The 144,179-nt window shown below is 38.3% G+C and overlaps 3 protein-coding genes across 4 annotated transcripts; 2 read left to right on the plus strand and 1 right to left on the minus strand.

The window, feature by feature from the left end:
* Positions 1-448: 448 nt before the first annotated feature.
* Positions 449-2,969, plus strand: si:dkey-51e6.1 (uncharacterized protein LOC558617 homolog). Its single transcript, XM_028811163.1, has 3 exons — positions 449-642; positions 1,225-1,349; positions 2,782-2,969. Exons 1-3 carry the CDS (start codon positions 501-503, stop codon positions 2,872-2,874), a joined length of 360 nt encoding a protein of 119 aa, XP_028666996.1. The 5' UTR covers positions 449-500; the 3' UTR covers positions 2,875-2,969.
* A 40,293-nt stretch (positions 2,970-43,262) lies between these two features.
* txndc12 (thioredoxin domain containing 12 (endoplasmic reticulum)) lies at positions 43,263-62,851 on the plus strand. Its single transcript, XM_028811164.2, has 7 exons — positions 43,263-43,470; positions 47,169-47,229; positions 49,624-49,676; positions 56,808-56,881; positions 57,697-57,766; positions 60,113-60,196; positions 61,098-62,851. Exons 1-7 carry the CDS (start codon positions 43,374-43,376, stop codon positions 61,175-61,177), a joined length of 519 nt encoding a protein of 172 aa, XP_028666997.1. The 5' UTR covers positions 43,263-43,373; the 3' UTR covers positions 61,178-62,851.
* A 2,634-nt stretch (positions 62,852-65,485) lies between these two features.
* Positions 65,486-100,001, minus strand: ptgfr (prostaglandin F receptor (FP)). 2 transcript variants are annotated; one of them, XM_028811166.2, is made up of 3 exons: positions 99,788-100,001; positions 88,596-89,378; positions 65,486-70,372 (listed from the first exon to the last, which is right to left on the minus strand). In XM_028811166.2, exons 2-3 carry the CDS (start codon positions 89,358-89,360, stop codon positions 70,055-70,057), a joined length of 1,083 nt encoding a protein of 360 aa, XP_028666999.1. In that variant the 5' UTR covers positions 89,361-89,378; positions 99,788-100,001; the 3' UTR covers positions 65,486-70,054. The 2 variants fall into 2 exon arrangements, with proteins under 2 accessions (XP_028666999.1, XP_028666998.1); XM_028811165.2 differs by having other exon boundaries at positions 99,465-100,001.
* Between the last annotated feature and the right edge of the window lie 44,178 nt (positions 100,002-144,179).

Here is a 144,179-nt window from a genome sequence, read left to right on the forward strand (position 1 = left end):
ATGAAGGATGCCAAGCACTTCATCTGAATGCAAGCGCTGATTAGATAGGCTACTGTATTTCTGCCTTTGACATGAAATGTATCCATACAAAAAAAAAATGTTTGTGCATACTCATCTGGGAGAATTTCTTAAAAATTAACCACACGAGAAAACGGAATGTTCGCTTTGCTCAATGTTGCTTTTCTTACCCCATAGTCCTGGCACTGGTAGAAGCCTGAGTTTAACCAGCTAGAGGCCGTTCTGGTTGAATATACTGATATCTATGCTGTAATCGATATTATAGTGATGTTATTTAATTACATATATTCTGTCCATGTAAACAATGAAATAAACACGAGCTTATTTTAATGAATTCACGATTGAACTATCAATTACTGCAATCACATGAAACCACCTTTTCCTTTTATAAGTACAGTCCCGATCTGCTAACGTCATTTCCGTACATGAGACGGCTAACAGGCAGCTGTGTGAGAGCGGCGCTTTCAGTATCGCGTAGTAAGATGGCAGAGCTACTGAGTCAAGTGGCCGATGTAGATATTGATCCCGACGGGGTGTTTAAGTACATTCTGTTGAGAGTAACAGTCAAGGGCGGCTCACAATCCAAAAATATAGTGAGAGGTACAAAGACTGCCGAGTTTCACAGTAAGTTTCTCCTCGTGAAGTCGACTGGCCCGATCCCTGCGGTGTAACACGAGTTGAAAGTGCAGCTGTTGCCAGTTTTTGCTTAATTAACTGAATACAGAGACATTTTGACAATAGAATACAGTAAATACATAAAAGTTATAAAAAAAAAAAAAGTTTTAAGGGGGCACAGTGTAATAGACGTTACCACAGAATTCAATGCATTGGCATCAGTTACGTTGGCGTGTTATTACGCTTCTATAAAAGGCATAACCTTATTTGGCTAAGCTCTAAATATAATTGCAATTAATTAAGGAAGATGACACGTTATCTAAAGCTGAATTTCATATTTTGCAGTCGACTCTCTTCAAAAGTCTAACTGCAATCTTTATTTGTACTACTTAAGCAAATTTGATTACGGCAGAAAATCGGTTCTAAAAAGTTAACACTTAATTGCAACTCATGTATATTTCCATTATTTAATGCCTGTTTTCAATCTGCTATTTTTATATTCCGTTTAGGTCAGCAGTTTGCTCAGTGCAACGGTTTAGTGCACTATATTTTATTATTCGTGTTTTTGTTTTTTTTTGCTCTTTTTTATAGATCACATTTTTGAAAAAGTAAATCCTGAGCTAGAAAAATTAGGATTGGAATGTAATTGTCTTGGAGGTGGCAAGATCGAGCATAACAGCCAAGAAAAAAAAATCAAGGTGTTTGGTCTGTCAACTGTGAGTACTTCTGAAAAGCTGAGTGTGTGCATTAATGAAATGTATATGTGCAGAATATCCATTCATCCATTTTCAAATCTGGCTTATTCCAAATTATTGTGAGATATTACTGTAGTGAGAAAGGTCTTATCACTCTATTAGTTTGTTATGCTGTGCATATTAGGCAGTCAGTTAGTCAGTCAGTCATTTTCTTGTGAAGAGGCTTGTGGAAGTCTGCTGGAGCCTATCCCAGCCAGTATAGGGTGCAAGGCAGGAACAAACCGTGGATAGAGTGCCATTGTGTATATTAATGATTGGAAAGCAAGAATAGAGTACTTTCCAAAAAACAGTTTGTTATTGTGCTTCCAAAGCATTTGGATTACTTTTGCTAAATGAAGTGACCAATTAGTTTTTGTGTTTTTTGTTTTTCTTAAGGTCAGTTATTTACTTATCCAGTCATCCCACCTGCAGTTCAGAACAGGTTACCCACCTGAAGCTAGGGATGTTTGAGCTTGGGTAGTACTTGGATAGGAGACCATCTAGGAGAAGTTTAAGTTACTGCTGGAAGAGATGTTGGTGGGGGCATCGGGGGCGCTTATTGTGTGGTTTGTGTGTGGACCCCAATGCCTCAGTGCCCTGCACTATAAAAATTTGTATGATCCTTCGGATGAAACATAAAACAAGTTGTTGACTCTCTGTGGGCAGTAAAGATCCCAGGACATCTTTTGAAAAGAGTGGGGTGTACCCCGATGTCCTGGTTGAATTGACCACTAAAGCCTTATTCATCCCCTGTTTCTAGCTGATTAACCATCTTACTCACTCTGGTGAGTGTATTGGTGCAAGAATGGCTGCCATTGCAGGTGGATGCTACACATTGTGGGTGAAGTGGTTTTCTATCATCTATGTAAAGTGCATTGAGCAGATTAGAAACATGCTATACAAATGCACTTAATTATTAATCTATCCATCAGTTCATTTGTTTTACAATCTGCTTATCCAGTTTAGGGTCATGGAGGCTGGGTACCTATCCTGGCAGAATAAGGCATAAAGCACAAGCACACCCTTACTTTCTCATATTGGAAAAATTAGGGTCATCAATTTCCCAAACATGCATGTATTATAGAAATGGGTGGAAAAACATTACATGTAAAGCAAATATAGAGAGAGGATGATTAATTTCAAAAAGAAAAATCTCCAAAAGAAAGCAAATACCGCCTTCTTTGCTATTGATTATTTAACTAGAAAAATAAAGGGATTTAGAGAACAATGATAGGCATTATTAGATACTTGCATTTGTGCTTCATAAAAGAATTCTCAATAACTGTCCCATGACACTGAAATGGGTTAAGCAAGTTTGAGAATGTTATGTTAATTTATTTATAGTTTCATGTAAAATTCAATACAATACTTCACAAATAATCTTTATGTTATAAATGTATTTCGTATTTTTCAGGGATATGGCAAAGCTGATCATTCAGTCACTGTTGAAAGGCTGAAGACTGTGTACAACGATTATGACATCACCTGGTCTGATGATAAGAAGTAAAGTGCAATGGCCACTGTATGTTTCTCATTTACAGAATAACTATAATAAATATTTCAGAAACAATAAAAGTGAGCTGAATCTCTGAATAAGGTTTACATTAATATGTTTATTCATTAATTTATTCCTTTATATGTGTGTCATTTCTTTACTTAAGGAGTAGGCAATCCTTGACCTGGTGTGCCTTCACATTAAGCCAAGGGTGTCAAATTCCCACCAATTCCTTGGTAGAACTAACAGTTAATTAAACTTGTGATTTAATTGAATGGCTTACTTGAGGTCCCATTCTGCCATATCGGAAATTTCTAATATTGTAGCTTTTTGTTTGTTTTGGTACAAGAGCAAAATAGCATGTCTCAGTTCACAACCTTTTCCTTATTTATTGCTTTTTTAAAATATGTTGGACAGAGAGAGGTTGGCACAGTGAGTAGCACTGCTCTTTCATGTTGTATACTGGGCATTCTAGTTTTTGTCACACGCACAGCAAGAGAGAAAAGAATGGGAAGTTAAACTCGTGCTAAAATCTAACACATTACAACATGGTTTAAACAGAGGATTGTTTGCATCTCTCGGACTGACACAGTCAACCTGTCTACAGACCCACATTGTATTGAAAAACTCATCAGAAACTTCAAAAGACTCTGTTGGACAGTTGTCTTATCCAGAGATCTTGACTATACTTTGTTCTCCTCTCTTGTTAAATGAATCTTAGCCTGAAGAAGTCTATAAATGTTTTACATTTCAGATGTCTCACTTAAAGGTTTTCCAATTCTGTATCTGTTCTAGTGTGTATATAAACACAGGGAACTCCAGTTTCTGTATTCCATCTTGCCTGAAGAAGGGGCCTGAGTTGCCTTGAAACCTTGCATATTGTAATCTTTTTAGTTAGCAAATAAAAGGTGTTATTTTGCTTGACTTCTCACCTCATACATCCCCAGAGATGTGTGTTGGGTAAACTGGCCCCTCTTCAGTGTGAGTATATAAATTTGTGTATGTGGTTGGGATCTGTCTAGGCCAGTTCTCTGTCTTTTTCCCATTGTAGCCAGGGTAGGCCCCAACTCCTGTACCCTGAATTGGATTAAGCACAATCAAGAATGTTATTGTACAAACACATAACGTTAGATGTTCATTCATGTTTTTATTACCTCTTACTGTAAATTTGCACCTGGTTAAAGAAATAAGAAGCAATTAAATGCAAAACAGCATTTTAAGAGTAAAAGTGGTAATTAATAATAATATTAAAACATTTTATTTAAATAGCACCTTTCACATGCTCAGTTAGAACTTCTGAATCCTCACAAGCAAGTTAAATTAACCTACAAAATGTCATTTATTAGTGTAAATAAAATCCCAAAAACTGTCATTCAGCAGTAGTGATAAGTAAATAAGGAATTGTCTGGAATGGGAAAATGCCGGCACAGTTGCCATCCAAAAGCCCAGCTTGTCACATCAGTGATAAACCAAGACTTTGTAAAGGTTTGTAAACTACTGTTTCCTACATAAAGTGTTTGCTAGAGTATGTTCATCTCTGCCATTCATTTTATGGATTGCTTCTACATTTTAAGTGTTAATTTTTCTGTTGGAAACAAATTAAGCATTGTCTGTCTATCTATTTGGCCTTCTTCCTCTGTAAACAATGAAACCTATTATTGGAGGGCACAATCTTCTTTATTCAGTCATCCAATTACAGGAATTGCTTCCACTGACATATTTCATTGGACTGTTTTGTTAAAAAGACTTGCTGTTAATCATCAAGAGCAGTGGAATACTTATGGGAAGACTTAATATCTAGATTGAAATGTCCCTTATCTTGTTATAGTGCATTTTCAGATGGATGGTATGGTACGCACTCTGGTGAATCATGGTCTGGTATGGGGTGGAAAATCCCAGCAAGTGTTTTTTCTTTTTTTCTTTTCACTCCCTGCAGATTAACAGAATCACATTATGAGATGTACTTTAAAAATGCAGCTGCATACTTGCGAATCCTGCTATAGTAACCGCTGTGATTTTTGTACAGTATCATCTGAATGTAGAAGTAATACATTCTTGCTAAGCATATTAGGTAAAAAATTCTTTAAGTGAATGATGAAGGATACTTTGAAAGTCAAAGAAAGGGTTGTTCTAAGAAGTCATGTTGTGTTAAATTTCTTAACCTGAATGTTATAGCCATTGCTATTTTTCATTTTTGCCCAAGCAATATCAAAATGAAATAAAACAATGTTTTTTTTTAAAAGTTTTTTTAGTCTGCCCAGATAAAGACAACTTTGAAATGAGCCACTCTATATAAACTCGGCTTATTTTTGGAGTCTACACTTCTACTGTGTTTTGCATAATCCTGTCTGATTTAAATCTTAAAAGGTATTATAGTTTAACACACAAACTAAGCTAACTAAAACTAACTTTAAGTTAATGTTCTCTGCATGAATATGACAAGAAAAAAGCTAGGTCCAGTATCATTAACTGTCATTATCAGTTAATTAAAAAACAAATACAACCAGCTTACAGTGTAGACCCATCCATAAATCTGTCAAGGTTGTGTGCTTATTTATTGTGTAACTAATTGTATACTAATGGAGAAAAGAAATATAACACTCATTAAAATTTCAGCATTTATTGCTAAAATAAGAATGAACAATGGAGAATAATATGAAAAAATACAATAACAGGAAAATAGTAAGAACTCTAACATTACTTTGCAGTCCTTCAGTATCCTGTATGTTTGTCTCTTGCAGTTGCCACTATATGATAATTCTGGCACATAAAGCCAATGAGCTTGAAATCTTCACTTTTGGGATGTTATCTGTTTCCTGCAGAAGGGCCTAACAAAGCGGCTGGCCATTGGTGTAGAAAAGGTCATGTTGCCGGATTTTGTAATTTAGGCTGTCCAAAGATGCGCTATGGAGTCAAGGTCAGAAGAAAAGACAAGACAAGGAAGCATCAGCACACAAATGTTCATTCCTTAGGGCAGCAGTGACCAAACCAGTTGCAAAAAGTTCAGGTCATATAGGAAGTTTGAGCGGATTACTAGTGCTGTCCACTAAGACAAGCAGTTTGAAGCTTGTTTCTCAATGTCCTGTCACAGAAGCAGGTGGTATGTCTGTTGGCAGTTCTAGTTCTACTATGGGTTGCAGATCTTAAATGATCTTAAAGGTCAAAAGTGCAATCAGATCTTGTACTGTCACCTGACCAGCTCATCTACTTAAACTTTACCTGTAGACATGACACCGTGAAGCAGCTTAATCCATGGTGTCTGGCAAAGTTGTCACATGGCATGCCTGGCAGCTTACATGCCTCTGGCTGTTTCTCTTACTTCTGACAGAATGCACAAAACTTTAAAAAGCTTTGAGTTGTGGCTTTTATATAGGTGACCTGGTCAGGCATTGCTCCCCCTTGGTCTTGTTGGGTAAAAGTGAACCTAAGGGGGTTTTGTGTATCTGGCATGTTGCAATGCCCTGTTGTATTGCTTTGTCAGAGGGTGGTCATAGTACCAGATAGTGGTGACATTTTTCATGTGAAAGAGCACATACAAGTAAAACGTTCAGTGTACTCAGTACATGTGACAACCATGATGACCCTATAAACCTATAAAAACAAGCTAAAGTTCACAAGCTATAACTATAGTTGTCTTATTCCAGACAATGTTGCTCCTGCTTTTTTTCATCATCAGTACAACAGCACCATACACAATAAGGCAGTAACACCAGAGCAATAATACGTTTGTTCATCACCACCAAACTTGATAGAAGGCAAAATACATACTATTTGGTTTAATTATCATTCCAAAATTGTTATTTGCCAACAAATGATATATATTTTTTCATCATAGATTTAAAATATGTTTTTGTTAAAATCTAAATGCAGTTTGTGTAGGCTAATTAAAATTAACAGAGTGAAAACAAAATTACACAAGTTAAATTGCAATAATCAACAAATCATTATGTGACATTTTTCACAACAAGTGTCATCTCACTAACTTCTTTGTCTGGCTTGCGTACACACAGTAAATATTATACCAAACTTAACTGATTGCCATTTAGAATGGCTAAGCTTAAGCATTCTGTGAATCTGTTTATTTGTCATTCTCTCTAGCAGTGTGTCCTGGTTATTGATGTTTGCATAAAATATTTTATTAAACTCCATTAATTGATTATGGATTACTACATTATTATTATCGTTGTTACTGTTTTCCTCTCTTCATAACAGCTAACACCTAAAATAACTCCACCATAGTCATCCCCAGAAACAAGCAAAATTTCCTCAGCCAGAACTGTTAAGATTTCTGCTTGAAATATGTGTATGAATATTTTAGATGGCTTTTACTTTTGTCTAATACTATGAAGGCCAATTGGAAACTTTTATGATTTTAGGAAAATATAAAACTTTGATGGTAAGTCTAGTTTTAAATATAACGCAAGGGCAATAATAGACATGCTCATTCATTTCCACCTTTTGTTCTATCCCTGGCAGGAAATTTAGTTAGCTGAAAAAGTGAAAACTTAAGACTATGTTATATATTATTTTAAAGTTCTTTTATGTACTTAGTTCTAATGTTGTTCCAAATTTAACAAAAAGTATTTATTTTGAGACAAAGTGGCAGTATTCATCCATTCTCAAACCCGCTGAATCTGAACACAGGGTCACGGGGGTACGCTGGAGCCAATCCCAGCCAACACAGGGCACAAGGCAGGAAACAATCCCTGGCAGGGTGCCAACCCACCGCAGTGGCAGTATTCAGTATATGGATAAATCCTTATAGTTATTAGGAATATATTTGCCTCTTACCTGGTTGTTATTTCCTTTAACCTCTACTTAACATTCTTTAGTTTGTGCCATATGACCTTTTGAGAGCAATGTTTAAAATACATCTTTCAGGGGATAATTGAGAAATGAATCATTAAAACAGTTACTTTTCCCACCTGTCTAAATCAAAATCAAGCACATTAAAATGGTGTGTGGAGTGTCAGGGGATCATAAAATGTAACAGTATACTATAATTTTTAAGAGCGATGAAGCTAACATAAGTGAGTTGGTTGTGCCTCCTAAGCTACTGCATCCAGACCAAAGCCAGAACTGATATAGTTTACATGCTGGTAGTGAAGAAATTTTGAAATTTTTATACAAGAACATACAGTACCATTCAGCCCAACAAACCTCAACAGTCATATTCCAGTTAATTCTTCCAAAATAACATCAAATCGAGTTTGGGATGTCATACTATCCACCACACTACTTGGTAACTTATTCCATGTGTCTATGGTTCTCTGTGTGAAGAAAAACTTCCTAATGTTTGTGCGAAATTTACCTTTAACAAGTTTCCAACTGTGTCCCCGTGTTCTTGTTGAACCCATTTCCTTGCCTTTTTAATCTGTAGCCTTGTAGTCAGCTTATTTGATCTCCTGTGGACTTTGTCTTTGTAGCCTGGTGATCAAAACTGCACACAGTACTCCAGATGAGGCCTCATCAGTGCATTATAAAGGTTGAGCAGAACCTCCTTAGACTTGTACTTTACACACTGTGCTATATAACCTAACATTCTGTTTGCCTTCTTAATGGCTTCTGAACACTGAATGTTGATAGTGTCAAGCCCATGATGTCTCCTAAATTCTTCTCATAAGAAACCTAACATATTTACTTCCTACGTGTAATAAATTACATTTATTTACAAAAAAATCATCTGCCACAAATCTGTGCAAGCCTGCATGCTTTCCAAGTCACTCTGTAATGATTTCAACAGATTCTAGATTAGTTGTCAGTCATCTGCAAACTTATCCAGCTTGTTACTTATATTCCTAACCAAAGCATTTATATATTCATTAAAAACGGCATCAACCCCAACACTGACACTACTCTTAACATCACCCAGTTCTTATGAGGTTCCGCTCACCATAACCTTCTGCTTCCTGTGTTTTAGCCAACTTACAAATCTGTGTTACTCAGAAATAATTTTATCAACAACTGATCATGCCAGATATAATATTTTCAGCTACATTGGCTTCCAAAATGCACACACATTGCCAAAGTACTTTCTTAACAGCTGACCTCATAATGACTTTGTAAGAATAAAGACGAAGCTTGCTTTTGACCCCATCTCCTGTCATTAAAACAATGGCAATCCAGTAACTACTTTTGTTCAGCCTTGACCTATCATTTTATCTGTAGGGGCCTAGCTACATCAGACATTTCTCATTGGAAAACATGCTTAATGAAATTGCAATTTAAGATTTTAATTCACATGTCTGAAAATATTTAAACTTTAAATAAAACACTGTATATTAAACAGAAGATTTAGCTTTCTTTATATATTAAAATGTATTTTCGTAAGTTACATTATGCAGCTTTGCAAATGATTTTTAGTCTTTGCTGTAATTTTAATGAGTAGGAGGCACTTGGTGGTGTACTCCCAAGAATCAGTCATGTAATGTGACATACAATACAATACAATACAATTTATTTTTGTATAGCCCAAAATCACACAAGAAGTGCCTCAATGGGCTTTAACAGGCCTTGCCTCTTGACAGCCCCCCAGCCTTGACTCTCTAAGAAGACAAGGAAAAACTCCCAAAAAAACCCTTGTAGGGAAAAAATGGAAGAAAGCTGGGGAAAGGCAGTTCAAAAAGAGACCCCTTTACAGGTAAGTTAGATATGCAGTGGTTGTCAAAAAGAAGGGGGTCTATACAATACAATACACAGAAGAGAACACAAGTAATCCTCAATACAGTATAAAAATAAAAATATTACAAGTATGGAGCAGAATTTAACAGTAGATGATATCACATAATATAATTTGGATTTGTTTAAAGTCCTGGAGGCCTCAGTCATCAAGCTGCCTCCCCCAATTGGCCATTCCACAGCTGAGACAGCCAATCCGATGAAAGGACCCATTTAACCGACAATTCCTGCCATCCTCTATCAGGGATGACTTTACCTTAGGCAGGCAAAACAACTTGGCAGGTGGGCCGTGGCACCAAGTGCCACATTTGAGTACCAAGAAGAGAAACAGAATAGGTGAGGGTTAGTAACAAATTAGAACTATCATGTTACTTATGTTTTAGTGCTAATTACTAACAACATGGATGCAGTTTGTACAGTTAATCAGCAGCTCTAGTCAGGATATGCTAAACTGAAGTAGTGAGTCTTCAGCTGGGATTTGAAAGCTGAGACTGAAGGGGCATCTCTTATAGTAGCAGGCAGACCATTCCACAGTTTAGGGGCCCTGTGACATACCCAGTGACTCACTCCAACTAGTCTGCTACACGCTCCAATAAAGTCAAACAGATTGATTTTTTCTTTAGTCATAGGGGCAGGTTCTGTGTGTGTGAGAGATGTAAACCAGTGAATGCTCATCTGGAAGTATAATGTATAGGTGCAGCAATGAGGAATAAGGAACATGCATGTTTTGAACATTGCAAACAGAAGAAAGGCTTGTCTTTCTGAAGTCTTGTGGTTTACGTACTAAAACAGAATGGAAGAATGATTAAAGGGCAGAGACTGTGGCTGAACTCCCCATGTTAGCCCTTTGTGCAGCATTGGCCCAGTCAAACAGCATATTGTTGGCTGTCACAAATAAAAGCAAGGACACCTCTGCTGGAAAGTCAGCTCTCAGTTGGTAAAGTAAACACGGACAGCGATTTTCTGTTGTTTAAACTGACATGGTCCGGCAATGAGATCAGTGACTGGAGTTGGCCAATTTGACATACCTCACGATGAGAGGTTGTGTGATACTGGCTTTATCTGAAGTGTTTAGCAACACAGTCGCTACAACTGAAGCTAACCTGGGGTCAGCTCTCAGCCCACTTGCACTCTGGGCAGAGTTTCCGCTTACCTGTTTGGTTTTTTATTTAGGTTCAGTACATTTTTTTTGCCAAATCACAAGGTCATATGTGTTTGTTTAATTTGGATCTGGCCTGTTGCATGAATATGCTTTAAAACAGAATGGCACCTCAAACCTTTATTTGTTAAGTTAGTTTTAACAATGGATTAAATTATAATTAAGAGCTATAATAAAGTTTCAATGAAAATCAGTAGTTATTACCTCCGTCTGAGTAAGAATAATGGTGGCTTAGTCTGAAGTGGGAATCCAGGCTATTGTTTTACAGTGTTGTAAATATTTGATAATTCGTGTTCGTTGTTGTTGCTAATTAAATATTAAACTTAATTTGTCAGTCAGTTGCATTTTTTAAAGCAAATTATGTCAAAAGGTATAACTTATCTTGAACCTTTCTTTGATTCTCAGCTTCCTATTTATACAGTTTGGTCTTCTTGTATTCATCTGGGCTTCCTACAAGGATTCTAGCCCAAAGATATGTTATCAGACTCATTAAAAGAAGCCACATTGGCTGATTATGAGAGGGGCTGATTCTTTCTTACATGCCCTAGTATTCCATTAAAAGGTTGCTCCTGCCTTGCCCTTACTGCTGCTCATTGAATCTTTGTGTCTGTGTCTGTGCCAGTCTCTGTGTTGTCTAAGTGAAAAAGCAGATAAAAAAAATAAATGAATATAATTAAGAAATTAATTCGGTCAAGGCCCAAAATTGCATCAGAATGGTGAAAAAATGCACAATGATATTAAAACAAACTAAGGTACAATTCTCCAAGCACTGTGTTTAACAGGAAGCTTTAGGAAGAGAGATTACGCTTATGTTGCCTTAGTTCTGTTTCTGAATAGCGGCCTGCTTCCTTCCTTACACCAAGTGTTGAAAGTGTCAAGAAAGACCATTGCCGATTAAGTAACTCCATATCCTGCCAATGACCAGACATTCTCCGTTTGTTAGGAAGCTCTGCAAAGAGACCAAAGAATTGTTTATTTCAATATGTATTAATTTTCTTACATAGACTTGTCAGCATTTGCTGAAAGCAAAACACAAAGCTTTACATTTTTACACAAAATATTAGTATAAGAAAATACTCAGTTGACCAATGGTTACTTTTACATTTCAGACTAGCATTTACATTAGCAAAGCCCAAAAATGAACTTGTGACTCCATGCACAATTTAGGGAAGCTTTACCCTGATGTCAGTCCCTCTCCTTTTCTGATAAAATCCCTTCATTCTTTTTTCAATTTAAAGATTTAAAGCTTTCTTTGGATTGCCAGTGATCAGGACATACAATTTGTTTCATGAAAATATCAACAGATTATATAAATATGAACATTTTCAAGAGAGTATTTTAGTAGCAACATAAACAGCAACCAATGCATATATTAGAATGACCAGTATCACAGAAGCAATTGCTATCAGACACTGAAATGTCAGTCCACAACTAGACAATAAACTCACCAATTGTGCTCAATTGCAAAGCACAATTCACAATAGCAAAAGAAATGGATATTCATTTTGCATAATATAGACCATGAGAGGTATAATATAATACATGAAGTTAAGCAACTTCACCAGCAGCTAGTATTAAATAATAACAAACTAAAACCAAAGATAGCATCAACAATGCAAAAAGCAACAAAATGGGTATGTGAGAACAATCTGGCTCCTAGAATACATATCACAGCTTGTAGTGTTCCTTGCTTTTAGAGACTTATTTTTTCACTTTTCTGACTGTCTGATTGGTTTGGTGTTTTAAATAATAATCTATTATTCATTATTTTCTTCTTTTGTTTGTTGGTTGCTCCTTTTCCTTTAGTCACTGTTAAATGGATACCTACTAACATCAGAATAGGAATACAGACTGAATTTGATTTAAAGGGGGTACAGAATTGATTTGATAGTGTTGTTTCAACAACGAACAGGCATGGGCATTGCTGCAGATTTTTCTATTAAAAAGACAATTGTGCAAAATGCAACAGTCAAGAATATTTTTCTTACGTAGTGGTTTGACTACTACAGCCTTTAAGAATCAGGAAAAATGTCAATTTCCAATGAACAGATAACTATTAATAGTACACTGTCGATTAGCATCTCAGAAAGTTCTCTGAAGACGCCTATTGGAACTGAATCAAGGACATTACTGGATAATTTTTTGCCAATTAATTATTCTGCAAAGTTCAGGTAAACTTATTTCAGTAAATGAATTTATTTCATTGTATTAAGCATGCTGAAATAAAAAAATGTTATTTCTGAGGCATTTCTGTGGTTGTTATGTTTTCTTTAAATATTCCTCAACAGCCCGCACTTTCAGCTTCTGGTTCTTCCAGTAACCATCTGGGTTTGCTATATAATTAGCATTTGAAAATAGTACTAGAGAAGTTTTAAAACGTAGGACAGTCTCACAAGTTTAACTGCTGTATTGTATATTACTTTATGAGCTCTCAGAATTTCATGGTGGACTGTTAAATGTAGTTAGTGTTTTGACTTTATTGAGTGCTTCAGTGTTCAATTGTGCTTTAGTATTAGATGTTTTTTCAGGGGCTGTTATGTTGGCTTTACCCCTCAACACAAAATCAAAATTTGTACTTTTCTATTTACACTTCCAGATGTAATAGAATAAGCACTAAATTCAGACTGACTTTTAAGAATTTTAGCAAACCTAGAACCAGTTGTAGCATCAAAATAACATCTTTCAACAATGTGATAATCTTTATTTCTAATTTCAAATATTGTTACATTAAAGAAAAGGCAGTGATGGTCAGATACATCAACATCCAGAATCTGCAACATGTCAATGTCTTTGTGTAAGTGAAGGCCTGCCTTGGCACAGTATGTACGTGCAGGAAATGAGGTGAGACAGAATCTGGAAGGCAGTTGATATGATCAGAATGATGTGATATGATCTAGCCATGGGAGATATTAATAATCTGCTCACTTTTACAATGTTTACAGATGCAAACCAGTACACAAGTTGTGTAATGGTAATAAAATCACTCTAACAAAATGCTGAACTCTGAAAAACGTTTCATCCACACTTCCACCATTTTAAACTTTCATTCATGTTTCCATGTTTTTTAGAGGAGATGCACATTATTAATAATAAAGGTGGTGTGGAAGAAACACTCCGAAAATGTATAGTAAGTAAAGAAGAAAATGGAAAAGGCAAAGTGAAAAGAACTCAAACCTGGATGCAAGTAACTAAATATGAAAGCAGTCAAACTGCTCTGCCACTAGAGGGTACCATTTATCCAAACCAAGGACTTTGTGACACTTTGAAATAGCTAGATTTTCAGGGTAAATCTAACATGTGACCTAACATACGTTTTTGGCCAAGTGACAGGTTTAATGAGATTAAAAGAACACAAGGATAAAAAAATCTCTTGCTTTGTGGTCATACTGATTATCTAAATGAACACTGAAGTCTTCTTTTATTAAGAACCTGACATAAATGGTTGTTATTATAGATAATTAATATGAAAATGAATTTAAAAAGTAGCACAAGGGTCAAGATGCCCCTATTCTCAACCTACATACTCTGTTTAGACCAGATTGTTTTAAAACACAAGGTGACCTACCACATCTCTACAGACAACCCACAAATGTACTTATCTGTAGCACCAGATGATCCCCAAGCTGTCTTAATCAGTGTCTTGCATTACAGAATAGATGAGTATTCATATCCCTTTAATGAACAAAAAGAAATGGTAATTTTAGTTAATGGCAGTATTTAAAAAAGTTAGGGTCATAAAACTAAATTTGATAATTTGGCTTTACAACTCATGCTAGAAGTAAAGAGGTTAGATGTGAATATGGACTCAGATCTAAACTTCAGATTACATTTTAACTATATTACTAAGACTATGTTCTTTTATTTAAGAAACATTATAAGAGTTAGATCTCTTAAGTCATCTCAAGGTGCTGAAACATTATTACACACTTTAATTATTAGCTAGGGAATAATGTGCGAGTCACATGGGGATGATACTGAGTCACTGCATCACATTAACTTTTGAGTCAACACAGTGATACCGTCAAAGACAGTGCATTGCCTTCCAAACAACAAGCTCTGGTTTACTAAGGGGCTAAAAGGTGTCCTGAATGAGAAAAAAGAGAGCATTGAAATTGAGTGGCAAAGAGGCTCTGAAGGATGTACAAGTGCTGTGGAAACTGCTGTGTGAAGGAAAGGAATCTTGCAAAGCTAAATTAGAACTAACTCAAAATAACATGGAAGATGTGTGGAATGGAATGAGTATAATTACTGGACTCAAGCAATCCAGGGCTCAGGTGCTCGGAGAGGATGTGGAGAGAGCTAACATCTTAAACCAATTTTTAATACCTCCTTCTTCCAATGACTAATCTCCCAACACAATCAGTAAGTACTAGATCAACAATTCCTGTAAACCTCAGCTGGAATTAGCAGTGATGATTCCACCACTGATCATAGGTATGGGCTGTCCACAACTGAAGACCAAGTGAGGAGACGACTGAGGAATCTAGACACAGCAAAAGCCAAGGGACCAAATAGTTCTTAGGACTTGTGCTAACTAACTTTTTGGCATCATTTGTTACCTCTTCAGTCTGCCCCAAAACTCCAGAAAGTGCTGCTGCTGCTGTGGAAAATATTCTGCATTGTTCATCTTCCAGAGAAGACATATGTCTTTTCACATAATGCCTTTAGATCAGTGGCACTTACATCTCATATGATGGAGACTTTTGGGAGGCTGGTTCTAGACTTTATGAGTCCTTTTGTGGCAGATCACATGGGCCCATCAGTTTATCTATTGGACAAAGATTGGAGTGGAAGATGTAGTTATCTATCTGCTCCTTACATTTTTTTCTCACCAAGAGACAAAACTGACAGCTCCGTAAGAATGTTTTTTGATTTCTCCAGTGCCTTCAATACCACCCACTCATCCCTGTTAAGGGGTGAGGTCAGAGATATTCAGGTGGATGAGACTATGGTGTCCTGGATAGTGGACTATCTGTAAGGCAGACTGCAGTCTGAGAGAATTGAGAACTGTGATTCGATATGGATTTGAGCAACACTGGAGCAACCACAAAGAACAGTCCCGTCTCCTTTTCTCTTCACTCTGTACACCTCCAGCTTTAAATATAAAAGCAGGTCATGTCACTTGCAGAAATTCTCAGATGACTCTGCACTTGTGGGGTGTAACAATAAGGGGGATAAGACAGAGTACAGGAGTCAGGTGGAGAATTTTGTTTCTTGGTGCAAAGAGAATTGTCTGCAACTTAACACCAGCAAAACCAAGGAACTGGTTATTAACTTTTGCTGCACCAAAGAGCCTCTATGTCTGGTCACTATTCAGAAAATGGATGTAGAGATGATGCACTCTTGCAAGTACTTGGTGGTCCACATCAATGACAGGTTGGACTGCCTCATAACACAGAGAAACTATATAAGAAAGGGCAGAGCAGTCTCTTTTTTCTCAGGAGACTGTGTTTCTTTATTGTGGGTAATGACATCCTTAAAATCTTTTACAATTCTTTGATAGCCAGTGCAATTTTCTATGAAGCAGTGTGTTCAGACGGTAGCATTACTTTTTTATGACTGGCATAAGACAGGCTCAGTCATGGGATGCACCCTCGACCCACTGGAGGTTGTAGTAAAAGAGAGAATTAAAACAAACCTGATTGCCATTATGAACAATGCTGCACATCCTCTCTCTGACACACCAACACTGAATACTATTCAGCCAACAAATTATTAAGTAGAAGTATGTCAAGAAACACTACTGGGGCTTTTTTAAACCAACAGCAATATGTCTGCATAATGCCTCAGTGGGACGGTGACAGCCAAATCAGAAGTTTCTTTCTTTTTAATTTTTTTTTTTAGGTGTGTATTCAGACCATAGTGTATGTGTATATCTACAGCATGTATCTACTGATTACTGAAAAGTTCTTATAACAGTACACTAACTGAGATGAACATGAATTGGCTACATTTAGTTCAGAATACAGCCACAAGAATCTCTAAATTCATTTCACTTATCTTAGTATCCTTACCGCTTGACTGTGTCTTTTTAAATTGATTTTAGAATACTTTTAATTGTATATAACAATCTGGCTTCATCTCACATGTTTAAGGCTCTCTCACCCTACATTCCAAGCATTAAAGAACTCATGAGGTGTCCTTTTCTTCCTACACATCAAAAATCTGAAAAGCTTTATTGATAGAGATATGCTGGGCTAATACTGTGGAACATTTCGAAAACTTCTTGAATATGGCTATTTCATAATTCATTCTTTGCACTGATTTTAATACTGCAATATCATATAATTAAAATGAACACTAGTCACTGACCACTACTTTTATCTATTTTATTTTTCTGGTTTTCTGTGGTAGCATGCTGCGTCGATACCACCTCTGTAACCTTTGATTCTGGAAAGGATGTAGATCCTCCATTTACTGACGAGACCACCTATACCAAATCTACTAGAATGCTGCATTGTAACAATAATGATTTATCACATGTACTGTATGTACTGTAGAATGCCCAGAAAGGGCTGAGTAGTCTTTTGACCGCGAAACAACTAGAGTTGCGTTTTCTCCATCATCCAGTTAACTAGAGTTTTTGTTTTCCCCTTCTCTTGAGGAATCATTTTCTTCACTCTAGGGTTTGACCTTTGCTTTCTTATGACCATGTCCTGTCTTACTGTCCTATTCATTAAAATGACATGGATTATTTTACATAATTTGACATAAACTCCATTAGGAACTCATCAATATTTATTTGATTTAGTTATTTGTTTGCCTGTTTGTTAGTATTGTCTATTTTTTGTCCCTTCATAATTGCAATTCTTTCTTTTACTTGTAGCAAAGTACTTTGAGCTAATTGTTTTGTATGAATATGAATATTTGCTATGTTCAAATGTTGCTGAGTTAGGTTGCTTTTTTTTTCTTGTTATAGTCGCTATTTTGTGTGGTTGTTTACTATAGGTGCCAGCATTTTGTATCTGGCCTTGTATAGTTGTCACCATGTTTTTATTTTTTTTTGTCCATTTATGGTCACATGACTTGGAGACACTTTGTGTCATCACACTGCTTATATATAAAATGGCGGAACATAGCAGTATGTATCCAAGTATTGGATTGCATTCAAGAAAACTACAATTATTGTTGAGTTTTGGGGAAAAACAAACTATAGATATTTGTGCAATTTTATCCTCTAAAACAAATTTAATTTACTGCCTTTTGGTTTCAAAGTTATGTTTGGACCTTAGCTTGTTCTTTGAGTACAACTTTATTGTTACTTTTTCTCCTATTGCATTTTCCAGTTTTTTTTTTCTAATCTCTATAACGTTCCATAAGCACTTGTACAACACTGGGTGTTCATAGCATTGTGTAATTCCTCCTATAATGTAACACATGCTCTTACACTAACTGGAAACAGTGAGTGTTCATGGGTGTACATTGCAATATATTATTATGTCCCAGGTCAGTCCTGCCTTGCTTTGATTTCTGTTAGAACAAAAGTCATACAATCATCCATTTTTGATCTTGCTTATCTAACCACTGCCCATAATCATAACATGAAAATATAGAGCCATTTCATTATTTGCTTGCATTCCTTTCCGGATTAAGTGTTACTACTACCCATTCAAGAGAATCAAAAATTGCTGTTTAATTGCACCTTATGTGATAAATGGTGTTAGTTACATGGTTACACTGATTAGCACTACCTGCCTCATATCTCCAGGGGCCTCTTTCTTTTCCCAATTGGAGTTGGGGGCTTGTACATTCTCCTTATGTATAAAACGTTTTTTTCCATGTTAAAGTTATCCTCTATTTGAATACTATGTGTGGCTTGTTATCTAGAGACTCTAATTTGTCCTGTTATGTGTGTCAATTGATTAATTTTCTACTAATTCCTACTATTAGACTTTCTCCCATCATATTACACCCCATAATAATATTAATTCAGCTTACCAATTACTTCATTTAACAACGAAAGTTCCTTTCTTTGAAATTCTGGTCATGCCTCATGAGGAGTTTTGAATGTACTTTTTGTAAGAGCCAGTACTTGAAAATATTTATAACAATTGAATTTTTAGCATGGAAAACAGTTTAAAATACTTTCGAAGTATCAGTGAGTATTCACTCATTTGTGAATAAGTGCTGTGTTGGTGTGAAGTTCTTTCCAGGGATGTTAAGTGTTTCGCACCTAATCCTGTTGGTAATAGGTTCTAGCTCCCAGCAACCCTGTAATGGAGCAAGTATGCTTGGCAAATAGATTGAAAGCTGTTTCAAAGTAAAATGTAACAGGGGTACCCATAATCTCTGTAATCCCCATTAGTAACTTCCACCTTTTCTGTGCTAAGGAACAACATGCCAAATAATTTCCTACATGATTAAATCTGTTTCAAAAGACCTGTTTAGCTAAAAGAATTTTTTTTACTTTGCTACTATCCTACTTGGCAACTCAGTCCACCAACATGACCAGTGTGTGAACTTTGTAGTAAAGTTAGTACTCTTGTGGATTCAAAGTTAGCACCACTTTAGATTAAAGAAATTCCTGTTTTATTCTGTAAAACAGCGTGTTGAAAGTTGGATGGGAACAGCACACCTATCAGGGATTTGCAGCACTTTTCTCCACCTATCCTGTGCTGTGTGTAGAAAGAATGCACCTAAAGACGACTATTGTTTTGAGCAAGCTGAAAACCCAGTTCTCATGATTGTCGCAAAGAAGTTAAACAGTCATGGCTCAAAAATTATAAAACCAAAGAATTGCAGAATTAAAAAATGATAAGACATACAAAATGTCTGGCTCAAATGCAGCTTTTGAGTCCTGTTATCATTTGCTTAGCTAGAATCAACACAACTTTATATTCAAACGTTCTTGTCTGTTTTGGCTTTACGTTTTTTCAGCTTCTGGGTAGATTTTCTTGATTTGTTCTATTTCCCATTTACTGTTGTGATAAACTTAATATATTTCCTTACACACCCTAGTTCTGTTACATTTGAATCAGATACATTGCCTAGCATTGTACTCCCTGCTCTCCCTGCCAACTCAAATGTAACTTGTATTCAGACCCATCGGAATATATAAGAAGTGGTAGTGTAGCCCTCTTGCAAATGGTGTCACTAAGTGGAATGCAAGTCCAGTATCCATCCATCCATCCGTTATCCAACCCGCTATATCCTAACTACAGGGTCACGAGGGTCTGCTGGAGCCAATCCCAGCCAACACAGGGTGCAAAGCAGGAAACAAACCCCACCACAGAGCGTGAACACACACACACACATACATACACACTAGGGACAATTTAGGATCGCCAATGCACCTACCCTGCATGTCTTTGGACTGTGGGAGGAAACCAGAGCACCCGGAGGAAACCCATGCAGACATGGGGAGAACACGCAAACTCCACGCAGGGAAGACCCGGGAAGTGAACCCAGGTCTCCTAACTGTGAGGCAGCAGCGCTACACACTGTGCCACCGTGTCGCCCAGTGCAGTATACATAGTAAATAAATAAATACTGTAACTGTAGTATATATATTCTGGACAGCATAGTCATACTGTACAGCTGCAGATGCATACATTTAAATCACAGCTAAGCCATTATCTGTATGCAGGTTTCATTTTTCTCTATGTCTATATAGCCTTTTGCTGGCTGTTTCAGTTTGGAAAAGTTCAATTTGCTTGAAATGAGGGCGTGTGATCAACTAGTGCCTTATTCAGATTTGGTTCAACTTTGTTCTGATTTTTGTTGGGATAGTCTCTGATTCCCATGACCCTATATAAGAATTTACATTTTCAAAAAACAGATTACTAATTATATGCTAAAGCAAAATGAAAAGCTAATGTAAATTTAGAGCTAAAAGTCTGACTTGTTATCTTGCACATCTGAAAATGACTTTAACTAGTTAGACTTTGAAAGCTGCTACAGTGCAACATACTGAATGCAAGACTACATACTTCTACTTTTATTGCATTAATACTTTGCTTTGTGATGCCTTAAGCCATAAATAAGAAGCTATCAGGGAGTGCCTCACGGAAGGGTGGGGAACTATACATCAATGATGGTGCTAAAGTGCTTACTGATACAGTATAATTTGCTGTTGTTTTTCTGTACTACTTTGGGGAAGGAAGAGAAAAACATATAGCAACTTTCAGTAGAGTGATATTTTTCCTTCCCTATTTCAGCATATATGTCGCCACTTGCACTTTTAATAAAATTAAGAATAATGTATTGATGCACTTCAGCTTTCTGTTTATTTTGCACACAGATACAGTATTAGTAGTAGAGCATTGGTTAACACAACTGCTTCAGGGTTTCAGTGCAGTGAATTCAAATGCTGCTCTGGTGGTTGTCTGGCATATAAAGCGTTAAATGGCCATGGCCCTGCTTATTTATCTGAACTTATTAATTACTTACAAACCACAGCACACATTAAGATCTCAAGATGTTAGCCTACTTATGACTCCAAGGATTAATAAAATAACAATGGGAGGCTGAGCTTTTATTACAGGGCCCCTAAACTGTGGAATGGTCTGCCTGCTACTATAAGAGATGCCCCTTCAGTCTCAGCTTTCAAATCCAAGCTGAAGACTCACTACTTCAGTTTAGCATATCCTGACTAGAGCTGCTGATTAGCTGCACAGACTGCATCTCTGTGATTAGTCATTAGTACTAAAACATAAGTAATATGATACTAACACTCGCCTATTCTGTTTCTCTTCTTGGTATTCACATGTGGCACTGGTGCCACTGATCTAGTGCCAAGTTGCTTGTCTGCCTATGAAAAAGTCACCTCTGATAAAGAAGCACTGAAATCATCAGGTAGAAGGGTCCCTTCATCAGACTGGCCATCCCAGCAGTGACTCAACTGTGGAATGGCCATTAGAGGGGAGACAGCTTGTTGGCTGAGGTCTCCAGGACCCTGAACAAATTTGTATCCTCATATGTGATAGTTTAGTATTTAGCGAGTGATATAATCTATTCTTCATTTTACTTTGCAGTATGTACTATTACTATTGTACTTTTGTATTATATTCCTGAGGTGGCAATGATAGATTGGCCATCTAGCTCTTTGAAGGGGATTACACGTGTTCTGAAAAAATCAATTTGCTGTCCCAATATAAGCTAGAGTATTTTTCAGTTTCTTTGTTACACCTTGCCTGATGAAGAGGCCTTAGCTGCCTTGAAAGCTTGCATTTGTAATCGATTTAGTTAGCCAATAAAAGGTGTCATTTCACCCTACTTTCTCATTTCTCTCTGAATTGTCTTTCCCAAGATTTCTTCAATTTTTTCTCCTTCATGGGTATTTTTTGGGACTTTTTTTCTTGTTTTCTTAGGGAGTCAAGACTTGTGAGCTGTCAAGAAGCAGGGCCTGTTAAAGCCCATTGTGGCACTCCTTGTGTGATATTTGCTATATAAGAAGTAAGTTGGTGGTGTTGTAAAACAATTCCTGTGCAGAACATTTATATAATACCTCCAAGAATTTATTATTTCTGACGTTGCTTTCAGAGAACATTGTGCATATTGTTCTGTGTTTACATGTTATATTGTAAAAGAGAATTCAAAAATAAAGTTACAGTCCTGGAGACCTTGGCCACTGGCTACCAACCAGCTCCTGGGTTTTCTACAGTGGAGTCTGTGCTGACCATTTAATCTGATGAGAGAATATTTCCAACTGATGATTCCAGCACTTCTTTATGTGAGATGACTTTTCCATATATAGGAGAGCAACCTGGCATTAGATGCCTGAAGGGGCATCTCTTATAAAAGCAGGCAGAGCATTCCAATGAATAAATAAGAAATAATGCACCACAACAACCAGGAAGCAGTTAATCATCTTACAAAGAGTAGAAAGTTGATGCCTATTACAAAGTTTTAAGAAATGCATTGAGCCTTTGACAAGAAACCCTTATCATACAAAAAAAAAGGTTCTGCCAGGTTGCATGGGCATCGTGAATTAACTGCCTTTTTCAAGTCCTGACACAAATTTTCAGTTGTACGAATAGTTTTCCTGTGTAACTTTGGCTTTATGCTTGGCATCAGTGTCTTGCAGGAAAACAAATCTTCTCCTAAGGTGCAGGTTACTTGCAAACTGCATCAGATTTTCCTCTAGGAATTCCCTGTACTTTGCTGAATTATTTTTACATTCTACCATCACATGCCTTCCAGGGCTTGCTGCAGAGAAGCATCCCCACAGTATGATGCTGTCATCACCATGTTCCACAATAGGGATGATGTGGTTTTGGTAATGTGCAGTGTTCAAACATGGCATATAGTCTGGTGGCCAAAAGCTCAATTTTGGTTTCATCAGACCATAGGACCATCTTCAAGTTATTTTCAGACTCTCTCATTTGCCTTCTAGCAAATTTAAGCTAAGATGTCATGTCTTAATGTTCATTTAACTGGACTCCAAAGGATATTTAGTGACTTGGATATTTTCTTGTCTCCATCCCCTGTCTTCTGCTTCTCAATCTCCTTTTCACCGCGTGGTTTTTGCCTTCATTATTTAGGTTAGGCCACAATGCTGACTTGCCACAAGCTGGACCTTGCAGATGAGGTGCATTTATAATAAAATTATTTGAAGCCCCAAATTGATGATCTACATTGAAGTAATTGTGTGACTTCTAAAACCTGTTAGCTACACCAGTAATGATATAAGTGTTTCATATAAAATGGGGTGAATACTTTTGAGGTCAACTTTGTGTTTTATACTAGTAATTGATTTAGGAAACTTTGCAGAGATCTTGTTTCACTTTAAAATTAAAGAGTCTTTTATAGTTGATCAGTAACAAAAACGGCAAATGTAATCCACTGTGCTTCAATGCCGTGTAACAAGAAAAGGTGAAAACTTCGAAAGGTGTGAGTCATTTTTATAGGTATTGTTGTGATGTGAGATTTTGCATATAATTTGATAAATATTTTTTGTATGTCTTTATTTGTAACTTAGGCAAAGCAATGTAATATTAGTGTTACATTATTGATAATAACAGCAATGGTTTGATGGTTTAAGAACCCCTTCCCCCCCACCAGGACTGAGTCTCTTTGAATTTTACGGCAGGATTTGGGGGAAGTGCCTGAAACAAGTTTGGTAAATGTTTCTCTGAAGTCTCCCAACTCCCACACAAAGCCATGCTGCCTAACTGCCAAGCTTTACCTTAACATATGACTTCGGGGGATGACAGGTGTTGAGGTGTTCTATACCTCCATTGGTCTGAAGTATGACTGTTTGGAACTGGCTTGTATCAGAAGCCTTTAAGTACCATGATGTCCTATTGGCCCTAGGGGTAGGACAGAACATCTATAAATTTGCTCACTCCCTCACTCTCTCTTATCAAACTTATGAAGGAGCAGCTCACACACACCATGAACTGAAAAAGGCAACACAATGAAGAACACAGCTTGGCAGCCATATTGAGACAGGCTTGCGGACTGTTCTAAATAAAGCTGACCAAAAAATGATGCCTTAACTGGAGACATTTTAAGTAACTAACAAGTTTGTGTGCCGACTGAAACAACACATCACCATTTATCAGGTTGTATGGTTGCCAATATTCAAATATACTTTGCATATTGTTATTATTTATGAATATTACCAATAATACATTGTTTAAATTGTAACTTAACTCCTGCTTGGCTTTTACTATACTTAATTGCCTGAGTTTATACATGTAGAAAGGAAGGTCGGGAGAAGTTATATACTATAATACCTTATAAACAGGTGTAAGTCTGGGAGATTTCAGGCATTCTGACAAAGGCTACATATTAATAATACAATAGGGGAAAATATTACTCTACCAAGACAAAACAGGTATCATAAATTACTTGGCTTTTCTAGATTAGAATGCAGGAAGTAGTATGCCCTGTGATAAGCTAAGTTTTGTGCACCCACTACTAGCAGGGTGTATTGGTCTGGTCCCGCTAAGATTCACACCGTCAAGATGACGGTGATTTATTTATTTTTATGTAGGAGATCCCAGGGACGCTCCCAGCCTTGGCCTGACCCACACACACTCACAAACAGACAAAATAATGCATACTGGAATTAAACAACAATTAAAGAATATAATGAAATTAAATGAAATAAATGGAAACAATACCACCCCTGTACCCCTACGGCGAAATTACATTAAACACATAAACACAAACAACCCTCCACAGCAAAGTCCATGGAAAACAGCACCAGATGTAATGAAATGATGACGATAGTAAGTCCAGAGATCTGTACATTGAAAGGGAATGAAAAAACAGTCCTACCGGTAGACACGGTAAAGGTGAAGACGGGTGGATGGTTCAGGAGTGCTCCTTTTCCTGCGGGAAAGCCATGAATCCACTATCAGTCCTCAGCACACAGGTAGACAGAAGATGATCCAGACCCCAGCAACGAAACAATTAAGGACACAACGACTAAATTCGATTAATCAACAGAAGGCAGCCAGACAGGTACACGGAACACAGAATACAACAAAAAACACCTTTTTTTCTCTTCTTTGAACACCTGCCCTCCTTTTAAGCCACTCTGACCATGGACTGCTGGGAGATGCGGTTTTAACTAATAGTAGCATTGCTACAAGTGTACGCTCAGACCCCCGTAACTCTGAGCTGGATTTAGCTGGATTGATAATAGAATGGGCATCAGGTGTGTGGACCTCTAAGGTGGGCACCGCTGCCCCAACCTAGAACAGACAGATGCAGAAGCACAATTTCAAAGCACACAGGGCTTTTTATTTTCTTTTTTCCCTTATGGGAAACGTCTTCCCCGTCTCCCACAAGCACAGCAACACAGTCCCAAGCACAAGCCCAATATAATTCTTTTCTTCTTCCCTTTCTTTTCCTTTGTCTTTTTCTTTTTCTCCTCTACTCCTCCTGGAAAGCTTCATCTCCCTCCTCCAGACTCTGGCTCACCAAGTTGTGTCTGCTGACCTCTTATATAAGGCACCCGAAAGTGTTCCAGGTGTTTGATGACCTATTTCTGCTGTTGCTAAATTGCAAGCACAGCACCCCGAGGCTCTTGTGCTAATCGCTGGAGACTATAACCATGAGACACTGGACAAAACATTACTTGCCTTCTCCCAGTATGTGGATTATAACACCCGGGGAAATAGGACAATTGATCTACTGTATGCAAACGTTAAAGACGCATACAGCGCCACCCCACTGCCTGCGCCTGGGAAAGCAGATCATAACCTGGTTCTGCTTCAGCCTCACTACAAACCAAGAATGAGGGTCCTACCTACAACCACACACTCATTCAGGAAGTGGTCCCCTGAGGCAGAGCAGGTTCTGAGAGACTGCTTTGGAACTACAGACTGGGATATCCTGCAGGGATCATATAGTGAGAACATTGAGGAGGTTGTTGACTGCACTACTGACTACATCAACTTCTGTATGGACATTGTAGTTCCAGTAAGAACAGTACGCTGCTATGCTAACAACAAGCCATGGATTACAAGTAACATCAAGGGCCTTTTGAACCAGAAGAAAAGGGCTTTTAAAGGTGGTGATCAACATGAGCTCAAGCGCGTGCAGAAGGAACTCCGAGTCCAGCTCAGGGCGGCGAAGGAGCAGTACAGGAGAAAGCTGGAGCAGAAGTTGCAGAATAACAGCATGAAGGAAATGTGGGATGGGATGAAGATCATCACTGGCTGCAGCTCGAAGCAGGGTGCCACCATCGAGAAAGACATGGAGAGAGCAAACCAGATGAACAACTTCTTTAACAGGTTTGACCACCCTAACCCACTCTCACCTCAGAGTACTGCACCCTCCACCCATCCTTCTACTGATACCAGCATAGGAGAGAGTTTCCCCCCACCCACAATTACAGCAGCCCAGGTATGCAGAGAGCTGAGGAGACTTCGTGCCAGCAAAGCAGCGGGTCCAGATGGAGTATCGCCACGACTGCTGAAGGCCTGTGCACTGGAGCTGGTGAGTCCTCTACAGCGCATCTTCAACCTGAGCCTGGAACAGGGGAGAGTCCCAAGGCTTTGGAAAATATCTTGCATCACCCCAGTCCCAAAGGTATCACGTCCTAGTGAGCTGAATGACTTCCGGCCTGTCGCTCTGACATCACATGTGATGAAGACCATGGAGCAGCTGCTGCTTCACCACTTGAGGCCACAGGTCTGACACGCCCTCGACCCTCTGCAGTTCGCATACCAGGAGAAGGTGGGAGCGGAGGATGCCATCATCTATATGCTACACCAATCCTTCTCCCATTTGGAAAGAGGCAGTAGTGCTGTAAGAATTATGTTTCTGGACTTCTCTAGCGCCTTCAACACCATCCAACCTCTGCTCCTTAAGGACAAGCTGACAGAGATGGGAGTAGATTCATACCTGGTGGCATGGATCGTGGACTATCTTAAAGACAGACCTCAGTATGTGCGTCTCGGCAACTGCAGGTCTGACATTGTGGCCAGCAACACAGGAGCGCTGCAGGGGACTGTACTTTCTCCGGTCCTGTTCAGCCTATATACATCGGACTTCCAATACAACTCGGAGTCCTGTCATGTGCAAAAGGTCGCTAACGACACTGCTATCGTGGGCTGCATCAGGAGTGGGCAGGAGGAGGAGTATAGACCTATAAATACCTGGAGTGCAGCTGGATGATAAATTGGACTGGTCATTCAATACTGATTCTCTGTGCAAGAGAGGACAGAGCCAACTATACTTCCTTAGAAAGATGGCGTCCTTCAACATCTGCAATAAGATGCTACAGATGTTCTATCAGACGGTTGTGGCGAGTGCCCTCTTCTACGCAGTAGTGTGCTGGGGAGGCAGCATAAAGAAGAAGTACGCCTCACGCCTGGACAAATTGGTGAGGAAGGCAGGCTCAAGTATAGGCATGGAGCTGGACAGTTTGACATCTCTGGCAGAGTGACGGGCGCTCAGCAGGCTCCTGTCAATCATGGAGAATCCACTGCATCCACTGCCATCTAGCGCTCCAGGGGAGATAGCAATCTGGACACACTTGTTCCCCTGGTCCTTCCAGCATGGAGGCATCCCAGCCATCTGCCACAGGTGTTAATATAGTAATAAATTTAGTTTTAATAAGAGTTTGATACTTGTTTTTTTGTACTGTTAATATTTCTTGGCAGCATAGTTTAATGCTAGACCAAAGTGCCAGAGCAAATCTTTCTGTTTAACTTGACACTATGACACTCAAAAGCATTAAGTCTGGGTGTAATAAGGTAAAACAAATAAATAAATATTGCTTGAACTGGCTTTTTTCTGGTCTAAACACAGTGTATTTAACTTTTCTTACTTAACTTCTTTTTCTTTCTATTGTCAACTACAGGTATGTGTACTTATTAAAAGGAGTACTGTATCCGTGCATTTTTAACTGGATCAACAGGTCAGAAAATGGATAAATAAATGGAGAGCACACAAAAGGTAGCCTTGGGTCCTTAACTTGTTTGCAAGCTGATGTGCTTTATGTGCATTTGTACTTTGTGCCCACTTTTCTGCATTTTTCCCTATGGATTTTTGCTTCCCCTCACCATGCAAACAACACCCTCCAAGTCAACTGAGTCACTGAAAAGGGAATCACAACTTCTACAGCACTGGTCACACACCTTTAATTTGCCTGCAGGTAATAAAATCTTATCTTTTATCAACATTAACTTGTAGACATAGCAGAAGAAGATATTTCACTTTATATTGAATAGATTTTGTGATTGAAAACATAAATATTTCAATATATACTGTACATGTCAAATTCTTGGGTCCACCCCCATTCTCTGCGGTTATATTATCTGTTTTATGAAATAATAAAATTAATTAATTAACTTTCCAAAACAATTTGTCTAAAGAAAAAGATAAGCAAAGTGATAAAGGAGCAAGTAATTTGTTTCCTTTGCATCTACAGTAATTCTGAAAGAAAAGCCATATGTCCTTCCGACATAACTGTGCTAGTAAATCATTCCTAGCTGCCAAAAATAACATCCAAATAATTACTGGCAAGCCACACTTGCCATTTCCAAAATCATCAGTGTAACCCTTTATTGTAATCTATTTACATTATGCCTAAATGAAAAGGAAGTTTAATCAACTTTACAATTTTGTTTAGATAATTTGTTTATATATATATATATATCCATCCATTTCCCAACGCGCTGAATCCAAACACAGGATCACGGGGGTCTGCTGGAGCCAATCCCAGCCAACACAGGGCACAAGGCAGGAACCAATCCCGGGCAGGGTGCCAACCCACCGCAGGATATATATATATATATATATATATATTTTTTTTTTTTTTTTTTTTTTTTTTTTTTTTTCTGTGTATAACAGTAATGCTGTTAGTCAAAGCTGTGCTTTAGTTAAAAAAATGTTTACTCTACTTCACAGTCTGGTATAAGATGAATGTGTGAATGTAAAGGCTGATGTCTGATCTCAGCTGTGGCAGAAGCAACAGCAGGCAGATAAGTTTAATCTAAAGTAATTACTGTTTGTCTGAAAAATCAATGTATTCTTAAAATACTACAAGAAAAATGTAATATTTACGTGTTTTACTGTAGTGCAGTTAATGTTTCCAAATATACCTTAACTCCTGAAAGAAACCTTTTCTTTTCTTAAAAGCATTTGAAAACAAAGGCAATAACTAGTCCAAATACTGAACTTTATTCATACTCACTTTTTGCATTTGCAAATATACCATAGAAGTGTATATTTATTGTTTCTGGAATGAATTATCAATAATATAAAGAATATAAAGAGCAAGTGTCCCACTGATACAAAATTTATCAGCCCAAAATTTCTTCTGATGAATCATAACTGACACCCTAGCCTTCTTATGAAAACTTGTCTCAGCCACCTGTCTCTATCTCTCTCTCTCTCTCACTGTCCCTATGTTTGCATACAATGTATAAGGATGTGTTAATTTACACTTGAATTAAGAGCTTATATATAGCTTTAACAATGGAATGATGCAGTTTGGACTATAGTAATGTTAATTTATCACATATCATTTAGTTGGACTGTAGACACAAACTCACATAAGCACTAAGGGAGCATGCAAGTGCCACATAGAAACAAGAGTAGTGAGTCAGCATTAAGTTGATTTAACCTCAAATAAGCAGGTTTTATGTACATGACTATCCTATATTTGCATAAAGCATGATATTTTACATAAAGAACTGCCTCTGTGCTTTCTTCATGTTCCAGGGGATCCCCATACCTTTGTTCAGTTTGAAAGAAAGTTAGAATTTTAGTAAATTGTTTTATTTTTAATTATGTGAATTTTGTGTGGTTGTGGAAGCCTTAATGATACTTTTTATGATATACCGGCAAACTTGTTGCCTACCTTACACCACACTTTCTTTTTTTCTAATACAACATGAAGGTTAATTGTAGGATTACACAAAGTGTAACCAATTAGACTGAGTTATGTTTATCTTATATAATAGTGTGTAAACCATTGCACAGTTTTAATAAATCTTATATGTGTTTTATTGTTTTCTATTGATCAAATATGCATCATTTTTTAATGGATCAGTCTAAGTTGTTGAACATGAACATATTCAGTTAATTAATAATAATCATGTGCTTTAGGTTTGAGTAAGTGACACACTTTGCAGCTACACTGCACCGCAAACTTGGCCTAACCTAAGCTTATGTGTAAAATTGCAATAGAAAGTGTCTGACAGTTTAATTATACTAGTTACACTTCTGGTTCAGTCTGCACACAAAGACCGAGCACAGGACACTGGATCTATGAGGCAGTAGCATTATCTATGGTGTCACCATGCTACCTGGTACAAGATTTATTTGCTATAAAATGCAATTTGCTTAATTGCAACAAATTCAAATCTCTGTTCAATTTTTCTGTGGCTCATACATTAATGAAACAGAAGATTAGTCATTGAAGTTTGCTGAGATTATCCTTGACATTTCTTGTCTCTCCACCAAGAACCTTATCCTTAAAGATCACCTTTTACTTTTGCCAATATCACAAAGTACTTTACAAGATAAATTACACAAAAATGTTGGGTAGAATTTGCCAAATGTATTATCGTGAAGTTTTTGAGACTTACTAGGAACATTTATTAGGTACATCTACTCTTGCTCTTGAAGACTAACACACACACACAGATATTCACACATGCAAAGAGATCCTTGGGTGGTGCCAGTTTTCAGTCACTCTGCAATATTCTGCATAGGATTCTCTACACATAATGACTCACTATCACCAGCAGTAATAAACATCATGGGACACATAAAAGCACAACACTTTTGGTTATATGCTACTTACCAACCAGTGTCTTACTTTTACCACAGTTGTCTAATTACTGTGGAGCGATCGCAATAGCTTTGATAAACCCTGTGGGCAAGAAAGTGGTAATTTTGCCCACACTTGGCGACCTCTTATTATTTGAATCACTCTACATAAAAGACAAAGCATAGAAAATATAAAAGCGATATTATAATTATTAATATATAACAATACCAAATAGAAGAAAATATAATAGAAAATAAAAAGATGCTGAAAATCAAGAAATTCAAGGAGTGAATGTTGACCTGGGTGGCTTTTGGTTTAGTGACCCGTGTTATGTTTTCTGACGTCCAAATCAGATGGTCTTATGTCTCTTGTTCACTTACATTGCTTCTTATGTTGCCTTTCTGTCATTTTGTTGGTCCCTTGATCAAACAATATTTATATTACAATGCACACAAGGGGTTTTGTGACATGTGGCATTGCACACATTTCTTTGGCTATCTTGTCCTGATGATGAATTACTCTGATCAAAGTGTTTGATCTTTTAAACACCTCTGCACTCTTTCCTTTCTAAAGCTGTAGACTAATTTTGTAATTCCTCCTCCTACGACATCCAACCTTTCCCTGATTATAAATTAATTGAAACAGACTCTGTGGCATCAGTACTTACTGTATTTCCTATTCCCTAGTCATAAGCTAATTGAAAAAGACAATCATTGGAATAAATGCAAAATTATTGATACAATACAGGAAGAATGTACAAGGACTACTTACAAAGCCTGTAATTAACGCCCCATAAATTCAGTTCATCATAGTTTATTTGAGCAAAATAACTAACACTTAATATAAATAGTCTGCAGTAGGCTGCAGAAGGAGATGCTATATGTTAAGTGTAATAAATATTTGCAAGAGCTAGAATCAGTGATACATATATTGTAAATTCTGGGCTAAACAGAAGTGCAAAAAAAAAAAAAGAATACGGTTACACCAGCAGTTTGACTGATTTTGACATATTGTATCATTCTACTGAGTTTTGCCCAGTGCAACTCGGATTTTGAATACAATAGACTGTGTTTAACCATTCTAGTGTATTGTTTCATCACAGGTATTACTTTAGAATGGAAGCTTTTTTTTCCAAATTCAGGGTAGTCTCTTGAATTAGGGACATTGATGAATATTTCAGAAGAATTCTCATTTTGACCTGAACCATTCAGCCAAAACAGCTCTAATTCATTTGTAAAAATGGCCAATAAGTGTCAGCAAAAATTTCTTTAAATAAAATAAAGAGAGTTTTTAAAAATCTGAATATATTTGTGTTAAATTCACTGTAATATAAAATGCATGGCATTGGATTCACAATTCTAAACATATTCTTTCTATATGATAGTCTTTAAAATTAGTTCCATAGTGAATTGCCTAGGAAGGCTGACAAATGAAGTCTTTGCCAAGAAATCTGAAATTCATTAGCAGAAAATACCCTTACATATTACATGACACCAGCTACCTCTTACAGTATTAAATTAAAACTGATCAGGAAAAAAAAGTATTAATTACATTAATTTGTTATTATAGTAATACGAACATCTTCTGACCAAGTGATAAAATGGAGCTACACCTTTTCCCACTTCAGCTAAAATTAAAAATATAATGAATTAATATAATGCCAAGTGGCTAAAATCCATCCCATTGTTACCAACAGTACATTGAAATGTAGTATTGAAACTTGGCTCTAACACCATTTAAATTCTCAGAGGAATAAATACTTAACAAGAACAATGCTCTGAGCAGACATTATGAGAGATAAGATGTTTAAGATGAACAATTAAAAACATGAAAGAAAGTGCTAGGATGAAACTATGATAGGGTAAGAAAACAGATCTATTTTTATACGACAAAAACTGTCCAGGAAAATTCCAGGAACTGACAGAGCTCATGGTTGAAGTCTTTTAATTAATGCCAAAGCTTTTCTTTGAAGTGCAGAATTCCTGGCACTGTTATATTGGAACTCAGAGCGAATACATATATATTAAATATTTAATTCTATATATTTTTATACAGTTAAATTGCATTTTTACTTGTTTAACAAACAGACACAACATCTTTTTGGTGTATTTTTACAGTAAAGCTAAAACACAAAACAATAAACAACAGTTTACAAAAAACAATACTGAAGACAGAAATACCATGTTATACAGTACAAACATAAAAATATACATATATATATATACATACAGGCGCATCTCAATAAATTAGAATATCATCAAAAATTATTTCAGTAATTCAAATCAAATACTGAAACTCATATATTATATAGATTCATTACACATAGAGTGATATATTTCAAGTGCTTATTTCTTTTCATTTTGCTGATTATGGCCTACAGGTAATGAAAACTCAAAATTCAGTATCTCAGAAAATTAGGATATTACATAAGACCAATAAAAAAAAAGATTTTTAATACAGAAATTTTGGCCTACTTAAAAGTATGTCCACGTACGCACTCAATACTCCTTTTACATGAATTACTGCATCAATGCGGCGTGGCATGGAGGCGATTAGCCTGCGGCACTGCTGAGGTGTTATGGAAGCCCAGGGTGCTTACATATCGACCTTCAGCTCATCTGCATTGTTGTGTCTGGTGTCCCTCATCTTCCTCTTCACAATACTATGGGGTTTAATTCAGGTGAGTTTGCTAGCCAATCAAAAACAGTGATACCATGGTCATTAAACCAGGTATTGGTATTTTTGGCAGTATGGGCAGGTGCCAAGTTCTGCTGGAAAATGAAATCAGCATCTCCATAAAGCTTGTCAGCAGAGGGATATTCTAATTTATTGAGATGAACCTGTATATATACGCACGATGTCCAAACACACACGTTTATTAATTCTTTTCTGCACAGTACACAGTGCACAAAATACCCACAAGGCTCACAGTCCCTTTTCTTCCTCAAGTCCTCTGCCGCCTCTACTGCCCTCATCGCAAGCTCCATCCTCTTCCAACCGACGCCAGCTCTCTGAATGGAGTGAGTCGGCTCCTTTTATAGTGCACCAGGAAGTGCTCCAGGGGCTTCCCGATTAACCTCTGGCAGCACTTCCAGGTGTGGCGGAAGCACTGCTCATGAACCCAGCTCCTCTTCAGGCAGCACATGCGGGTGTAGCGGAAGTGCTGCAGATCTTGCTTCCGGAACTGTCCAGGCACCCCCTGGTGGTGGCTACGGACCCCAACAGGTTTGAGCTTCTAAGCCCCAATCCTATGGCCCCGAAGCAACCCAGGGGGCTGCCCTCTTGTGTCCCGGGGTATAAATTACCCTTCTCCTGGTCCCCTGCTCCTCCAGGTCTCCCAGTAGGGCACGATCCCCGGCCATCCATCACAATATATTTATATATATTTAAATGTACAGTATATTGTGAGACTTGCCCGGACACCATCAGACAGACACCGCATCTTTATAAAACTCACGTTTATTTTTGCTCTCCAACCAACACAACACAGTACCGCACAACACACTGTGCTCCTTGCCCAAATCACCTTTCTCCCGGGCCTTTCTCTCACTGTCCCTGGGCCACCTTTTCCTCTCTCCATGGGAGTGTGGACGAAGAAGGGACACTGACAACAGGCAGATAATATTTCTTTAGGTCTCTTTATTATTCATTCGGAGTCACAGTAAGTAGAGATTCAAAAGAGCATAACTTATTGCCGCAAAGCTCAATTTGAACCCTGATCAAAAGCCAGGAGGGGTTTTTTATACGTCAGCATCTCATGATTAATAAGACAGAAAAACATCTTTATCATCTAAGTATAGTTAAACAATATGTCTGTTGAGCTAAGCATTATCTGTGTTCTCAAAGCTAAGCACAGGAGAGACGCCTTGCATAAACTACATGTACTTTCTGCAGCCTTGTGACCTTGTCCCTGAGACATTCACTCTGAGAAAGGAAAAAACAAGAAACAGCTTAGATTTTATTCATGTGGACACTATTTCTCCTGAACCCTGGAATAACATATTTTTGTTAGTTCATAAGCCAAAGCGTCTCTCACTGGCAAGTTACGAAATAGTTATTATAAAAATTCTAATTTACTAAACACACAAAATACATGGTGCTGAGGAGAACATTCTTCTTCTACAGGAGCTTCGTCCTGCTCCCACTCCCGATTCCAGCTCACTGATTGGAGGGAGGCGGCTCCTTTTATTCTTACCCGGATGAGCTCCAGTGTCCCTGGAAGGATCATCGTTCATGGGTGTGGTGGAAGTAAATGTGTCCCAGGCTCCATGAGGCTTGGGTCGCCCCCTAGTGGTGGGCACGGGCCCCAACAGGCTTGAGCCTCCCTGCTCCCCTTCCGTGGCCCTCTTCCAATCCAGGGTGGTTGCCCCCTCGTGGCCCGGAGGACGAATGCGCCACCTCCCAAGTCTTCCAGGCGTCCCGGCCGGGTCTGTCCCCCAGCCTCCTGCGACAATATATTTGCATCAATCCAATTTAATAGGTGTTAAAAAAACACCAAAATTAAATCAGTAGAAAATTATGAATAGTATTAAATGAGGCTAGATGTCAACAGCAAAGGCAAGAACAAAGCCCAGGTCTTCATAAAATCTTTTTCTCTAGCATTACACAACACACTGTGGTGTGGACAAATGTTCATGATTTGCAGAAAGTATGACAGACCACTGATATTAGGTTTTTCATTAATGATGACACCTTATTTCCGAAGTCAGGAAGAAATGTAATCGAGATGGCAGTGTCACTGACTAGCACAAGGCACTGACAACAGCAAGAAAACATGGAGGATTCAATAATAGTAAACCATAAAATAAGTAATTTAAACAGACTGACCAGCAAATCTGAAAAGTATACATTTCTAAAATAAATTAATGTAAAAACCAAAACAGGTGGAGCATCTTTATCTTTGGGCAAAAACATCATTGTAGGCCTTTGAGGTCTGTTAATAGATGGTGCCCTATCCAGGAATGCTCCTACCTTGTGTCTATTGCTGCTGTTCTTTTGTTTTTTTGTAAGCAAAATTCAAAAATGGATGTACAGATGTGTTTTATTGATACTGCTGTAACAATTATGTGCAATTTCAGCAAAATTTTGATGAGTATTTCTTAATTTCATTTTAGTACAATTTAATCCACCCATCCACTTCTGAATCCATTTAGCTTCAGCAGAATGTTGCATGTGGAAAATCCCTGTCCTGACAGTACTGAATAGAATGCGAGCTCCATTCTTTTCCCTTACCCTCTGCACACTAACACCTACTTTCTTTGAAATCACAATTGAGATGGAAATTGAACCTTTTTTAAGTATTCACAATAACACTGTGCAGGAAGCAGGAGCAAGAAACCTTTGCTTCAGTATACATGTCTGTCTTTGTGGAAGTGGGAGGAAAACCCATTTAGGCATCCAGAGAACATACACAGTCCACACTGAGAATGGGCACTCTTGGGATTTAAATGTAGAATTGCTAACCAATGTGCTTCTCAATTTCCATCATTTTTGCTGTGCAAGTAATTTGCAGATATGTAGGAAACAAAAAGAAAGTCTTGCTTTGATTGGCCACTAAATTACCTGGGTATACTGTCCTACAGCACATTCTATTAGCCATTATCATAAGGACAATGTAAGTTTTTAAAAAGTAAACAAATAACTATGTTAAAATTTTTCTAAAAAAACAACTTGGATATTTTAGCTACTTAATTACACAATTCCATATTAATATTACTATTAAGTAGTATTAAATCTTTACTTTTTACAGTAACAGAAGTGGTGTTTTTACTACTATTCAGTATATATTGTTAGGGAAGCATAAAACATTATACAGCAACTCTTTATGAAGTACATATAAACTTTATAATATCAACACTAGCACATTAAAACCATGCATAAAATGTTCACGAAGAGGCGTGTAATGTACCCTTGAATGTCTCAAATGGTATATTTAAATAAAATGAATTATTATGGCGGCACGGTGGCGCAGTGGGTAGCGCTGCTGCCTCACAGTTGGGAGACCTGGGGACCTGGGTTCGCTTCCTGGGTCCTCCCTGCGTGGAGTTTGCATGTTCTCCCCGTGACTGCGTGGGTTTCCTCCGGGCGCTCCGGTTTCCTCCCACAGTCCAAAGACATGCAGGTTAGGTGGATTGGCGATTCTAAATTGACCCTAGTGTGTGTTTGTGTGTGTCCTGCGGTGGGTTGGCACCCTGCCCAGGATTGGTTCCCTGCCTTGTGCCCTGTGTTGGCTGGGCTTGGCTCCAGCAGACCCCTGTGACCCTGTGTTCGGATTCAGTGGGTTGGAAAATGGATGGATGAATTATTATTTCTATTTTACTAAAATTTAATTTGAATTTTCTGTACGTGGATGTATGTTATATGTATATTATATAACTAGAAAAAGATCGTTGCTGATTGTTCCTTGATAGTGAATAAAACCTAAACCTTTTCTAATAGAAATTCAAGTGCTCCACACGCCTTTGCAAGCTTTCACTGCTTCACCTGGCGGTTGTACGAGGTAATGTAGTCACATTACTAAAAATTTCTGAAACGGTGTGGTCCCAAACTAGTGAAGCATTCCTTACACCTTTTGAATAGCAAAATGTGTATTACTAAAGTCTCTGACTTCTACGGTAAATGTATTTATCATGGGTATGAAGTAAAATTAAAGAAAGTGTACAAATCAGAAGGTTTCAATTGGAAAACAACATTTATTATAATCAATAGGATAACAGCCTAACAGCAAAACAACAACTTTCGATGAAAATACAAAGAGAAAACAAACTGTGGATGATAAAGCTGTAGATAAGTGTGTGTGTGCGCCTGTGAGATAGAAGAGCTGACTAAGTGTATTCTTATCCTCTCTAACAAACTGGTACAGTTATATTAGAGGCGTTTTCTGTAAAGCTTTCATGATGCTTTAATTTGGCTGATTTGTTTCTCCAATCTCTGTAGCCATTTTCACTGACTTAACTACCACTCCCATTTCCAAAAAAATGTCAACAAAAATACACTACTCTTATCATTTTTCACATCAATATCCATCAATAATCAACTTATCCTTTTCAATTTGCATATTAAAATGAGTAAATCGGCGGCCATCGTCATTTACTGGATAAACTTCATCTTTCACCTGAACATGCCCGCTTTTCATCAGTGAACAGTGGTCTTTGCTGTACTTATGACCGTGACCATGGGTGCAAAATAAAAAATAAACAAATAAATAACTGTTCAGAGTGCCAGTGTATCACAAGGGATGCTCACACACACTAACACATATTCCATCCATCCATTTTCCATCCCGCTGAATCCGAACATAGGGTCACGGGGGTCTGCTGGAGCCAATCCCTGCCATCACAGGGCACAAGGCAGGAACCAATCCCGGGCAGGGTGCCAACCCACTGCAGGACACACACAAACACACCCACACACCAAGCACCAATTTAGAATCGCCAATCCACCTAACCTGCATGTCTTTGGACTGTGGGAGGAAACCCACGCAGACACGGGGAGAACATGCAAACTTCACGCAGGGAGGACCCGGGAAGCGAGCCCAGGTCCCCAGGTCTCCTAACTGCGAGGCAGCAGCGCTACCCACTGCGCCACCGTGCCGCCCCTAACACATATTGCGTCAATTTATTTAAAAAGTTAATTCTGATGCCTTCATGTCGTTGAATACTGTGTATAACTGCCAGCCAACACGTGTTTGTGTGGAGTTTCCAGGTTCTCCGTTTAACAGCATGAACTTTTCTTCCCACCATCCTAAAGACAAGTCTTATGTTAACTGCCATTAGCTTATGTATTTATAAGTTTTGAAGTATTAGTTCCCAAAAGCATTACAAAACAAATACCCCAACTAGTAAATAATATGTAAAAAAAGCTACAGAATGCTAATGTTATCTGTCAGTAATTGGGCTTTGGACGGGTAGGTGTTACAGCGCGCAGGTTCTCTTGCGCGCTTCAGAAGCCGCGAGTTTCGAGCGCCTCTTCCCGGTCATTTTTTATTTAACGTCAGATCAGCGAGGAACAAAATCGGCGAACTTCACCTTCTCCTCACAACATTATTATTATTATTATTATTATTTCCTTCTTTAGCGTATTGCTTTGATGAAACGTGTCTTAACGCATCTCTTCCCGGCTTTGCATTAGAACCGCCGGGATTCCAATTTTATAGACGCAGATCCTTGAAACAAATCAAAGGTGGTGGTGTCTGCTTCTATATTTCCATATTGTCGAAGCACTACTCCGGCAATCTGGAATTTTTCACTATTACATTGAAATCGTTCTGTTCACCTAGAAATATATTTTTTCGATAATTCTTGTCGGAGTTTACGTCTTGCCTGCGGCAAAAAGGAATGAAGCGCAATGGTGGTTGACAGATTGCATCACAAGTTTGGAGAACACTTACCCGACCTCCTCGATTATAGTGTTGGGCGACATTAATCGAGCAGACTTAACCATCGAGCTTACTTAATACAACCAAATTGTTAAATGCTCAAACATAGATGGGACAATGGTGGTTCAATGGTCTTGCGCTTTACAGGGCGCATAGCGGCTGGCGCACCGCTCAGTAACTCTAACCATGTAATGCTATAGTTGCTATCCACTTAGTCCGTTGCAACATAGCAAGACTGTTCAGATTGTACTAACTGGGATGTGTTTATTTGTGAAAACATTTAAGAGCTGAGAGACACTGTCATATTATGTTAACTTCTGTAAAACTACCGTGCTTTATAAAAATGGAAAATTTTGGTTAAAAAAAAATAAGGGTTATTCTCCAAGCAAAAGTAACAGTTAATAAAATTGGTGATACGGAAGTCTAAAACTGGCCAGGAATCTACATATCAATATTATAAGATAAGCTAGTTGGAGATGCAAAATCAAACTGGAACTTCTGTTTTCAGCAAACAATAGTATCTCAGTATGGAGAAGCCTTCAGTCTGTTATTAGCTAAAAATATACTGTATATCCCAGTGCTCACTCAGATTCATTCCTTCCTGACAAACTTAATAATTTTTACAGTAGATTTGAATAACAAAGAGCCTATAGTATAAACAGTCCTCTTTGCTCTTCTCATCCTGAAGTGGTCCTGAAAACAGTCACTTCTTTGCAAAAGCCTTATTCCTCTTCTTCTAATTCTGAAAGGAATACAATATCTGGAAGCTGTTTGCAAGACAGAAGTGCAAAATGTCTGCTGGTCTTGGTGCAGTCTTACCTGCAACAATCAAACAAGGTCAGCTTGCTCCTTTTCACTGACATCTTTATCCAGTCTCTTGTACAGTGTATTGTTCCAGATTGGTTTAAATCTTCTGCTATTATTAGTTTCCAAAATCTGAAGCTACCTCAATGATTACACTAAGTTCTGTCCTACTGAAAATATTTGAATGGTTACTTCTAACCCACATTAAGTCTGTTACTGCCTCTTGACCCCCTGACATTTGCATGTACAATAGGAATGGCAGATCTGTGGATGACCCTAGACACGGGCCTTCACTTTGTGCTGGAATATCTGGCCTGTAAAAGAACTTATGCCAGAATAATGTTTGTAAATTTCAGTTCAGCATTTCTCTCCAACTTCCCTAAACTGTTTTTAACTAAACAACTGAACTGAATACTTTGATCTGTAAAAGGATTTACAGTTTTTTTGACAAACAGGAAACATAATTTTTGGATGGCATTCCACTTCTCACACTGTCTCCATATCAGCATGGGGCCCTGCAAGGCTGTACTCCCCTGCCCATATTCCTTGTACACTGATGACTGTAGGGCCACTGAGCCTACTGTAAAAATCATTAAGTTCACTGATGACAACACCATTATTGGACTAGTCACTAAAGCTGATGAAACAGCATATAGAAAAGAGGTGACTTGTCTTTTACCTTGGTGCGCTACAACTATACAGATACTCAATATCACCAAGACAGTGGAAATGCTAACTGACTTTGGCAAACAGCAGTTACAATTTCTCCCTCTAGAAATCAATGATTCTGCAGTCAATATGGAGGAATCCTTCAAAACTTTAGGCACAACTACCACAATACACTCTCAGCTGAGACCTTAACACAACTCCCATCACTAAGAAGGCTCAACAGTGGATGTAGTTTTTACACAAAATAAATAAATTAAATATTTCCCAGCCCGTCCTAGAACAGTACACTTCTACAGAGCCATAATTGAAAGTTTGTTCACATTCTCCAATGTTTTCTGGTTTGGTTCAGAAACGGTCCTCTCCAAAAATAAATTGTTGTGTGTTGTGAGGTCTGCTGAGAAAATAAATGGCCTTGCATTTCCATCTGTTGCCAACCTGTATGCATCTAATATTATAGACCATATCAAAAGGATGACCACTGACTCATCTCGCCCAAGTCATCACTTGTTTAAAAAATACCCCTCTGGTAAACACTTTAGGCTACTTAAAATTAAAGACTCCTAAATAGTTTCCTTTCCAGCACCATAGTCCTCGCAAACTAGTCATTTAGTCCCCCTTCCTCGCTTATTTGTGTATTCTTTCACTTTATGAAGGTGTGTGCATGTGAGAGAGCACACACACCATGCAAACACATGTTTTTATTTGCACATCTCCATTATAACTGTATTTTCCTGCAAGTGTTTATAATGTAATGTATGTTGTTTAACTTATATTACTTATGTCATTTGTATGTGATGTTATAAGTATCTACAAAGCTACCAAGTTAAATTCCTGTACATTAAGTACTGATGAATATAAATGATTCTGATTTTGATTTTTGTTATAGTGATAAAAAAGGAGAGTGTCTTTCTTAAATGAATTGCCCCATGCAATACATATAAAAAATAAAACGTTTATACAAATAATTCATCTGTTATCAAATGTTTATTGAAACCATTTATTCAACTGTTGTTATCAATGACAAAGACATTATTTTTAGACTAGACAAAGAGCCCGTTTCGACAACGTAAGATGAAATGGGCACGAGTTTGTGTCAGCAGTGTATGACGAACAAATGATAAGTAACGAAGACATTGTTTTGTAATGATTGTAGTCCGCTTTACTCATTACTGTACAGGCTTGTACTGTTAGTTGATGAATTTTCCAGGCCTATAGTATAATACTGAATGATGAATGTTCCAGTGCAATACGGAATAGTATTAAGTATAAGAACCACAAACCTGATATAGGTGTATTGAATGAATGCGTAATTGAATCAGAATGTGTAATTAGGCCTCGAGCTGTAGTCGAAATCACCTTTCAGGCCTTTAGAGCTTTAATCGTTGTCGCCTTTCTCTTTGAATTTTTGCGGCCGTAAGCCTGCCGCGATGTTGGGGTTGAATGTCGGTCTCGTAAGGTTATTCGGGCAGGTGCGCAGAAGGCGACTGCGCATTCGGCTTCGGACGGACGTGAGTGAGTGAGGAGGCAGGCGAATTATGTATTAAGATAAATGAGTAGCAATGAAAATATGTTTAATGCATTGTAATGTATTGATTATTATATGTAAACTAAACGATAATGAATGCATCTCTAAAATATTAAAAAATTAATTTTTAACTGCTTTACTAAAGTCATCTTTTGCATAGTAGTTTCACCTGAACACCAGCAAAACCAAGGAGCTGGTGGTGGATTTTAGGAGGCCCAGACCCCTCATGGACCCCGTGATTATCAGAGGTGACTGTGTGCAAAGGGTGCAGACCTATAAATACCTAGGAGTGCAGCTGGATGATAAATTAGACTGGACTGCCAATACTGATGCTCTGTGTAAGAAAGGACAGAGCCGATTATACTTCCTTAGAAGGCTGGCGTCCTTCAACATCTGCAATAAGATGCTGCAGATGTTCTATCAGACGGTTGTGGCGAGCGCCCTCTTCTACGCGGTAGTGTGCAGGGGAGGCAGCATTAAGAAGAAAGACGCCTCACGCCTGGACAAACTGGTGAGGAAGGCAGGCTCTATTGTTGGCATGGAGCTAGTCAGTTTGACATCTGTGGCAGAGCGACGGGCACTCAGCAGGCTCCTATCAATTATGGAAAATCCACTGCATCCACTAAACAGTGTCATCTCTAGACAGAGGAGCAGCTTCAGCGACAGACTGCTGTCACTATCCTGCTCCACTGACAGACTGTGGAGATCGTTCCTCCCCCAGACTATGCGACTTTTCAATTCCACCCGGGGGGGGGGGGGGGTAAACGTTAACATTATATAAAGTTATTGTCTGTTTTTACCTGCATTATTGTCAATCTTTAATTTAATATTGGGTTTTTTTTGTATCAGTAAGGTGCTGCTGGAGTATGTGAATTTCCTCTTGGGATTAATAAAGTATCTATCTAAATCCATCAGCGTTTCTTTCATATATTTATGACTCCACCCGGTGGTCCTTTCCTCAACTCATAGAACCCGGAAATGCCTTCTCCAAGTAGTGACGTCACCTCCTTTGCGTAAACACTAGAGCGCCCGCTGGTTTAGCTGGCCAGCAGTCTGCCGGGTGCAATTTGTGCGACTGACTGAAGAGTCTAAGTAAACTTTCATTGAATTTTTAAAAATGTTGAAATCTCAGTTCAGTATCATTGCCTTACTGGCGACACTCTCTGTGCCGTTCGTTTTTGTGGAAAGGGTGGCTGCCGTAGACCTTGCAAGAGGTAAGGCGAAAAGTTCGTCCCTGTAATTGATCAGTCGAAAATTCGAGGCAGGGTCTGCACCACAAAGAATAAAGACATGTTGATACGGGTAAATTCTGAATGTGCTTCTTCAGGAGCTTGCAGCCAGTGGTCTTTCAAGCAGATTTAAAGTCTATCATCCGCTGTATTACTACGGCTTTAGAGAAACTCCTGATCGTAGTAAATGCGGAGAATCAAATGGCAGGGAGTCGTTGATTTTGAATATGAGGATTTGTCTCATTTTAGACAGGCTTCTGTCTTGCGGGAAAACTACACCTGCCATTCTTCACGGTTCTTATGTCAAAGTTAAAATCTGTGCCATTGCTGTGTAATGCAAGGATAGCTAGCTAATTAGTCCTTTGTTGTGGGGGAGTGTGGGTGATTCAGTTCAGTTTATTTATATATAGCGCACTACGCTGAGTGTAGGCGCAGATCACTGTGATAAGTTCTCGGGGAAAAGACACACTTTACACGTTACTAATGTAATGAGTACACCTAAAGGCACATACCTGCTTAAACACTTAGGAATACAAAGTGGCTTTAAACAAATTAATATATAAATTTACCCCTTAAGTATGTGTGCATTAATTAATTGTTACACTATGGACAAATCAAGTGAATAGTTAAATAAATGAAAATTTATTTCTGTGTCAGTCGTCTTTTAGAAAGGTATTGAAAGTAAGTTTATTATAGTGTGGGCCTTTTAAGATTTGCTCTGGTATGTGTTTGCATCCCAATATGTTAAATCATTTGTGCGAGTTATCCTGTGTGGCTTCTTTTTCATTCTCTAAGTATTACAGTCATTAAATATGAGTGTTAGCCTTCAGGCGATTTGTGTTGGATTAATATTAGTTGGTAATTTAGTAACATTTCAAAGTAGAATGCAATTTTAATATGATTCCATAGCAAATGTATGACTTTTTGTTTAAGTTACTGCTGACAAGAAAGTCAACTATTCCTGCCCTTATTTCAGATAAAAACGTCTTGTAGGGTGGTGTTTTCCAAGAGGTCCGGTTAAGAAAATGTAACGGGCAGCTCGAAAATAAATCAAGAGAATAAAAAAATAAACATTTACACTTGTCTTTTTCCGCATTCTCTTTTCGGATGGGAGGTGTTATGATGATTTCTGTGCTTTGTGGAATTGACTGAGAAAGAGTGTCACCTAATTGGAAGAATAAAAAACTAAGTTTTAAAATAGCAAAAAAGAGGAAAAATAGGGTTGCCCATGTTTTCAAGAACATTATTTCTTTTCATGTTTTTCGTCTGTTCTGAGTAGTTTCCCTTTTAAAGTCTGAATATGCGAATGTATATGGAAAGCAGCGCTTGAAGTGAATATTCATTAGTGGCGGTACGTTACAGTGATGTATTAACGTGAAGAGCGAGAATCGCACAGCAGTAGCATCGAGTGTCGTGACACAATTTCAGTGGTTTCCTCATTGAAAATTCAAAGCTCCCATCCCATCCCATCTAGACTGACGTTTCTGAGGAAGTGGGGAGGATGGGGTCACTTTTCAGCAACGCGTTTGCGACCTGTAGTTTAAGCGGAGTGCAACTGAAAACTAAAATGAGGTGGTACGTATAAGAGTGCTGGTAGTTAACATCAAAAAACAGTGCTCGTTAAGCACGGAGCTTTGTATCTTCCTTGGGCTTCGCTGAGGTTTAACGTTCCATTCCACAATGTGATCAAGTTGCATTTTTCCTATCCAGGACACCCACCCCACCCCTGTCTTCAGTCGTCCATCCATCCTATTGGTTAGTGGTTCTAAATGTGTGGCTTATCAATCGCTTCTGCTGTGTCCTTCATTTGCATAAATTATGCTCAAAAGCGCAGAGCATGTAAGTTAGCATAATATTAAATATCGACAAATAAGAAAATGTTGGATAATTTCCATTTTTCAATAACACCACCAAATTTAAGACAAAGCCATCAAGGTATTGTTTTAAATGTTGGGGTATTTACTTTTTGTGTTGTTGTGATGGGGGGCGGGTCCCTAAATATTGATACAGTATATTAAAATGTCCTGTCTTAGTGGATACCTTCTGCCCTAGATGTACCATCCTTCTGAATTTCAGTGTTTCAATTAAGAGAGATCATGAATGAATGAATGAATGAATTGGCCAACTTTGTATTTTCAGTTTAGATAGAGTAGGGCAGGGGTAGGCAACGTCGGTCCTGGAGTGCCACAGTATGTGCAGGTTTTTGTTCCAACCCAGTTCCTTAACGAGAACTCAATTATTGCTGATGAAGCACATATTGCTTAAGTGACATTTTAATGCTTCATTTTAGTGGTCTCGCTTGTTAAGGTTCTCCAACCTTAATTGCTTATTTCAATCTTAAACTGCTGCATTCAGTGTTTTAATTGCTCCTTATTAGCAATAAGATGTAAAACAGGGGTAGGCAATGTCGGTCCTGGTGAGCCGCAGTGGCTACAGGTTTTCATTCAACCCAATTGCTTAATTAGAAACCAATCATTGCCAATCTCAGACCTTATTTAATTTTATGGCTTGTTAGTCTGTGCAATGTAAGGCTTTTATATCGTAGATTTTTTTCCTTTCCAAGGATATCATCCAAATGATTTGAAGCCTAAAACAGATCATTTTCAGCCTGTCACATTTTTCTATTAAGTGTTTCATTAAATCAAACCGTGCATGATGAACACACACAGATGTAATTGGAAAAAAGCTAGCTGGAGAACTGCTGGCTGCTTTGTCTTTTACATCTTATTGCTAATGAGGAGCAATTAAAACACTGAATGCAGCAGTTTAAGATTGAAATAAGCAATTAAGGTTGGAGAACCTTAACAAGCGAGACCACTAAAATGAAGCATTAAAATGTCACTTAAGCAATATGTGCTTCATCAGCAATAATTGAGTTCTCGTTAAGGAACTGGGTTGGAACAAAAACCTGCACATACTGTGGCACTCCAGGACCGACATTGCCTACCCCTGGAGTAGGGCATTTGTTATTATTGTATGGTAAATGTTATTACCAAAATAATCTCTGAAAGGTATTCCAGGACATCTAGGGCAGTCTTTGATTTTTTTAAATAGCCTGTAATGTTTAATTTTGTATAACACACAACATAAATGCCTTTTCTTGTCAGTGTTTTAATTTATTTTGGACTCTGCAAGGATACCTGCTGCACAATCAATGAAATTCTTATGTTGTGTATTTTTCCCCTTCATTTTTCAAATAATATTTGCATATGCTTTTCAGTGTAACTGGAATAGCAGCTAATTGTGTAGCATTTATTTCACAGTCTGGAGAATTTGTTTTATATGTATGCTGTCATTTTTGGTATCCTCACTTAATATACTGGATAGATTGGTAGTCATGCTCTATAATCTGGATCTGCTTGTTTGTACCCTTTACTTGTTTTAGTGAAACTGAAAATCGTATACAACTGCCCATGGTGAACTAAAAATCTAGTAAATGTCCCCTTAATTATCTCTGAGATAAATTAACAATAACACCAAACTAGTAGCCTGCCTGTATAAAGTTGAAGCATTTATTGGTTTTTGTACTTTTATATTAATACCCTCATCATTTTTGTCATTTACATACAGTGAGTTAATTCTATACTTTGCTAATATAATCCAGCAAAGTGCAATATATAACTAAACCACTTATGTTGTGAGTTATTTCACTTGTACCTCTTTCTGCTTATACCCGTTTTTAGGATTTGGACATACAATTCACTGGCGGACTCTAGATGATGGGAAAAAAGAGGCAGAGGCCAGGTACATATATGTATGTCTGTATGGAAATCTTATGTAACAACCATTTTCATTGTCAGAATATTATTTTTCAACACATTATGGAGATTCCACAAATCTAAAGAATGCTTATTTAAGAAGTTTATTAAGTATTACTCTTGTTAGATTCCACATGTAAAGGTGACACATTTTGCCACTTTCACAAATAAAAATGAGAAAAATTGCTGCAGTGTCCAGTTGTAAAAAAAAAATTCATATAGACCAATCCATAAACAATCAAGATTATAAATGCTGACTTTAAAGGGGTTCCTAGGCTATTGATATTATGTTTAATAACTGTAAAAATAATATCAATTCCTGGAGATTTTTTTTATCTTTATTTATTAAGTGTCTTTTCTGATGGCTAGTGCCAGAAAGGCCTAGTTATATCCACTGTGATTCAGTGTTCTAAAACAATTAAACAAGAAAAAGTCTAAAGGGGGGAATACTTTTTATAGACTCTGTATATGCATCCATGTTCTTTGTTTTAATATCTTATCTTTCAGTATAAAACCAATTGTTTAAGGCTGTTGTACTAAATATGTTGTCTGAAAGTAAGCACTTTGTAATACAACTGCTTTGTATTTATTTCTATGAAATTAAGTCTGTAAGTTATGTGGAGAGGTAGTGCAGTAGTGCTCCCTCACAACTCCAGAAAGGATGGGCTTAAATTCTAGGCCCGTCACTGTTTGTGTGTCTCTTTGGGTATTCCAGTTTTACTTCCACATCCCAAAGATGTGACTGATGATAGTTGGACAATTATAAGTAAATTTGTGCTTGAGAGTAGAGTACTCTGTGATGGTGATTCAGGTTTGTTATCACACACTTAAATTTTGTTGACTGTTTCAAAAAGATGTAGTCATAACCATATTCTAATGAAACCCAATTAATGTAAAATATGCGAACAAACAAAATTACATTCAATAAAGGTTTTTTTCATTATCTTATATTTTATGTCAGTCAGTGGCTTATCAACTGAATAAAGGAAATCCTTTTGTCCTCTAAGCAAAACAAAGTCTACGTTTTAGAGGAGAGCACAAAATGCTTGGTTTTGGTCTAATGCTTTTAATTTTAATATAAGTCTATACATATATTTATATGGTAACATGTTATATTGTGAAAAAAGATACAGTAGATCTAACCACCCAGTGCTTTAGTAAATGAAATTAACCTTAAGTTAAAACCAACAGATGTTTGGGGTTATTCGGTGACTGAAAGACTATGGTTTATTGCAAAAAATAAAAACTAAAATTGTTGCAAAGTGCAGTAATTTATTTTACATACACTATACAGTAAGTTGACATTAAAACAATACAGCACATAAGATTTTAAGCTGCAAAGTATAAAAACATTAAAATAAATAAGCATAAATTGTCTATGTTACTGTAATTTTCAAGGTAAAACCTGGGGATTCTTACTGCTGAATCAACATTAAAAACAAATCAGATGGCTTTGATGTTTCCATCATCAAGTTCAATAACTTCTCAGCTATTATAATAGATACATCAGTTAGATTTTGTGCTTTACCGAAATCATAGGAGTGTTTGTGTTTTTTTTAAAGATGCACATGCAGGCATTTGTTAAATGTCATTTAAAATACCTGTACAGTGTTCTTACTGCTGAATCAACATTAAAAACAAATCAGATGGCTTTGATGTTTCCATCATCAAGTTCAATAACTTGTTCTCAGCTATTATAATAGATACATCAGTTAGACTTTGTGCTTTACCAAAATCATAGGAGTGTTTGTTTTTTTTTAAAGATGCACATGCAGGCATTTTGTTAAATGTCATTTAAAATACCTGTACAGTGAGAGATTTCAAAGAAAGAAGCACCTTGACAGCCTCCCTCCTCCTCAAACACGTATTGGTTTCCATATTGCTTAGCAGTAGTGGGAGGAGGAGTACAGGAAAGTGAAAAAGATGGGCCTAGTTCTGGCAGCCGACATAAGTGTCATTTGAATACAATAATGCAAATGGAGGAGATGGGGACACGCTCTACATGGGCCAAGACATTCATGTTTCTCCAGTTATGTGCTACTCTAGGCATTTGACTCCACTGCCTGCCCCAGGAACTGCCACTGAGTAAAATTTTAAAATTAAGTTTTGAGTGTAGCAGTGTTTACTGTCTACCATGATGAAATGAGTAGTCACAAAATATAGTGGATAATATCTTGTAATATATTAATGACATATAGCATTTTCACTTATTTTTAGTTTAGAACACTTAAATATCATTGTCATGTATATTTGTATTATCATAAATTTGTATTTTGGTTTAATATTTTTTTTGTATTACACTGTATACATTAGAGTTTATATGATATTATTATGATGAGCTTTTTTTTTTTTCTTTTTTTTTTGGGTTTACATTTTGTAGTGGCCTGCCTTTAATGCTGATCATTCACAAGTCCTGGTGTGGAGCTTGTAAAGGTAACTTGATTCCACTTTTTTTTTGGGAAGTTTACATTTACAGATGTCTAGAGATCACAAGCAACAGTAATGCCTGAAAGTCCATTAACAATATCATTCACTAGACTCACTTTATGAGCTTCAGTCTTGTGTGAGCTTGAATGCATTTTTACAAAATAACTGTTATTTGCACAGAATAAATTTCTAATATAATAATATATATATATATATATATATTTTATGTGTTTATTTAATTGGGTTCTTGCAGCTCCTAAATTATAATAAAATTCTGGAAAATCTCATTTGTGGATATATTGAGTTAAGGCCAGCTGAGAAGAGAGAAAATAGGGAAATAAAACAACAAATTAAAAAAAAAAATCTTTAATTACTAGGCTTACTGGCTGTCTTGCCCCTGGGTGGTGCATCATGTTTGGCTGTTAAATCTGTATTTCTTTCTTCACATCATTCTAAATGTGATAATCTTGGATCCACAATGTTGAAAGAATGTGCCAGCATATACCCTGTAGCTGTAATCATCATGGGCTGAAAATCTGAAAATGTTACCAGTGAATAATAAAAATAAAAAGTCATTAAAACTGACAGAAACAAATAGGCTGCAAAGTTGCCTTAAAAATGTTTATTCTAAATTAAGAAGTCCACAGTATGACAAATTTTAACTGAGCTGACGCATCACATTCATAAGCATACTCCATTTTGTGTATATAAACTGAAGTGTGCAATAACAGAAGACACATGTTCAACTCTACTATGCTTTTCCCCAGCCAAATACTTTCTCTGATAAAGGACCCCCACAAGCATAGCCCTCCTCTGGCTTTTTCACAAAAGCCTAAAAGGAACCAAGCCTTTCAACCAAAGAGCAACTAGAATACTGATGAATGACTATTTGCATGGTGCATACACAGATGGCAACACAAGTTTCCTTAAATAGAGGAAATTATGTCTCCACATGTAACAGGCTGCATATATTTAAAATATATTACAGAACACAAATTAGTCAAATTTTTTACAGTTCCAAATATTATAATATATACTATTGATAACAACTCCTGTGGAGTGAAATATATGAACTAATGGTATTAAAATTGGCTATTTAAACAGATGAATGATTTATTTTCCAGTATTATTGTACAGCATACTGAGCAAAATGCATACAGTACATCAATTGTCCAGCAAATCGTTTTTAAACTATTAAAGAGTGTTACGTGTTTCACTCTTCTCTGGAGCTTGCCATTTTATTTCACTCTTCTCTGGAGCTTGCCATTTTATTTAACCAATGGGCATAGATATTTATTTTACCCAAATAGCATATCTTACATTATTTGAATTGTGCTTTATCTGCCCCAGATAAAAATCTGTTAAATTGCTTTAAAATGTAATAAAACTGCAGTTTCTGCATTTATAATCTCCCATGCTTTGTAACTGTCACTCAAGTAGTGTTCTTAAATCAGCTGTCCTGTCAGAAGTGTCCTCACATAATGAATTTACTTATGATTTAGTCCTTTTTATTCTGTGATCATTGACAACTGATTTGACAATCCACCCATATAAGTACATTAGCACTGAACAATTTTGCATTACATTGTTGTATTGCCAGAAATCTTAAGACATTTTCATGAAGTTGACCACTTAAGATTTAAAATGAATACATAAATTAATATGTTCACAAAGTACCTATTGATTTTACATTTTATGTATCTTGATAGTCTTGTTTTGTTTGTTCAGAGTAGTGTTGGATTAGCACAAGCATTTTGACTTGAGCAGTGATACCAGCCTTTGGATGTCAGTACCAGTACCAAAATGGTTTCAAAGCAAATAATGAACAACTGCAAAACCTCCAATCTTACTCCAGTCTCCTTGGTGCACTGCACAATTCTTTGTCTCCCTGGTGGGCTACACCACCGTGCCACACTATGCCCTGCTTTTGATAGCCATAAAATTTCAGTTGTGTCAAAGCACATGGTTTTGTTTTGTGAAGTTTATGAAATGAACGTTTTGTCAAAACTGCAATGGAAAAAATTAAGCAAGACTTGCATAGATGGTCAACCCTTCATCTCACTCTAGCCGGAAGAATTAACATTGTTAAGATGAATATCCTTCCTAAACTTCTCTTTTTATTTCAAAACATTTCAATATATATCAATAAATCATTTTTTAAACAGTTAGATTCAATAATAACCTCATTCATTTGGAACTCAAAACACCCACGTATCCGAAGAGCGACCCTACAAAGACCTCAGGCAGAAGGTGGCATGGCTTTACCTAATTTTCAGTTTTATTACTGGGCAGCAAACATACAAGCCATAAAAACCTGGACACAAATAAATGCACATACACAGGCTTGGTCTGCAATAGAAGTAAAATCCTGTAGTACTTCTTTATATTCCCTGCTCTGCTCTCCAATAAATGAAAGTTATCGCAAATATACTAATAACCCAATTGTGCTTTACTCACTCAGAATATGGAACCAAATTAGGAAGCATTTTAAGATGGAAAATCTTTTATCAGTGGCACCTCTGCAAGAGAACCACCTCTTTCAACCTTCGCAAGTATATCCAGTTTTTAATACCTGGAAAAGTTTTGGGATTAAAATGCTCAGAGATCTTTATATAGACAACATATTTACATCTTTTGAACAATTACGTTCAAAATTTAACCTCCCAGCTACACATTTCTTTTACTATCTTCAAATTAGAAATTTTGTTAAACAGAAATTGCCCGATTTCCCCCACCTTGCACCCTCCACAATGCTGGAAAAAATACTGCTCAATTCCGAGGAAACAAACACTATTTCCGCAATATATAAAATCTTATTAGAGTCCCTACCTTTCAAAGATCCAAGAGGACATTGGGAAGAAGATCTCTTAATCAATATATCAGAAAAGGAGTGGAAGGTAGCAAAGCAGAGAATTCACTCGAGTTCTATATGCGCAAAGCATAGAATTATTCAACTAAAAATTATATATCGAGCTCATCTGTCTCGCTTAAAACTGTCCAAAATGTTTCCAGGCCAGGATTCAACCTGCGAGCGCTGCAACCAAGCTCCTGCCTCACTGGGTCACATGTTCTGGGCCTGCACCAAACTAACATCATTTTGGACAAAAATTTTTAAGTGCCTCTCAGACAGCCTTAGTATCACAATCCCTCCTAACCCACTAACAGCTGTGTTTGGTGTCCTTCCAGATGGACTTGAATTGGAGAAGGACAAGCAAACGGTGATTGCATTCACTACACTCTTGGCACGCAGACTTATTTTGTTAAATTGGAAGAATCCTAATTCTCCTCTTATAAGTCAGTGGGAAACTGATGTTTTATATTATTTGAAATTGGAAAAAAATCAAATTTTCAGTTAGAGAATCTGTACAAAATTTTTTCAAAACTTGGCAGGATTTAATCAATATTATTTTAGAATAAGAGAATTAACTATTATTGCATTTAACTCCCTTCTCCATCTCTTATTTATATAGATATTTACTTCTCCCCTTCTTTTGTCTAATGTTGCCTTATTAAAAAGCTTAAAGAAATTTTCCTTTAGCTAAGCTCTCCTTCTCAGGGGTGGGGTTTGATTTGTTTTCAAATTTGTTGGGTTATAAATTGATCTGTTTGTATGGAATGATTACAATGAAAATTAATAAAATAAAAATATTAAAAAAAAAAAAAACTGCAATAGTGGGTTTTTGTGGTTTGAAGGGAAAGCTGACATTTACTTCCCATATCTACAATACTTAAATGCTGCCACCGTACTGTTTTGAAATTTTTTTTTTTGGTACTTTTCCAGTACCGGCATACTGCCCAATCATTGTTCTGAGTCTCCTTGCATGCTGCAAAGCTTGTACTGAACCTCAAAACTGTTCATGGCTTTTTGCATTTTATAGTATTCCATAGTGACAGAAGAGCTTCTGCTCTTTTACAGGACTCCAGACAACCTATACTTGTACAAGCGATCAGTTTGCAATGAAAATAATCATGATAATAATACTCTTGATCAATGTGTTTAGTAAGCAAACATTCACGACCCTTTGGTCTGTGATAATTGTGACTTTTTTTACACCTAGCTTCTTTTAAGAAGTTGTCATGCAAATTGTATATTCAGTATCTAGTGTGCTCCACCCATTTGGTCTTAGCTGAATTTGTGGAACAAATACAATCTACATTCCAGGTGTTAAGCATATTCTTTTATAAAAACAATTCTTTAATTTTGTTATAATTTAATCATTATCTTTCCTGACTACTGCTTGCAGCAACTCTTTATAAAGAGATTCTTCCTTTTGTTCCTGCATTTAATCAACTTCTAAAAAGCAGCAACTGTCTGCGGTCCTGTGAGTGCTCACTTCACTGATGTAAAGGTTGTTGCCCTACTTAAAACTGCGCCTGTTTTTAAACTTAATGAAATGAAATATGCAATTGCATTTTTTGTTTAATAAAAAGAAAATATTAAATTTTTTTACCCAATGACTTACATTTTAAAAAGGTTCTTTTGGTACATGTCTTTTAGTATGAATCATTTTTTAAATCTGACATATTTAAATTTGTATTTTGAGCATATCTTTGGAAAAATTCAAACATTTTATTATCCCCCTTCAGGCATTGTATCTAAAATTGCATATGATTCCTTGTATAAGTGCAACTAAGGTAAAATGCAGTCTCAAGAGGATCGTCCCATTATTCCTCCTGCAGCTTGCTGCACTTTATTTTCTACTTTCAAACCTAGCTTACTGCCCGCTTACAAATTCAGGGGTAGCTCCCCTCCCGGTTTTAGGCAGGTTGTCAAGGCTCCACATCTACTAAATCTTCTCAGCCTCAGGTGTCCATGAGCTAGCACACGACCACCCTGTACTTTGGCATCGAAACAAGGGCCTCGGTATGTGGCTGTTATGCTGTTCAAAGCACCAGTTATATACAACAGGAAGAACATGCTTCCTGGGAATGTGTTCTTTTAGAATTGCGGGTCATAATTTCAGATTATACATATGTACATTCTAGTAATCATGGCAGAGATATTAAGGCAAGAGAAATATGGCACAAAAGAAGGGATATATATATATATATATATATATATATATATATATATATATATATATATATATATATATATATATATATATATATATATATATAGCTTGTCTGAAAACCCAGCTTTTTCTCCTGATATACATTACAGTATATAATTTGTACATGCATTCAACTGAAGAGATGGAACAAAGCAGTTGTCTTACATTTCTTTATTGGAGTCGAGTTTGGAGGCATTTCTCTTAGACATAGAAGCCATCTTGAGCAGATGGAAGAAGTCTAGGTCAATGATGCTGTGACAGGCTTTATACCCTCACTTTCCACTGACCAATAATATGCATGAATTAGGCTCTGTTTAGCACATTCAGTGAGGCATTTGCAAGTTCTGCTGATTTATATATGGATTCGGCTCGCTTGCCAGAGCAACTGCTGTAATCACCAACATTGGTTTAAGGTTCTTTTTCACAATCACAGCTGCCAGGAAAAAGTCCGGCTTTGATCAAGTCTAGTACTGTATACTGTAGCAATTTATTTGTGATTTAAATGTGTTTTATTATGTATTAAATGAGGGTAGACAGGATTAAAAATGATTATATTAGAGGGACTTCACAGGTACGAAAGTTTGATGACAAAGTGATTGAGGCTAGATTGAGATGGTCTGGGAACGTACAGAGGAGGCCTTGAGGGGTACATTGGGAAAAGAATGTTGAGGATGGAAGTGCCATGCAAGAGGAAAAAATGAAGGCCAAAGCGGATGTTTATAGATGTTGCGAGGGAGGACATGAAGGCAGTTGTTGTGGCGGAAAATGATGTAAAAGACTTAGCAATGAACGAACCCCTAAATGGGAACAGCTGAAAGAAGAAGAAGATAATGATACACATTGAAGTATATCCATCCATCCATTATCCATCCTGCTGAATCCGAACACAGGGTCACAGGGGTCTGCTGGAGTCAATCCCAGCCAACACAGGGCACAAGGCAGGAACCAACCCCGGGCAGGGCGCCAACCCACTGCAGGACACACACACACTAGGGCCAATTTACAATAGCCGATCCACCTAACCTGCATGACTTTGGACCGTGGGAGGAAACCGGAGCACCCAGAGGAAACCCACGTAGACACACAGGGTGAATATGCAAACTCCACACATGGAGGACCCGGGAAGCGAACCCATGTCTCCTTACTGCGAGGCAGCAGCACTACCACTGCGCCACTGTGTCGCCCACACTGAAGTATATTAGGCTCACAAATCACAGTATCTCATTGTTATTTTTTTATCTCTGCTTACAAAGAGGTATATGTACGATGTTGGTTTTCTAAGATGGTGTGAGTATTGTAACATGGCGTAAAACTGCACAGTTGTGTCACATTCCACGGACCTCAGTATCGATTTATGTGAAAGAAAGATTTATTAACATTATGTGTTTTAGCCTTTGGTAGCATACAGAGAATGTGCTTAGTGCATGTAACTACAAATTAATTCCATGTAGTCACCACAATTTGTAACTCGTATTCAAATATTTTCAAGCAGGCATTTTCATCTAATATGCAATATTCAAGTCTCGATGAATTATAACATGACCTTTGGTTCTCTAACTTTAATAAATGGCAAAATAAATTTCCACTGTTCTGGTATGTATTGTTATACTTGAGTAGAATGTGCTGCTGATTTCATTTGGTGGAATCACGGTAAGCAATGTTCTTATTCTCATTTTAAAATTGTGTTTACCAAGTGCCTCAATCATTCCTTCCCTCAAATATATTTTAGTGTACAATTCACTATGGATGTGGTTTAGAGTACATGTTGTCCACTCCATAAATAGGATTAAAAGGCCTTTATAAAAGACACCTGAGATGTTAAATAAGATTATGTTTATAGAAAAATTTTGCTAAATCATAGGTAATTTATGTTGTGTCAGAATGAGAAGAGTGATCTTAAAAGAAGTGTTGAGTGTATTCCTTAGTGACTGATCACATTTTTGCCTGTATTAACAAAAGTGAACCTGTCTTTTTATGCTTTTTAGTTTGTTCTGTAATTTTCTGTTACCCTTAATGTTTTTAGTTAACAGTTTTAAATTGGAATAATGATATAATTTATTTGCCATCTGAATTTTCCTATCAGCCTTAAAGCCAAAGTTTGCAGAATCTCAGGAAATCTCTGAACTGGCCCACAATTTTGTTATGGTAAATCTAGAGGTGAGTGTTTCACTATCTTGATTAAGATCATTGGGGATTTTTAGTTACCACTTTTTATAGCTTGTGTACTCGAGTTTCATATCTGTTGTGATCAATCTGCTTAGAGTTTATTTAAACAAAGTGTCAATATGGCACATGGAATAACCTTCATTTCGCTAAACAACAATTAACATGTTTCTAGAAAGAAAACTGTTTTGTTTTGGCCATTTTTGAACCCAGAGTTGAACTTTAGGAATGTCAGTGGCTTGCAGCCCAAGCAAAAATAAAGTTTTATTGAATGGAATGACAGGTTTCTCAAATAACCAGTTAGCATTTAAACATGATTGGATGAGGTGTGAGGTGAGAGAGTTTACCATTAGAACACTAGAGTGATGCCTGCTGAAATGGAGATGTGCAGTCATATATGAATAATACATTTATAAACCTGTCATTTCAAGCAGTAATAGCCAACTGCAACATTAGTATGTCTAAGATATATTTTTAAATCTATTTAATGGTATCTTCATTAAAAAGAATAATCAATTTCTGTTAAACATTCTGTATGATTCCAAACTTTAGAAGTGTTTAGGTATCTGTGTGTGTGTGCATATATATAGTTTGTGTGTTCTGTATATGTATGTCATAGTATTTTGTATATTAACTCCTCAAATATTTTACTTTCTTAAATATGTTCTCTCTATGTCTGTCTTAAATCATTTTTATAAGATTTTATAGTTGTGTTTCAAAGTTCAGAATCTAAAGATCTAATATGTAAGAGAATAAGATTTATAGTAAGAACTGACCTGAGTGTTACTTTGCATTCTTTAAATAACCAGGATGAAGAAGAACCAAAAGATGAGGAATTCAGTCCAGATGGTGGCTACATTCCTAGAATTCTCTTCTTAGGTAAGTGGGGAAAAAAAGTTCATTGTATCTCTTTTCATATCACTGGATCATTTATTGCTCAATAAGGGCTTTTTAAATTTTTTGTCATCACCACTCAGCTTCAGTTTTTTTTTTTTTCTTTTTTAAATTTTTTCCTATGTGACATTAACAAACCATCGTTAGATACATTCAAGCCAGAATTAAATGAGCAAGTTGGTTCTCTGTGTGCATTATACAGTCAGTGAGTGCAATATGCATTGTTCATTTTTAAGCTACAGTTTATATATTTTCAACTAGGGGGGGGCAAGCCCCCAATCTCCAGTCACGGCCAGTCTGCCGCTTGCGTTGTGAAGAGGGGGGCTGAACGCACCCCAAGGAGATGCGGTCGCTCCTCCAAAACCCCCTCTTAAATGGTGATACAATGGGAAACGATTTTTTTTTTTTTTTTTTTAAACCTCCTTTTTGCTTGATCAGCTGCTGGTTACCTGCTGCTGCTGCTATGTCACGTGATCTGCATCTCATGCGGTGCTTCAAACATTTAAAAGCCTGTACAGCAGCTGTCCTACTCTTTGTCTTTTATTTCCGGCCCCGGGCATGGTTAAATCTCTTGGCACTCTTGGTTAAGTCTTGTCTCGTGGGACGAGAGTTCTTGATATTTTTTAGTTTATAATTTAAAAACGGAATAAGAATCTGAAAATCTAACAACATCACATTAAAGTTTGATAAATTCTGAAAAGAATGATACCAAACATATATATGTATGCTTTAAAATAAGCCCGATTTAAATTGTGACAAAAAAAGTGACATAAAAATGTCACACAAAATCGTTGCACTTTTAGGCTTAGGATTTTATATATAGAGTAGATTTAAAAAATAAATTTTCACTGTCCGCTTCAAATGTACCAGTTTAGTGGCAAAGTTTTGTTTTGTTTTTTTTTTTTTTTTGGTTTAATTTTTTTAATATATTTTTTTTTAAATCGGTCTGTAATATCTCCCTGTATACTAGTCTTCTTGCATGTATGCTAGTAAAGGGCGTTAAAGGTGGTTCCTGCTTTTTAAAATGCTTTTTTCTTTTGTGTTCTCCTAAAGGCTTGTTTATACTTCACGCTCAGAACGCTTACGTGCCCGCATCATGGTTGCCACGTGTTCCCAACGTTCATTTGACGCGTCCTCTGAGCAGGTCCTCAGAAATTAACGCGATATGTACGCGAGTTGCAGTACCAGCAAAAAGTCGGGGGGCACAGTGTGCTAAAAGTTGAAATGTGACGTCAGAGTCTCTGTTTACTATCAACATGTGACAGAAAGCTGCTATGCGGATCCTACAAGATTGGTGTGCGCGCTTTGATGTTTGATAAATGGTTCAATGTGGTGAAGCAAAATGCCGACATACAAATACATTCGTGGTGCTTTTATATTCAAGCGTCACATATTCCCGATCGTAATGACACGACACATTTTAAAAGACTCGCATACCACCATCTTCTGTGCCATCTTTTTTTCTCTAGGGCTTCCTCCTGACCTGACAGCAAACAGCAATAGATCGCCACACAGAACACATTAAATATGATATTCCAACTCACTGTACATTTAGAATCCTTAGATTTATACTTGATATCACTTTCATGATGAAATGCATTAAATATGTATGTTACATTTTACAGATAAATCGTTAATTTTGTTTAAATAATGAATACTGTTAATAATTACACACATGAAGGTGATACGGTGGCAGAGCGATAGCACTGCTGTCTCGCAGGGAGTCACGTCGCTGGTATTCTCTGCCTGGAGTTTACATGTTTTCCTGCTGGGTTTCCACAGTATGATCCGGTTTCCTTCCAAAGATATGCAGATTTGGTGACACTAAAATGACGCTAGTGTATGTGAGTACTTGTATTCACCTTGCGATGAGCTGATGCCCGTCCAGGGATTGTTTCAGCCTCGTGCCAAATGCTTGCTGGAATGGACATATCCCTGGATTGATGGATTTAATCATTAAACATCTTTTTCAGAGATATTGCGGTAAGGTGTCATCGGAATTTAATGGCCGTTCCTGGCAATTCACAACACAGCGAAGCCAAACATGTTCTCACTGTGATAATATCTCGCACTGCCACCTGGAGAATTCCTCCAGATTTCCGTAAAGTACGCTCGCAAGTATAAACAGTAAAACGCTTGCGTAGCAAAAGCGTCCGCTGCAGCATGTGTCACATCGCGTGAAGTATAAACCTGGCCTTAGTGGTAAGACAAATTAATGGTATTTGTCCCTTTTCCTGAATTGTGTATTGATCCGAATTACTATTTTGTGGATGCACATGCAAGTAGAAAAATACCATTATTTATATTCTAGTCTATTTATTAACTTTTTAGATCCCACTGGAAAAGTTCACCCTGAAATCACAAACAAGAATGGAAACCCAAATTATAAGTATTTCTACAGTAATCCAGAGCAAGGTGAGAAGGTTTACATGTGAAGTTCTCCTTGCGTTTGCATGTTTTTTCCTGAGTGTTCCCAGGGAGAGCAATCCATGTATTCAAGGGAGACCACATCAACAATCTTTAGAATAATTAATGTTTTAAAACAACTAAGGGAAGTACAGTTTGTTTAGGGCTATGTGCATAAATTCAATTGATTTCAGTGTGTTTTCCTATAACACTCTTCATTAAGTGCAGAGTGTTATGAGACATTCTCAAACAAAATGTAAGTTAAACTTTTATAAATAACAATGAATACACAAAGACAAAATAATTTGAAACTGATTAACATAAGTGAAGCAAAGCAATATATGTCCATTAATTAATTATTGAACTGCCAAACTATAGCCAGTTGAGAACGTAGGAGAAGAAAAAAATACCTGTCCTGAGCAGTATCCTTGGAGAAAATAAATCTCTGGAGGCTCCACGGTCAACTGTAACAGAGAAAGTCAGACACAGTTACAGTCCTAGAGACCTTGGCCAACTGGCTTCCCACCTCCTCCTGACAATTCAACTTTTTGTCTGTTCAGTGCATGAGTGGGCTATATAAAGAAATGGTGGCTCATCCAGAGTGTTCCTGTCTTGAGCTTGATGCTTTTGTAATACATTTTGGCTCCAAAAACACTGAAAATTAATTAAGTAGATTTGGTGATGGATGGATAGATGGATGGATGGATTGGCGGACAGACGGACTCTGCTTTGTGGCTATGGAATGTCTCTGTGTGCTTCTAGAGGCCTTAAATTCTTTATAGCTCCAATAACACTGATTAAATATATAGCCCACTGTGTATTGCCGCCTTTTTCATCAGTCCTTTGTAGTTGTAAATTTAGCAATGCAAATGAAGCATCAGTTTTACTTTTTTTTCCTTTCTTTCTCCAGTTACTGCTGCAATGAAAGAGGCCCAGGAGAAGCTAACTGGAGATGCCTATAGACTGCATCACCCAGTTGATGAACTCTGAATTCTGAAATCCTTGTGCAGCGGTTTGGCTCTAAGAAAAGTGAACGAGAAGTACAGATGCCAGAAGCCATAATTACACTTGGATTTCCTCCAAACCCTGAACATTAGCCTGTTGTAAACATGGTTACTGTCAAACATCAAAATGTGCAATTAGAGCAAATTAGGAAAACCAAATATTTAACCTGTTTACACAACATGTTTCTCAACATCCTTAAGTAATTTCTAAAGTGATGATTAAATGCTATAGACATTTTTTCACCACTACAAAAGATGGCAATAAATTAAAATTTTTATATACTGTATCCATAAAATTGGAACCTACAATAACTTCACCTTTTCAGTGTTTTCATATATGTTGGCTGTGGATGAGGTGCTAGACTTCTAACTTTTTTTGGCAGATTGTGTTTGTTGCAAGAAGTTAATTGTTTTATTCCGTACTCGCCAGGTGCTACAGCTATTGATTAATGTCATGGTCTCAGCTATTAACTGAACCTCAGGACACCACTGGTGGGAGCTCCTGTCCCCAAACTGCTCTAGAATGTCTGCCTCACTTCTAGTTAACAACATATCATATGCACTCAAGGGAGACATTTTGAGCAAACTTCAGAGCAATTAATGTTTTGAAACCATTAAGGGAAGTACTGTTTGTTTAGTAGGACTTTTAGACTTTTGTAAGAAGGATACTTTTTCTTTGTTTAATTATTCCGTGTTGAAGTTGTTGTGTGAATTGCTGTCTAAAATTGATAAACACTCCAAGGTTCTGATCTTTTTCAGTCTCCACTATTGAAACATGGAGTCTTTTAAGCTTTCTGTGTTACCTTAGTTGTCGAGTCCTTAATTTCTTCAAGTCTAAGTAAGTGGGAAATTCGTATTGTAAAATCATTTTGAATTTGTTTTTTATAAGAATGATAGAATTGTGACATTCTCTGTCACACATTCAAAATAAAAGGACTACTGTACTTGTGCTATTAGCATGTGCAAGGAGAAAGAGCTTTCATATTGACACTAAGTTTGCATTGCCTTGCAGCAGGCTCTGTTACAATGGGGTAAACTTTGGATGTACTGCTGTAGGATCGCATGTTAAGTATTTCTACAGTATCTAAAGCTGGAATTGGATATGTTGTTGTGCATGTAGCTATACAAATCATAGCTCGAGCCATTTACGTGCAAGATATTAAACAGTTAAGAGGTAAGTAGAAACAGAATCTCACAAACACAAATGTGTCACTGGGACCGTGGCCTGAAAAGGGCTCATCAGCTACTCTCCAGTCATTACTTTCCAGTGATCTGGTAGTCTGCTATTGCCAGGGGGGCGGATTGTCTGACTCGTACAACATACTGTGCAGCTGAGAATTCAGTTTTTGCGTTTTCCTGGACATACTGATATTTTAAAGGATTTGTTTCCAGTTGCTAACCAACTTTGAAGCATTCTAAACACTCCCCTTTTAGTGCTGAATCTTTAGTACCATTTTCTTTTTATTTCCAGATTTTATCTTTCAGTGCTTTACCATTATACATTGTTTTGGCTTCTCTTTTGCTGAACACCCCTATGTTTTGAATTTAAACTGTAATTATCTTCAGCCTACTTCTTTGAATGGTAATTTACATTTATTTCCGTTTTGAAGGAACATTTTGTCTTTATTACAGAAAGTTAATTAAAATGTTGAAGGAAATTTGTTTTTTGTGTTGACTGTTATTTAAAAAAAAAGTTTAAATGTTAACTATTTGTTCTTTTAAATTTTCAGATTGATTTCACATTTTTTGCATTGTGCACAAATGTTTTACAGCTGAATTATCACCTTAATTGAGCACTCTCGGCTATTGAAAAATCCTCATCCCATCCCAATTTTTATATCTGTTGTTAAATTCTCTTACCAACGTTCAGTTTGCATGTACTTTACATAACACCCTCCGCATTCTCACCACAACATAGTTATATTTTTAATATCAATTTTGCATGCAGTCATATATGAAATGTTTTTATTTGAATGGTATATAGAAAGCTTGTTTGAAAAGCCGCGTCTTTTTTTAACTTGTCATATTTTCAGTTTGCCACAAGATGGCTCTATGATGCAAGTGTTTTCACTGTCCAAGTTCTATCAAATGTTGTAACCTCTTCTGTACAGTTTAATGCAAACTATTGTAAGCATTTGTGATGCCAACATAATTCCTCAGATTGTTTGAATTTATAAACTGAAAGTTTGTTTTTAATGCATTTGGTTCTCAAATCTAAGTTTAGAGAGTTGTGGTAAAAGGCGCTATATTGCGCCCGACCCGACACAGACTCACACTGAGGCATGTGTAAAAGCACAAGGATCTTTTTTTTTTTTTTTCTTCACCTGTGGGGCACGTCTTCCCCGTGGACCCCACAAGCAATACACAGCCCCAAACCACAAATACGCCCTTCTGTATCTGGCATCACCACTCCTCCCAGGCAACCTCATCCTCTTCCTCCCGATTCTGGCTCCTGAGTGGTGAATTCTGGCCCTTTTTATAGCCCACCCGGAAGTGCTCCAGGTGCTTGATCACCTGTTGCTAATTGCACTTCTGGGCGGGGCTGTAGAGGTGTCCAGGTTGGCTCCGGGATCCATGCAGCACCTCCTGGCGGCCACCCCAGATCTCCACAGGGTTGTGGAGAACTCTATCTCCCATGGAGCCCTGCGGGAAACTGAGGCACCATCATCACCCAGGGAGGCTGCCACCAAGTGTCCCAGTGGAGGTACTGAGGAGCCCATGGCTGCTCCCCCGGAACATATGCAGCAGGGGTGTCCCGACCGCCCCTTAGAGTCTAGTAGTTTCCAGACTTTTCTTTACGTATTCGTGGAGATGAGTTGCTGACATTACCTGAACTACAGTACTTGTTTATTTACATCCCTCATTTTTTCCCTACATCTTTTAGAGTCTGTGCCTGTAGTCCTAGTTTTGATTGTGAATGATGCTCCAGCACCTAAACAGGATTAAACTAGTTTGAAAATGGATAGATTAATATGTACGTGTGCAGGTATCCATTCTGCTGTTCTCATTCTTAATCAATTGTGGGAACTAGTGATGAGCGAACTCCCTTGCGTCCGCTTTAAGTCGAGGTCAGTGGAATCACAGGAATGTTCCTGAACTTCACAAACTGCATTGAAGACAAAGGAGATGGGGGAACTGAACTAGTTACGAGTGGATTATAATGGACCACTTGTGTTTTTAAGTGTCTCTGAGGGCTAGGAGAAAGTTTGTCAATTACGCTGAACCAATTATTGTGCCCGAATATTTGGTCCGAGATGTGAGGCAGCAGTGCTAACTACTGATCCTGTGTGCCTCAAACATCAAAAGACGCAGAAGGAACAAATACCACAACCAAGATGCAGCAAATGGCCACAAACTAGCAATAAGCAGATCAAATGTTACGTCGTCGTGCTTCTGGTGTTTCAGTCTTAGGGGACACATTGGCCGTGCCACAAAGCGGCAGCATGGGACTGGCTTGTTGCACTGTGCGATGTTGCCGTTTTTGTCTGTTTTCCCACGTATCTGTGCAGATGCTTCACAGTTTCTTCCTCCATCGTCAAGAAAGACATGCCTTGTAAGTAGTAACACACCTTTTGTTTTTATTATTTCACAGCGTGCCCTGTGTTTTTGATGAGGGGAGAGAGAAGGCTCCTTTAAGGCTTGTTTTCAGTTCATTGCTGGCATATGGCTAGTTTGCATGTACATGTTCCTTTAATGAAAAAAACTACTGTTTTATTGCAGAAAATAAAAACCCTAATTAATATAATCTGTGGTGTGCCTATTCCATAGGGCCATTCATTCCTTGTAGTAGTAATGTTTACTATTTAAAATATGTTCTTGCTTTCCTTCATCTTGTTTGGTCCCAGATTTTCTGTGCATGTTCTTACCTTCCTAAAGTTATTAGCTTTATTCTGTTCGATTTATTTTCTTCTCCTGATTAATGATTTATAACGCTGTAATGACTTCCTCAAAGTAATGTGATAAAGGAGACTATTTGTGACTAAGGGTGTTAAGTCTGATTAAGATACAGTGGATTCAATAAGTACTTATACTGTGTATCTAAAACAAATTACTAAAATCCCGTTTTCACTTTGTCATTCTGGGGTAGTGAGTGCTGCTTGATGTGGGTGAAAAAATTAATTTAAATGACGTTCGCACAAGGCTGCAACAGAGCAAAATCTGAAAAAGAGGTCTGAATACTTTCTGAATCCATTGTTGGAAGTAAGAAAAAAAGGTTTGTTCACATCAGTTTTTGTGTTTGGTGCGTATAAAAAGTAGATCACAAGCAATCAGAGACACGACAGTATGTTAAAAAAGACATTTAATTTACACTGAACAAGAATATTTAATGAGATTCAATTCATCTTTATCTTATTCAAAATCTGAAATATGGTTTTATACAGCAGATATACTCAGTAGAGCCTGAAGTACATTAATTTTCTTATTTTTTCATGCTGTACAGGCAAGCTTTACTATGCAACTTCCTGGCAAATACAAAACAATTTCAAGAAGCGTCTTGTTATGCATGACATTGTGTAAGAAGTCATTCTGATGAGTGATTCAATAAACACAACAAGAACAAGTTCAGATTCACTTTCGAACATGGCAGCCAGAGAGTATGTCATCTTTAGAAGGCTTTATTTATTTTAATCCTGTTGTTTGATAAAGATTCCTGAAGTGATGTTCAATAAGTTTACATTTTGTAATCTGTACAAGTCTGCAGACTCAAATGAGCATTTTATTACTAACCCAGTTTAGTTAATCCACAGTGTGTCAAATTGTAATAAATTCAGACATGGTACCTTGCAACTTTAAGTGAGCATACTGTGTTTTTATTATTTTGCAGTCCTCACTGTAAGTTCGGTATAATGCTGTTGTTATGCAGCTGCTTGCTGTGATGAAGTGTTACTTCTATTACATTTTGTGTCTGCATGGAAGCATGCTGTTTTTTAAATCATTTATAGTTGCAAACTTAATTAAGCTGTGCCCCTTTTCACCATGGGATTCTGCTTTATTTTTGTGAATGTTGTCTTTAAACTAATTGTATGTCACAGCAGTATTTTACATTGTGAGCTCAAAACAGTGGCTTCTTCGTGGAACATTTTAGAAGAAATTTAGCCAAAATGCACTTTGCCTTCTGTGCAGTATCCTGTAAAATGGCACACTTTAAAAAGAGTTTAAGCGTATTGTCAAATTTTGAAGAAAAAAAAAAAAAGTGTGTTTTAGAGATGGACATGTGTTGGCACCCTTCTGTTTTCTTGTGCCTTGCTAAATATTTTATCAAAGTAATCTCTTTCAGATGTACACTCCGAGGGGAAGTGCTATCAGATATGATTGCCCATTTTTAATTAAGACAAGAACAGCAGCAGCTCACCATAACGCTGAGTAATCTCATTGTTGTGACTTAACTACAAGAAATATTTATTCTGGAATTCAAAGTGATGAAAAATGAATAACATTGTCTGGACTGGCCAAAAGCAGGAATAAGCAGTTGAAATAAAAGCCACAATGCACTATACTCAATACACTATGCAGAATGAAAACTGGGGATATTGGTGGCCTGGGGACAGTGTTACAACATAAGAGTGGTCCTAGCAATGCTGTGGAGATTTCGTACATAGTGAAGTCAGTCTTGTCCTAGAGTGGAACCTTTAGCTCCTCAGCCTGGCAGCAGAAAATTAAGCAACTTTGCCAGTGGGAAAGTAGTTCTATCTTTAGTTCCGCGTCCTTTATTCCAATTACTCTGCAGTTGGGTAAACTGACGCAGCTATTGTGATTGGGAGACACATATCCAGGTCTGCTTTTTCTTTGCACCCGGTGCAGATGAAATACACTTGAAACACAGAACAGACTCGGTAAAGGTATGAGAGAGAGGTGTGTGTGTGTGTGTGACTGTGCGTTCTGCCTCAATTGGAAGTATAGTTTGGAGAATTTATGCATGTGTGAATGAGTCGGTCGTATAATCCATACGGTACCAAGAGCAACCAGGGCATGTCAGATTTATAATTAACACGTCGATGAGCGCAGCTGTTACCAGTACAATAAGTAGTTTTGGAACTTATGAGTTTTTGCATTGTTATTACATAACGTCCACTTTTACAAACTCTATCCATAATTAATATGTAACAAACATTAGTCATTACCCAAAGTCACGAAATTCTTGATTCTTCGACCCGAATATAGCAAATAACTACCAGTGTGTAATATTGCAAGGCCCAGACCGCTTTTTTTAGGACAACCAATCACGCTACGCTTCCGGGCATTCAAGGGTGGGTGTCTTTTGAACTTTTGGAGACGCAGCCCACATATCACTATAGTCAATGAGCACACCGCTTTATGTTGCCCGCACAACAACGATGTTTTTGGGTTCCCGTTATGCTCTAAAAGTGAAAAACGGGTTGAGACAATAAACAGACCGAGTTTCTTACCAGCTTACCAAACTCCAACATGCTCTGCTTTTGTTTTTTTAAGGTCTTAAATCCCTGGCTCTATAGTAAATACCCTTTGTTCCACATTTAATCTCCATTCTCACCCATAAGGCTACACAAGATCATAGAAAGTTGAAGATGGAAGCTAAACTGGGCATTTCGCAAATGTAGGGCTGCCCACTGATGACATTTACACAGGTTCTTGGTATTGTAAAACACTTTTTTAAAACACGGGCACCATGGCAGACCCACAAATAATAACACTAGCCTAATTTTGTTCCGCTTCAGTCAATTCTGTGTATGTGACAGGCGAAAGTAATATTACATTTGGTGTCAAAAGTGTCGACATTAGTTTGATTTTCAGACTTTTTTTGCACACTGGTGGAGGCCCTGCTTTCTCTTTGCTTAGGTGTGTATGAAAGAAAACCAAAGAAATGATACACTTGATCTGTCAAGAAATCTTTTGTTTTTTTAGTCTTTGATATTTAAAATAGAATGGCAATGTTCAATACAATGAAAAATCCAATGACAAATCAAGTTTTATGGTACACTGCTTTACATCCCTACATACAGTATATAAGAATTTTGGATAAAAAAATATAAACTGTTGAAAATCCTAGTAATGGAAATATATCAGTCTGGCTTACGCGTTAAGTGTTAAAATGAGCCCATTCACAGAAAAGCGTGAATTTCTTAAAGAAACAAAAATATAGCACTAATTGGCACACGCCTTTATCAAGATGACTTTCAGGATAAGAATACATGTTACTGTTTATGTTTATTTTGCAATATGAAACGCAGGCAAACTAAATGTGTTTGTTTGGGTCACACATTGAATTGTAGTGGAGATGGAACTGCCAACCTTGTGGTTTATAGTTGATGGCCATACCCATTATGTGAACTGGTCTGTGCACTTTGACACTTGGGTTTACCTCTGAAAATTGATGGTTAAGGGTGGCACAGTGGTGCAGTGGTAGCGCTGCTGCCTCGCAGTTAGGAGACCCGGGTTCGCTTCCCAGGTCCTCCCTGCGTGGAGTTTGCATGTTCTCCCCGTGTCTGCATGGGTTTCCTCCCACAGTCCAAAGACATGCAGGTTAGGTGGATTGGCGATTCTAAATTGGCCCTAGTGTGTGCTTGGTGTGTGGGTGTGTTTGAGTGTGTCCTGCGGTGGGTTGGCACCCTGCCTGGGATTGGTTCCTGCCTTGTGCCCGGTGTTGGCTGGGATTGGCTCCAGCAGACCCCCGTGACCCTGTGTTCGGATTCAGCGGGATGGAAACTGATGGTTAAGAGTCATTCCTTTTTTTTAAGATGTTTGACAAAGTTAAACTTATATAAGATTCACAAACCCACTTTAAATCTTTTCCAAGGTAACTGCAGTTGAAAGAGGACTTCAGGAGTTAGCGGGTTAATGAGGAGAGCCTGCAAATAAAAGCACACTGCTCTTTCCTTAAGATTTACGGTGATGCCTTCTCTTAAACATGTACATATAATTCTGATCATTACAACACACCTGTAGTTTCACAAAAAGCAGTAAACATTTAAGATTTTTCTTTTCTTTTTTTTTTTTTTTAAATTTCACACAGCCAGTTCTAGAATTTTTCTAACTTGGTCTAAGACCCACTGTTGTATAGACCAAGATGTTAGGAGAAAGCAATCCTCTTTTCACTTTGTTTGAATTACTGATTAATCATTTCATGAAATATACATATACAGTAACAAAAAGACACAACTAAAACTGGCCATTTAGTTGTCTTAAATATATAATGTTACATTTTACAATGACCATTTTCTTTTATTTAACAGTGACTTGCCATACATTCAGTTTGCATGGGACAGATGTGTCCTGCATGGCGGGTGGGCCAGCTGTATTCATATACTGTACAATCTCCAGCTCTTTAATTTAACTGCAGGTACAATGAACAGCAACCCATGCATTTGAAACTTTTCAGCAGAAATAAATGTAACAACTGTGCCTGGTAAAAATCAGTAGGTTTAAAATGTCTGTCCATTTTTGGTAAGCGCCCCCATCCAACTCTGTTGCCACAAGTGCTCCTTCAGTTGCTTTATACTTTAATGGAGGTTAATATGATTATTTGGCACTTACCAAGGCCTTTTTTTCCCAAAATACTCTGACATTTCATTGTGGTCACTTAAAATCAAATAACCCAGAGTGCAATTTGGATAAAGTGGTCAGCCATGAATTGTCCTTCCATTGTTTTTGATATTCCTCCCAAATCTATACCAAGTCGTACACCTGCTGTCATATCCCCCCCCAATGTGCATGCGTAATGCATTTGTAGAAAACCTGGTCTAAAAATAAACATGACAGCAGCTTATTTATTGTTTTTATAAATATTTTCCGCAATACTCAGAAAACCATCAACACCCATGGAATAAATTCCACAGCATGGATTCTATCGCTCTCTCCTTCATGATCTTCAGTATCATCTTTAATGTCAGCTAAACGGTGTCACAATTGCAGTATCCGGTGTAATGACTCTCAGTGAAGTTCCTGGCCTGAAGTCTGTCCTGCTGGAAAATGATGGTGTTTGCAGTGAGCCCTTGGCTGAATTGCAGTTCCATTTGTCAAGAGGGATGTCTTGGTATCCACAGCAGTTTCGACTGATGAAAAATATTTTCTTTAGCACAGCCTTACGAAGCAGAATGTAAACCCAGGGGTCTAAGATTTGATTCCAAGTAGCAATTCGAACAGCAAGCAGCAATGTTTCACAATTAATGTTCTTTCCTCTGCTTCCGATGATAAAAAAGCAAACCTGCAAGACAAAAAAAAAAAAATTGCTCAATTTCATAAATGTAATGTACTCAGTATTTTAGGTGCAGCAATATATGTGATGACTCATTAACTTGTTCTTTATTTTCTGTCTTGACTACTAAATCCACCCAAAAAATAGAGTAGTATTGGAAGCGTATGTTCTTAATAAAATAATTTATTACTTTTTTTACATTTTTTCCAAAACATTATCAGCTTGTATTTTTTCTCACATAACTTCATTTCCAGATCTGCAAAGTCAACCATCTAGGGAAAAAGAAAGGGCACTGGACTCCAGCAGCCATACCACCACATGCACTTCAGAGCAGGCAATCCATCTAAAGCCAAACGTGTTTAGGTCCGGCCACTACTTGGATGGCAGACCAACCAGGAAAGCCTGGGTTGCTGCTGCAAGAGGTGTTGGTGATGCCATCGCTATCCCAATGCCTCAGTGCTGTGATAGGGATACTGTGCTGTAAAACGTGGCGACATCCTTCAGATGAGATGTAAAATCTGAGGTCCTGTCTCTCTATGGTCATAAAAGATCTCTTAGCATTTTTTAGTTGTTCCCCAATTTCCTTGCTAAACTGACCATTGTGGCTATGTATATTCTGCCCCCCCTCTAATCATCTCTGGTCTCCATTTGGCTAACTACTTCTTTCAACCCTTCACCACCTAATCTTCTATAATACAGTGGTGTGAAAAACTATTTGCCCCCCTTCCTGATTTCTTATTCTTTTGCATGTTTGTCACACAAAATGTTTCTGATCATCAAACACATTTAACCATTAGTCAAATATAACACAAGTAAACACAAAATGCAGTTTTTAAATGATGGTGTTTATTATTTAGGGAGAAAAAAAATCCAAACCTACATGGCCCTGTGTGAAAAAGTAATTGCCCCCTTGTTAAAAAATAACCTAACTGTGGTGTATCACACCTGAGTTCAATTTCCGTAGCCACCCCCAGGCCTGATTACTGCCACACCTGTTTCAATCAAGAAATCACTTAAATAGGAGCTGCCTGACACAGAGAAGTAGACCAAAAGCACCTCAAAAGATAGACATCATGCCAAGATCCAAAGAAATTCAGGAACAAATGAGAACAGAAATAATTGAGATCTATCAGTCTGGTAAAGGTTATAAAGCCATTTCTAAAGCTTTGGGACTCCAGCGAACCACAGTGAGAGCCATTATCCACAAATGGCAAAAACATGGAACAGTGGTGAACCTTCCCAGGAGTGGCAGGCCGACCAAAATTACCCCAAGAGCGCAGAGATGACTCATCCGAGAGGTCACAAAAGACCCCAGGACAACGTCTAAAGAACTGCAGGCCTCACTTGCCTCAATTAAGGTCAGTGTTCACGACTCCACCATAAGAAAGAGACTGGGCAAAAAACGGCCTGCATGGCAGATTTCCAAGACGCAAACCACTGTTAAGCAAAAAGAACATTAGGGCTCGTCTCAATTTTGCTAAGAAACATCTCAATGATTGCCAAGACTTGGGAAAATACCTTGTGGACTGATGAGTCAAAAGTTGAACTTTTTGGAAGGCAAATGTCCCGTTACATCTGGCGTAAAAGGAACACAGCATTTCAGAAAAAGAACATCATACCAACAGTAAAATATGGTGGTGGTAGTGTGATGGTCTGGGGTTGTTTTGCTGCTTCAGGACCTGGAAGGCTTGCTGTGATAGATGGAACCATGAATTCTACTGTCTACCAAAAAATCCTGAAGGAGAATGTCCGGCCATCTGTTCGTCAACTCAAGCTGAAGCGATCTTGGGTGCTGCAACAGGACAATGACCCAAAACACACCAGCAAATCCACCTCTGAATGGCTGAAGAAAAACAAAATGAAGACTTTGGAGTGGCCTAGTCAAAGTCCTGACCTGAATCCAATTGAGATGCTATGGCATGACCTTAAAAAGGCGGTTCATGCTAGAAAACCCTCAAATAAAGCTGAATTACAACAATTTTGCAAAGATGAGTGGGCCAAAATTCCTCCAGAGCGCTGTAATAGACTCATTGCAAGTTATCGCAAACGCTTGATTGCAGTTATTGCTGCTAAGGGTGGCCCAACCAGTTATTAGGTTCAGGGGGCAATTACTTTTTCACACAGGGCCATGTAGTTTTGGATTTTTTTTTCTCCCTAAATAATAAAAACCACCATTTACAAACTGCATTTTGTGTTTACTTGTGCTATATTTGACTAATGGTTAAATGTGTTTGATGATCAGAAACATTTTGTGTGACAAACATGCAAAAGAATAAGAAATCAGGAAGGGGGCAAATAGTTTTTAACACCACTGTATGCTACCGTAGCTGTTTGTTTGTCTGTCCAGGATTTTAAATCACCTGTAGCTCGCAAACCGTTTGAACTATTGACCTGAAATTCGGTACACTTATGCTACGTGACCTCTACTATGCGCTTTCAGGGTGATGATTGACCTCCAAGGTTATTAATCTTTTTAATTTTTATTTTATTGTAAAATCAAATCTCAGCAGCAGGCAGCAGGATGTATTTATTCATACCGCCTTCACGGTCACTTCCCCTACCTCTTCATATCTTAAATCATTCTTGAGGCAGATTGAAGACTTAAGTGCCAGCTTAAGTGAAAAATGAAGGAAAACATACTAAGTAATTGCAACACAAAAACTGACTTAATCAGTTTTAACGCGAAAAGATGCCAATGAAAGAAGAGAAGCCGTCGCTAGGGTGGAGAAAAGAAGAGCTGCTCAGGAAGCAGCAAGCGCATCAACCTCTGAGCAAACAAATGCTAAACGTACAGAGAAAGAGGATGAAAACTAGGAATGCTCAAGTCAACTGTATTAGCCGTTACTGGTATTTAATATGTATTGACCATACTGGTGTAAAATGGCTTCCGTCACATTGTCCAGATAGGCGCTACACATTGGTGGTGGTTGAAGGGGCTCTCCATTATCTATGTAAAGCATTTTGGGTAGTTAGAAAAGTAAGAAATAAATGTAATTCATTATTATTATAATTATTCCTTTGAAATTATTCAAATTAAGCATTCATAAAAAGATAGGGTCAACAAATATAATTTAAAGCATTTTTAACTGTTTCCAAACTTTTTGTCGGCTATCCTTTTACATTTACTGTGGAAGAATATTTGTTGTCGATGGTTCAGAACCCTAATTTTTTGAAAAAATAAATCAAGTGGTTTAAAATCGCAATATCCAGAGTATTTATTTCACATTTTGTACAACTGTTTTTGAGCAGTGGAAGAAATAAAAAAATCAGCAGGAAAATACGGCATGTCCAACTGGCAATACCTCCTTCATACTTAGTTTTACTATGTTTAATTATGTCGAGAGCATAGATAGTGATTTTGTTGTTATTAAATTTAGAAAGATGAGCATAAATGTGCTATTAGCAAAATGGATCAGAAAAAGGAAAATACTTTGTCATCCTGAGCCAAATTTGTTAAAATTTAATCCATAGCCCTTTATTGTGTGGCATTAAAGCAGAGAAACAAGATACTCTGTAAAGGCATTCTTCTTATTTTGGAAAATAGTCTTATTTTAATTAATCAGTATTTACTTTAAAAGGCACATTTTGAATGAATATCATAACGAGGCATTTTTAAAACAAAACGCTTAAAAGAACTAACAGTTATTAACTGTGTATCACTTAGCACCTTCCATGGTAAACACCATAGTAGAGCAATTGAAAATTAGACAGACTTTACTTTCTTCAGTCAATTAGTCTCCATGTTATTTAACATTTTTAACAGACAGCATTTTCATAAGGCAGTTTAGAAAGTAAATATGGGAGTATGATATCTCAGTCTACGTGTGTTTTGTGGATCTGGAAAACGCATAATGCTGTGTCTCACGGCATGTGTTGTAGGAGATGCTGCAGGAATATGAGGTAACAGGGCCGCTCCTGCCTGCTGCTTGAATGCAGTGAAAGCTGAGCCTAATTACTTGCCATTTAACTCAGAGATGTCAAACTCCAGGCCTGGAGGGCCGTAGTGGCTGCAGGTTTTCATTCTGACCCTTTTCCTAATAAAGTGACCAGTTTCCACTGCTAATTAACTCCTTTTCCCTTCATTTTAGTAGCCGTTTTTAAGGATTCAGCCCTCTGAATTGATTCATTTCTTCATGAAATGACAGCTAAACAGAAATGAGACATGAAACGAGCCAACAGATGAGCAGCTAAACTGGGATTTCAAACTCCAACAAATCTATTAATGAGAAGCTGATTCTTGCTGTTAATTAAGCCCGTTATTTAATTTTGTGGCCTGTTGCTGCTCTCATTCTGCCACAGCAGACATTTCCAAAACTGTAGATTTTCTGTTCATCAAAATGTTTTGATGTCCTGAGAGATCAGCCTTACAGAGACCTTCACTTTTCTTAATTTTCAGATATTGTGTGACGGGCACAGGTGAGCTGGTCATGTGGCGGCTCGTTTTGTGTCTCATTATGGTTTGACTGCTAATTAAAAAAAAAGAGAGACAACTAAGGGGCCTGAGTCAAGTTAATTAAAACTAAAGCAAAAGAAGTTAATCAGCAGCAAAAACTGGTCACAAATGAAGAAGATGGTTAGAATGAAAACCTGCAGCCACTGCGGCCCTCCAGGCCTGGGGCCTCATGCATAACGCCGTGTGTAGAATTTGCACTATAACATGACGTAAGCACAAAAGCCAAAATGTGTTTACGCACAGAAAAATCTAGATGCAGGAATCTGTGTGTTCGCCAACTTCCACGTTCTTCTGCTACATAAATCCCGCTCAGCGTGGAAATAAATGCACGTGCACGCGCTTGCTGTCCCGCCCCAACTCCTCCCAGAATTACGCCTCTTTGAATATGCAAAGCAATATAAATAGCCCTTAAGCCCAGCGTTCTGTGAAAAGGCAATGGCAAAAGTACGAGGAAAAATAGAAGAATTTCAGCAAATACCAAATGGAGGCAAAGAAAAACGTACTATTTGTTGGTTTAAACAGTTATATAAGCAACAAAAGGAAATTGATGGAGTGGCATAGCGTGTCGGAGAAACGTGAAAGTTCAAGTTCACAAAGTCGCACAGTGCCCGAAATAAAAAAGTTGTCACATATCAAAGTCGGCGTGAAAAGGCGACTCGTAGCCCACTGTCTGAGTGTCATATGAAAGCTTATTAGGGTACAGTGAAAAAAAAGGCACACCGTGTGAAAAAGCACGAAATGTCAACTTTAATCTCGAAATTTCCACTTTAATCGCGTAGTTTATTTTGTCATTAAAGTAGAACATCATAAACTTCATCTTAAAATCATTTCATTTACTAGTTTCTCAAATCCCATCGTAACTAAAGTAGCACGTTAAATGCTTTGTTGTGTATTTGATCTTATATGTGCTCTATGTGCCTGTATCACTACGTGCTCTTCCTCCGACAGAATCCATTACGTTCGTAATATTACAGCTCTCTGAATAATCAAAATACTGAGAAGTATACGTGATATCATTTTCATGATAATATGAGTTAAAGCATGTTATTAAACATGGGAACACGGTGGCGCAGTGATTGTTCATGTCTTACAGCAAGATACTTGCTGCGCCATGCGCGACCTTCGATGAAATGCTTTATTACAGAAGTACTGTCTTTTTCAAACGTACTAACCCCCAATTCCTGTCCTTACTTTCCTTTCTCCAAATACCCAATCGCCACACAATCAGCTTTGTAATAGACGTTAAGCCATCTGTAAGCTTAGAACGCAGATTCTTCAAAACTTTTAAGGAACATCGAAATATCTTCGTAAAGTTTCATTGTTCTATCCATCTATCCTTCCAGTGTTGCGCCAGCCACAGCATGAATACAGCGCAAGGCAGGAACAATACATGAACGAAGCTCAAGCTCGCTAGTGCTGCGGCACCGTGTAGTTAAAGTTTTATCTGTATAATATAATCAACATATTTTCTGCATTTCATCTTAAAAATGATATCGTCATCATATGTAAATACTGTACGCTCTTTATAATGTGGCTCAGGTTGTGCAATATTATAACTATCATAAGTATTACCTCATGGTAACTTGCAAGTGCAAACAGTTCTACAAGAAGCACTTGATGGACTGATTGAGTGCGTGTATAGTTCTTGGGATGAAACTGTTTGTGAACCGCGAGGTCCGAACAGGAAAGGCTGTGAAGCGTTGGTCGGATGAGAGCAGTTCAAATAGCGAATGGCTGAGGCAGCGAGTGCTTGATGCTGTATACTGATAATTCTCTTTCCAATCGCTGTAGATCTGTGATTCGCACTCAGACACACTGATATAAATACAGTAATCCCTCGCTATATCGCGCTTCGCCTTTCGCGGCTTCACTCTATCGCGGATTTTATATGTAAGCATATTTAAATATCAAGGATTTTTTGCTGGTTCGCGGATTTCTGCGGACAATGGGTCTTTTAATTTCTGGTACATGCTTCCTCAGTTGGTTTGCCCAGTTGATTTCATACAAGGGACGCTATTGGCAGATGGCTGAGAAGCTACCCAACTTACTTTTCACTCTCTCTCGCGCTGACTTTCTCTGATCCTGACGTAGGGGGATTGAGCAGGGGGGCTGTTCGCACACCTAGACGATACGGATGCTCGTCTAAAAATGCTGAAAGATTATCTTCATGTTGCTCCCTTCTGTGCAGCTGCTTCGTGAAGCGACATGCTGCACGGTGCTTCGCATACTTAAAAGCACGAAGGGCACGTATTGATTTTTGATTGTTTGTTTTTATCTGTCTCTCTCTCTTTCTCTGCTCCTGATGGAGGGGGTGTGAGCTGCGCAGTGCTTCGCATACTTAAAAGCCAAACAGCCCTATTGATTTGTTTGCTTTTCTCGCTCTCTCTCTGAAATTATCTGCTCCTGACACGCACTCCTTTGAAGAGGAAGATATGTTTGCATTCTTTTAATTGTGAGACGGAACTGTCATCTCTGTCTTGTCATGGAGCACAGTTTAAACTTTAGAAAAAGAAACAAATGTTTGTTTGCAGTGTTTGAATAACGTTCCTGTCTCTCTACAACCTCCTGTGTTTCTGTGCAAATCTGTGACCCAAGCATGACAATATAAAAATAACCATATAAACATATGGTTTCTACTTCGCGGATTTTCACCTTTCGCGGGGGGTTCTGGAACGCAACCCCCGCGATGGAGAAGGGATTATTGTACTCCGAGTGGTGCAGTGAGATTAATATGGAAAAAGATGATCCGCTGTGGCAACCCCTAACGGGAGCAGCTGACAGAAGAAGGAGAAGGTGCAGTAAGAGTAACAAGGCTAAAGCAGTTATGGTATTTAGAATAGCTTGACCATTTTGTGGACCATTATATTGTTACAGGTTAATATTTATGAACGACATGCGGTTAATTTCAGTGTATTTAATAAAGCCGCCGTCGTGGATGTGGATCTAAGAAAGGGTAACCACACAGGAACAGTAGCACTGCTTTGACGCTGGGTGCCGCCAGTCTGCAAAACCGAGCAGAGAACTTGCGTACGACAGGGTATGAGATACCGTGGAAAAGTGCGTGGCTTTACGCCATGTTTAGGTTTTATACATCACGATTTGAACGTGGAAATGTTCTTACGCAACATTTCTATGCGTACGCACCGTTTATACATGAGGCCCCTGGAGTTTGAAACCCGTGGTTTAACTGAATTTATTTACTGTGGGTATCAGTCTCTGTCAAGACTCGGTCTCGTCACCATTCCTATTTGTGTTTTTCATGGACAGGCACAGAGGAAGATGTAAGGGCATCCACTGGGGAGGCTATGAATAGCACTGTTGCTGTATGCAGATGATGTTGTCTTCTTGGCCTCATCTCACTGACTTTTGGCATTCACTTGAGTGATTCACCGACGAGTATGAAGCAGATGGGATTAGAATCACCACCACCAAATCTAAGGTCGTGAGGTGAGGGGTGTTTGGGTTTAAACTACCCTTAGTGGAGTTCAAGTATCTCTGGCTCTTATTCATGAGAGATGGAAATAAGGAAGGTGAGACTAACAAGCGGATTAGTGTGACAGCAGCTGTTTGGTGTTTGGAGCTGAATCTAAAGGCAGATTTCTTGATATACCATTTGATCACCATCCCTGTCCTCACCTATGGCAATGAGCTGGGAGTAGTTCTGAAACAATGACATTGCGAATGCAAGTGGCAGAAATAAGGTTTCTTTGCAGGGTGGCTGGGCTGACACTCCGTGATATGGCATATTTAGCGATTCAGGAGAGCTTCAGAGTAGAACCGCTGCTCCTCCGGATTGAGGTGAGGAGGTTAGGGCATGTCATAAGAATATTCCCTTTGTGGCACAGTCCAAAACATGCAGGTTAGGTGGATTGGCGATTCTAAATTGGCCCTAGTGTGTGCTTGGTGTGTGGGTGTGTTTGTGTGTGTCCTGGCACCCTGCCCAGGATTGGTTCCTGCCTTGTGCCCTGTGTTGGCTGGGATTGGCTCCAGCAGACCCCCGTGACCCTTTGTGGCACACCTTACCACTAGGTGGAAGACTGGGCTGTAGAGGACATGCTGGGAGTGATTATATCCCTTTGCTGGTTTGGGAATGCCGGAGAATTCCCTAGAAAGAGCTGGAATCTGCAGCTGGGGGCTAGGAAGCCTGGGCTGACCTTTTTGGCCTGCTGCCACTGCAACCCTCACCTGGGAAAGCGAATAAGAACATGAGATGAAAGGAGGTATTTATAGTTTGCTACTCAGCACCCATCTCCAGCTTTTCATAGCCTTAAAACTTTTCATTGTTTCATTTTCACCATCCTTTTATTGGGTTTTCAGTAATCCTGAATGAAACACCTGTATAATTAAAGTCAATTTCTACACCAATGGTTGCATAAAGTAAGCACAGGGAGCTTTTGGGGGGATGTTGATTCTGATTGAATTCATTAGCAATTCTTGGCCATTGAAAATAATTCAGTGAAACGATGATTGATGGGGATGTGATACAGTACACCAGCTTTTATGTACAAGAGTTTCCACTTAGGCTTTCCAGTTTCCTCAGTAAACTATCCCAATGTTTGGTACAATTGTGAATCAGTCCTGTATTTCACTGGTATACCATCCTAAATGGTGTCATGAAAAGATCTTCTTGTGCCAGGTTACCCTTAACTTTAGTGGGTGAAAAATTAATGGATGAAGGGTGTGTTCACGCAGTTTCTTTTTATCACGTTTTATGCTTGCAGCCATTACATCCTGTGGCCAGTGTCTAACAGAGAAACCTTCCATTGTTGCTCGCACTAATGCAAAGTCTACCTGTGGGTTAGCACAATAAATTGACTGTCACAGTGCCTCACAGATGTTTGTTCTAGCTGTCAACTTTGAGTAAACCCGACCAATTCAATTATCTGTTCATTAACACAGTTTTCACCCTCAACCCAAAGCCATGCATGTCATGTTGATTGGTCCACTGTGAAAAAATGTAAGTGTTGACTACAACAATGGGATGCATCCTTTTAAGGGTTGGTTTATGCTTTGCACACAGTGATTTCTCCATACCTTAAATAGGTAAAACATGGTCAAAAAAGAAATGGGTAGATCACAAAACTGAGCATTTACTTTATATGTCTAAAACACAATATTCACAATTAAAACTTTATTTGCCACATACATGTTGAAAATTTGAGTCCACCTTGTGCCAGGGCGGCTGCTGTTTTTTGTTTTCAAATGAGTTCCTTCATCTAAAGTCAATTCCTGCCTCAACTCTCAGTCAGTATTCTTAGAAATCACCAATGACATTTTTTTTTACTAAACTCAAGAAGATTATTTTTATACAAACATGTGCACACCTTATGCTCATTTTCCACATATTTTAAGTTATTTTAGTTAAATTTCTTATTATGTTTGAAGTTCTTCCTTGTTTGTTTTGCCTTCAATATCATGCAACTAATGAGAGAAAAACAGGTTGAGGATTGATGGATATTAATCAAGTTCGGTGCAGAGAAGTGTTCGTTGAATTTTTTTTTTTAGGGAGGGTTAAATGTAACCTAATAGAATGAAAGCAGAATCTCACCAGTTTTAGCATTGTTACATTGGTTACCCATGTCCTTTTGAATTGATATTAAATGGCATATAAAGCTTTAAATAACATTGCCCCTTTCCATATTTTGGAGTGTCTGTTCACCTAAATTCCAAGTTGTAACGTTAGATCTTCTAATAGTGGTCTGCTTATTATTCCAAGAGCTAAGCATAAAAGATTTGGTGAGGCGTCACTTTGCAATATGTACCAAAAATCTATAATACGTTACCAACAGACATACGGCAGGCTAACACCGTGGATCACTTTAAAAAAACGTCTAAACACCCAGGTTTTTTAATTTGGCTTTTTCGTGGGTACATTTTAGTTGTACAGTACACCTAATAGACTATACATGCATAGGATTATCATTTCTTCTGCGATTTGCAAACATTACTAATCTCTACTTTTCTCTCCCTTCTTTTTTTGCTTTCTTGCGCAACCACCACCTTATTGAGGCGCCATTGCGGCTACCTGTGATGCTCAAACTAAGGCGGGCGCCCCAGCTGTCCATGAGACCTACTTCATTGAATCCTCTGGGGCAAAGCCTGGAAACAATGAGGCATGACTTAAGGACAACTATGTTAGGTAGAATGCCCACAGGAGGCTGGGTGGTCTTTTGGCCTTGGATCCCCCGCAGATTTTTTTTTATCTACCTTAATATTGCTAGCTAATCATTCATTAGATGGGAAAGGACCAAAAAGTCATATATTATAAATACTGGAGGGAACAATTGTAGCATGCCTTTTATTGATGTTTTATTACATGTATAATATCAAACTTAAGCATATACTGAAAATAAACAAAAGATCTTCAGTTTCACTTTAACACTATAAAGGTATCCTCCTCAAAAATCAACAGTATGACTGCTCTATGTGCTATCCAAACAACCGTGTCCTAAAATAAATGTTGGCTTCAGTGGTATACAATGCAGAAATTATTTTTTATTCAATATGCCAAAGTGATCCAATCTCTAGAAAATGCAGTGTTTTAACTTATTGATAAAGGAAAGCAGTATTCATTGGCCAAACACTTTCTACCTATCTCTAGTTTAACAGATTTTTTTCCTTCACATCGCAGTAATTGAATTTTTTTTTCCCAATAAACATTTCAGAGAATGAAGCTGCCCTTGAGGCAGAGGTTTAGTGTCTCCAATTGCCCCAATTTCCATGTGCAAAAGAGAACTGGCTGGATCTGAAACCTGATTGAGGAAAAAGTAACAGTGACAGGAGAAGATAACAAAAAAGTCTGCAAGGAGCCAGTGCATAGTTCAGGTACGGACATCAGTAATGAGACAGACAAAAACATCACAGAAGCACCAAGAAATGTCACATTTATAATTTATATGGTCGGTAAAAAAAAGAATGAGATGCAAAGACTTTGAACATGTTTTAAACTCAATCAAAAGCTGAAAAGACAATCAGCTACATCCTTTCAGTGTCCTGGTCTCAAGATGCTAAGACAGCAGACACAATGAACGCCTACAGCTGTCTGGTTTTCATTATAAGCTAATCAACCAGGCAATCCTGTTTAAAAATCAGGCCACTTAGTAAACAGTGACTTGTCTTTTTCCTATGTTTGCATTCCATCCATGTTTTGCTTTTCCATCAAAAGATGCATATTGCTTTTAAGGCTTGTTGACATGCTGGTCTTTGTTTCCGGCTTTTCAATTCCATAAGGCTGCACCCTCTTTCCTTTATAAGTTATGCTTTAAATTAGCCAGTTTATGATGAGCACACACAATGAGGAAGCCCCATGAAATGCAATTGCGTCTTTCTATTGTATGAAAATTCACTAAGAAATAAGACTTAGACACACCTTTTGTGCGATTCCTTTTTCACTACAATAAACACAACTTTTTAATGCATTTAAAAGTAAAAAGGCAACATGAGAAATTAGTTTTAATCTATGGTATATTAAAAGTCCTGTCAATTAGCACTATTTTCTGAACAATGTCAGTCTTGTAATTAGAGAAGTGTAAGTCTGCAATGGCTGTATACATTTTTCCATTCATTCTTTGAGTATTTCATTCCAAAACAAATTAGGGGGTTGGAGGTGGCTGGTGTCTTAGCCTTTCCCAGTAGCACCACATAAAAGGCAGAAACCAACCCCGGCCAGTATACCAGTAGATCATAGAATTGCAGTGATGTGAAAACAGTGTGTAATTTAAAATTCTTAGGATTCCAAAACACCAAGGGTTTTGTGTGGTCATTCAGCACCAGTCTTCTAGTTAAAAATGCTTAAATCCTCACTGACTTCTTTGATGAGGGCGAGTATAGTCTGTGTCCCCAAATCCTAAAAACAAACTGGGGCTGGGAAGAGAGGCATTTCCATTAACAAGCCTCAAGGGCAGATGCTTGCAGAGAGAAAGTATAAATAAATAGGAGTCCCATGAATTTATTAGTGCTTTTCTTGGACTCAGTGATGCTGAAAAGCATAACAGTGGATGGCACAAAGTAATGGAAATTGCTGATACAGTGATTTTAAGAGTGTTCACATTGTAGTAGGACACAACTCTACTCTCAGAGTGACCCGCGTCTGCCTTAGGTACTCTTAAGTTACCACAGCTGCAGTGCTGGTCTGTGGAAATGGGTTTCTCTGCACACAACTTCCTTAAATTTGCATGACGAATTAGCCACTTTAGCATGGCACACACATCATCAAAATGCAAATGTGTCATGAATTGGCTATTCTGTGCTGGTCAGACGTACAGGGTGACGTGGCTTTTATTTAGATTTGCTTATTCTAATATGATGCAGTTTCAGATATCCTAGATAATAGTGTTCTGCATACCTAATTTACTGCATATTCCATAGTACCAGAGTAAGATTTCAGTGTTCAGCCAACACTGGAGTGCTAAAACTCCTCTGTATAAAACACCTGTACTACCAATATTTTTGCACTACTTATATGCCGTTTTGAGTATTGGCACACCCTGCACCTTAGGTACTTACATTGCCTGCTTGTCATATGTTTATACCTCATTTATATTTTTAACCTGAAAACTGTCATATTTACCATACATAAGCATAGGGGTTCATCAGGGCCGGATTTATATGAAAAGAGGCCCTAGGCTATTCCACTTATGAGGCCCTTTCACCTTCCATTTTTAAGTTTGTAAATTACATGAGAGATAATAAAATACGTAATACGCGTTGATCTTAACCAATACATTTTTATGTTTGTTTATTAGTCATACGCGTAGAATTTCTCCTTATTTTCGGTTCAGTGTTTTAGTGTTCACTGTTTTTAGAATAGTGTAATTTTAATTTTGCTAACAATTTGAATGTAGGCCCCTCTTGATCTTGAGGCCCTAGGCTGAAGCCTAGTTAGCCTATAGGAAAATCCGTCCCTGGGGTTCATACTTACTGCTAGGAGGCATGGCAGCACAGCGTTTAGTGCTTGGGGTAAACAGTTCCAGCATCCTGGCTTTGAATCCTGCACCTGGATGTGGTATCTGTGTAGTCTGTACATTCTCCCCAGGTCTTTGTGGGTTTCCTCCCACATTCCCACAGACACGCCGGTTAAATAAACTAGTGATTCCAAACTGGCCCCATGTGTATGAGCAGGTCCCACAATGGACTGGCATGTCCAGGGCTGTCAGGATAGGCTCAGATTCCCTGTAACCCATAGTTTTATAAATATAGGACACTTCCTACTATCATTTACTGTTATGTTTACTGATGTGTGTCTGCTCCGTTTTGTACTCTGTTGTGGCAACGTGTTACCAGTGCATTTTCACAAATATAATGACAAATTGAATTCAGTTGTATGGCAGCAACAGATGCATGCATCCAAATAGGACAATTTAGAATTACTAATTAAGCCAACACACAGTTTATGTAAAGTGGATTCAGAAAGCAGTTGGACCCTTTCCCTTATTCATGTTTTGTTATGTTGCAGTCTTGTGCTAAATTCATTTAAATTCACTTTTTGTTTAATTCAGTTCAAGTCCGGGCTTTGGCTGGGCAATTCAAGAAAATTCCCAGAGTTGTACCTAAACTACTGAAGTGTTGCCTTTGCTTTGTGCTTAGGGTGATAGTCCTAATGGAAGGTTAGCCTTCAACCCAGTCTAATGGTCCAGAGAGGTCTGGAGTAGGATTTCATCTAGGATATTTCTCTACTTTACTCTATTCCCATTGGTGCTGAAAAGCAACCCTACAGTGTGATGCTGCCACTGTCCTGTTTCACCATTGGAATGGTATAGCACAGGTGATGAGCAGTGCCTGGTTTCCTCCACCCACGATGCTAATCTTGGTTTCATCAGACCAGACACACCTGTTTCTTACAGTCTAAGAACCCTTCAAATGCCTTTTTGCAAACTCCATATGGGCTTCTGTCTGGCTAGTTGATCATAAAGCCCAAGCGGGTGGAGTGTTGCAATGATGGTTGTCCTTGTGGAAGGTTCTCTCACCTCCACCAAAGTTCTCCTGAGCTCAGCCAGAGTGACCATCGGATTCTTGGTCACCTCTCTTACCATGGCACTTCTTCCACAATTGCTCCAGTGGCTAGCCCTAAGAAGAGTTGTGGTTGTCCCAAACTGCCTCCATTTAAGAATTATGAAGGCACATGTGCTCTTGGGAACCTTCAATGCTGCAGAAACTTTTCTAAAGACTTACGCAGGTCTATACCACAATACAATTCTGCCTCCAAGCACTGCACACAATTCCTACGACCTCCTGGCTTGGTTTTTGCTAACTGTGGGACCATACATAGCCAGGCATCAGAGTTTCCTAATCGTGTCCAATGAACGGAATTAACCGCAGGTGGGACGCAAATATCATAGAAGGGTCTGAATAATTATTATCAATGTGATATTTCAGATTTTTATTTTTAATACAATTGCAAACATTTCTAAAATCTTGTTTTTGTGTTGTCATTCTGTGGATGAAGTGTTGGTTGATGTTCAGAATTTAAATAATTGTAGCACATGGTTGCAATATATATATATATATATATATATATATATATATATATATATATATATACACACACACACACACACACATACCTGACCAAACCCTGAGAGAGATGGGTGATGTGGATATGGATACATAATAATTCTCAAAAGCACTGTCTGTAATAATAAAAAAAAGAAATCTTGAATTCAGAAGCCATTGTTCTTGTTGCCATTCTGCACTGAAACTGAATGATGCTCAGGATTTTGAGGGACCTTTAGAATCTGGAACATGAGATGGACTACTACAGAACATGTATCCTCTGGGTGCCAGGTAATACAGTACATCATAAGAAGATAGCCATTGACCAGGCTCATCCTCCACACTAAGCTGATGTCGAACTTGAGCAGCTTGGACCGCTGTAGATTGGCTTCTTCTTTGGGACTTTTAGTTGACCACTTAGATACACAAATAATGCTGCAATCCAATCAAGAAGATTGTAGTTGCTAGTCCCTTTGCTTGTTCTTTACAGTTTGACCAAGTGACATTCTCTTACTCAACATTTTTTTGGCTTGCATGCTTGGTGGCATGCTTTCTTGTTATCAGCATCCTTTCTGTGTGTGATACAGCACACCCACAGGAAAACATTGTGGGATACCTATTACAGTTGTCTCCACAGCAACTACAGACCACATCCACTATGGAGTAATAGTTGCAAAATGCATGACTGAACACTGGACATCATTTGGCACCTCTATGATTCCATGCTTCAGCTCGAAGCTGTATGTGCCTCCAGCCAGGGGAGGTTTTCAGATATCAACAGACATACTTCTAGCCTCTATTCTGAACCAGTAAAGCATCAATCTGGTTTCAATTGTTCATTTCTGCTTCACAGGTTTTCATGAAAATTGGTTGACTGGCATCTATTATTGCGTGACATGGAGTATTAAATTCTGTCATGGCCAGTTTAGTCATTCAAGTACAAGTAGAAAAGATAAAGTTATTAGTCATTTCTCAATAGATTAGTACTTATTGTCTTATTAACTAAACATCGACTCTTCTGATCAAACAAGACTTATTAAGAATGGAACCTTGAGCAGGTGAAAGAAGGTTTATACCATATTAAAAAAAGGAGAAAACGCATCACTGGAATCAATTTACAAACTGAACTGGATAAAGAAACATTACTTCAAGCTCATAAGCACTGGTCTAATTTACAGTAAATTGACAAGATATTCAAGTGTGATAATAAACAGAAAATATAAAAATTATGCAACTACCATGCAGAGATGCATTAAACCACTGTACTCTTCAAGTATTGTGAAAGTGTGAATGTTTCCCAGTGCACCCAAAAAAATAATAAAAATGGCTGTAAAGAAAATTAGTTTAATCAAATCTGGAATGTCTTTAAAATGGTTTTATTGTTATCACTATATAAAAAGGTATTTTGTAGTTTTCAGCAAGATTTACTTTAAAAAAAATTGTGAAGTTGAAATGTCTCTCTATTTGGGGAAAGAATGAAGTTATTACTGTATAGCTTCAAAGTGAAATTGTACCATTCGTGGGGTAAGCAATGATATCTGCCCACTGAAAGCTTCACAGACAGGTGCCGCACATAAAGCCTTGGATAAAAACTACTTTTCCAAGTATCTGACCACGGCTGCAGTGATGACAAGGGCTATTAATGTAGTAAATGTTTCAGAAGCCTTAATTATCCAAGTTTTTACTGAACATCAACATATTAGCTGTGACTCCTACCAACTGCATAAAAGGGACAACAGTCGTTAAGACATAAAGATCCTGCACACTGAATCACTGATAATTAAAGAGCAGTAGAACAATCTGTGAACAGGCCATTCAGCTCAACAAAGCTTTCTAGTCCCGTCCACTTAAATTATTCTAAAATAACATCATCAAGTCGAGTTCTGAAAGTCCCTAAAGTCCTACTGTCTGCCACACTACTTGGTAACTTATTCCATGCGTCTTTGGTTCTCTGTGTAAAGAAAAAAGTTCCTAATGTTTGTGCAAAATTTACCCTCAATAAGTTTCCAACTTTATCCCCATGTTCTTGATGAAGTCATTTTAATGCATCAGTCTCAAGATACACAGTACTAAGTTCCTTCATAATTTTAAATATTTCAATCATACTACCTCTTAATCTTCTTTCGTTTAAACTGAAAAGGCTCAGCTCTTTTAATCTTTCCTCATAACTCATCTTCTGTAGCCCTGGTATTAGCCTAGTCGCTCTTCTATGGACTTTTTCCAGCACTGTCTGTAGCCTGGAGACCAAAACTGCACACAGTACTCCAGATGAGGCCTCACTAGAGCATTCTAAAGCTTGAGACTAACCTCCTTGGAGTTTATATTATATAAATAAACATTCTGTTAACCTGCTTAATAGTTTCTGAACACAGACTTCTTAATAGGTTTTGGGCATTGTTTGAGAATGAAGTTGAAAAGAAAACTGTAACATCATACATACTGTAATAGTCTCTTTGGATTGTGTAGTCAGGAAAACAAGATAATCTAGTGCTTTTTGCTTTAAAATGTTGATTTATGCCTTAAATGTTGTGAGGGATGGCCGGCCATTTACCCCGGCCAATACCCCCAGGCCGCTAGATGGAGCCCTCCCTGTAGCATGGAAGTGCCCCGAACACCAGCAGGGAATTATGGACAATGAAGTTTTTATTCCCAACCCTGCTGGACATTGTGGGGCCCACCACAGGACGCTGCAGGGAGGCTGAAGGACTCTTACATGCCCTATAACCCGGAAGTGCGTCATGATCACATGACAAGAAGAAACGACGTGCTTCCGGGTTGAGGAAAAAGACTTTTACCCTGACCCGGAAGTCATAAGGACTTGTGGATTGTTGGACAGGAACACCTCTGGGTCAGGGGGTATAAAAGGACTGTGGGAAAGCCCAGACACTGAGCTGAGCGGAAGGGTGGCAACGCGTCTGGGAGTGTGGAGGATTGTTTATTCATTGGATTATTGTTTATTAATTATATGAGTATTGTGGAGTGTAGGTGCTTTGTGCACGTTAGATATAATAATAAGTATTCATCTTTGGATTTTACCTGGTGTTTGACGTGTGGTCTGAGGGTTCAAGGGGTCACGGAGACCTTAAACTGTCACAATGTATTGCTACTAGCATATCTCCAGTGAAATAGTAGAAGAAAAAAAAAGAACATGGATGCAAGAATACACTGGGCACCCCATGAACATGTACATTCCATGGAGTTTTGAAAATAAAACAACTTTAATATGTTGGGTTTAATGTCATTCCATAGCATTACATAAAAAGTTGCATAAACAAAAACTGTACTCACCAGGAATGGACCCCAGCAGATAAAGGAAACCAGCATGATTGCTAGCAATTGACATATCATTTCAAAATGATGGGATCGTCCTTGCCTGTGTCTTGTCTCTTTCATTTTTAATTTCACTAAGGTGAATCCTGTGATGGTATTGCAAAGCATTGCTGCAAAAAGTGACAGTAATCCTAAAACTGAAAAGAGCAGCAAAAAACATCTGTCCAGTCCATCCAATTTCTGAATTTTGAAGAAGCACCAACTTCGAGATTCCTGGACTTTGTAGTGTCTTCCCACTATTATAGGCAATAAGGCAACAAACATGGCCAGAAGCCACACCAGAAACAAGAGCTTCTTCATATGTTTGGGAGCCAGCTTGGTGGAATGTAGCAAAGGGTTGGTGATGCCTATGCACCGTTCTACTGCCATTACACTGCCAAGAATCAAAGGGCACAATCCAAAAAACACCATGCAAACTCCAAAAATATTGCACAAGATTTCATGAGGGTCAAAATGACTCCAGTTTTTGTGCTGTGCATAAACATATAGTGCGAGAGAGCCATTGGTGACATGTCCCAGGAAATCAGTAAATACCAAGCCAGCTGCAAAAAACAGGAAATTTGCTTTTGACTTCAACCTAAAGCGTCTGTATGCACTCACAAGGATCATCAAAGCAAGACAATTAGACAGGACACCAGCACTCATTGCAAAGACAGAGACCAGGATGGCGGGCTCCACAGTGTTATTTTTGTAGTTCGTCACTTCTGTGGTATTAATACACATCACTGCATTGAGGGAAGCCTAAAAGGGAATGGGATTTACCAGTTTGTGTTAGAAAATCATAAGAAGTATCATCATCTTACACAATCATCAAAGGATTCATGGGATACAATGTTTAAATCATTAAGTAACAAATATATAGAGTAAAATGTGATCATTAAGACATTTTAGTTCAATTTCACATTCCATCTTAATATTACATTCAGCATAGTGCTATGCCTTAACCTGTTCCTTCTTTTGTGGAAGTTACACATCTTTAAATATGTGTTTTCATAAGTAATGCTGCAGTTTTAGATATGCTATAACTAGAAAGAACACACTGTTATATATTTGGGTAAAATTCCCATCCAGTATTTGATATTTTGCTAAATGTTGCAGAATTTGTCTTTAATTCTCCATTCTATTCAGTTCAGCTCAGTTTACTGTCACATTAAAATGAAAAGCATTTCTTAACTCCACAGATAAAGAAACATGCAGTGACAATACAATACATGGTAGAACAACACCACAGACACAATGACTAAACAGAGCAATTATAACTAAAAACTAATTAAGGTTTGAAAATGTAATTGTTGCAAGATAAAAATAAATACATACTATAAATATTAGATACAAGCTTACAACATATATCATATAATCAATTAACAATTAGAAGGATAAACTAAATTGACAGTGCAATCTTAATAGTGCAGGTGCTGATGCAACGGAATTTTGGACTCGGGTCAAGCAGATAATTGTATGGCAATTCAAAGATTAAATGGCCCAAACTATGAAGAAAATTGCTTGAGAGTTTGGTAATGCAATACATCATGCTACAAACTCAGCTACTAGGTTGGAGGGAGAAAAAAGTTGGTTGCTGTGGTGTGTAGGTTCTGTCAATCCATGATTAAACATCAAGGGTTAAAGGTGGGCATTCTTATGAAATTTCATGTCATTAACATCCAGTATGTATGGAATCAGAGATGGATATTGTCACTGAAAGGGAGAAATGATGGTTGGATGCTTGCAACTGTAAAGACAACAAATCCTAAGTAGATGTGCTTTTTATATATGAATAGGATTGGACATTCTTTGAGAAGCATTATGTAAATGGGACTGTTCTACCTGCAGATGTGGATTCGAGAAGGGCTTGCAGCAAATGGTTATAAAGTTTACAAACGTTAGTTAACAGACTGAGTGAGAATTAATTTTGCTCTGGAAATCAGGAAAGATTGGGATGGATAGATAGATAGGATAGATTTGTCCCCAAGGGGTAATATGGCTTTTTATCGAAGCTCTTTAAAGAAATACAGGGTGGTCCAGATCTAATTATGCAACTGTTCGACTGACATATTACTGTTGGTATTAAAGGAGTCCCAGTAATGTTTCCTGACTCACTTCTGTGGATAATTTATTGGCTGAAAGTACTCTGTGATAGTGTATCAGAGAGAGAGAATGTGCAGCATTGTTCATAATGGCACTCTGTTTTGTTTAAATTCTCTCCTTTGCTACGACCCCCAGGGGGTCTGGAGTGCTTCCCATAACAGAGCCAGCCCTTTTAATTAGCTTGTTGATTTGGTGGGTCTCTGTTGAAGTGAGTTACCAGTTCAGCATACCACACCATAGAAAAATGTAGTGGCCATCACAGAGCTGTAGAAGATGAAGGATTTCACTTCCCATATTAAAAGGAACACAGTCACCTAAGGAAAAAAAAGAGAGAGTCTGCTCTGCCCTATCTTATATAGTTCCTCTGTGTTTGTCATTGAAATACTACCCTTTTCTTCAATTTGTTTCAAAACAGTCCTTATATTTTTAAAATGTTCAATGTTCAAAACCCTGTTTTTTTCAGTCTAAGGATGGAGAGAGGTGAAGCCTTTGCTGGCAACAACAGATGCAAGAAAGAGACTAAACCAGATCAGTCCATCAGCATATACAAGTCAAGAGATGCTCTTATAAGATAACCACTTGCACAGTCAGAAACCTGTAGAGTCACTTTTGTTCACTCTCATAATAGAGGCCAGGGTTTTTAGTTCAAATCGCAGTCCAAAGCTGGAGTGGCTTACTGTGTGGTCAAAGGATCGGCCATACAAAAACATCTCCATCACACAGATACAATCAGGCACAAACTCACTCATTCACACTTAACCAATTTAGTCTGGAGTGTGGGAGGGAAGCGAGATGAACAGTGGAAGAAAATATCAATTTAAATTCCATATTTTCGTATTCTGTGGGTTACCAATTCAGTGTCTGCCAGAATATCTTGCTTTCTTTGTACAATACTACTAGAAAACACTATGTCCTTGTGGCCCAGTGGATAAAGTATTGGACGGGGCTGGACTGACTCGTTGGACCCTGAAGGAGTCAATTCACCCTCCTTTGCTACTTTCTTGCAATTCAAAAAATGAGTGTGCTATTAAACATCATGGAGTAGTACTTTCAGTGTAAATATCCTCTTTAATAAAATCCCTGTGTGCGTCCATGTGTCCGTGTGTGTGTGTGTGTGTCTTCTGGTGAAGTGCACATGCGCAGGGCACGGTGCGATGCTTCAAAGGCCGCCTGACATATCACACAAGACAGAGAGGACGGGACCTATAAAATATCGCACGGCCGATCCAATTGGATTTCAGTAAATGAGGTAAGACCTAAAACATAACGCACGAAAAATCCAATCGGGTACTGAGACGTGGAGACCAGCTTCCCCAAAGAGGTGGGATTAGTGTTTGTTGTTCACTCTGAGGATGTCAGATTTGCGATTAACAAACTTGGCCCGGTAAAGTGTAATGCGTTTTCCTAAATATACGAATTTTCATGATATTACAATAGGATGACTTTTAAAAGTAGATTTATTTTTGCGCACATAAAATCCATTGCTGGGGAGACGCCATACATACAATAATCAGCTGCACGCCAGCACAGATTAAAATACTTGCTGGAGAGATGGATTACTGCGAGAGAAAATTAAAGGCACATAGTACAGTGATGCATATTACAGCCACATACAAGCCAGTATTACTGGATTGTGAATTTCCCATTGGGATTAATAAAGTATCTATCTATCTATCTATCTATCTATCTATTGTAACAGAAAATAGACGGTCCTTTGCCATTTAATATAGACTGTTCCTACTAATGTTTATGCACTACTATTCTAGCGCCCATTATTGTAACGGGCTTAATGTCTAGTTCTGTATAAAAGTATAATGCAACTAATAGAAAACTTTTACTCATTCTGATGTTTTTTGCTTTCATGCAATAGCAATGTACATACGTGATTAATCATTTTTTATGTCCTAATGTATTTTAAACATTGATTAAAGATATGTTTGTAGCCACCTACATGTTATAGGCTGAATATAACATTAATGTTTAGTAATAAAAAGTTAGAAAATGAGATGTTTTATTCATAATGACTGGAAGGCAAGGGATACTTTCAGTAATCATATTCAATACAAACCAGGAAAGGTTTGAAATAAAGCAAAGTGCTATGAATACAAACAATTTTTAAATTATTTTTGTCTTGCTTTTTATCAATATCTGTGTGATCAATACATGCTTGTTCACTCTTTGTTACGCTCTGTAGGTGAGGAAGCTCCATAATAATTACCAGTAAAAGGGCTGCAGAATTATTCTTCTGAGATGTACATCATTACTTGTGTCAACAGTGGCATTCAAGATAATATATAAAGAAAGTTTGTGTTTAATTTGAGTTTAGTTCTACAGCCTCACACATCCGTTGGTAAGATTTATTAATTTGTTAAATGCTTTAAAACCAGAAGCAGACTTGCAGTACATTATCTCTCTCTAATTGAGTTGTTAATCAGGTTTTGTTTTTGACATGTGTTTCTTTGTCTTATGGGCAACAGTTTTTTTCTTGTGTAAAAATTATTCCTCCTTTATAATATGCCTATAGTGGAATTATATACATGTGTTGATAAATTGAGTACAGAAGAACTGATGATTGATTGATTGATGCTTTATATAATTTTTAATTATTCAGTATGTACAATTGTGTTAAGGTTTCTGCTTACTCTATTTTGTGGAATTACTTTTAGTAAGCAGGTTAATTTGTATTTTTCATGATTTTTCACAGCAGTTTTGTACTTAAATGTTCTCTGTTGTTGATTCTCTGCATCCTAAATCTAATCAGAGGACTTAAGTGAGTACTGCTGCATTGATACAAGAAAAATAATATACAATACCATTTTCAAATCTGGTTAATCCAATTCAGGGTCACAGAAACCAGAGCCTGTCCCTGCAGCACAGGGAACAAGTTAGGAAGCAACCCTGTAAAGGCCTAACCACAGGATCCACTTGCTAATACACCCACAATTTGTAAATGGAAATTATTAATCTAACCAGCACGTCTTAGGGGACGAGGGAGGAAAACCTAGGCACAAACGAGAAGAGAGAGAATATGCAGTCTCAACAAGGACAATAAATCATCAAGAATATCCATCCATCCATTTTCCAACCCGCTGAATCCGAACACAGGGTCACGGGGGTCTGCTGGAGCCAATCCCAGCCAACACAGGGCACAAGGCAGGATCATCAAGAATAGAGATGGCTATTTTTGCAGTGTGGGAGGAAACCAGACTATCCAAAGAAAACCTTTGCAATCTGTATCAGATTTAGTACCACAAACAAAGGTTGGTTTAAATTCAGTGTGTTATTGCTGTTCACTATTTTCTTAACAGATCAGATCTGTGTCACATATTTCGGTAGCTAAGCACTCACTTCCCAATAACTTGTATAACATCTGTAAAGAGCAAACATAAGGCAGAAATCCACTGTGGATGGAACATTAGTCACACGCCATACCAGGGTCAGTCTGGATTTGCAGGTGTAACAGAGAAAATGTCACACATTACCAGGGCTAGCATTCAGAGCCGCCCCTTCCTACACACAAATCAAACACGGTGTGTGGGGCCCACAATCAAAGGACTGGTGTGAGGCGGGACTCGCCTAAAGGTGCTATCGTTTCATTAATCATCGATTTAACGTCGCTGGCAGCCACCTGCTGTGATAACTTTTCATTAACAAGCAGAGAGATGGCTTCATGTCAACACCAGTCAAGAGTACAGAAAAGAAAACAAAAACAAACCATGAAGAAGCCACTTGTGCTGCACTTGAAGGTGTGTTTAAAAATCGAAAACTGTCTACCTTGCAGTTAGCTAACGTACGTTACATCAATTGCCACTACACTAAAGCTAGTGGTTTACTGGAGCAACACTGAAATAACAATAGCATTATGTATAATAGCTTTGATATGGAGTGTTTAACAGAAATTATCTGATGTTATAGTACCTAGCCAACACATGGTTGTGGGTTATCTCTTTCCACTATTTAGACCTCAGGACCTATGCACATTGCTAAAGGCTTCTAATGTTAGTCAACATATTAAGCACTCCGAGTGTTATTGCATTGAGGACCTGTTTGTAAATTTCACCAACACAGAAGCTCTCTTGCTTACTAGTTGCCTGTCTGAATTGTGGAAAAACACCAGGCAAGCAACTTTGACACACAAAGATAGTAATCTAGCTCAAATTAACTTAAATTGTTGGTTAATTATATTGGCAACTAACACTACCGGTTTAGTTAACCTCTTATGGCTATCTGCTGTCTTTGGAAGGATCAACTGAAGTTTAGATTAATTCTCAAGTGTAGGCGATACATTCACATGTTCATATTTATATATTCATTCAGCTTTTTTTCATTCTGTATTTACTGCTTTAAGAACGTCTACTAAGCACTTCAGTAGCAGTATTAAAATTTTTATTAGTAGTAGTGGGAGTATTTTTACTCTTATTATTAGTAGTATTTATTCTTATTATTAGCAGTAGTAGTATAGTTGTAGTAGTAGTAGTAGTAGCAGCAGTAATATTAAAATTGCTTTTGTTGTCATAACTCGTCACAAGCAATACTGTTGCGTATATCAAGTAACAGCACATTGATAACCTGAACCATTATTACTACTAATTAGGCCTTAATTTAGGAAATAAATAAAATAGTTAGGTTTGTGATGTATGCTTTATTTATTTATATATTTATTGTTCAACTTAATGCTGTTATAAGAAATACTAAAGAAGTGGATTCAAAGAGGGGCGGATACATGTTGGGAGCCCAAGAAGGTGGTCCTGCATAGGGTTTAGCCAGGGGCAACACTGCTACTACTCACATTTAGAGCTATGAGGTGGCAGCTCTAGACACTATGGCAGGCTATTTTAACATTTAATCCATTTTCCTTAATATCGGCAGTAATAACACGGATATTGTCAGTTAGTTTAAAATTTGATAAGCTTTTGAAAATTGATATCCAGTTTTTCAAATTAGATACTGAGGTTTTGAAATTTGTTGGGAGTTTTTCCAAAAGTTAATGATTCATTTATATCTATCTCATAGATATACATAGATATTGCTGCAGTTGGCAATTTCCTAGTTGCTCTTTTCTTTTCACACTTAGGCACAAATGGTATGCCACAGGAGCAGGTTGGATTGCAAGGCAATGCTATTGACAGAGACAGTGAATAATCAACTAAATACAGATCAGAGGTTTTTTGAGCTAACAGTTGTACTGCAACAATGCTGTAATATTTGTGATGTTTAAATACTGAACAAATGAGAATAGGATTGGGACTATGGTAACGTGTGAACTTGACAATCAAATTTTCAGGCACTAATGAATCTGAAAATCAGCCAGGCACATCTTAAGCTCCTCCTGGCCAAAAAGGTTTGGACGTACTGTTAGCTAGGTTTATATATGTTTAATAATGTCAGTTGATATGGCTTAATTTTTAACAGCATAAGCTATGCACTTATCAATTTATCTGTTACAGGCAACTCTACTGATGACAATTTGCACCTGCATTCATGTGCACCACCTCAGCAATGCAAACCAAATGAAACTGATAAAATGATCTGGGATTCAGAACTTTATATTTACACCACAAAATTGCCAACAGACATTAACCAAAGAGTGCAATTTATGTCAGAGGGTCAGAAACACCATATTGAGACATCATGAAAAACCAACAAAAAACCACATCTACCTAAAACTTATTGGTACATGTAGCTAGGTGTTCACATTTATTTGGCATAATAAATATGGTGTCTGGTTGGTATACAGCACAAAATGCAATGGTGCCTTTTGAGTCTGTTGTGCTCTTTTTACAAGTGAAAGTGACAGGATGCACATGGGAGTATTAATCAGTTCTCCATTTGTGAAATGGCATAAAATGTATAGCAACAGGCAAGCATAAACACAAAGCTTGTAATCAACAGAGCAAAGGTTTTTGTCCCATCTACTGAAAGAACAGTCAGGTCTCAGTCATATTGGACTGAAAAAGAGCAGTGACCATCAAAGAAAGCAGACATTTGCTAAAGTTGATGGCAGATGCCATGCTCTTCTGTGGTCACTAGTGTAGTGGCCAGAGGTGACAAGGAATCTGATAACTCCGGGGAACTTCCTGTCTTTAATAAGAATACTACAGAACTATTGAAACAAATACATTGAGCAGCCACTTATTGCCAATGACTTATAATACTGGTTTGTTTTTTTTGTTGATGCTCCTGCTTTATATGTCAAAAGGCATGATAGTATAAGGTTTTAGTATTATCAAATATTGAGTTCTATTTTACAGTTATTGCACAGAGTGTATTTATTTAGTTCATTTATAAACAAAAATATTGGCAGCATTTTGCCTGTTTTGGGAACTGGAATGAGAGATAAAGCTATGTTTTGAATATACAAAATAAATGTTCCTGTTTGAAAATTTAGGTATATCTTGTATCTCTATGTTAACCTTTCCATGAGAAATATACAAGATATACTGAAAATGAACAATACAGTAAGCGATTTTTTTTTGGAATAAAGGCCACCCCCATCTAGGAGACTGACTGTGCCCCTAGAATATGAATAAAAATGACCATAATTTAAGTATGGTTTCTCAAGAAATACAGCAATTACTTTGAGTCATTAGACAACCTACAAGGAAGCTGCAAAAAAGGTAATGAATCCTTGATTCAGTCAAACTGATATTTTCAAGGGCGGCACGGTGGTGCAGTGGGTAGCGCTGCTGCCTCGCAGTTGGGAAATCTGGGGACCTGGGTTCGATTCCCGGGTCCTCCCTGCGTGGAGTTTGCATGTTCTCCCCGTGTCTGCGTGGGTTTCCTCCGGGCGCTCCGGTTTCCTCCCACATTCCTAAGACATGAAGGTTAGGTGGATTGGCGATTCTAAATTGGCCCTAGTGTGTGCTTGGTGTGTGGGTGTGTTTGTGTGTGTCCTGCGGTGGGTTGGCACCCTGCCCAGGATTGTTTTCTGCCTTGTGCCCTGTGTTGGCTGGGATTGGCTCCAGCAGACCCCCGTGACCCTGTGTTCGGATTCAGCGGGTTGGAAAATGGATGGATGGATGGATGATATTTTCAAGGAAACACAATTTCCTAAGATTGAATGTATTACTCTGTCAGCCATCTCCAGTCAAAATAACAAGACATCTCTTTAAAATATTTTACAAAATTAGACATCTGCTTCACTTTTTATAACGGTATACATTTCTTATTAAACAAGTATATGCCCACCTCCATTGAGAACAGTGCTATATACGTAAGAATAAACATAACATTAATTTAAAAGGCATACAGTATTTGTTGTATTCAGAAACTGACATCCTCAGCATTAATCTGCGACTTGGTGAGGCTTGGTTCATTTCGATATAATCGGATTAAAAGGTAAGTAAAAAAAAATATCTTTAAAAAACTAATTAATCAACTGAGAAGTATTTTATGCAACAAGATCAATACCTGTAGGGGTTGTGTGCCCTAATCATTTTCTTCTTGCTGTTTAATGTCGCAAAAGATGAAAAAATATGTAAGGAGTATTGAACAGTTAAAAACAGGAAGTACACTTTACGCACTCCACTGCAATGTGCGCTGCAATGCATGCTTTTATTGACTTTTGTTTTTTCAGTTTATTGTACAATTATGTCTTAAGAACCTGGGACGTCAAACAAGAAATATAACACCTTCCTTTTTATTCATATTTGTTGTGCAAGTAATTGATTCGCTAAACTAGTTGTATTTATGTTTAATGTATATCGTTTCTGGAATCTAGTCAAGTTTGTGAAGTTTAAATAATTCGTGAGAAATGTATAGAAGCGACATATTGACTAAACAGTTAGAAAGCCGAAATATCAGAAAGCAAATCCCCCACCTCCAAAAAAAAAAAAAAAAAAAACAATTGCAGGATCCTATATCTACAACAATAACCTCGAACTGGGAATCGAAGTCCGCAGGGGAAGACGGAGGCAAGGGGGCAGTTGAAGCTTGTCAGCTAAGCATAGCGGCGGTCTTTGGTCAAGAAACCCAAATGAGACGTGAAATTAGGTGTAGAAACTGAAGTTGCATCTCTACCTCAAGGCGCCACTCACTGATGATTTGTAACAGCAAAATAAAATTTCATTTCAGCCGATCACGTTCATCACACCACACGGTTAACAAGCGAGTCGATATTTTACAGCAGTGCGAAATTTAACAATAGCGAGGCTTTAATGACTGCATAATGGGTCGACGTGCCAGGTTTATTCCTTCCTTTAAACTGCCAGAGTGTCTTATTTCAGAGGATTAGTAAGTAAAATCACAATAGATAAATACAAGTAATATAGAAGCTGATACAATTATCAGGCTCATAACTGGCTGTGATTTTCTCTTTACTGTTTGAGAGTGGCCAAATCTGAAAACTAAGAATTAACATAAAATTAAGGGGTTAAATTTTTTTAAAAAGAGCTTTAGTAATTGTGCAGTATTGCTGAATTTCCTAAAATAATTTAATACAGACAGCGGCGCAGCCGAGTCAAAAGAATTCCGGTCAGACGCAACGCTACAACATTAATATACGTATCAGAAATAATGACAGTAACTGCTTTTAAGTGCCAAATGGAAAACGAAACTGCAGCACCGTTTCATACTCGGGAAAGATAAAATCGGATAATGATTAAAAACATGTATTCATCTCTTTGTACTGTTTCGAACCTAATCTTTCCAATGTACAGCTGTGTTCACGGAGATCCATGCAAGTCACCAAATAACCCTGGACGGGACGTTATTCCACGACTGAACGCAATAACTCGCACCCACCTGATGGATTTCGAGTCACCTGAAAACTTAGCAGCCTGTTGCCGGACTTCAGGAGTCGCAGTCTCGGGGTGAACATGTAAACTCCAAAGCAGCTCTGACTGAGGTTCAAGTTGTTCCCGCTTTACGACCGCGACATGGTAAACAGAGGTGGGTAAAGCAGCCAAAAGATTTTAAAGGATATACATGACTCTCCCGAGTACCCTCCTGGCGAGGCGGTGAGCTCGTGTGCGTCTCCTCGGTGAAATGTGCTCAACTCTGCGCTTCCACGATAATAATGATTCGAGGGGTGCGGCGACTGCCGTCTCTTTTGCTTCGAGTCTCACCTGTGGTGGGTGGGCTCCAATAACCCTCTGAATTACAGAAAAGATTGCAGTCTGGTGAATTCCGCAGCGCTACAGCGCAGTTATTCTTCCCCTGCCACTCTTCTTTTAATGTTTGACCCAAAGCGGAGGTGCGAGTCTTATATCGGAGAGCGCGCCCTCACACAGGCAAGTACACCTCTAGCGGGAAGTGATCGCCCACTCAGCTGCTCCAGACCTGTTCCTACTTTGAATTTGTATCATCCTATGAATTATTCATCAATGCGTAAATTATATTCCAAGGCTTTAAGTGACATTTATATTTGCGTATACATAGACATGTAACTGAAGCAATTCAAGATCCATTTTTGCTAAGGCAAATTCAGTCTTTAAGTGCCTATTGATTCTAATGCGTTTTGGCATCTTCTGAACTTATTTGTATTTCATCCTTTAATCAATTTTCTCAATCAATTCTTTCCAGAAGAGGATCGATCAGAGTCTCAACCAACAGTATATTGGCAGTATTAGGGGCAGTTAAAATGTAACCCTGGGTAGGAAGTCTTCTATAATTTATTTTCCCTGGAATATAATTATGTTGTGGTATTTTCAAACTTGAGGTTTTTAAAGACTTTTGTAATATATTGCGTTATTGTCAGTCTTTAAAATCATTCCCAATCCTTCAATTGTTTTTGTCCCAATATAGCATTCATGATAAATACCTGGATTAAGCTTGAAAATGCACTTCATCAAGCTCAAGAAAATAATTACTTACAAAACTTAAGTCATACAACTCTTCCCACAAAAAAATAAATAAATAAATCAAATAAAGTAAATTATACAAACAACCCAAATACTTACCAGGGACTATATTACTGATACAAGTAAATGAAGCATGACTTAATCCTGGATATTATTAGAAAGAGGTGAGAATGTGAAAATGACAGTAAATCAGCAAATAAAGCAATTAAAAAGTAAAAATCTATCTATCTATCTATCTGACTATCTGTATTGACACTTTGGGGCGCTGGGGGATGATTTGTCCATAAAAAGCAATTTCCCCAGTTCTTCCATTACTAGTTCCTGATACCAATTGAGGCTCCGTTCAGCCTGGCTGCTTCTCCACTGCAGTGAGCCTTCCATTACATCGACCCATCTGGGTATGGAATCTTCCTCAACCCCCATCAGGATGCCAGACCATCCTCTCTGGTACTTTCCATATATATGTGTGTGTGTGTGTGTCACTTGATTGTATTCCTTGTTAAGAAGAAAGGTAAATAGATATGAAAGTATAAGATGCATGGACTGCCTGTTTTGGGTTTTTGTTAATTGGTACACTGTATTAATCCCCAAGGAGAAATTGTCTTTTCACATGACCCTTGAAGGTCAGAGCACAGGGTATCTATAAATAAAATCTTGTCTAGAGTAGTTGTTGCAGCTAGCAAAAATAATAGGGCAATTTACAAAGCAAATATTATTACATTTAGGAAAATACAGTAAATGGTAGTAGTAATGATATAAAACCTAAACATGTAGATGTGGCTAATATTGTGGCAGATAGCTGGGGTTCCTGGATGGTCCACGAGAGGGACAATACCTCCCCTGGGCCACGAGAATGGCCACGGGGTCCCCTAGAGGAACAATACCTCCCCTGGGCCACGAGAATGGCCACGGGGTCCCCTTTCCTTCTATAGGGAGACCCAGATCATCGTAGCACCCCAGAAAAAGAGGAGGACACAGAGGAGGAAAGCCGGGCCATGAGACAATGAGAAACGTGGGTTTGCTGGCTCACATACGTTGAAGGGCCGCTCTCTGCAAGGGCAGAGGGAAGCCCCAAACTTGGCTGGGGAGATGCAGGCACGGATGTTCCCGTCCTGCTTTGAGGTCCGGAGGGCACAGGAAAATCAGAGGGGACGCCGATGTTACAAGTGTTATGGGGCCGGTCATCTGTGGGGAAGTTGTCAGTGTGGCGTGACGGAAGACAGCAGTAGTTGGCGTCGGGACGATGTCTCCGCACCCTGTTCTTGTTTTTTTACTGGTCCGGACCATGGGTGAAAGTATGTCAGCACCCCGCTGTGGGAGAAAACCAGCCCTCACAGGACAAGCTACTTTGCCCTACAGGCTTCAGCTGGTGGTGGGGCGGTGTGACATATTTTGCAAATAAATAATGTGTGTTTTTGGACATCCAGCGTCTGTCTGTCTGTGCCCGGGTGCCACGGTGCCCTCTTCAGTTGTGAGAAGCAGATCATAGAATGTTGCAAAGTTTTACTGTCAAATAATGCAAGAGTACGCGACACGTGTTTCACCCTAATTCTAGGCTCATCAGGCATACACACTGACTGCACCCCATGAATGTAATTACCCCGATCTACATACTGTCAAATAAACGAACCACACGCCGTGGCACAACGTAAGAGGCTTCGCCTCTGATGCTGACTTCCGAGGTTCGATTCCCGAGAGGGGGTGCAGTGAGTGTGTACGCCTATATATATATATATATATATATATATATATATATATGGAAGAGAAGGTCTGTGATGCGGTTTGCATATTTGCAGCTGGAGATCCACAAAGGGAGAAAAATGAATCACGTATCATAAAGTAGTTTTTATTTCTGAGCTTTCAACCCCTGCCAGGGGTCTTCATCAGAGGGTAATGCTTAGACTTACAGTATAAGAATCAAAGGCAGTATATAGCAAAAAATTACATGGGTGGGGTGGGGGAGGTGGCTAAGTCAGTGTGGTCGGGGGAGGGGGGGTATTAGGCGTAAAGTCTTGTTTATTATGAATATGTTCTTCTTAAGTTTGCATATGCTGGAATTATGTCCGAGTGTCTGTTGATGGTGTTCTCATTTGATAACCAGGATTCGGCCAGCTCTCTGGCACTTTTAGTACTGGCCTTGAATTTTACTTGTACATTGTCCCAGTTAAATGCATTTCCTGTTGATTTAGTATGCGTGTAGATCAATGATAGTGAGTCCTTTCTTCTGACGGCGTTGCGATGTTCCTGTATACGTGTTGCGATTCTTTTTGAAGTTTGTCCTACGTATGTATACCGCTGAGCAAGAACTGCTTGGAATACTATAAACTGCGTTTTGTGTTTCTGCTGTCGATTTCTTGTTTTTAGCATTAGTATTTAAGCATTTTAGCATTAAACCCACAAACAATTTACACACGGTCCTCTTTTATAGCATTCCAAGCAGTTCTTGCTCAGCGGTATACATAGGTGAAACTTCAAAAAGAATCGCAACACGTATACAGGAACATCGCAACACCGTCAGAAGAAAGGACTCACTATCATTGATCTATACACATACTAAATCAACTGGGACAATGTACAAGTAAAATTCAAGGCCAGTACTAAAAGTGCCAGAGAGCTGGCCAAATCCTGGTTATCAAATGAGAACACCATCAACAGACACTTGGACATAAATCCAGCATATGCAAACTTAAGAAGAACATATTCATAATAAACAAGACTTTACACCCAATACCCCCCCCTCCTAATCACACTGACTTAGCCACCTCTTACACATAATTATATATATATAATGCATCACCCACTCACCCTAAGACAGATCAAATTAGGCTATCAAGCACATCTAGTACTACATCTTTGGTCTGTTGGTTAAAACCTGAGGCACCTGGAGAAAAAGAAACAGCAACACAACAGGAGAATCTGGAAGTTACAGAGACAATACCTGGAGACAAGTTTCAGATTCAGGATGCTGGACCTCTGATGCAGTGACAGTAGCTTCTATGCCACCATATTGTCCCCAGAATAACTACAATTGTCCTCACAGGTGGCACAGTGGTAGTGCTGCTGCTTTGCAGTAAGGAGAGTGTTGAAGATTGTGGGTTTGGTTCCTCCCTGTCTGGATAGCGCTTTGAGTACTGAGAAAAGCGCTATATAAGTGTAATGAATTATTATTATTATTACAACAGAAGATATATATTCTGAGGCTTTAGACTAAGCACATAAATGTCCTGGTATCCAGTCAGAATAGAGAACACTGCTGTGAGGATGAGTGTATCATTTGTCAGTGTCAGGTGATAGAACACATAATTTTGTCAACATTTATACAATAAAGTTAAGCCATTAAGATATGCAGTTAAATGTAGCAATGACCCTTTTCAAATGTACAAGATAAAAGGTGGATCTCCAGACTTGATTTGAATACTATGACTCATAAAGCCTTGTGAGCAGTCTTAATGAGTGAGTTCTCATGTGTGGGAGGCACCACAAAGCTGAAAGAATGTATATTGAAAGATGTGTAGTACTGTAAATCATTCAGGTACTGAGAAGAGAACCAGGATGAGATTTCAGTTGTCTCACAGTATTCAGTGTAGCAAGCACTCACACTAGGAATTCTGGGTTGTCAGAGTTTACAGTTGTATACATTAGTAGCTGACAATGATTGTGTGAGAGAGACAGGCACTGATGTTTAGCAACCCCATTTTGAGCATACTGTAGTTGTAAGCTTTCCAAAATTTCTGCAATTACTGTAAATGTTTGAGCAGTTAGTATAACACAAAACACAAGAAATCACATAGTTAACATATCTTCATTTTAAAATTATTTGTGAAAGTGAACAAAAATCCATTCACATAAAATTGAAAAGAAATTTGACAAGCACAAAAAATTACTTCTTACTTACGATGTTTCAGTTTTAAGTTACAATATACTGTTGGTTTCTGTATCTGTACGACATACAATCAGTAAACCATATTACTCTATTTGCAAACATTCTATTTCTACTTAACTAACATTACATCTTTTATTAATTAACTGACTGTTCTGTTGTTGTATCAATCATATAGAATATATAGAATGTTTTTTAGGAATGTACCATTAACATGTAAACTTATAGGGGATAAAACAGAATCTTCCATTATTTATATAGCACTGAAGGACTGAAGGGTGGGAGCATGCGCTGATAGCAAGTTGCCACACCTTCCACCCAATGAACCACCTGGATTGGGACCCAAATGCAGTAGGTGACACCTCAGCACCACACTGGAACAGTGTGAGTTTTTTTTTTTTTACTGTGGCTGGAGTGTCAAATCTGCCACCAACCACCAAGGATTCCCTATAAGGTGGAAGACCTGCTTGCAGAGTAACGTCATACCCATGACAAAGCAATTACATGTTAAGGGCCTTGCTTAAGGGCCCAACAGAGTAGAGTCACATAGCTATGTAAAACTAACATTCCATTCTAGCTAAGCGTGCATGTATGTAAATTTAACATCAACGTTAATGTTTTGTAACTGAATAAATTACATTTTGAGTCTGAGGAAATGTTGTTTACAAAATTTGGACAATTGTCAAGTCCATCTCCAAGGCTACTGACTTCCAAGATTCAGCAGAGAAATAGTCATGATGGAGTTAAACTGGAAGCATATAAGAAGTAATAGTGTTTTGGTACTATTTAGGTGTAGGAAGATAGCTGCCATATCAGAGCTGATGTAATTGAGGTAAGCAGTGAGCTTACTGTTGGCTGGCCTCACCGTAGTGGAATCTTAATGGAGTAGTGGGTATCATTCATGTTTAAAGAGATCATTGGATTATCTTGGTCATCAGGTGGCCCAACCTTGATACATACATACTGAACCATACTGAGTGCATAAAAGACTCAGGGAGAATGATGACAGAATGATTAGACAGAAAAGGAGGCTTTAGCATGTTACTTCATATCCTTTGACACACTTGTGCCCCTTCACACCACGTGCAGTTTGTGTTTGACCATACTCACCATTTGCAGCTTACCTTTAGCCATGCCTCCTGTGTTAATATTGTCATAGAAGGCAAGTCCAGGCTGGCATCCTGGTTGGGATGGATGATGATATATTACTAAGCCTGGAGGCCTTTATAATGGAAGGACAGTGGAAGGTGGTCTCCCAGAAACATTTATTCTTCCTGCACTCTGGGTGTCATCCTCTCCCTGGTAGAGCTCATATTTGCATATCTGAAGGGCAGTCCTTTTAGGGAATTAGGGTGCCACCAGTGGGAGCTACCATAAAGACATTCTCCCGTCCTAAGGAAGTTCTTCCTGACCCACTTCTTGGTGGAAATGTTGTTGCACCTAAAGTACTCCTGGGTCCAGGTTGAAAAGGAGCTGGTACACCTCCCCTAGGTGAATCAGAATCAGAGGTGGAGCTGGGCAAAGTTTGCCTGCGAGGTGTGGAGGAGAAAGAGAAGGTGAAAGAATAAGAGCAAAAATAAATAAAGGGGTGTTTGTGTGAAGACCTAGTAGATATTTTGTAAAAATAAAAAACAGTTTATTTGAACCCAGGAATGTGTACTGTAGTTGTGTCAAGGGTCTGGGACTTGGAGACACTCCCCCTGGTGGTCACAATATACATGACAAGTACAATTATCTGGCACTCATCTGATCTCATTTTGTCCAATATGCTGGAATACCCTAACTGATCCTTATTTACCTTTTTGCTTATTTTTGCTTAGTTCTCTTATCTCTTTGTTAGTGCCTTTAATCAGTCTTTACATTGTTGTGCTTTCTGACCCTTGCAAAGTTCTTACGCTTACAATTTTTGTGTTAACTTCTTTGGATGTTATCCTTAATGCCTAAATGCTTTATTATTTCCTCACTTGCTCCTCCTTAAATGATCATTTTTATTGGTTGGCTATTGATAGTTTCTATTTTGATCAGGTTTTCTTTTTCTCTAGCTGTCATCTTCGTTATATCCACACTTTAATAATGTCATCAACCACTTGTACCCCTTTAAACAAAACTGAGTCTTTTTAGTTCACAAACAACACCACTCTCCAAAGGGGGTCAAGTGTTACTGTCAAAGAGGAGGTAAAGATTAATTTTGGCCATGGCTGAACATCCAGCATCATGACTCTGAGTAATAAAAGCCAATATGTACTGTTGGGGACTTGGGGAGGTTTGTACAATGAGCAAGGCTGGGTCTACCATTTATACAAACAAGGTGGTCATCTAGGGCAGGAACAGCTTGGGGCCTGCATATTTTTAAACATTGCAGACCTAATGTAGAAATAATCAAACCCATATATCAGGGGTTCCCACTCCTCTGATTCTTAGTATAAACAATACCCTTGTAATATACATATAATGAAAACTCAAAGATATGTATATGTTTGTGAATGCCTTTGACAGGTTCGCCTGGGGTGCCAGAAATGCTAGAGATGGCACTAGTAATGAAGAGTTAAGCATGTGAAAAACAGGAAGGCAGAGGATTTGGAAGAGTAGGTAGTCTAAAGTGAGATTGGAGATCAGGGTAATGAACGTAAGTTAGCCACACTAAATAGCAGTATATCAGGGAGTGATTAAAGATCGGGGAGATCTGAAGGAGATCAGGTCATAGAAAGAGAGCTCACTTTTCTTTGAAGAATATTGACAAAATCAGAACAAGAAAACAGAGCACAATAAGACCTTTTATTTTTATTGACTATACTGAGAAAATTACTGCAGTTGCACTTTTGCTTATTGATCATTTCACCCTGGCTGCATTAAGTGCTTGACTGTAGTGCCAGAGATGAACTGACCTGAAGTGTCCATGAACAGTATGACCAGCAAGTCTCTACAGCCACGCCAGCCAACTGTAAATCTCAAAGCCCCTGAATGGACTTCAATTAATTCCCGCTGCTGATTCTCTTTTGTTCAAATCCCACCATTGTGTCCCTGTTGGTTCTTTGTAAGCCTTTGTGTCATGACTGGATTTCATATTTAACTTTTTTTGTATTTGGTATGTCTCTTTTTTTTAATTTTCTTTTTCCCATTAGCCATTTTGAATACAGCAGCATTTATTTCTGTTCTTGAGTTAGATAGATAGATAGATAGATAGATAGATAGATAGATAGATAGATAGATAGATAGATAGATAGATAGATAGATAGATAGATAGATAGATAGATAGATAGATAGATAGATAGATAGATAGATAGATAGATAGATACTTTATTAATCCCAATGGGAATTTCACGTAGGAGTAATATTTTGCCACATTTATTTTTGGTTTGGTCATTTCCAGTGCCATTTTGTTTTTCAAGGGATCTTTGTATACTGTTGCTATAGTGGTTGCCACTGTGGGATAACAGGAGGGATGTCATTGCATCAAGAGTGCAAAAGTCAGCGCTACTTATTTCTTGATATCCAAGTTAGGATAATACCAAAACACTTCTTCATTGGTGTCTGGCTTTGCGTTTGATTTTCTGGTACAAAGAATTCTTGCTTCTTGTTCTGACTTCAGTTTTGATCACAATTTTTGGATTGTCGAAAGATAGGATGTACTTTTGGGTATTGATTTTAGACATGGCTAACATTTACTGTTTTCATCTTCTGATTGCTATTTTTCTCTGTGTATATTTTGCCACAGACATAAAACTTTGTAAACACAGCTTTTGACTTTGTTAAATGCAATTTCCACATTCTCCTCATGCCTGCATTCTGCCATGATAGGCTCAGGCTCCAAGCTTCCTTGAATTATAATCTTTTGTTATGAACAAAAAAATATGAAACACAGGTAGATAAATATGAAATGGCAAGGAAAGATTAGGCAGAGGAACTGAGATCGTTAGAGACATTACATTTATACAAAGGCTGAGATCTTTGGAGACTTATGTGGGAAATAACCAAAATAGGAAAATTAAATCAGTAGTTCCAAATGTCAGATTTTTGTTACTCCCTGATTTTTTAGGCAGAGCCCACTTTTGTGTTCACTGAATGTGTTGCTATTCCTTGTTTGTACATTTATTATGTCAGTCCAGGAATTCCTAGTCAGAGTTTTACTTGTGCAGTAATCACAATGTGGTTGAACCATAGCAAACACTTACACACAAACCCACATTCACCCATAATGCGCTAATTTATTGTTGCCAAATAACCTAACATTTTTTTTTTCAGTTGTGGGAGCAAAGCAGAGTGCCTGGAGAAAGTTCATAGAAATGCAGGGTGAATATGCAAGTGTCACATAGGGAGGTCCAAGCCAGGAATTAAACTGCTATGCCATTATGCATTCCTGTACCTATCCATTTCTAGAATACACCTAATCCAGTGTTACAGATGCAGACGCCTGCTACTATTGAACAGAAGGTAGGAAGCAGCTCTCGGTCCATATCGACACAACAGCATAACAGGCCTGCAGTTCAGATGTGGAAAGACATGTACCTTAAGGAAATCCCATGCATGTATGGGGATATTGTGCAAACTGCACACATGCAACTGGGATTGGGCTAGGAAGTCAGCCTGGGGCTCTGGAATTATAAAGTGGCAGCTCTAGCCACCATTTGCCTATATTTTAGTTGATAAAAAAATTTCAACATGAATAGACAATGAATAAAGACCAAAAAAGAGACTTTACTATACTAAAAACTATGAAAACAATATATTAGTTTTGTAAATTTTCTACAGATAGTTATCCTACTGTAGACATTTGACAAAAAGCCTCTGACTCTACATAAATAGAGAAGGCATGAGGACGCTAAATAAGCAAGAAAATGAATTAAAGGTTGAATCTACTGAATTTGGGGCACTCATCTTAAAAGATGCACATGTTTTGTAATTGAATAAATTACATTTTGACTGCAGCGGAAAAAGACTGCATTAAAAACATCAGAGAGTGAATCAGAGAGTTCAGAAAGGAACAGTGCATGATGCAATCCCACAGTTTCCTAATAATTTCCTTTGTATCAGCAAGCTTAGGAATCTAAACTGGCAGCAGGGTGAGCATCGTTTCTCTTTAATGTATAATGACAATACAATTGCATGTTGATATTCACTTGGCATATTCTTTTTTAACAAATCTGTACACTGTAAAATGTTTAGTGTCTGATAAACAGTAATCCTGCTAAAAGTCAATCTTAAAGGAGTATGTACAGAAATTATTTTTAGTTGTTAATTTAACACTGCCAATTTGCTGTGTTACACCAGTTCTAATATTTGCACTCAACTATACGTACAGATATTACTAAGTTTTCCAGCTCTGAGGTTTCAAGTGAACAGCTGTCTACTAGAAACAATTTATATTAGATTTTCCTGAAAGCATTTTGCAGTTCCACATGAAAGATTATTGGTTAGATTTAATTTTGCTAAGACTGAAAATATTTTCACAAATGAAGCAGATTAACAGAAAATAAACTGTGTTTTCAATATGCATGTTCATTCTGAGCAGACAGATCATAAATACATCCACAGGAACTAAACTTGTGTCTGTTAAAATGTCTTATTTACATAATATATGTACAGCATGACTGAAAAATGCAGTATATCAGAATATACATGTGATTTACGTGGTCAGACAGTCATAACCATATCTCCAATTTGGCCAAAAAATAATTTTGAAATGCCTGGAAATGTTTCAGCAAGTCTAACTGATCTCATGCAAGATAAGATGACTTAAAGGTTTTTTTATAATTTTTCTGACGTCTCTGTAATTTGTTTTGTTTTTCTTATGTACTGTTATTTTTGACAAGATTTTATTTTAATTTTCCTATGGCAGTACCATTTTGTGTGGATTTCTCATGGACACTACCATCATTTTTATTGCAGCTGTGACTGTTGTCTGGCATGTTACCAATGGGAATTGTCTTCCTGCTAAATGTGTCTTCAGCTCGCCTAATATATTTGTTACGGCTTCTTAAAACTATATTATTTCATTATTAATTTCTTCTTGTATTCAGACTACTCTTTTAAATTGGCTTTTCAAAACACCTACTTTTTCTTCTGGTCCTTTTGCTCCACTGTCCCATTAGGATGTTCCTTTCTTCAGTTAGGCAACAACGATTTTAACAAATGAAATGCCTTAAGGTACATGGGCATGAGTTAGTTATATGCACACCAATAACACATTTAATAAAAATGTGTTAATATGAGCAATATGAAAACAGACATGCTTACTTATACTGCAAACAGAGAACACGCCATGATTTAGAGGCCACAGTGAGTTTATGAATTTTTACAAACACGTGACAACTTTGCCTATAAGTCACCTTTTCAACACAGGAGTGTTTAATTTCACGGTATGGCTGTCACTTCTATATCTGTCTAAAACATGTCACTTCTGTAGCACCACCAGTTTCATCTGTTAGTCTTCAACTATGTAGTAAGGACTGGCCCATCCATATACTGAAGCTAATCTAGGCAACGGCCTAGGGTGATGGCAACCAAATATACCACTTTAAACTGTATAAGATACCTACTATTAACCTGATGGCACAGACCATCATTTCATCAAGCTCTCACTAATCACATACAATAGATAAGGGAAATGTCATTTCCAAACCCTGACTTAATGATACTGGCTACAATTCTGTTCAACAAGGTGAGAGTGTATAATTTCCCAGTGCAGTGCAGCATGTTAAAAAAAATCTAATATATTTGGCTGCAAATACGAAATGAGGAGATTGCTAAATGAGCAGCCACTTCAAAAATACAAAGATGACTTCAGGAGAACACAGCTTCACAAATGATTGGAGAGTGAGACGTACTGAGGTCATCCTTATGAGTGGAAGTGGAAGAAGTGCCGAGTGTTTTGTATTACTGAGGTGTGAGAGTTAATAAAAAACTATTTCTGCTTCTAAAAACTTTGTTTTTTGGTTGCCATTGGGAGCCAAGCTGGAATTTTTAAAGCTTTCTTTCCCTTTAGAGTTTTTGTTTGCCTTTTTTCGCTAGCACAGGAGCAAAAGCAGCTAAGTGTTTGAGAAGCATTTTAGAAAAGTTACTTGCACTTGTTCCTTTTACTTGTGTTCAAAACAAGCAGCAGCGAGGCAGTAAGCAGTAGCAGAAGCCAGCAAGTCTTTAAGTAAATAACATGCGGCATAGCAGTAGACAGGCATTTAGTGAGAAAACGCCAATCAGACATAAGCGGCTGTAGAAACAGACAAGTGAATAAGGGAAAAGCTAGCGGCAGATATTCAGTAAGAAAGTTGTCTCAATAAGAAGGAAGAACTGTGTAAGGGTTATTAATGTAAGGGTTCATTAGTATGAAGGGATTCAAAAGGTGTGAGAGGAGAGCTTTTAAGTAAGTAATAAGATGGGCACAAAATTAGGAGAACAGACAAAGAAAAGTATAGGTAACCTCAAAGAAAATCAATCAGCAGGCTATCTAGGAGGAGAATATTACAGAGGTTTAATAGGCCAGAAAGAGTAAAATAATTGTAGCAATTCTTTAAATAATTTTTAGATTTATTTTTTTTAGTTTTACCATTTACATTACATCATTTAATTTTAATTAAAAAAAAGCTTAGCAGTTTTAGTCAAATTTTAATAATGAAACCAGTGCAATGCAAGTGTTTTTGTATGTTGGACTTTTTGGAAGATGTCTTGGAGGAGTCAGTTTTCTACATCTGCAGGAGATGCCAGCTGATATGGAACCTCAAGCTCAGGGTTGTTTAACTGGAGGGGGATTTGGCTGGCCTGTTTGTAGTAGAGAATTGGTAGATCTTGCTTTGGTGTCCTTTTACAGAAATTGTGTGCATCCCTAAGGTGTCATGGGAGGAGACTCCCAATCAGGCAGGTAGAGATAGGTAGGTGACATTCACAAGGCACAAAGGAAAGGGTGCACATTGTCCAGTGGCATCAACCCCAAAATTGAAACTGTCAAACCATTTTGAGGTCCCTGTGGAGTGGGTGGGTGTCCCTGAATATTCTGAGGTGGTAGACAGGCATGAGGAGCCCCAACAGGCCACCTCAAAAGCAGTTATAAGGAAGAGAGAGGTAATGAGAGGGACTTAATCATTAGGCGGACAGTCTCAAATGGTGTGTTGCCTTCCAGGTGCACAGGTGGGAGACCTTCCTGGAAGGGTTGATAAGTACTTCGCCAGAATGGGAGTGGATCCAGTTGTCATTGTCCATGTTGAACAAATGACATAAGGACAGTCTGTCAGTACTATAATCCAAATCTAAAGAGTTAGATGCCAGCATGAGCAGCATAACTGACAAGGTATTCTTCTGTGAAGTCCTGCCTGTGCCATCCGGCAGTTCAGGTAAGATTGAGAGAAATTAGAAGGCTTAATGTGTGACTCAGATCTTGGAGTAGAGTTAAAGGGTATAGGTTTATGGGGGATCGGCGTTCCTTTTGAAACTGATGGGACCTCTTCCATGGTAACACAGGCTACATCAAAACCGAAGGGGCTCCAATGTGTTGGGGATGTGTATAAGTAGGTTAGTCAAGAATTGTTTAAGCTAGAGAATGGGGAACAGAGAGTTTAGGACAAGCCAGAGTTGTATGTAGCTGAGTATAACTATGATATAATAGCTATAACAGGAACCTGGCGAAATAACAAAGATGGTGATGAATATAACACAGAGGGATACACATTTTTAGGAAGTATACACAGAACAAAAATGGAATGGAGGTTGCTGTTTATGTCAAACAGAATTTAAGCGCAAGTCTAATTCAATTGGACGATGAGCCCAGTCTTAATGAGGACATCTGGCTTTGTCTTTAGGGAAAGAGGCATTACCTTAGGAGTATGTTATACATGCCCCCAATGCAGACAGTAGTATCAGTGCACATCTTTTTAGCAATATTAAAAAGGCAAGTTTACATGGGGCTATTATAGTCATGGGGGATTTTAATTATCCAAATATTAACTGGGCTAACCTTGCAAACAGTAGAGCGCAAGAGCTGGAGTTTTTAGACGTAATCAGTAACTGCTTTTTAGCACAGTATGCTAAAGCCCCAATGCAGGGGAAAATCCTATTTAGATTTATTTAGGACTTTCCCATAATGGCGGCACGCTTGGACTTGGCTGTGTGCTCTCCGACTCAGAGTTTGGTTTTTCCACTCTGCCTGGATAAATACACCTATAGCCAGCAGGATATTTTATCTATCGGCTTACGGACATCCAAGTTTCTCCATCTCCACAACATTCTGGACGACATCGCATGGACACCAGGCTCTCCGTGGATTACAATCCCAGCTTCAAGGAGCCAGCGGCGGCACAAAGAACGTAAACAAAAGAGGGGGTGCCGAGGCAGCGTGCTAGCAAGGCTAAGGAAGCAGCCACATAAACCACACCTTCTAAGCATTTTCTCCTCAAATGTGAGGTCTTTGGTGAACAAACTGGACGAATGGAAGCTGTGGATTGCAGCGGAAAAGATCATCAGTTACTGCTGCATTCTGCTGATCACGGAGACGTGGCTGAATCCACTCATACCGGATACTCTATCGAGCTAGCAGGCTGCACAGCACACCGGCAACACAGGACAGAGAGCTCCGGTAAGAAAAGAGGAAGGGGGCTGTGCATTTATGTGAACAATAGCTGGTGCACGAATTCCGCCATAGTCACCAGACACTGCTCTCCAGACGTGGAGTTTATGACAATTAAATGCAGACCCATATATCTCCCCCGTGAATTCAATGCCATACTGCTAACTGCTGTGTATATAGCACCAGATGCTAATGCTAGCTTGGCTCTGGGGCTTTTGCATGACAACATCAGCAGTAAACTGAGCAAGTATCCTGAGGCTGTTCACATCATTTCTGAGGACTTTTATCATGCAGATCTGAAAGCAGTTCTCTCCAAATTCCATCAACACATAAAGTGTGCAACCAGGGAAGTAAAAACACTGGACAAGCTGTACACAAACATCAGACAGGCCTATAGGGCTAAACCCCTAGCACACTTTGGCCAGTCTGATCATACGTCCCTGCTTCTGATCCCTGCATATACCCCTTTCAGGAAACAAGCTCCCACTATGACCAGGAATGTTACCATATGGCCCGAGGAGGCCTCCCAACAGTTGCAGGGCTGCTTCCAGAGAACCGACTGGGAGGTTTTCGATCACCAAGACTTGGAGAACCACACTACGGCAGTCCTGGATTACATCAGGTTCTGCACAGACAACGTTACCAGGGACAGACGCATAAGAATTTATCCCAACAGGAAGCCCTGGATGACGAGGAAGGTCCAGAGTCTCCTGAAAGCCAGGAATACTGCTTTCAGGTCTGGGTATGGGGCTATTTACAGTGTAGTCAGAGCGAACCTGAAGAGAGGCATCCGAGAGGCCAAGGTAGTGTACAGAAGGAGCATAGAGGACCATCTGAGGAGCAACAGCACCAGGCAGGTGTGGCAGGGTGTCTAGCACATCACTGGCTACAAATCTAGCAACTCCTTGGCCGCTGAGGGAGACGCTTCTCTGGCAGAGGAGCTGAACATCTTCTTTGCCCGCTTTGAGGCGACACCAACAGCAGCTCCATCATAGCCACCTGTTCACAACAGCAACATACTCACAGTGGAAGAGTGTGAGGTGAGGCGGGTGATGAGGAAGGTCAACCCGAGGAAGGCTGCAGGACCCGACGGTGTGGCTGGACAGGTGCTGAAAGACTGTGCGGATCAACTGGCCGGAATCTTCACTAGGATTTTCAACCAGTCCCTGTCCCAGGCCACTGTCCCATCCTGCCTCAAGTCCTCCATCATTGTTCCGCTTCCGAAAAAATCCCGAACAGTCTGAATGATTTCCACCCAGTGGCACTCACTTCTGTCATCATGAAGTGCTTTGAGAAACTGTTGCGGAGTCATATCATCGCCTGCCTGCCAGCAGACCTGGAACCATTTCAATTTGCTTACAAAGCAAAAAGATCCACGGAGGATGCTGTGGCCACAGCCCTTCATGCTGCCCTGACCCACCTGGAGCAGCAGGGGATTTACACCAGACTGCTCTTTGTGGATTTCAGCTCAGCGTTTAACACCATCCTCCCACAACGACTGATGTCCAAACTGGCAGATCTGGGACTTCCATCACTCACCTGCAGTTGGATACTGGACTTCCTGTCTGGTCGCTCCCAGAGGGTCAGGCTGGGTCTCCACACATCCACTGCTCTCAGCCTATCTATTTTGTAATAATCAGGATAGAATTGTGGGTGTAGAGGTGATTGAACTGCTGTGGTCAAGTGACTATAATATTATACAATTCTCAGTATTTTGGAAGAGTGTGGATGCAAAGACAAAAACTGTTAAGTATAACTTTGGTAGGGCAAGTTTTGAAAAGGTGCAGCAAAATCTGGTGGGTGGTTCATTGGGATCAGCTTTTAAGTGTGGAGTCAATCGTGGAACAGGTTTGAAAATGTAGGACAGGTGCCTACCAAAATTTGGAATTAGTAGTAAATTTAAAAAAGAAAAGTCTGCATTGGATTAATAATGATTTGGAAAATTAGCTGCGAAGAACAACACAGCTGTATATGGTGTATAAGACTAATAACTCCATATGGGCATATGAGAGCATGAGGGCAACTATTAAGGAGAATATTAGGGATGGCAAAAGGCAGTTAGAAATAAAGCAGATAAGGTGAAAGATGACCCAAAGAGATTCTTGAAGTATTTTAGTAGTAAAAGAACAGTCAAGGAGGAGATGAAGAGTATCAGGACTAGTAAAGGGGAATTAAAAAATGCAGACAGGATAATAGGAGATGCTGTAAACTTGCATTTTTCTAAGGTCTTCTCATTTGAGAAAGTGGACAATCTCCCAGTGGTAAAAGGGACTACTAAGGCTGTACAGAGTGATTTGGAAATTATACAGGGTGAAGTACTGCTCTGGCTAACTAGGCTGAAATCAAACAAATCACCAGGACCAGATAATATTTATCATTGAGTTCTGAAGGAAGTTATCAAGTACATATACAGTATAAACTCTTGACGCATATTTTTAGGAAGTCACTTTGCACTAGGGAAATTCTGAAGGACTGGAAAATGGCAAAGTTTAAGCCTTATAATGCTCTGGTTAGATTTCAATTAGAGTATTGTGTACAGTTTTGGTATCCAGGCTACAAAAAAGACATACTGTTGAAGTGCTAAAAAAAAGTCCACAGAAGAGCAATTAGGTTGATTCCAGGGCTACAAGGGAAGACTTATGAGGATAGATTAAAAGAGCTCAACTTTTTAAGTTTAAACAAAAGGAGAGTGAAAGGAGACATGACTGAAGTGTTTAAAATTATCAAAGGAATTTCCACAGTGGATTGAGTCTGTTACTTTAAAATGAGTTCAACAAGACTTGAGACTAGACTTGATGTTATTTTGCAAGTGGAAGTGGAAGAGATTGGCCACCTTTATTGAGCTAAATGGCCTGTTCTTGTCTAGGTTTTTCTAACATTCTAATAAGTGAAATACCCTGACATAAGTCAGTCTGTTGCTTCTATAGACTATATACTGGTGGAGAAAATTGAAATAGAAGATGCGGCCATTTAGGTCTTGTGTGCACACTTCTGAAAGGCATGGTTAATTAATGTAATAATATCATTAATGTAATAATTGATGTTTAGTTGTTTCAGTAAACTGCCACTCTGCTTCACATGGAATATTTTTCCTTTAGATGTCTAGTTTGTGTCTGTTGGCAAGCATGACAGAGACGGTACATTACTGAAAGATTTTAATTGGTTCAGAGTGTGTGCATCAAGCTATCATTAAATCTTTGGAAATCATGCTGCCCTACAGTGTACTTAAAGAGTATTTGATATATAGGTCACTTCAAATAGAAGCACCACATAAATAAATGCAATAAATAAAGAGACATTCTTTAACAGTAAAACATCTTTGATGTCTGCTGGTTTCCCTGCCCTGTGGCTTCTGGGGAAGAAATATTTTTCCACCAAGGCTGCATCTCTCTTTCCCTAATGCGCCTGTCTTTTGCCTTTCCAGTGCGCACTAGTACAGTACACATGCATCCTTACCATATTCCTTCACATTGGCATGTCAAGTAACGTCTCTACTGCCGATGCTTATTTTACTTACTTTCTTAAGCCCTACCTTTTACTCTGTCAACTTAGTCTGTTCTGCTTGACAGTCTATCACCCACTTCCAAACAGGGATATCAAATTGCTGGATTTTTTTTTCTTTTTTTGCCAAACGGAATGAGCACACATAATGCTTCCTTTGTTGCTTTTTCAAATATTCTGCCATCAGTCAGTCCTCCTCAGTGGTGGGAGAAGATCAAGATGCTGCTCAGCCCTACTCTGATTCATGTAATGTCTTGTGCTCCATTAATTTCTGATATGGATCTGCTTTGTTTTTGTTTCAAATTCCCTTAAAGGGAGCTAAAGGTTCTGGACTTCTCTTACCACTTTGCTGGATTGTGCTGCATATGCTTATTGGGAATAGCTTGAACCAGAATTTACAAAAATGCAATAAAGAAAAAGAACAAAATGTGTTCCTCAGTTTAATGCCAAGAATAAGGGCCTCTAGCTTTCAAGCAAAATCAAAGTTCGCTTAATTTTAACACACTAAGCCAAGACTGGGATACACTCATCCTCACCACAGAGAACATTTATAAAGGGAGTCTCAATGCCATCACTTGAAAATTAATGGTGCAATCAATCAATCTGCTTCCATATTTACCAGTTATTATTAAGAGATGGTGTGATCACACTACATAGTATAAATTGATTCGGGTCATAGGGAGCTGTAGGTTTTGCTGGAAGCATTGTTCACAAAGGAGGAGTCCACTGCTGACAGGGCACAAGTTCAATACAAGCACACATACTCTCATTAACATGCACACATCCACTTTGCAATTGTCAACTCACCTAGCACACCCATCATTGAGGATATGGGAGGAAAACCACAGGAAAAAGTGAGGATTCTACACAAACACAGTATCATCAAGATGCAGGACTGATAATGTGAAATAAATATGTTGCAAATGTGGTATAGTTGTGGTCAACCATATTTGTTATCTCTCATTACTGCTGCTCAGCTTCCTTTCCATTATGATGAGATAAGTTTATCTAGCAGTGCTGAATAACTGCTTCTTTGCAACATTAATTGTAGGAGAGTTAGATTTCATCATCATTTTTTATGTACCATTTTCAGGAACTCAACAATGTCTCAGCTAAAAATCTTGCCTTGCTTCCCTTGTGCTAAACAATTATCTTAACACATTCTAATTTAGCATGGGATCTGTAGACTACAAGAAAATTTAATTATTCAGCACTCTCTGAATAGTTTAAAAGAAAAAGAAAAAGACACACACTGCTTACCTTTACAGACAAAGAACTGTGTGGTAAGACAGCCCCCAGACACAGACAGACAGACCCCGAATGTCCCAAACACACATGTTTATTACAGTCTTCTATATAATAGAAAGCACCACAATGCTTAAATCAGCCAACTCAGTCCCTTCTTTCCCTCAGTCCCTCAGTACTTCTGCTGCCTTTATTCCTCTCCTCCCAAGCTCTGTCTTCTTCCTCCCAACTTCAGCTCGTCTACTGGAGGGAGGCGGCCCCTTTTATAATAACCGGATGTGCTCCAAGTGCTCCGTGACGATCTTCCGGCAGCACTTCCTGGTGTGGCGGAAGTGCCACATGAGCACCAGGAAGCACTCCAGGTGTCCCTGGAATTCCTTCCGGCAGCAATATCAAGTGTGGCGGAAGTGCTGCCATCCAGGGTTCCATAATCGTCCGGGCGCCCCCTGAAGGTGGCCGCATTCCCCTCATGCAGACCAGGACGGCTGCCATCTTGTGGCCCAGGGGAGGTATTGTCCCTCTCCCGGTCCTTCCAGGCGTCCTGGCTGGGTTGGATCCCCAGCCGTCTGCTACAACTGTTAATCCCAAATTCAAAACTATCAAGGACGTAAATGGCTCCTTGTATATGTGTGATTAAAGTCTTTCTTAACTGTATGCTACAATAACAACAACAACATTTATTTATATAGCACATTTTCATACAAAAAGTAGCTCAAAGTGCTTTACATAGTGAAGAAAAGAAAAATAAAAGACAAAATACAAAATTAAAATAAGACAACATTAATTAACATAGAAAAGGAGTAAGGTCCGATGGCCAGGGGGGACAGAAAAAACAAAAACAAAACTCCAGAAGGCTGGAGAAAAAAATAAAATCTGTAGGGGTACCAGGCCACGAGACCACCCAGTCCCCTCTGGGCATTCTACCTAACATAAATGAAATAGTCCTCTTTGTAGTTAGGGTTCTCATGGAGTCACTTGATTGGTGATGGTCATACAGACTTCTGGCTTTTAATCCATCCATTATTGTTGGAACATCATGGTGCTTTGGGTAGATGGTGGTGGCGCAAGCCACCACCAAAAGGACACCGGAAAAGGAAACATATATAACATATATACGTAACCAATCATGTTATACTGTATCATGAAAAAAAATATTGAGTAAGCAATTGCTATTGATTCTTCCAAAATCTAATTTATTCGAATTTAGGAAACAAAATGCAGAATTAAAATCCCTTCATTTATGCAGACCAGTTTCAAACCTTTGCATGGAAAGTTTAAAATTAAAAAATTATTAAATCATGTTCAATCTATCATTACACCTTGATCATTGCACAGCAACAAAATTTAACTTCACCCAGTGTGTAGAAATAGCCACAGTCAATATGACCTTTTAGACTTTTGTATAGCATTTAATACAACTGATCTTGCTGTTTTATTGAAGAGTTTAAATACTTTTTTGGAATGTCAGAAACTGCTTTTATGTAAGTTCAGTAACACCAAACATACCAAATTGTTCATGTTATGGTGACAATCCAATGCCGGTGATTCTCTTTTGCCTGAGTTAAGTTTTACTTTATTTATTTCAGGTACAAATGGCTACAACTGCCCAGTGACCCTGAGCCACATTCAGTGAGTTCATAAATGCATGGATGAATGGTTGAGACCATATATAGAAATAACATTTATTTTTGTATCCTGATGATAGGAATTCATTTTCCCTTACTTTATTTCCATCACACCACACTACATGGGAGAAAAATAAACACCTGCATCTCTTAGTGTAGTAAATCCAACAAGAAAGGAAAAGCTGCATTAATTTATTAAAAGTGATGTAAATGGAAATAATCAAAGGGAAAACAATACAACACAAATCCAGGATTCCAAACAGAAAGCAACAAATGCACTATTGTGGATAGGAACCTGAGTCCTATTATGTAACTCATTGATTACTTCATTTATATCACAAAGTACCGTGTTACATTGTCAATTTATTTCACATGTTACATGGGCTAACCTAAAGTTCCTCTTTTAAACAGATGTTCACCTAGAATGGAATCTGTTGTTTCAAACGCTGTCTTATCTCTCTATTATAAAAAAAATCTTGTGAGGGAGACTAGGGAGACGAGATGTGATCTTCTCGGAAGACAATTTGATATCCTGCGAGAGACACTTTAATGTCACGCGAGACAAGGCAGATGAGACAACATTTATAACAAGTTCACGGACATCTAACCTATCAGTTGTTGGAATGCTTTTGGCAGACAGACATCATGTGCCCCCAGCTCTTAAAACAATGACAAGTAGAACACACAGCTTGCCAGCAGCAGCAGCAAGCCAGCAGATGATCCGACTACTTCTCCTTAGCATGCATTAAGCCCCCCACACACCCCCCCCCCCCCCCCCCCCCCTTCACAACACAAGCGGCAGAAACGCGAAGTGGCAAAAGGACAGCTGCTGTACAGGCTTTTAAATGATCGACGCGGAGCGCAACAAACAGAACACGCAGCTCGTCAGAAGCAGCAGCAGAAAGACAGCAGCTAATCCAACGGCATCTCCTTACTGTGTGTTCAGCCGACCACCCTTCACAACACGAGCAGCATTATACATCCTGCGAGAAAGAGATTTAGCCATGCCCGGGGCCAGAAATAAAGGACAAGTATTGTTTTTACAAAAGTTTTAAAGTAAAAGCGAAAATAATGCATATGTAACATCCATCCATTATCCAACCCGCTATATCCTAACTATAGAGTCAAGGGGGCCTGCTGGAGCCAATCCCAGCCAACACAGGACACAAGGCAGGAAACAAACCCTGGGCAGGGCACCAGCCTACCGCAGGGTGCACACACACACACACACACCAAGCACACACTAGGGACAATTTAGCATCGCCAATGCACCTAACCAGCATGTTTTTGGACTGTGGGAGGAAACCGGAGTACCCGGAGGAAATCCACGCAGACACGGGGAGAACATGTAAACTCCACACAGGGGAAGCGAACCCAGGTCTCCTAACTGCGAGGCAGCAGCGCTACCCACTGCTCCACCGTGCCGCCCACATGTGTAACAATTCCCATGAAAATAACAATCTCTTTAAATTGTATATCCGGTAAACCAAACCCCGGGGTGGGCAAGCAGGGGGCAGAGTCCCCTAGTTGACTAAAAAGTTCTCTGAGCATGAGACAATGGTGACTTTATTTCCCTCTGATGTTTATAGTTTAGAGCAAAGGACAGGCAACACAGGAATTATTCTGCCACATATGTATTTACATATGAAAACCTTGCTTTATATTCTAACAGATATAAGAATATCTGAGCTTCACTCAGTTTTTTTCAGTGCTATTGTTCATTCAAACATTTTATATATTTATTCAAGCTACAAGGCCTCTAATCAAACTGATGCTCTGACATAAGTGGAGGAGACAACTATGAGAGACAAAAACCAAAGTTAAAAATTAACCTGGCTCCAAGAAAATAGGAGGTTATAGCTCTCAATATGGAGATCAGGCTTTTAAACTCAGAAAGGAATAGCAAAGAGTCTCAAAAGCTTAAATTATGACTCTCTGTCAGAAGAACCATAAAAAAACCTCCAGCTCAGCTTAGAGACAAGACCACAAGAAATCGTTGTAAGATTGAAGGTTTACGAGCAATAGAAAATTAACAAAATGCCAAAAAGGCAAAAAAGGGAGGCAGAAAGGAATTGCCTAATAGGCAATCCTCAGCAAGCAAGTCCTAAAACATAAACAAGAGAACAAAATCCTTAAAACCAAAGAGTAAAGAAAAAGGGAACTCACCAAACTACCTAGGATATTCAATGAATGACAAGGGACTGCATTTTCTGTAAGCCTTTATTTGGTTGGGAACAGTCCCTCAATGGTAATGGGCAGGTGGTACAATCTCTTGAGGAACCACTGACAAAATACATGAAATATCAGAGGGCATATTCTCACACATAGAAACTGCATATAATAACCAAACAGAACAAAATTGACTATTACATAATTAGACAACTATTATATAAACAGAATAATATCTATTATAAAAACAATCTTGCGACGCGACGTGATCTTTTGAAGAGAGACAGGGAGACACTTTAATGCCACGCAAGACGGACAAGTCACGTCATATTTACAACCTTTGGAAGCAAGTCCCATGATACACATGCAGAGCAGGTTGCAGTTAATGGAAGTAGGACAATTTAAAAGTCTCAAACAAATGACAATAAAGATTGCATTAGCGCAAACATACGGACAATGTTACTCAGTGAAATAATGGAACAGCGACATGAGATCGCATAGTGTTTGAGGATGTCTGGGGGATGAGATGGTACTGTACAGGCTTTTAAACGATTGCAGCACTGCACGAAATGTAGATCACGCAGCACAGCAAGAGCAGTAAGCCATGCAGCTGAGCAAGCAAAAAGGAGGTAAACAAACAACAAATAACTGCTATTTGTTTCCCATTGTATAGCCATTTAAGCGGTGTATCGGAGGAGCGACTGTGTCTCCTTGGAGTGCGTTCAGCCCCCCTAACCCCCCCCCCTTTCATCTCGGCTGGTGGGGGGTGGGGGAGGATAGGCGAGCGAAGTGCAAATCACATGGCACGACAGATGCAGTAACCAGCAGCTGATTAAGCAAACTAGAGCAACCGCTGTATTTGTTTCCCATTGTATCACCATTTAAGAAGGGTTTCAGAGGGGTGGCCGCATCTCCTTGGGGTGCGTTCAGCCCCCCTCTTCACAACGGCCTGTAGCGCTTTGGGACGGAGAAATGGGGTTGGCAAGCGAAGCGAGCAGGGGGCAAAGCCCTTATAAAAATTAATAGAAAGCAATGAACAATAACAGAAAGAGCACAAAGAAAACAAAAGAAGCACCTTAAACAATAGCCAAGAGAGGAACCCAGGCTTGACCATAACACACTTATGTTCTCACTTGTATGTAATGATTCCCACTCTGGATGTCAAGACTTTATTCACCTGAGTAAAATATTATGAGGAATATAAGAAACAGCTGGAGGTTACTATTTCTATTCTGTACAAGGTATGAAAAAATGTAGAGTTTCTCGGCTCCATGGTAGTAACAGCTACAGCCACAATTATGGAGGAGACTGGTGCAGCATTAGTCTCAGAGACTGACCACTTTACTCAGCAGGGAGTGAGACCCAAGAATATAGCAGGTTGTACTCCCTGTCCTTTGGAGCACTGGAAGATAGTTCATTGCATAAAACATGGTGACAAGAATTCCACTTTCTATTTTCTGGCATTGGACATGAGGCTGGAAAATCTATTCATCACCATGGACAAGCTGGGAGATGAGCCCATAGCTGCACGCACCTCTTCCACCTCACCTCCTGTAACCATTTCCAGTCCAGTTCCACCACTATTTTTGATAAGGTTTATGAGCTGTCGTGTTCACCATCCTGCTGTGAAGCGCCTCAGTCATTGTGCTGTTCTCATGGCCGCGAAACCATGATGCGATATCTGTCTAGAAGAGAGACCTCCTGTTAGAATTGAACTCTTGTCCCACCTCCTATTGTTGCAGCAACAACAGTAATGGATGCCACTTCAGGAATGTGAGATCCAGATCAGAATAACTGTAACCCAGAATGTTATGGAAGCCAAAGATCCCAGGAAAGAATACACTGATGTCAAGAATGTCTTTTTCCATGTTGGTGCAAACAGTCCCTCTAACATTGAGAGATCATAACATGGGACTTTATTGGCCTTTTTAACTTGCTTAAGTACTGCATAAACTTCAGCATTAAGCTGAGATTTTAACTAGTTTCAACCAGAATGCAATTTTAAAAGTATGCAATTGATAATTTTTTATATTTTTGGGACAATTTGGTATGCATTCTAATACATTAGGTTTCCTCATGTTAACATCTAACTTTTTACAATTCATATAGTTAAACACAAATGATTATTTAATCATTTATGAAAATGCTGTGAGGTGAGAAGTGTATTTTCTTCTGTTCAACTAGCGACTGTTAACTGTGTTTACCAGTTTCAGCTAGTGGCATAAAAGAATTTTGGCTATTACTTATACTAGACCTCAAGTGTTTAATTCAGAAGTAAACATTTTAACAGGTGCAAGCCCATATAATTTACCGAGATATTAAATGTAGTATAATGTCCTGGCATGAGATCTGGCTGTGTTCTGGTGGTACATTATTCTTAAAAGAGGCTTGTCCAAATTATAAATATATTTACTCTGTTAGGGAAGATAAAAGTGGTGGAGGTATTGCTAGCACATTTAAAGAATCTTATTTAGTTTATGTAAGATCACTTGGTAGTAATGCTGCCACATTAGTTCACCAGTGCTCACCAGGTGGAGTGGTGGCTCTGAGGCTAGGGATCTGCATTGGCAATTGAAATTTTGCCGGTTCGAATCCCTTAAATGCCAGTAGGGACTCTGCTCTGTTGGGCCCTTGAGCAAGGTCCTTAACCTGCAATTGCTGAGCACTTTGAGTAGTGAGATATAAATGAAAAGAATTATTAATTATTATCTTCTGTCATTAACTGAAAACGTAATATTTTCTTAACTGGTTTTATATTTATCAGTAATTTTCACTCGATACAACAAAATAATTTTGATAGGGGATTTTAATTTATGTGTGGGCATTGAGGCTGATTCAAAAGCCATGGAGTTAATTTATCTTATAGACTTCTTTGCTGTTCTGGTCAAACTCATAAATACTGTATGGTCATGCCTTAGACCTAATTATATTGCAATATTTAAATACCAATATGTTATCTTCCCTGGATATGATGGTGTACTATAATCAATGTGTATTATTTAATGCTATGGTTAAACTGGAAAAAAAGAAAGCGATGCATAGAGCTAAGAGGCATTACCTAAATGTATCATCGGCTCAAAAAATTAGTTATTGAACAGTCATATAACAGCATCCAATAGATGTATTTCTGTAAATTCTCTTGTAGGTAGTTTAAACAATTTGTTGAACACCACATTAAATGTTTTAGCTCCAGAAAAGACGTAATATATACTGTAAATATCAATTTATTTGGTAAGGCCTTGGAATAAAATGATACTCCCTGCAGTCTTAATAGAAAGTGCAGTTAAGCAGACTAAAAATGGCAAAAAACAAAATTTCAGATACATGTAAACATTCTTAAGGGAGAAATTGTAACTATACTAGAATCTCATGAAGAGAAACACAAGCCTGCTTTCCAAAAGTTTGAGGAAAATAAACATAGTCCAAGAATACAGTTTTCTATTAATAGCTTGATACGAAATCAAGCCTTGCAACAAAAATATGAACAATCTGGATTACATCTCTATAATAAAATTTTAGGTATATGATTGGGAAATTCACAAACCAAAGATAAATAAGACCTAGATATCCTTCTTAGTCCACCTTGAAATAAATAAGATTTGTATGTAAGATAGACAGAAATATACTTAGAACTCTGGTTTCACAGATTAAAGTGTCTACTAGGTATCTTGACCTTATTCCAGCTAAGCTTTTTAAAGATATCTATGATTGTTTAATAGACCGTGTTCTGGGAATATTAAACTCTTCTCTAGAATCTGGAAGCTTTCCAGAAGTATTGAATACAGCTGTAGTAATATTGTTTTTTTAAAAACAGGAGTCTGGATAGCTCATTTTGCAGTAATTTCTGGCCTATATCAACAATTTCATTTTTAAATAAAATTCTTTAAAATATAGCTTTGAAACAACTCAATACCTTTTTAAAATGGTAACAATAATGTGGAAAAAATGTCAATCACAACACTAAGAGTCCTTCGATTAAGTTGATTAATGACCTTAGACTCAAACAGGGGAAGAAGGTATCTGCACTAGTTCCCTTGAATCTTAGTGGAATATCTGATATGATAGAGCATCACATTTTACTACATCACCAACTGGTATTTTTGGTCATCTACTCAAACATTTTCAAACATATCTAGCAGGAAGCTTTTTTATCGACAAATAGATGTCTAACTTCGACAGTTCAACAAGGATCAGTTTTTGGTCCCCTTCTGTTTTCTTTAAACATGTTTTAACTTTTAATAATTATTAAAAAACGTGCTGTTATTAGAGTGTTAAAATTCAAAGTTATACAAATGATACACAGATGCATAGCTCTATAGCTCCTGGTAAACCAAATGCACTACACCCTCATTATACATTGGATGTCAAATGATTTCTCAAAATTAAATGTGGCAAAAACTGAGATTTTTATTGTCAATTCTGAAAGTTAGAGAAAGTTATTAAGTTCCAAGCTTGGTCATCTAGTCTTACAGAACAAATCTGAGATCAAAGTGTGGGTATTATCATTGATTATGACCTTCGTTTATCATCCTGTTTAATGTTGCTACAACTGATTTTTCCAAATTACCAATATAGCAAGTTTTATCTTATTGTCATTACGCTGAGGAGCTAATATATACATTTATTATAGGAAAACTTAATTATGGTAATGCACTCTGTCCTGGTTTATCTAAAAATGTATCTATAAATTACAGCTAGTAAAAAACACAAAGCAAGACTTTCAGCTAAAATTAAAGAGAAGGACCATATAACACCTGTGTTGGCTAAACTTCATTGGTTAAGCATTGTCTCTCTATTATAAAAAAATCTTGGAAGGAGACGAGATGTGATTGTCTCAGAGACACTTTCACATCCTGCGAGACGAGTCTTCATGCCAAGTGATGTAACACCTGCGAGATAAGAGCATATGCAAACATATTTGGAAAGGTCCTGCATTGTTATGTCAGACACATTTCTTGTAGAGAGAAAGAAACGATATTCACTCATGGGCTGTTATACGTTGCATTATCACGATGTAATTCCAAACATCCATCCATCCATCCATTATCCAACCTGCTGAGTTTGAACACAGGGTCACGGGGGTCTGCTGGAGCAAATCCCAGCCAACACAGGGCACAAGGCAGGGAACCAATCCCAGGCAGGGTGCCAACCCACTGCAGTAATTCCAAACACGGAATCAAAATTCAATGTGATGTTGATGAGAAGGTAAAAGCGAAAAAATATCGAATATATGGACATAAGTGATATGACAGAAGTGCGCAGCGCAAAATGCAGATCATGCGGCATGGCAGCAGCAGCAAGCCAGCAGCTTATTTAGCAAAGAGGAGGTAAAAAATACTGTATGTGTTTCCCATTGTATCACTGTTTAAATGGGGGTGTCGGAGGAGCAATCACGTCTCCTTGGGGTATGTTCAGCCCCCCTCTTCACAACGTGAGCAGCAGAGACGCGTAGTGGATGGTGTGTAGCGCAGGCAGTTGGGCGAGCGAAGCAAGCAGGGGGCAAAGCCCCCTAGTTTTTAAAATTAATTTTAAGGCCCTTCTTTTTGTACTCTTATCTTTAAATGGATTAGCTCCAGAGTACCTTATAGAAGGTATATCAAAATCTATCCCAGGCCATGATTTTTCAGGTCCTTACATGAGAATCTGCTGAACCTTTCCAAAGTTAAATATAGGAGGATTCGAGAGGCAGCTCTTAGTTACCAAGCACTGAAACTATTGAGTAGTATTTCCATGCACATGTTTTCAGTTTAGTGCTCCAAATTAGTTTAATCCTCACGTTTTTGGGGATGTTGAAGGAAAAGTCAGACACACACACAGAATGTGGGACAGCAGGATTAACTGTTTAAAGTTAAACCATGCCATCCCGTGTTTGAAAAAATTCTAAACTATCTTAACTTAATGATTGTATAGACTATTTCTGAGTCATATTGTTAGATTTTTGTAGTTTTAAATTTATTACAATAAATGTCAATATGGGACCAAAAAAGGCAAAGTAAATGTATGCCATTTATACATTTCCTTATTAGGTTCCAATAGATTTTAATCCAATTTACATTTTTTAATTTTAGTGACACCAATTCCATGAATTGGCATACAATATTAGTAAACCTCATGCACTGCTTGTTTGGTTTCTTGCTTAAAAATAACATTTGTGTACCTTTACCCTCCACTCTTTTTGTATGTTTAATGTAGGCTCTGTTTATCAAAAAAACTAAAATTCACTTTATGCCAGAATGTAAAGTGGCAGTTTCTAATGGACTGATTCATTCCTGTTATGCCAGCATAATTACACAGCTGCTTCATTAGCTCAAGTAATATTATGTAATTATTTTTGAACGACTGGCATCTATTTCTAGAGCAAGAAATACAGCTTCTTAAAACAGAGAGCAACAAAGAAAGTAAAGCACATCTAAACTAAATAATTAGAAAGTGAATTAGTTGTGGATGCAGAAAGAAATAAAGCTGACATCAAATTATTTCTTTTGATGTCAGGACATTATACCACATTTAACATTAAACTGGTGAGTCATACAACTCAGCATAATATTTACAACAACAACAACAACATTTATTTATGTAGCACATTTTCATACAAAAAGTAGCTCAAAGTGCTTTACATAGTGAAGAAAAGAAAAATAAAAGACAAAATAAGAAATTAAAATAAGCCAACATTAGTCAACACAGAAAAAGAGTAAGGTCCGATGGCCAGGGGGGACAGAAAAAACAAAAAAAAAACTCCAGATGGCTGGAGAAAAAAATAAAATCTGCAGGGGTTCCAGGCCACGAGACCACCCAGACCCCTTTGGGCATTCTACCTAACATAAATGAAATAGTCCTCTTTGTAGTTAGGGTTCTCACGGATTATTATTATTATTGATGCTGATGGTCATACAGACTTCTGGCTTTTAATCCATCACTGTTGGAACATCACGGTGCTTTGAGTAGATGTTGTGCCACCACCAAAAGGACACCGGAAAAGGAAACAGAAAAGAGAGTAGGGGTTAGTACAGATTTTAGAGCCACCATGAATAGTTATTATAATGAATTGGATATACAGAGTATCAGGATTTAAATTACAGTGAAGTTATGAGAAGGCCATGTTAAAGTAATGTGTTTTCAGTAGTTTTTTGAAGTGCTCCACTGTATTAGCCTGGCGAATTCCTATTGGCAGGCTATTCCAGATTTTAGGTGCATAACATCAGAAGGCCGCCTCACCACTTCTTTTAAGTTTTGCTCTTGGAATTCTAAGGAGACACTCATTTGAGGATCTAAGGTTACGATTTGAAATATAAGATGTCAGACATTCCAATATATAAGATGGGGTGAGATTATTTAAGGCTTTATAAACCGTAAGCAGAATTTTAAAGTCAATCCTGAATGACACAGGTAACCAGTGTAGTGACATCAAAACTAGAGAAATGTGTTCGGATTTTCTTTTCCTGGTTAGGATTCTAGCAGCTGCATTCTGCACTAGTTGCAAACGATTTATGTCTTTTTTGGGTAGTCCTGAGAGGAGTGCGTTACAGTAATCTAGCCGACTGAAAACAAACGCGTGAACTAATTTCTCAGCATCTTTCAATGATATAAGAGGTCTAACTTTTGCTATGTTTCTTAAGTGAAAAAATGCTGTCCTAGTGATCTGATTAATATGCGATTTAAAATTCAGATTACAGTCAACAGTTACCCCTAAGCTTTTTACCTCTGTCTTGACTTTTAATCCTAATGCATCCAGTTTATTTCTAATAGCCTCATTGTATCCATTATTGCCAATCACTAAGATTTCAGTTTTCTCTTTATTTAGCTTGAGAAAGTTACTATTCATCCATTCTGAGATACAAGTTAGACATTGTGTTAGCGAATCATTACAGTAAATGATTTCTGAGACTGGGGAAAAGGAGGATGGCATGACTGAACAGCTCATCATACCTCTTAGACTGTAAATGTATTTCCAGGTGTGATGATTTCTTAATGGAGTTATCCTGTTTTGTGTACAGTTTCTCCCTGGAACTGGTTAAAACTGTAAAGAGGCAGGCAAAAACATATTTACATTTTTGCAAAAAAGGTTAAAGTATAAATTAGAGGAGAAATGTAAGATTAAATGGCAAAAAAGTGGTGCAAAAGATCACAAACAGGCCCAATAAACAAGAAAAACAACAAAGACCAAGAAGCACTGCAGCATTTTCAATCTGTAGTATGAGAACACTCAATACATGTTCTGCTGTCTCAGCCTGTAAAGCTGAACTTGATCACTTCAAGGATTTCTTAAAGAGTGGAACAGAATCAAAGTGAAGTCTTTAAAACAAATTAGTAAAACAAGCTTTACTGGCATGTATGTATTCTTATTGGAAACCAGGAGGCAAATGTGGATACAGAGTGAACTGCAATGTTGCATAGTCATGATACAGATAAAGGTCAAAAGTCAAGGTATATGATGCAGAGTAGAAGGGCAATATAAGAAGCAGTCAAGTGCAAAGTATGTCAAGAAACTAACTTGACTTGGCATGAAAGCACTGAAGGAAGAGGCAGAGTCATCATAAATCAATCTATCTATCTATCTATCTATCTATCTATCTATCTATCTATCTATCTATCTATCTATCTATCTATCTATCTATCTATCTATCTATCTATCTATCTATCTATCTATCGTGTATGTTTTTATGTTAATAGTCTATTCATCTTTGATCAAATTGTTATTAATATGAGCAAGACTGGAAAACTGTGATGGGCTAGTGCTGCTTGCAGAGTTGACTGCTTAGATATTCTGCAGTCAGCCCTTAAAGCTCTCAGCTACTTTAAGAAAGGAATGTTCTGTTAAATTTTCAAACTAAGACCCTTCAAGAGTACCCAGCCACAAGTCTGAAGTCCTTGTGTGCATTAACAAGACATGCAATGGTGCTGCCACCTCACTGCACCACCCCACTTGACATAAAATATGCTAGCATAGAGAATGAGGATAAACTCTTAATGGGGAGCCTTTTTAGCATGAGTTTTAAGCTATGAAGAATTTAACTAGTGCTGCAGCAGAATTGGTTTCACTCAGTGCCTGCCTTGTTAATATACAATGCAGTTAATGTGAATTTATCAGGTTATAAAATGAGGAAAGCCTGTTCCTTAGTGTGATTAATTTTGGGAGTCTTCCAACAGAAGATGAGTGATATTGTAGTAGCTATTGTATCCAAGCAGTTCAACTTACTAATATTCACAAAGCAAGGGAGACAAAGACAAAAAGAGGGGATTAAAATCTCAAGAAAAATAAGAAATAATACTCAATGACTCAGGCGCCGCCGAGAGTGGCAGCCTTTTCAGCAGCTCCGTGTACAACTTTATTTTTCTACTTTTATTTTTCTCTTTTTTATTGATCACTCCTATCACTTTATTTTATGTGGATTCGTTCCCTGGACACACTTACTTTTACAACGTGGGCATGGATTTTTACACACCGAGACTCGTTTATTCAAGTACTCAACTTCGAGCGCTGAGAACAAATGCCAGTGCCGGTGTGGTTCCTTATTTACCAGATAAGGTAAGAAGGCGGTATCGTGGCAGCAGAGCCGGCACTAAGCTAAAAATGAAGCAGCTTGCGAAAAAGTGGCGTTTTAAGCCTTCAGTGCCTTCTGTGATTCTGGGAAATGTGAACTCAATTTCAAATAAGATCGACGAACTGGCTGTGCTGGTGAAAAATGTCAGAACCTACAGAGAATGTAATTTGTTGTGCTTTTGTGAAACGTGGCTAACTACCACCATCCCAGATGCTAACGTGGAGCTACCCGGGTTTAGCATAGTTAGAGTAGACAGAGATGCAAGTACCTGCGGGAAGCCCAAAGGAGGAGGACTCGCTCTCTATGTTAATACACAGTGGTGTAACTCTGGACATGTTAACGTCAAAGTCTCCACTTGCTGCAGGGACATCGAACTGTTGGCCGTAAGTTTGCATCCCTATTACTTGCCCAGAGAGTTTGGACACGTCATTGTTGTTATTGTTTACATCCCTCCTCGGGCGGACGTGGAGACAGCGAGTGACATCATCCATTCTGCTGTTGCTAAGTTACAAACGCAGCACCCTGAGGCGCTTGTGCTAATCGCTGGAGACTTTAACCATGTGACGCTGGACAAAACATTACCTGCCTTCTCCCAGTATGTGGACTGTAACACCCGGGGAAATAAGACTATTGATTTACTGTGTGCAAACGTTAAAGACGGATACAGCGCCACCCCGCTGCCTGCGCTTGGGAAAACAGATCATAACCTGGTTCTGCTTCAACCTCACTACAAACCAAGAGTGAGGGTCCTACCTACAACCACACACTCATTCAGGAAGTGGTCCCCTGAGGCAGAGAAGGCTCTGAGAGACTGCTTTGGAACTACAGACTGGGATATCCTGCAGGGATCACATAGTGAGAACATTGAGGAGGTTGTTGACTGCACTACTGACTACATCAGCTTCTGTATGGACATTGTAGTTCCAGTAAGAACTATACGCTGCTATGCTAACAACAAGCCATGGATTACAAGTGACATCAAGGGCCTTTTGAACCAGAAGAAAAGGGCTTTTAAAGGCGGTGATCAGCATGAGCTCAAGCGTGTGCAGAAGGAACTTAGAGTCCAGCTCAGCGCGGCGAAGGAGCAGTATAAGAGAAAGCTAGAGCAGAAGTTGCAGAATAACAGCATGAAGGAAGTGTGGGATGGGATGAAGATCATCACTGGCTGCAGCTTGAAGCGGGGTGCCACCATCGAGAGAGATGTGAAGAGAGCAAACCAAATGAACATCTTCTTTAACAGGTTTGACCACCCTAACCCACTCTCACTCTCACCTCGGAGTACTGCACCCTCCACACATCCTTCTGCTGATACCAGCATAGGAGAGACATCCCCACCCACAATTACAACAGCACAGGTGAGCAGAGAGCTGAGGAGACTTCGTGCCAGCAAAGCAGCGGGTCCAGATGGAGTATCGCCACGACTGCTGAAGGTCTGTGCATCAGAGCTAGGGGGTCCTCTACAGCGCATCTTCAACCTGAGCCTGGAACAGGGGAGAGTCCTGAGGCTTTGGAAAACATCTTGCATCACCCCAGTCCCAAAGGTATCACATTCTAGTGAGCTGAATGACTTCTGGCCTGTTGCTCTGTCATCACATGTGATGAAGACCATGGAGAGGCTGCTGCTTCACCACCTGAGGCCACAGGTTCAACACGCCCTCGACCCTCTGCAGTTTGCATATCAGGAGAAGGTGGGAGCGGAGGATGCCATCATCTATATGCTACACCGATCCCTCTCCCACTTGGACAGAGGCAGTGATGCTGTAAGAATTATGTTTTTAGACTTCTCTAGCGCCTTCAACACAATCCAACCTCTGCTTCTTAGGGACAAGCTGACAGAGATGGGAGTAGATTCATACCTGGTGGCATGGATCGTGGACTATCTTAAAGACAGACCTCAGTATGTGCGTCTCGGGAACTGCACATCTGACATTGTGGTCAGCAACACAGGAGTGCCACAGGGGACTGTACTTTCTCCGGTCCTGTTCAGCCTATATACATCGGACTTCCAATACAACTCGGAGTCCTGCCATGTGCAAAAGTTCGCTGATGACACTGCTATCGTGGGCTGCATCAGGAGTGGGCAGGAGGAGGAGCATAGGAACCTAATCAAGGACTTTGTTAAATGGTGCGACTCAAACCACCTACACCTGAACACCAGCAAAACCAAGGAGCTGGTGGTGGATTTTAGGAGGCCCATACCCCTCATGGACCCCGTGATCATCAGAGGTGACTGTGTGCAGATGGTGCAGACCTATAAATACCTGGGAGTGCAGCTGGATGATAAATTAGACTGGACTGCCAATACTGATGCTCTGTGTAAGAAAGGACAGAGCCGTTTATACTTCCTTAGAAGGCTGGCGTCCTTCAACATCTACAATAAGATGCTGCAGATTTTCTATCAGACGGTTGTGGCGAGCGCCCTCCTCTACGCAGTGGTGTGCTGGGGATGCAGCATTAAGAAGAAGGACGCCTCATGCCTGGACAAACTGGTGAGGAAGGCAGGCTCTATTGTTGGCATGGAGCTGGACAGCTTGACATCTGTGGCAGAGTGACGGGCACTCAGCAGGCTCCTATCAATTATGGAGAATCCACTACATCCACTAAACAGTGTCATCTCCAGACAGAAGAGCAGCTTCAGCGACAGACTGCTGTCACTTTCCTGCTCCACTGACAGACTGAGAAGATCGTTCCTCCCCCAAACTATGCGACTCTTCAATTCCACCCGGGGGGGGGGGGTAAACGTTAACATTATACAAAGTTATTGTCTGTTTTTATCTGCATTATTATCAATCTTTAATTTAATATTGTTTTTTGTATCAGTATGCTGCTGCTGGAGAATGTGAATTTCCCCTTGGGATTAATAAAGTATCTATCTATCTATCTATCTATCTATCTATCTATCTATCTATCTATCTATCTATCTATCTATCTATCTATCTATCTATCTATCTATCTATCTATCTATCTATCTATCTATCTATCTATCTATCTATCTATCTATCTATCTATCTATCTATCTATCTATCTATCTGAAATTGAGGTCAAATAGAAATTAGCACTGATAACATCATAGAAACATTATAACTGAGAACACCAAAACAGATTGCAATTTTGGTACATGTGCATAAATGTGCCAGTGACAATGAGAGGATGAACATGGCATAATGCATCAGGATTAAGACCTGCTATGTATATTTAAGGAGTATCAAGATGCTGTACATGTTTAATATACCAAGCAGGTCGCCAAACGTGCCACTACTGAACTATACCCAGGCAGTAATAGCAGATGGAGGAACACTAATCAGTTGTTAATGTCTGAGTTTTTTTTAGTATGGAGTTTTGCTTTGGTTTATATTAGTCTATATTTTTTCACATTTTAATTCATTATGAGACATCATTTTGTTTTTCATGGATACCACCATTTTGTGGAGTTTGGTTTATTGTTTCTAACCTGGTCACTATGTCTGGAAGATGGTTGACAGCTTGGCTTGGTATGAAAGGACTTTGAGTCAGTGTCACCATAATGATATATAATGATATAAAGTCCATCGTTGTGCACTTCTAGGTCATCCAAGAAGGTGGATGTTCTCTATAACCTCTGTGTGTCATTGTTTTTCAATTTAGTGTTCAAGTGTTCCACCTTTTTCTAAAACCTTTTGTTCAACAAGTTTTAATAGCTTTTATTATTTTTCGTTTTGAGCTTAATACATTTTTTCAAAAAAAAAAAAAAAAAGTGCAGTTCTTTACTGTTGCCTTGCACCAGTTTCAGAGCAGTAAACCCACTTTAATTTGGTTAAACCAGTTACAAACTCAGTACATACTCTCTTAAAAATAAACTTTTTTAATGGCACATTACTGATTTGTGTGGTTCCTTGTAGAACCATTGCTTGACAGAGACTTTTTTCATTCTGGGAAGGGTTCTTTGTGCATGAAATTGGTTCTTTGGGTTTTGAAAGGGTCCTAATGTGTGGGCAAAACTGAAATCTCTAATAAATAATACCTTACCTGGCAGATTAGTGAGAGATCAAGAAACCTGAACTTAGCCTGAGATATTATATGCAGCAACGGCCCTTTTAAAATCAGCAAATTGCTGATATTTTACAAATCTGTTAAGACCAAAATGGCAGTGCCCAGAAGAAAATCAAAATATATGTCTTTCTGTGCTTATTTATGGAGCCTGTTTCGGATCAAAATACAAGAAAAAGGTTGCATTTGGAACCATCATCTTGGCGGATCTTTTGGGAAGCAAAAATGGTTCCTTCATGGCATCACTCAAAAGAACCACTTTAGCACCTTTACTTTTAACAGTGTAGGCCCAGTGACACAGTTCCATATCTATAAGAAAGACACTTGTTTCACACTTGCTCCCAGTACTGCCAGTGGAAAGCTGTAAAAAACAGTATTTCATCCTACAGTCATAGTGATCTACACTGACGATCTAAAAACCGATAGAAAATTAGTTAGTTTTCTTTCTGATCACTTTGTACTGGGCTGGCACTTTGTGAAAATATGTTGATCAAGAATGAAGTCTGATGTAGAACAGGAGCATAAATAGACAAGAATTATATTGTTAAGGACACTTCATGGTATCCGAGGATTATTGTGAGCTTGAATGAACTGGTAGTGATAAACACTGGACAAGACATAGACAAAGGCAGATAAAAGTCAATAAAAGACCAGGCAAATAAGAGGAAAAGGGCTGAGCAGAAAATACGTGAGTATAAGTCAAGAGCCAAAGAAACAATCCTACCACTAGGCAATATTTATATTGTCTCCTCTAGTGATGTAATGACCCTGGACATCATGGTCACATAAGCTAAGAAAATAAGCCAGTAACCACATATAGTTTCATCAGTTCTTATTAAAATTAAAAACAGATGGTTGGAATTTCTAGTGCATCCAAGCCCTAAATGAAACAAGAGCATATGCACAAATAGATATACTGTATAATGACTGTTATCTTTTGCTTTTCCAGCTCCCCCAAAAGTGAAAGAAGTTTTTATCTTAGCCTGTAAACTCATCTAGAATGAGTATCCCACATTTCTAAACAGATGTTAATAAAGACAGTGGTTCAGCAATGTCTATATTTACAGTAGCTGAAGTCACCCACCCTTAAATATGGTTCCTTTATTAGTTAACATGATTAGTCAATCATGGAAGTTCAAGTAAAGAAAGTTCTCAACAGTATACAGATAGGTTAGCCATGACCAAGATAACTGGAGAATAATAAACAAGAAGCAACAGAAGTAAGCTGCTTGCCAAGAAATGTTGTTATTGCATCAAGCAGAAGCACTATGTCAATTATAAGACAAACATGATAATTAATGCTCAGTAATGTAAGACATACTTTTGAATGTCTCTTGCTAGATAAATTATCTTTGCCCTGAATGAAAAAAATAAACATTTTGAAAAGCATGACTCTTAGAATCTATTCATATTACCACATCATATTTACATTCAATTTCCTTCAATAAATATGTGAATTACAAACTCTTGTACCTCAACTTTGCCAACAGTGAAGTTTTAAGTGTACTTCCTGATGAACCATCATAAATGAGAGCTGCAGTGTTTAATAGTTTAATAAGATGTTAATCTAAGCATTCTGCTCAGATCTAAGAATAGTCTGTGCTGCTAACTGATCTGTGTAATGACTTATAGCCTGGTCTGAATAAACACAAACATCTCTAGTCCATTAAACGCGGAGTCATACTAGGGTCACCGCTCTGAGGCTTTCATTATATTCGTTCTGTGTTCCCATTAAGCACTATGCAAGAATGTCATTTGTTTTCCAAGGTTTTCATATGAAAAGACTGATTTGAATAAATTAATCTACAATAGGAACAATTTTCTTAAATATCACTTTGGTGATAACATGAGCTATTTTATGAACAGCTGCAGTCTAACTAAATTATTCATTATAGATCACAGTATAATAAGGCTTCAAAATTGCATTTGACAGTCAGAGTAATACCCACCACCTCAGTTCCCATAGAGAAGGGATTCAAAATCTTCTTCTTTTCCTATCATACAATCTATGTGTAATGCTAAGGACACAGTGTGGAAAGTCCTGCTCAGAGTCCAGCAGTACACCAGCCGTGAGCACTAGAGAGGCAGCATTGTGATTTCCAGCTCATCTCCTTAATCACTGGGCCTTACTTCTGAACATGCTGCCTTAGTCAAACTCCCAACACATTTACAAGTTATGAGGGAAATTCAGAAATGCTATTTTCTCTTGACGACTTTCTAGGCATGCCAAGGGTATTTAAGATATATAATAGAACGCCTTTTAGATTTAAGTCATGGCCCACTATCAATGGGACTTGTTCAGTAAACCTCTCATGTAAGATCCTTAAGTTGGCATCATCAATGATGACTATCTCAGCTGGTATTCCTCTCATTCTGAGCATCAACGCTACTTCAAGGTTCTCATTGATTACTGAGTACCAAAATTCTGACAAACATACTGAGCTCCATAAGCAGATAGTTCTAGCACACCTATTGGCTGAATCTCAGGGCTCAACTAGTCATGTAATAGTGCAGGAGATCCTCAATTTATTGAAAAGCATGACCTTGCAGGGCTCTGTAAGTGAGTATGAGAATTTTATATTGTATCCTAAATTCTACTGGAAGCAAATGCAAAGAGAATAAAATGGGAGAAATGTGAGTCCACTTATTGGAGCATGTTAAAAGCTCAGCAGCTGCAGTTTGAATGGTCTGAAGCCGAGTTAAACCAGATTTGCTTAGACAGGTAAAAAGAGAATTACAAAAATCAATGTGTGATGAGATAAAAGCATGACTGAGCATTTCCATCTCAGCCTTAGAAACAACTGTTCTTAACTTGGATATAATTTTCAAGTGAAGAAAGCAGGAGTGACTACGGGACCTCACATGGACATCAAAATTCAGGGATTAATCAAAAAATCAGGAAAACAGAAATCAGGTATAAAGAAGACAGCTGCTGTTATAAGAGGTTTACTATCTTGTATTATTGGTAATAAGGAAGATCAGTATGAGAAAGAAAATAGCAAAGTAGATGAAAGTGAAAGTTGTGGAATGTTGCGTGAAAGTTTTGAGAGATGTAACAGTTGGTGTGAAAATTGTGACATGCTAGCATGTAGAACACCCACTGCTAAAGTGGAAAGCAGGGGAAGAGACTGTAAACCGCCCATGATGAAAGTTGGAACCCTAAATCATGGGTGAGTGACTTACCTGAAACAGATGAGTGCTCAGAAAAAGAGTGGGAATGTGAGTGTGAGGAAAAGGAGAGGCATGAAAGGAAGGAAAAACAGAAAGGGTGTTTCCTTCCATTATTCTCCACTGCACCACAATCTCCAGGTAATTTTGAGGTCTGTCCAGTATTTAAAGAGCATGCTACACTGATAGATATTTCACCACTATTAGGTAAGGTAACCAGTGCTGCATTGAAATTTGATTTAGGACAAAGAAATCAGATAGAAGGCAGAGGAGCTGATGAGTTTGAATGGCAATGCTGACTGAAGGGCATGAACTGGATAATGGAATATGGATACTGAGTGACGAAAGTGCGGAAATAAAACAAGAAAGTGTGGAAATAAAAGAAATTCAAATGCTTGTGTGTGAAAGGTCTAAAAATGGTAGTGCAAGAATGACTGAGTTGGAAAGTGCACCAGTTTAGGAGTTAGTTTGAATGAAACAGGACAAGCCAAAGAACAAAGGATGGGGGATGGTGCAGCAGGAAGGTTTACAAGCCCAGGCAGACAAGTCAGGAATGTACAGGAGTATGAGGGTCCTAACAGCTCTGCTAGGCCCAGCAGTAATTAAAAAGCACACACACTTAGGTTCAGTAATTCGAAACCTGACTGACCAGTTCATTAAAAAGACTATGGAACTCCATGCAATAAAATGGAGAAAAGTAAGCTGGTCTTGAGTAAAGAACAAAGGCCAGTTTCAGGAGAGATGCTGCAGTTGGCACTTGGATTCTGGAGACATTTTAACCCACACTTTCAGGTAGCAGTTACCATAAAATAAAAAAGGACACATAGGCAATGAAAAAAAAATAAAAGGGTAGCGCAGGTAGACAGGAAATGGAAAATAGTTATTTCTGTTTCAATTTCCTGACCTTTAGTAATAGTGCTACTTCTATTGTGAGGTTTTATGGATTTTGGGTTGGTGCAGGTAATAAATAGTGAAGGCAATTAGCAGAGTAAAATCCATGCAGGAGATCGGGTTACAACTAGAACATTGGAGTGGAGTGACACTAGTGGCCAAGCTGTCCCAATGAATGACCAGAAGCAAAGTTTGAGTGTTGACACCAGGTCAACAACCAAGAAGATGAGATGGACAGAAACTGCTTTGTCACCTTCCATTTTGCAGACCTGCCTACATAGCAGAATGAATAAAGAAGCTAGGAAAAGATGACAAGCAAAGACTAAAGACAAAGACTTCAAGAAGAACTGAAGAGACAGCAAGAAAAGACACTTACTGGGGCTTAAGTGAGTAACAAGTCCACAAGTCATGCAATAATAGGACTAGTCACAATAGATATACCTTAAAAAAAAGGTATGTTCATTACTGCAACAAATTTATATTCCAAGGGGTGGAAACTGAACAAACCAGCTAGGAATGCCAAAAATAAGGACATTCATTTTGGGCTCATAAAGTATACATTCTGGGTATTCATTATTTAAGTAGGATAATTACTATAATTAACACCATTATTAAGGAAAAGGTATACTAAGAAAATTGGTGAGCTTTTCAGAAAAGCAGGTGCAGCAGGTACATTTGCAAGTCATATGGGCTCCAATATTTAGGTATAGTTTGGAAAATATGGAAGCCCTGCTGCAGTTGTCAGCTGTGGTACAAGCAGAGGACCAGTGGACCAATTCTGAACCAAGGTGTTTAGCACAGCGAGTATGCATATGGTGAGCAAACAACTCTAGGGGTGGCCTACAGGGGGAATGATGAGTTGCATAGCTGTGATTTCTCATGGTGGTGATGCCAGCCTATACTGGTAAAGGCTGATGGCAGTCAAAGGTTGCACCATGGGTAGAAAAGCACAAGAAGCAACTAAGTCAACCCCAAGTGCATGAAGAGGGGACACAAATGTTGGTTTGTGAACAGTTTATGCAATGGCACATGTGCTCTCACTTGGGCCGAAGTGGTTGTACTGGCACCTGTGGTATGTTACGTTTTAAATTTTGAAGTTAATAGTACAACTGCATATGCTTAAATGGATAGTTTGGGACAGGGGTCTAATTCTCAGTTAGACACAAAACCAGCACAGATTAAGAAAATAATTCATACAATAAGCTTAAATTTCAGTGGGTTAGGTTAGTGGAAGGTGTAGACTTGTCTCATTTTGAACCACCAGATCTGATGACATATGAAGACTGATAAAAGCTAAAGGAACAGTTGAAGCAAGCCAGAGCAGATAGAAGTCATCAGGAGAGCATCCAAGTTTTTCAGATTGTCTTTGATATAAAGAAGATATGTAATGGACAAATGGTCACACAAAACGTTTAACACTGGGAGAGCAAATACTGCAAACCAAAGCACAAGTTATGCAACAAACTCTTCAAACAATTAATTCTGTTTAATTATAAAGACATTGTACAAAAGATTTATCGGGGTGGAGTGTTGTGATGTGAGATTTTGCATATAAGTTGATAAATATTTTGTAAGTCTTTATTTGTAACTTAGGAAAAGCAATGTAATATTAGTGTTACATTAGTGAGAAGCATTCATGTTTACAAACTTAGCCCCCCATTCCCCCCAAGCCAGGACTGAGTCTCTTTGAATTTTACGACAGGATTTGGGGGAAGTGCCTCAAATTAGTTTGGCAAGTGGTTCTCTGCTAAAGTCTCTCTCTCAACCCTCAGCAGGAAAGCCAGGCTGTCTTTTACTACACCTAATTGCCTGAGGTTATAGATATAGAAGGGAAGGTGGGGAGAAGTTATATACTATAATACCTTATAAACAGTGATAAGTCTGTAGATTTGAGTCATTCTGACAAAGGGTAGATATTAATAATACAAAAGGGGAAAGTGGAGTAATATATTTCTCTACCAAGACAAAACACATGGAATTGATTTTTGCAATGTATTTTCTTTTCTGGGGCCATTTACAGTATGATAAAAATATTTTGAATCTTGGAGCACATATATTTTGATTTTCTTCTGGGCACTGCCATTTTGAGCTGTTGTTCTTATAGTTGCAATGCAAGTTGCTACATGACAATGGGAGGTTATGACCTGTGATGTAATTTGTCCAAGTTTCTGGATTTGCTTTGAGAGCATTTTGATAGTTGATTTTGATTATTTGACAACAAATACGAGAACATTATTTTTGATTTTGGTTTAAACGCTCTATCATTTTTCACTTCCTGATACTTGACCATAGCCTGTCTCTAAACTTTGTTTCAGCATTTTTCCATCTCTTGTTTCTTTTCATAAGGTCTTGACTATCTGTCCTGGCAGACAGCACAAAACCACAAAACTGCTGCTTCGGTTCTTTCTACTGACTGACTGTGATGATGACTAAATTACAATATTTTTCATATCTTCTAGTTTCTAGCAGCAGTACTGTGAGAGTGCACTTTGTGCTTTAAAGTAATTTTGAATAAATAAATGTAAATTTCTTTCTTTCTTTCTTTCTTTCTTTCTTTCTTTCTTTCTTTCTTTCTTTCTTTCTTTCTTTCTTTCTTTCTTTCTTTCTTTCTTTCTTAGAGAAAGTATCGTTCAGCCTTTTAGCATGCAGGCTTCTATTACCTGTGATTTGATGTCCAAGAGCTGAAACGAATATTTGGTATCTTTACATTTTCCATTTGGTTTCTATGATAAAAATGCTCATAATTCTAATCCCAAATGAAAGAATATATAAGGCAGTCATTGGCATTTTAGTTCATGAGTGTTCATGAAAATCTTTCTCTAATGTGTTTGAACTATTAGGACACACTATATTTTTGAATAAAAAAGTATTTAAGTTACAATGAAGATGAGGCATTGATCACATTTCCTTTACAATAAATCTCTATATGCTTTGAAAGTATTTGAACTTGATTTTACAAATGATGTTAGAAAATAAGAACATTTCTATCAGTGTCAGAAATACTGATACATTCTTACAAATTACTGGAATTATAAAGCTATTTTTTATGGCAATATAAAATACTTTTGAGAACTGGAGCATTATCCTGACTCACTATGTAATTCACTGAGCTGTGGCAAGCAATCCAGCAGTGTTATGCAGCAGATATACAGTACAGTCTGTTCTGTGCCCATCAGTCTCAGGGCTCAGTGAAATGTGACTTTGACATTGTGATAAATAACTTAACTCAGAAAATAGGGCTGGAGGCTGCCATGAGATAGACATTCATCCAGTGAGAATTAATTTGCTTGTTAATGTCTTTAAGCTGCTTGGTATGAAATGCAAACCATGATTTGTTATCTTTAGAGCAACGTGACAAAAAAGATGATCAGGAATGTCTGATGTGTGCATGAGCCTGCTTTTAATTGTTTGCCAGTAGGAACTCAGATCACCACAAGTGTGCTAACAAATAAAATAAAACATTTACAGTACTTAATTGTAGACCAACCTTGGAATCTCTAATCAGTTAAATACAGGAAAGGGACTGAACTAGTCACTTATCAAATGAAGGGAAAAATAATAATTTGCACTTGAAACACAGTGAGACAAAATACAAAATAGGCTTTATTGACTAAGTACTGGAGAACTTTTAATACACTGAAACTTGTGCTTTATATTTTTTATAAATTTGAGTATGGGGCTACAATACACTTGTTTTGCCCACACACATATATTCAGTTACTGCCTTTCTTCATATTCTTAATTAACCTTCTGCAATGGATCACTGCCCCATCCAGGACAAGTTTTCAGATGCTCTCCAGATAGACTTTGGTAAAACCTCTAAATTGAATCGTGCACTTTTGAAAATGGATGCAGAATTATGTTTCTCCTATTTTTACCTTTTACAAAATAATTATTCTGTGTTCAGTACTTACCACTGCTGTCTTATACAGTAGCTGCAGAAAGCTGTGACGAGGGAAGTTTGTGGCATGATGCATGTTAAATAGGATGACTGAGATCTGGCCGTGCATGTCCCAGGGGATGCCAGTTGAAGCAGGAGGGACGGAAGTCAGGAGAGGTG

This window comes from Erpetoichthys calabaricus, chromosome 10, assembly GCF_900747795.2.
Source record: "Erpetoichthys calabaricus chromosome 10, fErpCal1.3, whole genome shotgun sequence".
Taxonomy (NCBI): Eukaryota; Metazoa; Chordata; class Cladistia; order Polypteriformes; family Polypteridae; genus Erpetoichthys; species Erpetoichthys calabaricus.

Excerpts from the sequence above, each read along its gene's own strand:
- ptgfr (XM_028811166.2), bottom strand. The coding sequence starts at position 89,360 with ATGTGTATTAATACCACAGAAGTGACGAACTACAAAAATAACACTGTG. Across the intron at positions 70,373-88,595 it reads TCTGCTGGGGTCCATTCCTG|GTTTGCTTTTTTATCATCGG; the intron begins GTGAGTACAGTT and ends TTTGTCTTGCAG.
- si:dkey-51e6.1 (XM_028811163.1), top strand. The coding sequence starts at position 501 with ATGGCAGAGCTACTGAGTCAAGTGGCCGATGTAGATATTGATCCCGAC. Across the intron at positions 643-1,224 it reads AAAGACTGCCGAGTTTCACA|ATCACATTTTTGAAAAAGTA; the intron begins GTAAGTTTCTCC and ends TCTTTTTTATAG. Across the intron at positions 1,350-2,781 it reads AGGTGTTTGGTCTGTCAACT|GGATATGGCAAAGCTGATCA; the intron begins GTGAGTACTTCT and ends CGTATTTTTCAG.
- txndc12 (XM_028811164.2), top strand. The coding sequence starts at position 43,374 with ATGTTGAAATCTCAGTTCAGTATCATTGCCTTACTGGCGACACTCTCT. Across the intron at positions 47,230-49,623 it reads AAAAAAGAGGCAGAGGCCAG|TGGCCTGCCTTTAATGCTGA; the intron begins GTACATATATGT and ends TACATTTTGTAG. Across the intron at positions 60,197-61,097 it reads CTACAGTAATCCAGAGCAAG|TTACTGCTGCAATGAAAGAG; the intron begins GTGAGAAGGTTT and ends TTCTTTCTCCAG.